This window comes from Papio anubis, chromosome 2, assembly GCF_008728515.1.
Source record: "Papio anubis isolate 15944 chromosome 2, Panubis1.0, whole genome shotgun sequence".
Lineage (NCBI taxonomy): Eukaryota > Metazoa > Chordata > Mammalia > Primates > Cercopithecidae > Papio > Papio anubis.
Genome location: NC_044977.1, coordinates 111,263,437 through 111,407,615, shown reverse-complemented (window position 1 = coordinate 111,407,615; position 144,179 = coordinate 111,263,437). Strand labels below are relative to the sequence as shown.

The window sequence follows — 144,179 nt, the reverse complement described above, 5'->3', positions numbered from 1 at the left end:
CATTTCATTATTTCAAAATCTAACCAAGTCCATTTTAAATAAGAGCCGTTTAGTGCAAAATGCGCTTACTATGAATGTCTTTAGACTTGGAAAGCAAAATATAGAATATTTAATAAGACAGTTCCTACCAGTGTTTAACAAAGAAAGGCATACTGTTCACTGCAATGAATATGCCAATAACATTTGGAGGAAGAAAGATTATACAACCATAGTCTTATCATATCATCTTATTTTGTTAGAGAAATCTTCAAGTGTTATAAGCACCAAAATTTAAATGCTTTAAACTGGGTCATATATGGTGAGAACTAAAAATAAAATCCTAAGTCCTCCAACTGACTAAACAGACCCCCTCTTGGACAAGGGAACCCCAGAGAAACCTTAAAAAGTGAGTTCCCAGCCATGACAGCATGGCAGCTCAGATCCCCTCCCTTTTGCAGTTTAGATCCAAAAACTGACCAACATTAATGTTAAAATAGAGATCATAAGACTGACAAAAGCAATAATTTTCGTAGCAATAAGATACAAAATTATAAATAAGACCTAAAGCCTTGCAAAGCAAAGGTTAAGCATGCACTCTTATACTTAAAAAATAACCTATGTTCTAACTGCCATAAGATTTTTTTTTTCTCTAGCAGCTAAACAAGCACTGGCCTCAAGATAAGCAATATTAAAACACTTGCAGCTTGGCCGAGTGCAGTGGCTCACGCCTGTAATCCCAGCACTTTTGGAGGCCAAGGCGGGCAGATCACTTGAGGTCAGGATTCAAGACCAGCCTGGCCAACATGGTGAAATCCTATCTCTACCAAAAAATACAAAAATTAGCTGGACGTGCTAGCTCACGCCTATAGTCCCGCTACTCAGGAGGCTGAGGCAGGAGAATCACTTGAACTCAGGAGGCAGAGGTTGCAGTGAGGAGAGATCATGCCACTGAGCTCCAAGCTGGGCAACAGAGTGAGACCCTGTCTTAAAAAAAAAAGAATCCACTTGCAGCTCATCCACTGACAGACACTGAAGAACCGACCTTCCTGTTCCAAAAGCCATGACTATAGCTTTGATTGGATGAAAGACTGATTTCCATAACTTTCTCCTGATAAGAGACTACTGACCATGGACTGGTTCTGTTAAGTTTAGAGAGGCTGCACTTTGAGTCCCTGCTTCAACTTTTGACATATAGGGCCTAACTGTAATGCATTTAAATGTTAAGTCCTCTACCCCATAGTGAACATGGGATGCAAGTAACATGTGTGTTTTTTCAGTATGCATGTGTTAGGACCCCCTTCATGAATATTCATAGCTCCTCCTGTCACCTGTTGAATATGTCTGTTTAGCCAACTCAGCATAAATTCCTATTCCAATCCCTCCTCTTTGGAAGTGCCTGCTTCCAGCTTCAACCAGAGGCTACACTTCCTGCCTGTAGGTTGTGATCCCCTTCTTAAGATATAAAGCTCTCCTTTTAACATTTATAAATTGTGTGATTTTGAAGTTGACAATAGGAACAATACTAGATTTGAAATATAAAATGCTCTAACTATAAAGTATACATTTTAGTTATAAGAGGTGATTATTTTATGACCAAGTGTTCATGACTCTAAAATAACTGTCTTGGCCACGCATGGTCATTCAGGCTTGTAATCTTAGCACTTTGGGAGGCTGAGGGCAGATCGCTTGAGCTCAGGAGTTCGAGACCAGCCTGGGCAATATGGTGAAACCCCATCTCTACCAAAAGTACAAAAAATTTTCCAGGAGCGGTGGTGTGTCTGTAGTCCCAGTTACTTGGGGGACTGAGGCAGGAGGATCGCTCGAACCTGGGAGGTCGAGACTGTAGTAAGCCAAGATGGCACCACTGCTCTCCAGCCTGGGTGACAAAGTGAGATCCTGCATCTATCTATCTATCTATCTATCTATCTATCTATCTATCTATCTATCTATCTACATATAATAAAATAACTATCTCTATTTTAATTTGAAATTATTTATTTTATCAGAAAATAATTGTGAATTTTCAGTTCAGGAACATAAAACTTTTATAAATACTGCATCAATTAAAAGGCATAGTTTTTTAATGGCTATGCCCTATCTAACATTGAAAAAGTTTAAAGTATTTTACCACAAAAGTCATGTTATACAATTTGGTTATCAAAATAAAAAATGGAAAATAAAATGCTATGTAGAATAGAAGAAAATATATCAATCCCACAAATGAAGAACACACTGGTTTCTCATTATGCTTATCTCTGAGCCTCCAGTCAGCTAACGCACACAAAGAAATACGAGTTGCATGTTTCTTACTATAACATCAATGCAATGGTCCCAGCACTTTGGGAGGCTGAGGAGGAGGATTGCTTGAAGCCAGGGGAGTTCAAGACCAGCCTGGGCAACAAAGCAAGACCCCATCTCTACAAAAATAAAAATAAAAAATTAGCTGGGCATGGTGGTACATGTCTATAGTGTCAGCTGCTCAGGGGGCTGAGGTGGAAGGATGACTGGAGCCCAGGAGTTTGAGGCTACAGTGAGCTATGATTCTGCCACTCTACTCTAGCCTGGGTGACAGAGTGAGACCTTATGTCTAAAAAAAATGTTTAATTTAAAAAAAAAAGATTAAAAGAAGTATGCTATTTCTGCAGGCAATCTTTTCATGATACTAAATTCTAAAAGGAAGTGAAATTAACATTTATTTTCTACCTTATGTATGCTGGAGAATTGACATACATGATATGATTTAATCCTCTCAGAGTGTATCATATTAATCTATTTTCTATTTGTATGAAATGTAGCTAGGACTGTCTAATTCCAAGGTTTATGCACTTTCCACATTTCCCAACTGCTTTGCATACAACACTTTAAACCCTGTAATGTATCAAGATACATCTTAAGGACTTTACTAGAAACTCAAAATCATTATTTGTATGACCATTTCTTCTTTTTAACCTCTACAGAAATTGAGGACATATATTTTTAAAAATGACTTAGTAAGTTTTAGTTCTGGATAAGATGGAGTAAGCACAATTCACTCTATTTCACCCACGGAATGTAAGTATAAAACCTAGACAGAATTCGTGGAACAGCTATTTTCAGAAGCAGATGTACTGGAGAAGATTAGAATTTGAAGTATTTTTAAAGTGGCAATGACTTTTGTATTTTTTTCCCTCCAATATCCCCTAACCTGAACTCAAGACAGTGCCAAACTCAGAAGAACAGTTAAAACATGCAGCCAGGTCAATTGTCTGCTCAAATAAAAATATCAGCTTCCTTCATAGGATTTCAAAAAGGCCCTATGTTAGTTAGGATTCTTCAGAGAGATAGAAGCCATAGAAAATAGACAGATAGGTAAGTAGTTAGGTAGATCGATAGATAGAGACGTATACGAGAGGGGATTCATTAGGGGAGTTGGCTTATGTGATTATAGAAGCCAAGAAATTCCATGACAGCCCATCTGCAAGCTGGAGACCCTGGAATGTCAGTAGCATGACTCAGTACAAATATAAAATCTTGAGAACCTGGAGGGCTACTGGTATAAATCCTGTTGTCCAAAGGCCAAAAAACCTGAATTTCTGATGTCCAAAGAGAAAAAGAGTGTATCCCAGTTCCGAGGGAGAGAGAGAGAGAGAGAGAGAGAGAGACCAACCTGCCCTTCTTTTGTTTTTGTTCTAACTAAGCCCCTGGCCGATTGTATGGTGCTACCTACTTTGAGGGTGGATTTGCCCCACTGAATCCACTCAGATGCACATGCCAATTTCCTTTGGAAACACCCTCACAGACACACCCAAAAATAATGCTTTATCACTTCTCTAGGTATTCCTTAAACCAGTTAAATTGACACTAAAATTAACCATCATAGGCTAAGAGCCTTATGATATTCAAAATGTCCAGGCACAACCCAAAATAACAGCATTGGAAGAATAAGTACAATCTCAAGTCATACGAAAAAAGATGATCAATAGATACCAACAACAGAATAAGACATACGTTAGAATTATCTGACAGTTTTTAAAGCAGCTATTATAAAAATTCTCTAAGAAGCAAGGGTGAACACTCTTGAAACAAATAGTAAGACAGAAATTCTCAGCATAGAAATAGAGAACACAAGGAAGAACCAAATGGAAATTTTACAAAGATGAATAAGAAAAGGTTCCTGTGCTCAAAGAACTTGCAATCTAATTAGAAGAATAAAAAATTTTTAAATTACAATAATACATAAGAGAATAGAGGTTCAAATTAACAGGCTGAAAACTATTCACAGGTTTCAACAAAGTCAGTCAAATTATGTGCCTACATATGAGGTGCATAAATTATGACAATATATTATGGAAGATGCTACGATAGAATCATGAACAAAGAGCAGAAGGGTTAGAAAGAGGAAATGGTCAAACCTAGGGGAGTAGAGAAGGTTTAGGGTATATATATTATTTAGCATTAGGTTGTCCCAGGAATGACAGAGACACAAAAATTAGTGACAGTTATTTTTCTTTCTTGTAAAAGTCCATATGGAAGCATTCCAGAGCTGGTGTAGAGGCCATACCATCCTCTGGACCCCAAGCTGACTGCAGCTTTCTCCTCCACCATTTCTAAGTTATATCCCTTGTCTTCCTGGTCCAAAATGGAGTTGTAGCCATCCCAGACATGTTTCAAGCTGCAGGAAGGAAGGGATAGGAAGGGGCAAAGATTTTACCAAGCTGTTTTTGTAAAGGAAGGTTCTCTTAAGCAATTGTTGACATATTATTGGGTAGAAATTGGTTACATCACCATTCCTAACTTTAAGGGAAATTGTGAAATGTCATGTTTATTCAAACAGCTAGGTATCAATCTAGTATCTAGGAGATCTGAAGTGACATCATTAAGATAGAGAACTAGAAGGTTTCAATGCCTGTCTTCCCCATGGAAACAGCAAAAATAACAAATAAAGAAATAAACATCTACACACCAATTAAAATAGTTCTAGGAGCACTTTGGAGTACAATGAAGAAATAGCAGAAACCATGTGAAGCACAAAATAGAAAAGTGAAAGAAAATATTTTACCTGGGCTCTCATCTCCCAGAGTTTTGAGGCACCAAGAGTGCCTATTTCTCTTTTCCCTTTGTGGGAAAAAGAAGAACAAGAAAACCCTAGCAGCCCTCATTACCACTGCAGAAACCTGTAGCCTTCACCAGGAGGGACTTCACAGTCTTCACAGATGCTGAACCCACCTGATCAAACTGCCCAAAGTCCATGCCACTGTGCTTCCCCTGGGAAAGGAGTAACCACTGCATCCCTACCCCAAAATCTGAGCTACTGTGATACTGCACCATCCATGAGGCTGGAGCTGCTGCTGTGCTGCATGCCAAACCCTAGTGCCAGTGCCAGAGTTGCTACTATGCTCCACCACACCCAGACTCATGCTGCTGCTGCGCCCTGCTTCCCCAGGGCCTGAGCAGCCCTAGTACCTCCTTGAGACCCGAGTTGCCACTATGTCACATGTCCTGGAGCCCAAGAAGCTGCAGTGTACCCCAGAGACCTGGAACCTAGCAGTATGGGCAATTGGTACATACCTAAGCCTAGTACACCAGCACCATCACTGTAGCAAGCATGTCCATGCCCTAGGACCTAGGTTCCATGTTAATTCCACATGCCCTGTGCCCAGAACCCTGTCTCTGCAGCCATTCTGAGCACCTCTGCCCTGAAACCCAGTGTTGTTGTGGCTGCCTATGTGCCTGCATGCCAGACCTGATGCCAAGAAAGATCCCTTCAGCTAGGACTTTGCCCTCACAAAGTAAAAAGAAACCAGAGGGACCCTAACAGTTTTTGACACTGAAGTCCACAACATCATTTGCTGCCACTGCTGGGGCCACTGTCACCACTACAGATACCTGCAGCCTAGGCTGCTGAGAACTCTCAATGTCTTTGCCAACAGAGACTTCAGTTTATGGAGCTGCAGGGAGACTATGCCACTGTGTTCTCCACAGAATGATAGCTGCCACACCTCATCCAACTGATGCTCTCACAGTCACCCACAATTAAAAAACTGTCTCCACTGAAAACAGTCTATAATGCCTAGAAGAAGTGATGGCTCCCTCAATTGTGCACACATCAATACAAGGTCTTAAGAAACACAAAAAGGCAAGGAAACATGATGCCACGAAAGGAACACAAAAAATTTCTGGTAACCAACTCCAAAGAAATGAAGAGTTACAAAGTGCCTGAAAAGGAATTCAAGTTAATTATTTTTAAGGAAGCTCAACAAGATATAAGAGAACACAGATAGACAACTAAATGAAATTGAGGAAAACAATACGATAACAAAATTAGTTCAACAGAGAGATGAAAATCATAAAAAAGAACAAAACGGAAATCCTAGAACTGAGGAATACAATGACTGAAATAAAAAATGCAATAAAGAGCTTCAACAGCAGACTTGATCAAACAGAAGAAAGAATCTATGAACTCGAGGACAGGTCTTTTGAAATTATCCAGTCTCAAAGGAAAAAAAGAATAAAAAAAGTGGAGAAAGTCTTTAGGACTTATGGGACTCCATTAAGGAAAATAATATACGAATTATAGGAGTCCCAGAATGAGAAGAGAGAGGAAAGGAGGAAAAGCTTATTTAAAGAAATAATCACCAGCTCCCAGCCTTAGCACTATCATCCTGAAAACCTCCGTGCCATGAAAACCAAGTGGAGGAAGAAGCGAATGCATAGGCTGAAGCGCAAAAGAAGAAAGATGAGGCAGAGCTCCGAGTAATCCACTAGCTCATGCACCCATGGAGGCCACAGGAACAGAAACATGGAATGCTAGAGGTGGGGGAAGCCAGTACAAGTTGTTGGACTCCATGCTACTGTCTAGAGCTTGTCTCAATGGATCTAGAACTTCCATTGCCATGTGATCACCAAAACTACCTTGGAGACGCACCTAGCTCATAGCTTGAAAGCAGTCACTGATTTTTCCCTGGATCTGTAGGTCGGATCGAGATCATCAATCTTGCGGGCAGGCGGGCAGGCGGGCGGGCGGGCGGGCAGGCGGGCGGGCGACGCTGGGCGGGCGAGCGAAATCAGGCGGCGCTTGCGCGCCGCCACTCGATCGGGCGGGAGATCGGGTCGGGAGGATAGCGGGGCTGGAGGCTGAGACCACAGCCAGACAATACCCTGTTAATAAATGAACAAATCGCTCAAAAGAAGGCGTCCGGAGAAAGGGTCGAGGGAGGAGGAAGGAAGAAATCTTTGGAGATGGATATCAACCATAAATAAAGTTCAAAAGATACCGGGTTTCGTCATTATCGCTGAAGCTCGTGAAGCTAGCTGGGCATGATGGTGTGTAATCCATAGTCCTTCTATGTGGGAGGCTGAGGCGGGAGGATCACTTGAGCTCAGGTAGAGACCAGTATGGGCAAGATAGCGAGACTCTGTCTCAAAAGAAAGAAAGAGAGGCTGAGGTGGGTGGATCACCTCAGCTCAGGAGTTCAGGACCAGCCTGGGCAACATGGCAAAACCCCAACTCTACCAAAAATATAAAAAATTAGCCAGGCATGGTGGCACGCACATGTGGTTCCACCTACTTGGGAGGCTGAGGTGGGTGGATTGCTTGAGCCTGGGAGGCAGAGGTTGCAGTTAGCCAAGGTACTGCAACTTGGGTAACAGAGTGAGACCCTATCACGAAAGAAAAAGAAAAAGGAAGGAAGAAAGGAAGGAAGGAATGAAGGAAGGAAGGAAGGAAGGAAGGAAGGAAGGAAGGAAGGAAGGAAAATTTTGGAAACAGCAAGAGAAAAATGCCTCTTTAAATACAGAGGAACCCACATAAGGCTATCAGCGGGTTTCTCAGGAGAAACCTTGCTGGCCAGGAGAGTGGAATGATATATTTGAAGTGTTAAAAGATAAAATTTCAAGCAAGAGTACTTATCTAGCCAAACTATTCTTCAGAAATGAAGGAGAGATAAAGGCTTTTTTAGAAAAACAAAAACTGAGAGAGTTCATCATTGCTAGACTTGCCTTATAAAAGGAGTTCTTCAAGCTGAAACAAAAGGAAACTAATTAGCAACATGAAAATATATGGAAGTATAAAATTCACTGTCAAAAGTGAATATGTAGTCAAATTTGGAATACTATAAAACTGTAATGGTGGTATGTAAATCCTTTTTAACTGTAGTACAAAGACAAAAGTATTTAGAAATAATGATATCTACAATATTTTTTAATAGATTCACAATATGAAAAGTAAATTATAACATCAAAAACATAAAATGGGGGAGTAAAGGGTAGAGTTTTTGCATATAATTGAAGTTAAGTTTTTATTAACTTAAAATAGATCGTTATAACTATGTTTCCTGTAAGCCTTATGGTAATGACAAAGCAAAAGCCTATAGTAGATACCTAAGACATAAAGAGAATGAAATCAGAGCATACCACTACAAAAACAAAACAAAAAAACAACCAATCAAATCACAAAGGAAAATAGCAAAAGAAGAAGAAACAAAATAACTACAAAACAGTCAGAAGACAACAAACAAGATGGCAATAGTATGCACTTACTCATCAACAATTATTTTAAATGTAAATTGATTAAATTATCTAATCAGAAGACATAAAGTGACCAAACTGATTTAAAAAAGACCCAACTATATGCTGCCTACAAGAAACTCACTTTAGCTGTAAGGACACATAGGCTGAATATAAAAGAATGGAAAAAGATATTTCATGAAAGTAGAAACCAAAAGAGAAAAGGTGTAGCTATACTTGTATGAGACAAAATACACATAAAGTCAAAACTGTAGCAGGAGACAAAGAAAGTCTTTATGTAATGATAAAGGGATCAATTTATCAAAAGGATATAACAATTATAAATATATAGGCACTCAACATCAGAATGCCTCAATTTATAAAGCAAATGTTAAAGAACTAAGAGAGAAATAAATAGCAATACAAGAATAGTAGGGGTCTTCAACATTCCACTTTCAACAATCATTCCATCATAGGATAGAAACATTAAGGAAACATTAGACTTGTACTACACATTAGACTAGAAGGACCTAACAGACATATACAGAATATTCCATCACACAGCAACAGAATATATATTCCTTTCAAGTTCACATGGCAAATTCTCCAGGATAGATTATATTAGGCCATAAAATGAATCTTAACAAATTTAAGAAGATTAAAATTATATCAAGTATCTTTTCCAATCACAATGGTATAAAAATAAAAATCAATAGGAGAAAAACTGGAAAACTCACAAATATGTAAAATTTAAACAAACACTCATGAACAACCAGTGGGTCAAAGAAGAAATCAAGAGGAAAATCAAAGAAATCTTGAGACAAAATTGGAAACAACACAAACTCACAGGATGTAGCAAAAACAGTTCTAAGAGGGAACTTTCTAGCAATAAACATCTACATTTTTAAAAAAGATCTAACCAGACTGGGCACTATACTGAGATCCTGTCTCTACAAAAATTTTAAAAATTAGCCAGACATGGTGGTGCACACCTATAGACCTAGCTACTTGGGCAGCTGAGGCGGGAGTATAATTTGAGCCCAGGAGTTCAAGGTTGCAGTGAGCTCTGATCATGCCACTGCACTCCAGACTGTCAGTGACAGAGTAAGACCCTGTCTCAAAAAAACCCCACCCCCCCAAAAAAACAAAAATCAAAATACAATCTAAAATAAATAACTTCATTTTACAACTCAAGCAACTGAAAAAAGAACAAATTAATCCCAAATTTAGCAGAAAGAAAGAAATAATAAAAATTATGTCAGGCACAGCAGCTCATGCCTATAATCTCAGCCCTTTGGGAGGCGGATGTCAGGCACAATGGCTCATGCCTGTAATCCAGCACTTTGGGAGGCTGAAGTGGGAGGATTGCTTGAGGCCAGGAGGTTAAGACCAGCCTGGGCAATACAATGAGACTTTATAAAAAGAAAGAGAGAGAGAGAGAAAGAAAGAAAAGAAAAAAAGAAAGAAAGAAAGAAAGAAAGAAAGAAAGAAAGAAAGAAAGAAAGAAGAAAGATCAGAGCAGAAATAAATAGAGACAAAAAAATAGAAAAGATCAACAAAATTAAGAGTTGGTTTTGGAAAGATAAAATTGACAAACATTTAGCTAGACTAAATAAAAAAATGAGAGAAGACTCAAATAAAATCAGAAACAAAAGAAGAGACATTACAACTGACACCACAGAAATGCAAAGGATGATGAGACTGCTATAAACAACTATGTATCAACTAAATGGAAAACCTAGAAGAAATGGATACATTCCTAGAAACATACAACCTATGAAGGCTGAATCATAAAGAAATAGAAAATAAGAAGAGATCAGTGCTGACTAAGAATAAATCAGTAATCAAAAATCTCTCAGCCAGGCACAGTGGCTCATGCCTTAATCCTAGCACCTTAGGAAGCCAAGGCAGGTGGCTCACCTGAGGTCAGGAGTTCAAGACCAGCCTGGGCAAAATGATGAAACTCCCGTCTCTACTAAAAATACAAAAATTGGCTAGGCATGGTGGCGGACACCTGTAATCCTAGCTACTAGGAAGGTTGAGGCAGGAGAATTGCTTAACCCAGGAGGCATTTGTTGCAGTGAGCTGAGATTGTGCCACTGCACTCCAGCCTGGGTGACAGAGTGAGACTGCCTCAAAAAACAAAAACAAAAACAAAAAACAAAAAACAAAAAGCAAAAACTCTCTTAATGAAGAAAAGCCCAGAACCTGGTGACTTCATTGGTGACTTCTACCAAATATTTAGAGAAAAATTAATACCAAACTCTTCTCAAACTCTCCCCAAAAATTGAAGAGGAGAAAGTACTTCCAAATTCATTTTATGAGGCCAGCATTAACTTGATACCAAAGCCAGACAAGGACACTACAAGAAAAGAAAACTATAGGCCAATAAAACTAATGAGCCAAAACCCTCTAGTAACAAATCAAATTCAGCAGGTTTCGATATGTGTCCAAAATTTAATGTTGAAATGTGATCCCCAATGTCGGAGGTGGGGCCTAGTGGAAAGTGTTTGGGTAATGGGGACAGAGGTCTCATGAATGACTTGGTGCCATCCTCATCATAATGAGTGAGTTCTCACCCTGGTAGTTCACATGACAGCTGGTTATTTAAAGGAGTCTGGTGCCTTCCCTCTCGCTTTCTTTGTACCGCTTTTATAATGTGACATGCCTGTTCCCCCTTCACCTTCCACCATGATTGGAAACTTCCTGAGGCCCTCACCAGGAGCAGACACTGGCACCATGGTTCCTGTACAGGCTTCAGGAGTGTGAGCTCAAACAAACATCTTTTCTTGATAAATTACCCAGTCTCAGGTATTGCTTTATAGTAATGCAAACAGATTAACACAGGCAGCATTTTAAAAAGATCATAACATTATCAAGTGGGATTTTCCCAGGGATACAAGGATGGTTAAAATACACAATAAACCATATTAACAGAATGAAAGACAGAAATCATAGATTATCTCAAAAGATGCAGGAAGAAAATTTGACAAAATCCAACATTCTTTCATGATAAAAATTCTCAACAATTAGGTTTAGAAGGAATGTACTTCAATGTAGTAAAAGCCATATATGACAAACCCACAGTGAACATTATACTCAACAATGAAAAACCAACAGTTTCTCCTTTAAAATCAGGAATTAGACAAGGATGACCACTGTCACTACTTCTACTTAACAAAGTTCTGGAAGTCCTAGCCAGAGCAATTTGGCAAGAAAAATAAATAAAAAGCATCCAATCAGGAAAGAAGTAAAACTGTCTCTGTTTGCATATGACATGATCTCGCATATAGAAAACTAAAGACTCTTTCAAACACTGTTAGAACTACTGAACAAATTCATTAAAGTTGAAGGATACAAAATCAACATGCAAAAATCAGGTTTTTTTACACACTAACAACAAACTTTCTGAAAAAAGAAATTAAGAAAATAATCCTATTTGTAGTAGCATAAAAAAGAATAAAATACTGAGGAATAAATTTAACCAGGGACGTGAAAGTTCTGAATCCTGAAAACAATAAAACACTGATGTAGAACTCAAGAAGATTCAAATAAATGAAAGATTTCTTGTGTTCATGGACTGAAAGAATTAATATTGTTAAAATGTCCATACTAACCCAAAGTGACCTACACATTCAATGCAACCCCTAGCAAAACTCCAATGGCATTTTTCACAGAACTAGAAAAAAACTATCCTAAGATTTGTGTGGAACTACAAAAGACACTGAGTAGTCAAAGTAATCTTGAGAAGGAAGAGCAAAAGTGAGGGCATCACACTAACTGATTTCAAATTATAGTACAAGGCCATAGTAATCAAAACATTACAGCCCTGGTATAAAAACAGACACATAAGCCAAGGGAAAGGAATAGAGAGTCCAGAAGTAAACTCCTTCTTACGTAGTCAACTAGTCTTTGAAAAAGGCACCAGAAATATATAATGGAGAAAGGATAGAATCTCGTAAATGATATTGGAAAAACTAGATATCTACATGAAAAGAAGAAAATAGACCCTTATATTACACCATACACAAAATCCATTCAAAATGGATTAAAAACTTAATCATAAGGCTTGAAACCATAAAAATCATACATGAAAACATAAAAGAAAAACTTCTTCACATTGGTCTTGACAATGATTTCTTGAATGTTACACCAAAAGCATAGGCAACAAAAGCAGAAATAAATTAACGAAACTGTGTCAAACTAGAAAGTTTCTTCACAGCAAAAGAAACAATTAATAAAATGAAAAGGCAACCTATAGGATGGGAGAAAAATTTGCAAACCATGTATCTAATAGGGAGCTAACATTCAAAATATATAAGAAACTCATACATAACTCTGAAAGTCCTAGCCAAAGTAATTACTGAGCATACAACTCAGTAGTTTAAAACAAAAAATTAAAAAGATGAAAAAAATGAGCAAAGGACCTAAATGGACATTTTTCCAAAGAAAACATACAAATGGCCAACAGATATATAAAAAGATTCTCAACATCACTAATCATCAGGAAAATGCAAAGCAAAACCACAATAAGATATCATCTTACACTCAGTAGTATGGCTATTATCAAAAAGCAAAAAAACAAGTATTGGAAAAGATGTGGAGAAAAGAGAATTTTATGCTGTTGATAGGATTGTAAATTGTCACAGCCATTATGAAAGACAGTATGGAGGTTTCCTACAAATTAAAAAGAGAACTACCTTATGATCCAGCAATCCCACTTTTGGGAATATATCCACAGAAAATGAAATCAGTATCTCAAAGAGATATGTACTGACCCATGTTCATTGCAGCTTTATTCACAATGGCTAACTTGTGGAAATAACCTAAGTGTTGGCTGATGGATGAAAGAACAAAGAAAATGTGACATTCATATACATGTATACAGTGTTGTATGTTACAAGTTTAGTTCTCAGGAAGCAGATGCTGAGAGAGAGTTTAGGGTACAAGATGTATCTCAGATAGCAATAGCTATGAAAGCAAGAGAGTGAAAGCAGGAATGGTCAGAGGGAGAAGTTAAACTGCAAGGCAGTCCAACAAAGCTGTGCTCTACCCAGTGGGCACTCTGGAACACATACCATTGATCAGAGTTGAACTGGGCAAAAGTAGTTGGTTGAGTTTTGGTTTTTTATTTGTTTGTTTTTGAGACGGAGTCTCGCTCTGTCGCCCAGGCTGGAGTGCAGTGGCGCGATCTGGGCTCACTGCAACCTCCGCCTCCTGGGTTCAAGTGATTCTCCTCCCTCAGCCTCTGAGTAGCTGAGATTATAGGCGTGTGCCACCAAGTCCGGCTAATTTTTGTATTTTTAGTAGAGACGGGGTTTCATCATGTTCGTCTGGCTGTTCTGGATCTCCTGAGCTCGTGATCTGCCTACCTTGGCCTCCCAAAGTGCTGGGATTACAGGCGTGAACCACGACGTCCGACTGGTTGGTTGAGTTTTTTTTATTTTTTTATTTTTTTGCCTCTTTCTTTTCTTTTATTATACTTTAAGTTGTGATGTACATGTGCAGAACGTGCAGGTTTGTTGCATAGGTATACATGTGCCATAATGGTTTGCTGCACCCATCAACCTGCCATCTAAATTAGGCATTTCTCCTAATGCTATCCCTCGCCCATCCCCCAACTCTTCAACAGGCGCCCGTGTGTGATGTTCCCCTCCCCGTGTCCTTGTGTTCTCATTGTTCAACTCTCACTTATGAGTGAGAATATGCAGTGTTTGGTTTTCTGTTCTTCTGTTAGTTTGCTGAGAATGGTGGTTTCCAGCGTCATCCACGTCCCTACAAAGAACATTAACTCATCGTTTTTATGGCTGCATAGTATTCCATGGTGTGTATGTGCCATATTTTCTTTATCTAGTCTGTCACTGATGGACCTTTGGGTCGGTTCCAAGTCTTTGCTATTGTAAACAGTGCTGCAATAAACATACATGTACATGTGTCTTTATAGCAGAATGATTTATAATCCTTTGGGTATATACCCAGTAATGGGATTGTTGGGTCAAATGGTATTTCTAGTTCTAGATCCTTGAGGAATCGCCACATGTCCTCCACTATAATTGAACTAATTTACACTCCCAACAGTGTAAAAACATTCCCATTTCTCCACATCCTCTCTAGCATCTGTTGTTTCCTGACTTTTTAATGATCATCATTCTAACTGGCATGAGATGGTATCCCATTGTGGTTTTGATTTACATTTCTCTAATGACTAGTGATGATGAGCTTTTTTTTCATATGTTTGTTGACTGCATCAATGTCTTCTTCTGAGAAGTGTCTGTTCATATCCTTTGCCCACTTTTTGATGGAGTTGTTTCTTTCTTATAAATCTGTTTAAGTTCTTTGTAGATTCTGGATATTAGCCCTTTGTCAGATGGATAGATTGCAAAATTTTTCTCCCATTCTGTAGGTTGCCTGTTCACTCTGATGATAGTTTATTTTGCTGTGCAGAAGTCCTTTAATTAGATCCCATTGGTCAATTTTGGCTTTTGTTGCCATTGATTTTGGTGTTTTAGTCATGAAGTCTTTGCCCATGCCTATGTACTGAATGGTATTGCCTAGGTTTTCTTCTAGGGTTTTTATGGTTTTAGGTCTTATGTTTAAGCCTTTAATCCATCTTGAGTTAATTTTTGTATAAGGTGTAAGGAAAGGATGCAGTTTCAGATTTCTGCAATATGGCTAGCCAGTTTTCCCCACACAATTTATTAAATAGGGCATCCTTTTCCCATTGCTTCTTTTTGTCAGGTTTGTCAAAGATCAGATGGTTGTAGATGTGTGGCATTATTTCTGAGGGCTCTGTTCTGTTCTGTTGGTCTATATATCTGTTTTGGTACCAGTACCTTGCTATTTTTGTTACTTTAGCATTATAGTATAGTTTGAAGTCAGGTAGTGTGATGCCTCCAGCTTTTTTCTTTTTGCTTAGGATTGTCTTGGTTATGCAGGCTCTTTTTTGGTTCCATATGAACTTTAAAGTAGTTTTTTCCAATTCTGTGAAGAAAATCAATGATAGCTTGATGGGGATAGCATTGAATCCATAAATTACTTTGGGCAGTATGGCCATTTTCACGATATTGATTCTTCGTATCCATGAGGATGGAATATTTTTCCATTTGTTTGTGTTCTCTCTTATTTCCTTTAGCAGTGGTTGTAGTTCTCCTTGAAGAGGTCTTTCACATCCCTTGTAAGTTGGATTCCTAAGTATTGTATTCTCTTTGTAGCAATTGTGAATGGGAGTTCACTCACAATTTGGCTCTCTGTCTGTCTGTTATTGGTGTATAGGAATGCTTGTGATTTTTGCACATTGATTTTGTATCCTGAGAGTTTCCTGAAATTGCTTATCAGCTTAAGGAGATTTTGGGCTGAGACAATGGGTTTTCTAAATATATAATCATGTCAGAAAGGGTGAAACCTTGGATGAAATGACTCTCTCAGTTGAGTAAGCTCTGGAAGTAGCAGATAGCTGGAGAAGCCTACAGAGAGGAGTAAAAAGCTATTCCTCAAAGGGGAATCTGTGCAACACCCCTCTTTGTCTATGATGCTGTCAGCTTCCAGATCTCTTCTCTTTCTTTACAGTTATTCCCTAGGTGATCTTATTTTGTATTTATAAATCTAGCCTAGACCTGGGCCTTGTCAATCCTCTGAACTCCAGACCAAGATACTCATCCAATTGCCTATATATATATATATATTTTTTTTTTTTGAGACAGTCTCTAACTCAGTCACCCAGGCTAGAGTGCAGTGGCGCTATCTCAGCTCACTGCAGCCTCTGTCTCTTAGCGTCAAGTGATTCTCCTACCTCAGCCTCTTCAGTAGTTAGCTGGGACCACAGGCATGTGCCACCACACCTGGCTTATTTTGGGGGTTTGTTTTGGTTTGGGCTTTTTGTTGTTGTTGTTGTTGTTTTGGTAGAGATGGCATTTTGTCATGTTGCCCAGAGTGGTCTCGAACTCCTGACCTTAAGTGATCCACCCGCCTTGGTCTCCCAAAGTGCTGGGATTACAGGCATGAGCCACCATGTCTGGTCCCAATTGCCTATTTCTTATTTTCTCTTGGACATTTAAGGGACATCTAAAATTTAAAATGAACACAATCGAACTCCTGGTAACCTCTTCCTGTGTCTTCCACACCTCAGCAAATATCTCAGGTCATAAACTTGATGTCATCCTTGAGTTCTTTCTTTTCTCATGCTGTGTATTCAATCCATCATGAGACTGTTTTAAACTTCTACCTTTAAGAAGTTTAACTGCTGGCATCTTCTCACCACTTCCATTATTACCTCTTTATTCCGAGCACCATCATCTCTTGCTGTGATTATTGCACATGTTCTTATTTAACAGGGGTTGAGCCTTCTATTATTATTCTATTTTAGGTCTTTCTGTCATAAATTTCATAACCATTTTGTCATATTTTAAGGAAAAATTCCCATTAGTATACGTCATTGATATTTCAGTCGGAATGATCTGAAGCCTAAGACTGAGTTAAAGAGAACTGGTGTTGTTACAATTAAACTTTCTACTGAAGAATATGGTATTGTTTTCATATTATTAACACCTTCTTTTATCATGAAGAAAACATATAATTTTCTTTATTTATGTCACATGTTTCTCTTGTAAACTTATTCTGAGCTATTTTTTCTTTTCTTTCTTTCTCTTTTTTTTTTTTTTTTTTTTGAGAGGGAGTTTTGCTCTGTCACCCAGGCTGGAGTGCAGTGGCACCGTCTCAGCTCACTAGAACCTCTACCTACTGAGTTCAAGCTATTCTCCTGCCTCAGTCTCCTGATTAACTGAGATTACAGGCGCCTGCCACCATGCCTGGCTAATCTTTGTATTTTAGTAGAGACAGGGTTTCACCATGTTGACCACACTGGTCTTGAACTCCTGACCTCAAGTGATCTGCCTGCCTCAGTCTCCCAAAGTGTCAGGATTACAGGCGTGAGTCACCGCGCCTGTCCTGTTCTGAGGTACTTTTATGCTTTGGTTGCCATTGTGAACAACATCATCTTCATCATCATATTTTCTAGTTTGCTACTGCTGCTATGTTTACTTAATGAATAGAGGGGATAATTAAGTAGGCAATGGTAGCCTGTAGTCCATCCTTCTGGTGGTCTTTGATATTTAAGCTTTTGGGAAAAAAATCCCTGAACTTCAATAAAATCTTCTGATTAGGTGGCATATGTACCCCTCAGAATAAAATATAGTCATTTAAATCAGAGATTAAAACTCAGAGTCCCAGATATATGCATTTGTTTTTATTTTCATTTTTAATTTATTTTTTTAGAGACAGAGCCTTGTCTTGTCATCCAGGCTAGAGTGCAGTGGTATGATCATAGCTTACTGTAACCTCAAACTCCTGGGCTCAAGCCATCCTCCCACCTCAGCCTTCCAAGTAGCTAGGACTATAGGCATATGCCAAGATGCTGGTTAATTTCTTCGTGTGTACAGATAGGTTGCTCTGTTGCCTAGGCTGGTCTCAAACTCCTGTCCTCAAGTGATCCTCCCACCCAAAGGTTCTGGGATTATGGGGGTGAGCCCCCGTGCCCAGACTGAATTTATCAAATGGTGCATTTAAGATTTCTACATTCCACTGTATGTGTACTTTTCCTCAAAAAAAAAAAAAAAAAAAACTATCACAATTGAACAAAGAATGTTAAGCATGCTGAAGTATTTAGAGGTATAGTGGTAAAATCTACTGATTTCTGCAACTTACTCTGAAGTACAAAAAAATAAGATGGATCAATGGATGGACAGAAGGATAAACAGATGAGTAGTATGTAATAATGCAGATACAGCAAAATGTTCATAGAATCTAGGTGGTGAATACATGAATAGTTACCAAATTTTATCAACTTTTTGGAATGTTTAAACTTTTCACAATAAAATATTAGAAAAAAATTCCAATTATTAACTACATCATCCATTAAAGTGTGCTGGTCTTCAATAGCTGGTCGCTACGTCCACAGCTTTACCTCCAACAAAGACAGCCTCTGTCATACTCAGACATGGTCTGCCATTTGTTCTCTAGTGGTAAATTAAGAACAGCTTTGATTTTCTGTTCCATTTGTTTCTATTCCAAGACCCTTATAATTAAGACTGTTGGAAGCATGATGTCACAGCTCCCAGTGTTATCTAGTGCCAGCAAGTAGTCCCAAACACAGGCTTCAGCCTTCATGGTGGGTTGGCTCATTATCCAAATACAAGGTTGCAAACCTACATGGTTGCATTCAAAGGATTAAATTAAAGGGCAGTGGCCTTGAATTGTAGAATGAATCACAAGCCAAACTTGTTTGATCTGTTTTTCATTTGCTTAAAGCCAAGATTCAAAATACTACTCCTGAGCCTCTGCATTGCTTTCTTTTGCTTATAAGATGAATAACAGATAAAGCTAAGTTGAACTAAACAGGGGAAAGGTTCTGAGTCCTGAACTCCCAGATCTTTCCAAGCAGAATTTTTTCCCATATCGTCATAGTCAATTTCCAGGGATGAGTGGGATAGTCAAGTTTTCCTAACTGCTTTCCATTAGTATTATAATCTTTTTCATTCTTCTCAAATCAAAATTCTGAATTTTCTAGTATTGCTTGTTTTTCATGCCTCTGTGTTTTTTTAAAAAAATTGATTATTTTATGCAGCTATCTCAGATAGGAGAGAAAGGTAAAGTTTTATTAAAATAACTATATATCACCTTCTCCCATCCCTCACACCGGCCTGCTACTGTGTAAAATATGTCATAGGCAGAAAATATATATTCTGAATATATATGATTTTCTTTTGTCTTACTTTTGGCTACTTCTCTGAAGTTGTAAACAAAAGGACATGCTGATCTAGTGTTTAGGACCTGCTAAAAGGTTGTGAAACACACTTTGTGACTCTAAGCCCATCTCCCACCTCCAGCCTATAGATGAGATGAGGAATGCTGGGGATAAGAATCACTGTTGGAAATAGTTATTAGAACACCATGCATTGAAATCTTTATATCCCAACCCCAGCTTTAGTGAGATAAGGAGCTCTAAGAGACTATTTCAGAGAGCTTGCCATATCTCTGCAGGTGTTTGGAGGACCCAGAGATTAACTTGCTCCCAGATAAGACTAAAGATAAGAGCTGCCCCTGGTAATAGAGTGAGGAGTGAAGGCTATAGTGGAAAGAACAAGCATTTTCAGAATTTGGTGGTGGTAAAAGTCTGACTCTTTCTAGTGGACCAGACCGGACACTGCAGTAGGTAGCCTGTGCAAGCTTTCTTAAGGCATCTTCATTCTAGAGGTCTGTCTGCCTGACAAGATGACCCTAAGAGAAATTGGCTCTGGAGTGTAAAGCCAGAAGCAGGAGCTGTAGGAACAGTTGTGCGGTGAGCTGAAGGATGCTTGCCCACATCAAGGAATTGTGTAGTGTAAGATTCAGGCAGGGAGTCTTCAAACAACTAAAACCATTGCTTCAAACCATTGCTCTTTCCTCTCTACTAAAAGAATAGTGTGTCCCAGACAGAGGCTGATCCTTCAACCTAGGTCCCAAAGTCAAGAGCACATGAAGCTGATCCTCAGCTAACCTGGAGTGAACAGCAACACTCTAGGAGAGAAGGAGCCAGCACCTGCTATAGGCCTATACCAGTACGGCGTTGGTTAAACAGAGCAACTGGAGGAAGATGTAGAACAAGTAGAGAAAAGCAGACCCTCTTACTGCAAAGCTCCAAATGTAGATCCGATTGAGAACTATGGAAGAGAGAAGGAGCTTTAAACTGAATGAGAGATTAAAGCTTGGGTTTTGATGAAATTCAGCTTCTTAAGTCATGAAGATGAAATTGTGTGATACATAGTACCTCGGAATTTAAAGAAAAACTTTTAGATCTGCATCAGATAATATCAGAGCCAGAGAAGGGAAGAAGGGAATAACATTCATGTAGATTTGAAAGACAGTGAGTAAAATAAATCTATTTAATAATTTTACCTTACAAAATTCAGCTGCCTTATAATGATGATATATAAAGAACATACAAAATATACATATCCACAGGAATTTAGAGCTGAGGGGGATTTTATTCCTGCTCTCGATGAGTCAGTGTCTCTCCATGTGAAAGAATTATACTTATTTACCCACTGACATGACAACTTGATTCTGTTACTTGCTTCAGTAGTATGTATCTATATAATGAGTGGAGTGCCGAACAACACTTTCCAGCAAAAGCTTTAAGAGTCATCACATGATTTCCACCATTGCTCTTTTCTCCCTACCAAAAGAATAGCATGTCCCAGACAGAGGCTGATCCTTCAACCTACGTCCCAAAGTGAAGAGCACATGAAGCCGATCCACAGCTAACCTATAGCCAACATGAAATATGAGTGAGAAATAAGTCTTTTTTGTTGCTGTCTTTGTAAGTCACTGAGATTTTGAGGGTGTTTGCTACTGCTGAATAGCTAACCTAAACTGATTTATGTAAGCAATATTTGGCAAAACTAAGATACAGGTTTATTAAAAAGTTAAATAGCAGTATAGAAATATCAAAAGCTGCCAGGCGCGGTGGCTCACACCTGTAATCCCAGCACTTTGGAGGCCAAGGCAGGCAGATCATGAGGTCAGGAGTTCGAGACCAGACTGGCCAACATGGTGAAATCCTGTTTCTTCTAAAAAGACAAAAATTAGTCAAGCATGGTGGCGTATGCCGGTAGTCCCAGCTACTTGGAAGGCTGAGGCAGGAGAATCGCTTGAAACCAGGAGGCAGAGGTTGCAGTGAGCCGAGATTGCACCACTGCACTCCAGCCTGGGATAGAGCAAGACTTCGTCTAAAAAAAAAAAGAAAGAAATATCATAAGTTGTTTATGATAATAAGTAAAATAAATGTCTTAACAATAGTATTATGAACTTGGAGAAAGGAAAATATGGCATAATGTTGAAATGATTGATCTATTCTTAACACTAAAAATTGAAAACTACTTCATAGACTAAAGTACAGTACTATGAGGTCATTAAAAGTGATGTTATAGAGGAATTTTTAAGGGCAGAGGGAGAGATTACATCACACCTTTAAATTTTAAAAAACAAGTTAAAAATCAGGGTGTACAATAATACTCTTTTTGTAAATTTCTTTGTCTTTCTCGATTAAAACAAACTATGGAAAATTGATTGGGCCCAGTGGCTCACACCGATAATCCCAGCACTTTAGGAGGCCAAGACAGGAGGATCACTTGAGCTTAGGCATTTGAAAGCAGCCTGAGTAATATGGCAAAACCCTGTCTCAATACAAAAAAATTAGCCAGGCATGGTGGTACATGCCTGTAGTCATAGCTACTTGGGAGGCTGTAGTGGGAGGATCACCTGAACCCAAGAAGTCAAGGCTGCAATGAGCTGAGATTGTGCCACTGCACTCCAGCCTGGGCGATGAAGTGAGACCGTCTCCAAAAAAAAAAAGAAAAGAAAAGAAAAGAAAAAATGGAAAATTACTCTAAAACATTAGCAGTATTTGTCTTTGAGTGATGGGATTATGAGTGGTATTTAAAGTGTGTTCTTTTGCCTATCTGATACAAAGAAGGAAAAAATATTTTAAAATAAAAAATACAAACAAGGAAGAGAAATACACATAAATAAAAGGAACAAGAAGAAAACAAGTTTTGGTGATAGCAATGACAGTGAAAAAGAAAGGATGGCATAAGAGACTTTCTAAAAGAAGAATTGATACAAACTTAGTTCACCAGCTTCTGAAACTTCCTGGGGTTTCAGAATTCATTCACACTGAAGCAATTTTAGGTCAACAAGCTGTTTAGATTATTGAAGTCAGTTACTTTCTTCATGCTTCTCAAATCCTAGCTCCACACTCTCATCCCCATTAATACTCATTCCCTTGCTCTTCTCTCTCTCACTTTTTCCTACATTACCCTCTGTAATTCTCTCTTTATTGTAAATAAGCTCTTGGATTTCCTCCCCCTATCTTACAATCTGTTGCTCACGCCCTAAAGAACATAGCACCTTGTAGTTAATGATGCTGAACAGATATTTGTTGAATGAATACTTCTCCGTAGTGTAACTCCACCTGATTCCATCATCATAGCTCCTCATCCTTCAACCTGTTGCTTCTTCTGTGTTCCCATTCTGAGGAAATAGTACCAACACCCACCCAGCTGGCCAAACTAAAACTAGACATCTGAGAGTATGGTAGAGTCACCATCCATCTGCCAAATCTTATCAGTTCTGTTTCCTTCATGCATCTTAAATAAGTTTTCTTCCCTTTATCCTTTCTGCCACTACCCTAGTTCAGGCATCCCTCATTGCTCCCCTAAATTATTGTACTGGTCTTGCTTCTGCTTTTTGCTTCCTTCGGCTTTTCCATTCTTTGACCAATGTCCAGGCTGATCTTTTCAAAATGAGATTCTGATGATATTATCACACAGTTTTATTAATAAATCCTATGAAGTGCTCCCAGAGGGTTCACTGAAAGAGAGAAATAGAAGAGAAGGAAGGAAGGAAGGAAGAGAAAGAAGAGAAGAGAAGAGAAGAGAAGAGAAGAGAAGAGAAGAGAAGAGAAGGGAAGAGAAGGGAGAAAAGAGAAGGGAGAAAAGAAAAGAAAGACTTGTAGCATAGCATGGTGAGTAGACAAAATTCATTGTTATCAGGTCTCTGTCTCTTTATCTGCCAAACTGTGACACTCCAAGCATATTGAAAAATCTGTGATTGTTGGAACACATCCTGCTCTCGTTTGCCTCCAGCTCCCTCTGCCTGGAGTGTTCTTCTCCCATCTTCATCCTGTTGTTCTTGTGATTAGATCTTATTACCACTCTCCCCAGCCCCAAACTTAGCTCAGACGTTATCTCCTCTGTGAAGACCCCCTTGATGAGGGTTTTCTCTACTCCCTTTGTTCTCCCAAGCTATCCCTGTTTACTTCAACAGCACTTTATACAATCTTGGAATCATTTAATTATTCTCACATCTTCTCCACTGCAATGTATGTTCCTTGGAATCACAGATCATGTCTTGTTCATCATGTGATTGGCACATAGTTAATGCACAAAAAATGTTGATGTTAACTGAATGAATAACCACACGTTTTGGTGATTGATAGGCTGTGAGGACTAAACAAAATGGAGAAGTCTAAGTTGACCAATTTTGATACTGAGAGGTTGGGAGAGTTGAAGCACTGAGAACAGGAACAGGGAAGTTTGGAGGCACAGTTAGTCTTTATACATCATGAATTTTAACTGAAAGTATCCAAATGACAAATATGGACATTTTATTTTTTATTAACTTTTTAAAAATAGAGACGGGTTCTCATTATGTTGTCCAGGCTGGTCTCAAACTGCAGGGCTCAAGCAATTTGTCCGTCTCAGTCTCCCAAAGGGCTGGGATTACAGGTGTGAGCCACCATGGCTGGCCGACATTTTCTTGTAGATCCACAGTGCCCCCACCCACACAGATCCACGGCAAACACACCATCATGGATGACACATGGGCACAGCAGACCCCTCACTAGAGAGGCAGCAGCCAGGGCAGTGCAAGGCTCCCATGATCACTCTCTCTCAGCGCTGTACAAGAAGCCAATAGGGTTAAAATGAATAGCTGTCTGCTTACATTTGCAAAAAGAAACTGAAAAGATAAACCAAAACCAATAAAAATGTAGATGGAAGTTATTCTTCTGAGAGTAGACTTTATACAGTTTTAGTATCTTGTTAATATTTCACATATCCAAAAGATAAAATTCAATCAAAAAGGAAAGATAATCCCTAATTTAAAAAAATTGAAATAACATATTTTATTGTTTTTAACTCTATATCAAGTTAGTGATATAAGCACATAGAAAATAATTACTTGAAGTCATTAACACAGCATTTTGATATATTTGTTCAATGGAATATATTCTAAGGACAAATAGAGCTGCAAAGAAATCATAAAATTCATGCATTAAATACTTACTGTTAATAGTAATGTCAGTATTATTTCAAAACTGTTTTATATGTTGCAGAGAAAGCAATAACTATGTTACTATTGTTGGGAATCAAAACCTCTTTCTCAGTGTGTATATATATATATATTCCCTGTAATGTTAAATTTGAATTGGAAATATCAGTATGAGCCTGTGATTTTTAAAAAATTTCCAGAAATATTTCCTAGCTGTGTCCACTGAAAAGTCCTAGAAGTGATGACAGCACAGCTTGTGGCCTTTAAATATCATTTCCCACTCAAGAAACCAAGTTTCCTTGGAGAAATGATGATTCCAGGTCTATGTATATATACACACATATATATATATAAATATACGGCACCTTGCCTTTTTCATTGATATTGATAAGATGATCATGTAGAAATTGAATCATCCTTGTCTTAGGTGGTGGAGATCTGGAGAACATTTAATTTAACCAAAAGAGATTAATTTGTATCAGAATGCCCATTTATTATTTTAGAAAGTGAAATAACACTACCAAATAAACTGGATATTCATACTGGCATTCTCTGTCTGTGGGCAGATCTTGGGAAGCCAAATTATAAGTGGAAGTAGCTTCTGAGCACCAAGCCCAAGTGAAGAGAGTTAGGTGGTAACCCCAGGGTATACATAGGTGTATATACATATACATGTACACACACACATATACACACACACACTGAGAGAGAGGTTTTGATTCCCAACAATATTAACATAGTTACTGCTTTCTTCTGCAACATATAAACAAATGACCATATTGCCAAGCCATGGTCATCCCAGGCAATCTCCACATAGACAACTCAATATGCAACTACTCCATGGAGTGGACTGTTGCACTGTCTCACCTGGGCTTGCAGTGTTATAGACCCTTGGCCTCCGTTCACCCTTTGGCCCTCTCTTCCCCCCCCCTTTTTTTTTCTGGCCACCCTCCTCCCCACTGGCAGCCTCTTTCTTTAGATATGATAAGACTATTAAGCCTTAGCAAGCAAAAGATCACATCTGTCCCTGCAGATGTGTTTTTGTACCAGTTGGCATACAATATTGGTTGCCCACATTTCACATGCAAATACAGAATTCTGACTTTATTTTGTTAAGAGACAGGGTCTCGCTCTGTCAGCCAGGCTGGAGTGCAGTGTTGAAATCATGGCTCACTGCAGCCTCAGCTTTGACCTCCTGGGAGCAAGTGATCCTCCCACCTCAGCCTCCCAAGTAGCTTGGACGACAAGTGTGCACAGCCACACCCAGCTAATTTTTAACTTATTTTATTTGTTTTAAGATAGGATCTCACTATGTTGCCCAGGCTGGTCTCAAATGCCTGGGCTCAAGTGATCCTTCTGCTTCGGCTTCCCAAAGTGCTGGGGTTACAGGTGTGAGTCACAGTGCCCAGCCTGCTTTTTTTTACAAGAAGAGAAAAAAATAGAAAAACAAATTGAGCCACAAGTAGCTGGAGAAGTAGAAGCTGTCCAAAATCCCCAGTTTACCATGGACCTGCCCTGCCCATCTCACTCATTTCTATCACCTGTCGTGCCACAGTCAGTACTGAATTTGCAATCCTGGCTTTAAGATTCTTCTGTAGGATCAGTTCCTCTTCTGAGCCACTGCCCTTGTTCAGTAGTGAACTCTCAGAAGAAAATCTTTCTTCTTATTAATAGTACTCAGGTTTAAGGCTTGACTAGGATATCTCCCTGCTGGTTTCCTGTCTGCGTTGGCACCACTTAGTGATGAACTGGTTAAAGCCATGCCAGAGAAGGACTTTGCCAAACAGAAAGAAAGCAAGGCCTGAGTCTTGAGGAAAACCCACAGTAGAAAAGCAGAGTGGGGGAAAGAAGCCTCTCCAGAATGAGCTTCCTATTTGCTCTTCATTTTACATTTCTCATGTACAGACTTGAGAATCAGGCCCCTTTCTGGAGCAAAATCTCTGTAGCCAGAATCCCTGGGGCAAATCTCCAATGTGAAGTTTCTTGCCTGAATTCACTAGTTGAGTCTTGCACATGTTTGCTTTGTCATAGGCTGACATTCCTGACATAAGCATGTGCGAAGCTATCCCTTTTGTATGAATTATGTACAGGCTGGAACCCAAATTATTTCTGATCCCCATTACAGAAGTTAGCCTGCCTCCTTTTTTAACTCTGACATAGAAGCATATAGTGTTTGCCCAGGAAATATGAATCTGGGCATGCCTGAAGGGTGATGTATTTTGCTTCTCTGTGGTCCTGTTCACTAGTAGCCTCCAACACCATTCTCTCACTCCCATTCCCCACCCACACAGATCCACGATAAACCCACAGCCATGAGAGGTGTGTAGGTATGGCTAACTGTCCCTGGGTGGCAGCAGTTGGGATGGTGGAGCTCCCAAGAGCTCCCCTCCTCTTAGTGTTGGCCACATCGCCCTGTTCCACCTGCTCAAAAGAGCCATGGTCGATCTCTCTGGGTCAAATCTCAGTGAACATTTGCCGTATCCAGAACCCATCCTTTGCCACACGGCTCCCCATTGCCATTTTCCACGTATTTATGTGTTTGGTTAATGTCTCTTTCTCTCACTAAAAGGGCACCATGTCTGTTTTGTTCATCTATTTATATCCAGCATCTAATATACTCCCTACCCAGAGCAGGCACTCAATAACAACTGTATAAGAGAATTAATTTCAACGCATTCATAGTGGAAAGGACCTTAGATGAAATTTGGTTGCTTTCTTTATGTGAAAGATGAATACAGTGGTGAAGAAATGTTCCCAAATCACGTGGATTTTCAGAGAGGCAGCATTAAGTAGTGGTTAAGACCAAAGACTCTGAAGGCAAAGTGCCTGGGTTCGTATCTCAGCTCTACCACTTGCTGACTTAGCACTTAACATCTTTGTGCCTCAGTCTCTTATCTAGAAAATGGAAATAATTGTATCAGCTCCTAAGGTTATTATGAGGATTAAATGACGTTAATAAGCACTTTATAAAGTGCTTAAAATAGTACTATTTTAAATGTTTGTGTTTGTCAAAAAAAAAAAAAAAGAGGCTAGGATAGGTTCAAATTCTATGTCTCTTAACACCTCATCTGGTGCTTTTCACAAAACTGCCTAATATTATTTTGTCATTGGTATAGAGTAGTGCTGTCCAGTAGAATTTTTAGTGACAATAGAAAGGCTCTACACTGTCCAATATGGTAGCCCACTGGCCCCATGTGACTGAGTACTTGAAATGAGGCTAGCATGACTAAAGAAATTAATTTTTAATTTATTTACTTTAATTAACCTTTAATTTGAATTAAACTACCCTAATAGACAGGGTCTTTGCAATGGCTAAGTCATCATGGCTGATAGAATACGTGTCCTACTGCCCTAAAACTCTGGGGGATCATTTTGAGCATAAGCATTACAGTGTTCTGGAAGCCAAGAGACTCCCCACATCTTTATTTTGGCCAGACCTCCCAGGCCAGGCACCTGACATCAAGGTGAGGTTGCTGTTGTATCAGGTTGCTGTACAGGTTGGCATATACCCCAAAACTGTGGTTACATAAACCAATTAAGAGCATCTTCCTTTTTTTTCAGGACCATACACGATGAATTTTAAAACAACAACAGTCTATAGATAAACAATACTTGCAAAGCTCTGGCATGAACATTTTTTTCAACCAGCTTTAGAATTATACATTCTTCAAGAGTGCTTAAAATGCTACATTTAGAGAACACTTTTCTGTATGTATAGCTTTCTACTGCCATTAAAAAAAAGTCAATCCAAGAAAAAGGCAAGACCTCAACTGCTTGGTTTCCAAATTAAGCTACAGCTTGCGCTAAAAATAGCTTGCCAGTGTTGAGAATCTGTTCCCTGAATTTAAATGGCTTGCTCCTCTCCCAGAGGACAACATTCACTGTGTTCCATGGCAGGGGTGGACTCTGGGAAAGCACATTTCATTTTTTCACTGGATTCATTTCTACTTTGTGCTCAGAGCAGAGTGAAAAAAAACTAACAATAGTTTCAGGCTTCACACATATGCATTGTAAAGTGTAATGAGCGTAAATATCTATAGCTTTTAGTAGGAGTGTGTGTGTGTGTGTGTGTGTGTGTGTGTGAATTCAGCTTTGTGTAGATAATCCTAAAGGTATCTATAGAAGCCTGAAGGTATGTTCTGAATAGATTTTACCTTCTTTTTTTTTCCAAACATGTTACTATTTACTCTACTAAAATTTATCTTCTCCTAATTGTCACTGAAAAGTTTTATGCTTTTTAATTTTAAAAACAATCTCTATTTTTTCTCATATCTCATGGAACTCAGGGATGGCTTTCTATCTGGTGGTAAAGACCAGAAGATGAAAATAAGAGATATAAGTTGCATGCTCAACATGGGGAAAAAGTGAAAAAAGTTGTATATCAAGATGGGTTGTATTACATATACTTAAAATTTTTTTAATACTAAAGAAAGGATAAGGCATTTCTCATGGGCAGCAATTTTTTTTTTTTTTTTTTTGAGACAGGTTCTTGTTCTGTTACCAGGCTGGTGGTGTGATCACTGCTCACTGTAGCCTCGACCTCCTGGGCTTAAGCAAGCCTCCCACCTCAGCCTCCCAAGTAGCCAGGACTACAGGTATGTGCCACCACCCCAGTTAATTTTTGTACTTTTTAGTAGAGGTGAGGTTTCTCCATATTGCCCAGGCTGGTCTCAACCTCCTTGGCTCAAGTGATCCTCTTGCCTTGGCTTCCCAGAATGTTGGGATTACAGGCGTGAGCCACTGCATGTGGCCTACAGCATTTTTTTTTTAAGTTTTCATTTTTATCAGCTATACATGTACATAGTCTAAGTGGTCAAAGAATTCTACAAACCTTATAATTATGTTTTAGGATGAGTGCTTCTGCATATGCAAATACTTCCATAGGTACTTGCAAAGCCCTCCTTTTTTATTTTCTTGTTCACACAGACAATACATTTTAAGTATAATAGCCATGTTTCCTAACATCAGTGTTCTCTCTCCCACCTACCTTTTTAAAAAAATTTTTGAAATCTTTGATACTGTTTTTTATTTAAAAAGTTACTGCATTCAACAGGAGTGGGGTAAAAATTAAAAAGTTATGGATACATATCATAAAATTAAAATAATTCAGTAATATAGAAAACATAAAATAAAAGCCCTCTGAAATCTCACTTTTCCATGGATAACCACAAAGTTTGATGCTTATCCTTCCTGATCCCTCAACCCCTACCTGGTAGTCATTGGCAGGCAATCAACATTTCATTTACTCATTCAACACATTTTTTAAGATTGAATGCAGAATGAGACACTGTGCTACAGAAGGATTACAGTGATGGCAAGGATGAATCAGAACTAGTTGATACCTCAGGAACGCATAGCGGAGTTGAAGCATGAGCTGACATAAAATTGAGAAAATGAAACGTGCTAAAAGGAGCACATTGTGCCAGGGAGCTTGGCTGAAAAGAGAGGATTTCCATCAGGGTGGACTAGGACAGGTGTCCCAGGAGAAGCTGCACTTAGGCTGGATCAGAGAAACAGGTATGACGTGGACATGGAAAGATGGGGAAAGGCATTCTAGAGTCAAGGAACAGAATAAGTGCAAGAAGGAATATACCCAAAGCAAACAATGCTTGATGAATTTTGTTTAAGACACAGAAGCAGCCCATGGAAAAGCAAGGTGGGAAGTTGCCTTTAGTCACCATGACTTAGGTTGCAACTTCTCTGAGGGCAATGAGGAGACCTTCAAATTTACAGGGCAAGGGTGTGAGGCAGACAGAGTGTTAAGGGCTGAATTATGTCCCCCACCAAGTTCATATGTTGAGTCCCTAATTCCCAATGTACCTGTATTTGAAGACAGGGCCTTTCTGGAGGAAATTAAGGTTAAATGAGGTTGTGAGAGTGGTGCCATAATCTAATAGGACTGGGTGTCCTATAAGAAGAAGAGACAATAGGGGTGTGATTATGCAAAGAAAAGCTCACATGGGAACACAGTAAGAAGGCAGCCACCTGCAAGTCAAGGAGAGAGGCTTCACCAGAAACCAACCCTGCCAGCACCTTCATCTTGGAGCTCCAGCCTCCAAAACTGAAAAATTATAATATCTGTTGTTTAAGCCACCCAGTCTGTGGCATTTTGTTCTAGCAGCCCTAGAAGACTAATACACAACTTTCCTTTGGTTTATAACATTTCTCGGTTCTTACTAAAGAATAGACTTTAGAATGGCCACATATTAAAATGATGGAATTACTTTTATCCTTTGTGTTCTTTGCTTCTCCAGTTAAATAAGTGAGATTGACTTTATTGCTATGTTTTATCATCATTTAATGTGAGAGCCTCATATCAAAAACCCATTAATATTTACAGTATGCTAACTTCTCTACAAATATCCAAAAGTCACAATCTTAGCATCCTGAGTGACTTCAGTAATACAGCTTAATAAAAATAACAATGAAGTTGAGATTCGCATTCCCAATTTTAGGTGGCAGTCACAACTCATACTATTCGGACAGATGGCACAGAAACCGCTGCACCTCTTGGCTTGTGGAGATGTTGAAGGAAAGTTTGATATTTTGTTCAATAGAGTTCGAGCAATTCAGAAGAAAAGTGGAAACTTTGATCTGCTGTTGTGTGTAGGAAATTTCTTTGGCTCCACCCCAGATGCTGAATGGGAGGAGTATAAGACTGGCATCAAGAAAGCTCCTATTCAGACATATGTGCTTGGTGCTAATAACCAGGAAACAGTGAAATATTTCCAGGATGCTGATGGATGTGAATTAGCTGAAAACGTTACTTATCTGGGTCGTAAAGGTATCTTCACTGGAAGCTCGGGGCTGCAGATTGTGTACCTCAGTGGCACAGAGTCCTTAAATGAGCCAGTACCAGGTTATAATTTTAGTCCCAAGGATGTGTCTTCTCTGAGAACGATGCTGTGTACAACCTCCCAGTTTAAGGGCGTTGATATCTTGCTCACATCCCCGTGGCCCAAGTACCTGGGGAACTTTGGGAATTCTTCTGGAGAAGTGGATACCAAAAACTGTGGTTCTGCTTTGGTTTCCAGTCTTGCCATGGGCTTGAAACCAAGATATCATTTTGCTGCTTTGGAAAAGACCTATTATGAGAGGCTTCCAGATCGAAACCATATCGTTCTACAGGAAAATGCACAGCATGCCACCCGGTTTATAGCTCTGGCAAATGTTGGAAATCCAGAAAAGAAAAAGTATCTTTATGCATTCAGTATTGTTCCCATGAAGCTAATGGATGCAGCAGAACTGGTAAAACAGCCTCCGGATGTCACTGAAAACCCTTACAGAAAATCTGGGCAGGAAGCATCCGTAGGAAAGCAAATTCCTGCCCCTGTGGAAGAATCAGCCTGTCAGTTTTTCTTTGATTTAAATGAAAAGCAGGGAAGGGAGCGTTCATCCACAGGTAGAGATAGCAAATCTTCTCCTCACCCAAAGCAGCCTCGCAAACCTCCTCAGCCTCCAGGACCCTGCTGGTTTTGCCTTGCTAGCCCTGAAGTGGAAAAGCATTTGGTGGTCATTATCGGCACACATTGCTACCTCGCCCTGGCCAAAGGAGGCTTATCTGATGACCATGTCCTCATCCTGCCCATTGGACACTACCAGTCAGTGGTGGAGCTTTCAGCAGAGGTGGCAGAAGAGGTGGAGACGTATAAGGCCACACTGAGATGGTTCTTTAAGAGTCGAGGGAAATGGTGTGTTGTATTTGAGAGAAATTATAAGAGCCATCACCTCCAGCTACAGGTCATTCCTGTCCCAGTCAGCTGCTGTGCTACTGATGACATTAAAGATGCCTTCATTACCCAGACCCAGGAGCAGCAGATAGAGCTGTTGGAAATCCCAGAGCACTCTGACATTAAGCAGATGGCACAGCAAGGAGCAGCATATTTTTATGTTGAACTTGACACAGGAGAAAAGCTTTTCCACAGAATTAAAAAGAATTTTCCTTTGCAGTTTGGAAGGGAGGTCCTGGCCAGTGAAGCCATCCTTAATATTCCAGGTAAGTCTGACTGGAGGCAGTGTCAGATCAGTAAGGAAGACGAGGAGACCCTGGCTCGCCGCTTCCGGAAAGACTTTGAGCCCCATGACTTTACTCTGGATGACTAAACAAAGGTAAGATCTTTTTATGAACTTCATAGGAAGTAGTAGAGCCTTTTTCTTTTTTTTTTTTAATTAAAAGAATTTTTTTCGAGACAAGGTCTCGCTCTGTCACCCAAGCAGGACTGCAGTGGCGCAGTTGTGGCTCGCTGTGGCCTCAACCTCCTGGGCTCTAGAGTTCTTCCCACCGCAGCCTCCTGAGTAGCTGGGACCACCAGGCGCATGCTACCATGCCTGGCAAACTTTTTAAATTTTGGGGTAGAAGGTAGAGACGGGGGTCTCCCTGTGTTGCCCAGGCTGGTCTGTAACGCCTAGGCTCAAGGGATCCTCCGCCTTGGCTTCTTAACCTGCTGGGATTACAAGCATGAGCCACCATTCCTGGCCTAGAAGCATATTTTTAAAGAAACTACAATCTCCCATGGGGACTGTTTCCCCGCCTCTTTTGTGCAGTCCCATGGAACTTGCCTGCAGCAAGAGGCCTAAGATTGAATCTTTTTGGGGAAAAGTCATTCTAGGATGAAAATCCTATGTTAAGGCTGGGCGTGGTGGCTCACGCTTGTAATCCCAGCACTTTGGGAGGCCGAGGCGGGCCGATCACAAGGTCAAGAGATGGAGACCATCCTGGCCAACATGGTGAAACCCTGTCTCTGCTAACAGTACAAAAATCAGCTGGGTGTGGTGGCACGCGTCTGTGGTCCCAGCTACTCAGGAGGCTGAGGCAGGACAATTGCTTGAACCTGGGAGGTGGAGGTTGCAGTGAGCCAAGGTCGCACCACTGCACTCCAGCCTGGGTGACAGAGCAAGACTCTGTCCAAAAAAAAAAGAAAAAATCCTATGTTAAAAGCATGTCGCCAGGCACAGTGGCTCATGCCTGTAATCCCAGGACTTTGGGAGGCCAAGGCAGGTGGATCACCTGAGGACTGAAGTTTGAGACCAGCCTGGCCAACATGGTGAAATCCCATCTTTACTAAAACTACAAAAATTAGCTGGGTGTAGGGCCAGGTGCTTGTAATCTCAGCCACTCGGGAGGCTGAGGCAGGAGAATGGCTTGAACCTGGGAGGTGGAGGTTGCTGTGAGCCGAGATTGCTCCATTGCACTCCAGCCTGGGTGACAGCGAAACTCCATCTCAAAAATAAAATAAAAGAATAAAAGTATGTCTGTCATCCAGCTTCAAGTACAGCTTGTGTATATCAACATTTTCAAAATCCTTTAAACTACCAAATGAAATCCAGATGTTTTTCAAAAAAAAAACAAAAAACAAAAAACAATGAAGTTAACGCAGCTGCTAGCACTGAGTGTTTACAATGTGTCAGATAGTATTCTAAGTGCTTTTTATATATTGATTCATTTAATCCTCACAACAACCCTGTCCGGTAGTTACTATTATTATCCCCATTTTACAGATCAGGAAACTGTCATGCATGTCCCTGTGAAGAGACCACCAACTGGCTTTGTGTGAGCAACAAGGCTATTTATTTCACCTGGATGCAGGCGGGCTGAGTCCAAAAAGAGAATCAGCAAAGGGAGATAGGGGTGAGGCCGTTTTATAGGATTTGGTTAGGTAGTGGAAAATTACAGTCAAAGGGGGTTGTTCTCTGGCGGGCAGGGGCAGGGGTCACAAGGTGCTCAGTGGGGGAGCTTCTGAACCAGGAGAAGGAATTTCACAAGGTAATGTCATCAGTTAAGGCGGGAACCGGCCATTTCCACTTCTTTTGTGATTCTTCACTTGCTTCAGGCCATCTGGATGTATATGTACAGGTCACAGGGGATATATGATGGCTTAGCTTGGGCTCAGAGGCCTGACATTCCTGTCTTCTTATATTAATAAGAAAAATAATGTAAAATAGTGTTGAAGTAATGGGGCAGTGAAAATTTTAGGGGAATGGTATGGAGAGATAATGGGTGATGTTTCTCAGGGCTGCTTTGAGCAGAATTAGGGTCACTGTGGGAACCTAGAGTGGGAGAGATTTTGTGGTAAGGGGTGATATTGTGGTGTTGTTAGAAGAAACATTTGTCATATAGAATGATTGGTGATGGCCCGGATATGGTTTTGTATGAATTGAGAAACTAAACGGAAGACATGAGGTCTGAATAAGAGAAGGAGAAAAACAGGTATTAAAGGACCAAGAATTGGGAGGACCCAGGATATCCAATTAGAGAGTGCTCAAGGGGGTTCAGCGCAATTACTCGCTTGGTTGGTGAGTTTTGGGGCTCTATTCTTGACAGAGTCCTCTTTTTTAAGTTGGAGGCTGAGCTTGGTGAGGTGTATTTTTAAAAGATCATTAGTCTGTTCTACCTTTCCTGAAGATTGAGGACAGTAAGGGGTATGAAGGTTTTACTGAATACCAAGAGCCTGAGAAACTGCTTGGGTGATTTGACTAATAAAGGCCAGTCCGTTATTGGACTGTATAGAGGTAGGAAGGCCAAACCTAAGAATTATGTCTGACAGAAGGGAAGCAATGACTGTGGTGGCCTTTTCAGACCCTGTGGGAAAGGCCTCTACCCATCCAGTGAAAGTGTCTATCCAGACCAAGAGGTATTTTAGTTTTCTGACTCAGGGCATGTGAGTAAAGTCAACTTACCAGTCCTTGGCAGGGGCAAATCCCCAAGCTTGATGTGTAGGGAAGGGAGGGGGCCTGAACAATCCCTGAGGAGTAGTAGAATAGCAGATGGAACACTGAGAAGTGATGTCCTGGAGGATATATTGGCATGATGGAAAGGAAATGAGAGGTTTTAAGAGATGGGCTAGTGGCTTGTAACCTACATGGAAGAGGTTATGAAATGATAACAGAATAGAAATGGACCTGTGAGGCTGGAAGGAGATATTTTGCTTGGTCTAAGAACAATTTGCTTTATGTGGAAAGAGATTGATAGGTGGAAGCTTCAGTTGGGGAGTAGGTGGGAGTGACTGATTAGAAGGAGAAAAACTGGCCATGAGGGACAGAAGTTGGAACGCTAGCTGCTGCTTTAGCAACCTTATCAGCATAACCATTGCCCTCAGCAATGGGATCTGATGCCTTTTGATGGCCCTTGCAGTGAATGACTCCAGCTTCCTTTGGAAGTAAAGTGGCCTTGAGAAGAGTTTTTATTAAAGAGGCATTAATGATAGAGGACCCTTGCATAGTGAGGAAATCTTTTTCAGCCTACATAACAGCGTGGTGGTGCAGGATATGGAAGGCATATTTAGAGTCAGTATAAATATTGACACATAGTCCCTTTGCAGGAATGAGGGCCCAAGTTATGGTAATGAGTTTGGCTTGCTGAGAGGTAGTGGAGAGGGGCAGAGCGGTAGCCTCAATGATAGATGTGGAGGATACTATAGCCTGCCTTTGCTGGTGAGTGGCAATTAGGCCTGGTGGAACTGCCATCAATAAACCAAGTGTGATCAGAGTGAGGAACAGAAAAGAAGGAAATATGGGGAAATGGAGTGAATGTCAGGTGGATCAGAGATACAATCATGGGGGTCAGGTGTGGTATCAGGTATAATGTGGGGGCCAGCCTAAAACAGTAAGGTCAAGTTGGACAGAAAGACTACAGGGCACAGTCCCGGCTCTTGTGTAAGAATTTTGACCACACAGCCCTATATTTTAGCTGTGTGTAATGAAAAGGGTTGGAATGAGTTAGGGAGAGCTAGTGTGGGAGCAGCTTCTAGGGCTATTTTTAAGGAAGGGAAAGAGGAGTAGTGAAAGGATTAGGATCTATGGGGTCAGCTAGGTTTGCTTTTGTGAATTTAATGGTTTAATCAGGATGGTAAAACTAGGTATCCAAAGACAGAAGTATCTAACCATGCCTAGGAAGGAAGTGTAGAAGGGGTTGGGGTTTGAGAGATTAGCCAGACACGATCAGCAGGGAAAGCATGTGTGCTTTCATGAAGAATTATGCCGAGATAGGTAAGGGATGAGGAAGAAATTTGGGCTTGACTGAAGTAATGGGGGCTGTCCGTGAAATCTTGCAGCAGTACAGCCCAGGTAATTTGCTGAGCCTGATGGGTGTCAGGGTCAGTCCAAGTGAAAACAAAGAGAGGCTGGGATGAAGGGTGCAAAGGAATAGTAAAGAAAGCATGTTTGAGATCCAGAACAGAATAATGGGTTGTGGAGGGATTGTGGAGGGAGGTATTGAGGATAGGAGAGTATATGGATTTGGCACCATGGGGTGGGTAGGCAAAACAATTTGGTTGATAAGGCGTAGATCCTGAACTAACTTGTAAGACTTATCTGGTTTTTGGACAGGTAAAATGGGGAACGGTAAGAAGAGTTTATGGGCTTTAAAAGGCCATGCTATAACAGGCGAGTAATAACGGGCTTTAATCTTTTTAAAGTGTGCCGTGGGATGGAATATTGGTGTTGAGCAGGGTAAGGGTGATTAGGTTTTAATGGGATAGTAATGGGCATGTGATCGGTTGCCAGGGAGGGAGTAGAGGTGTCCCATACTTGTGGGTTAAGGTTGGGGGAAACGAGAGGAGGATGTGAAGGAAGCTCTGAACTGGGGAAAAGGGTGGCAATGAGGTGTGGCTGTAGCCTAGGAATAGTCAGGGAAGCAGATAATTTAGTTAAAATGTCTCAACTTAATAAGGGAGCTGAGCAGGTGGGGATAAGTAAAAAGGAGTGCATAAAAGAATGTTGTCCAAGTTGGCATCAGAGTTGGGGAGTTTTAAGAGGTTTAGAAGCCTGGCCGTCAATACCCACAACAGTTATGGAGGCAAGGCCCTTGAAAAGAAGGTAATGTGGAGTGGGTAGTCTCCGTATTAATTAAGAAGTGGACTGACTTACCCTCTACTGTAAGAGTTACCCAAAGTATCTGTGACAGTCCATGAGGCTTCTGAGGCGATCGGGCAGCGTCAGTCTTCAGCCACTAAGCCAAGAAGATCTGGGAAGAAGTCAGTCAGAGGGCCTTGGGCCAGACTTCCAGGGAGTGACTGCCAGGCGAGTTGGACAGTCCGGTTTCCAGTGAGGTCCCACACAGATGGGACATAGCTTGAGAGGAATCCTGGGCTGCGGGCATTCCTTGGCCCAGTGGCCAGATTTCTGGCACTTGAAGCAAGATCCTGATGGAGGAGGTCCTGTAGGAATGCTTGACCACTGCAGCTTAGGCATTTTGAAGTTTTTGTGTGCTGGAGATGTGGCTGGGTTTTCTCTCACAGTAGAGGCAAGTAATTGTAACTCTTCTCTATTATTGTACACCTTGAAGGTGAGGTTAATTAAGTCCTGTTGTGGGGTTTGAGGGCCAGAATCTAATTTTTGGAGCTTTTTTTTAAATGTTGGGAGCTGATTGGGTAATAAAATGCATATTGAGAATAAGATGGCCTTCTGATCTTTCAGGGTCTAAGGCTGTAAAGTGTCTCAGGGTTGCTGCCAAACAAGCCATGAACTGGGCTGGGTTTTTATATTTGATGAAAAAGGGCCTAAACACTAATGGATTTGGGAGAGGTCAGATAAAGAAAAAGGAACATTAACCTTGGCTATGCCTTCAGCTCCTGTCATCTCTTTAAGAGGAAATTATTGGGCAGGTCGGGGAGGGCTAGTCTCAGAACGAAACTGTAAGCCAGACCAGGTGTGAGGAGGGGAGGTAGTAGATGGATTATAGGGTGGGGGAGCGGAGGCTGAGGAAGAATTGGCACCTGGGTTGGCCTGGTGAAGAACAGCCTGGGGAGGAGGGGAGAGGTCAGATGGGTCCATAGTAAAGGAGGATTCAAAGGACTCAGAGCTTGGGGTGGAGACTGAAGGAAGAGAAAGGAGAGAAAGAAGAAAGATTTCAGATGAGTTGTGTTGGGAGCAGAGACTAGGGAGGGACCAATGTGTAAAAGAATGCCTGGACATCAGGCACCTCAGACCATTTGCCCATTTTTTGACAAAAATCATCCAGGTCTTGTAAAATGGAGAAATCAGAAGTGCCATTTTCTGGCTATTTAGAACCATTATTGAGTTTGCATTGGGGCCAAGCGGTGTTGCAGAACAAAATAAGATGCTAAGATTTAAGGTCAGGTGAGAGTTGAAGAGGTTTTAAGTTTTTGAGAGCACAGGCTAAGGGAGAAGAAGGGGGAATGGAGGATGGAAGGTTGCCCATAGTGAAGGAGGCAAACCCAGAGAAAAGAGAGGGTAGAGACACGGAGAATGGGGGTGGTGAGCAGCCCTGGGCTGCAATGTGGGTGAGCAGCCAAAGCAGGCGTCCCTGCAATTGACTTGCCACCAAGGGAATGTGGGTGAATGACCAAAGCAGGCATCCCTGTGGTGATCAGACACCAATGAAATGTGGGTGAATAACCAGGCAGGCGTCCCTGCAGTGATTAAACACCAAGGGAAGACTGTCTTCTTGAGTCCATGACTGGCGCTGGATTTTGGGTCCATGAATAAAATGTGTCTCCTTTGTCTCTACTAGAGAGGAAAAAGAACTGGAATTGGAAGGACAGGGAGATTGTAGGGTAGCAAGAGAGGCTGGAGAAGAGAGTGAAAAGACCACTTAACCTGATTTGAAATTGGTGAGATGTTCCTTGGGCTGTTTGGTCTGAGGATCAGAGGTCATAGGTGGATCGCCTCACGGAGTGAGGGTGAGGACAGGGGACCTGTCTCCCAAAGTAGTCCTCCTGTCCCGGGCTTCGGCACCAAATGTCACATGCGCCTGTGTGGAGAGACCACCAACAGGCTTTGTGTGAGCAACAAGGCTGTTTATTTCACCTGGATGCAGGCGGGCTGAGTCTGAAAAGAGAGTCAGCAAAGGGAGATAGGGGTGGGGCCATTTTATAGGATTTGGATAGGTAGTGGAAAATTACAGTCAAAGGGGGTTGTTCTCTGGCGGGCAGGGGCAGGGGTCACCAGGTGCTCAGTGGGGGAACTTCTGAGCCAGGAGAAGGAATTTCATAAGGTAATGTCATCAGTTAAGGCAGGCAGGAACCGGCCATTTCCACTTCTTTTGTGATTCTTCACTTGCTTCAGGCCATCTGGATGCCTATGTGCAGGTCACAGGGGATATGATGGCTTAACTTGAGCTCAGAGGCCTGACAGAAACCGGGCACAAGAATGTAAAATCATTTGCCCTAGATTTTATAGCTAGAAAATGCAGAACTGAGACTGTTGCCTTTCTCTACTCCACTGTCACTGAAGATAAAACATATTGCACTTCAATTTGCAGAAATATGATCAAATATCCCTCAGAAGATTCTGAGGTCTAAATGAAAGTCGGAGTTTCTGGGCCAATAAAGCTGAGGGCCACCCTTTGGACCCTGGAAGGCCACGCTGAGTGGTCTGCTTACCTCTCTCTTGGATGTCTCTATTTTATTCTCTCTAACTCGACACTGTCTTTGTTATCTTTATTGCAAATATCTGAACTGTACTTCCATGCCAAGGCTCTGTCAAGTTATAATCTAGATTGAGTTTTCTTAGTCTAGTTGTGCAAACTCGGCAAAACAGAACAAAATTTTCTTCTCTCTTTTTCTCATCAGCTAGCTGAGAAGTAAATTTCAGTATTACACACCTACAAGATCCTCAGTAAACAGTTCTGAGTTCAGGAAAATTCTTTTTGGCACCATTCCCCAAATTAACAGCAACAAAAATTAATTTTATATATGAGCGGTATAAATGGATATTGTAGAATGCATGAGGAGGCTAAGCAGAACGGAGAGAACATTCTGTGAACTGTTCCCTAACCCCAAGATAAGACTGTGCATTGTTCTGGGAAAATGGTCTTTAGCAATTAAATAGTTAAACCTCCAGTGAAAGCAGGCCACAGCTGGAGAGAGTGTTTATAGTGCAAGGCAGGAAGTATGGAGTCAATGACTTCTGCTGGCAGGAAAGGGTGGAGGGGAAGAGGGAGGGAGAGAAAAGCAGGGTGCCGGGAAGGAGGATTCTTAGTTGTTCTCAGCCTGGAAGACTTTCTCTCTCAATTTGAAGCCAGATATTGGCCAGAAAACTTCTCCCATTGCTACAGAAAGGATGAAAAAGGTGCTGAGTGCAGACAGAGTGAAGCCAAAGTTGGGAGTTGTGCCCAGAATACAGTTGGAACTTCCAGCATTTGAATGGAGCTACACAAAAGTAGGAATTGAGATGCTTAGACATCCAGAAATACAGTTGAGAAAGCTTTCTTAAATAATAGTGATATTTATTTAGCAATTTTACATGCCAAGAGCTGCACTAAATGTTTTATATTCATTATCCCATTTAATTCTCAAGAACCCAATGAGAAAAGTCTCTGTTTTAGAAACTATTCCTCACTTTACAAGTGAGCAAACTGAGGCTTTACAAAGTTGAATAGGTTTCCCAAAGTATAAATTCAAATAATTTGCTCCTATCAAAATACAAATTTCAAAAAGTTAAAACATGATTTTCATACAGATATATAGTCCAAGACTTACTTACTTCATTTGTGACAGAACCAGCTCGTTTAAAGAGGAGGATAGAAGATTGCTGGTGTGTGTGTGTGTGTGTGTGTGCGCGCACGTGCATGTGTATATGTGTCACCAGTAGAAGAAAAGAATGCTAGATAAAATTGCAGAGTTATATAGAGAATAGAGAACTGACTAATGTCCCACAGACCAATACAACCAAAACCATGGCTGGGCGCAGTGGTTCAGGTCTGTAATCCCAGCACTTTGGGAGGCTGAGGTGGGTGGATCACGAGGTCAGAAGATTGAGACCATCCTGGCTAATATGGTGAAACCTTGTCTCTACTAAAAATACAAAAAATTAGCCAGGCATGGTGACATGCGCCTGTAGTCCCAGCCACTGGGGAGGCTGAGGCAGGAGAATGCCTGGGCGACACAGCGAGACTCCATCTCAAAACAATAAAAAAAAAATAATAATAAATAAATAAATAAACTTTAGGGTTCTTTTTTATTGGACATAAATCATTTGACTCTCTATATGACAAAAAAAACAATTGTGACTGATTAATTTTCTAGATGTTCACATCTAATTTTAAAGACAATCAACCCTAATCAATAAAGCATAGTAGATCAAACAAAATCACATCCCTAGGTGATCAGTGGCTTCAGGTGGACTTAGACAACGTTTGCTATGGCCTGAATGTTGTCCCCTCAAAATTCCTATTTTGAAAGCACCAATGTGATGGTATTACGAGGTAAAGTCTTTGGGAGGTGATTAGGTCATGAGGGGAGAGCCTTCATGAATGGGATTAGTACCCTTATAAAACAGGGTCCCAGGGAGCCGCTTTTCCCCTTCCACCCTGTGAGGATACTCTGAGCAGGTGTCTTCTAGGTACTGAATCTGCCAGTGCCTTGATCTTGGACTTTCCAGCCTCTAGAACTGTGAGAAATACATTTTTGTTGTTTATAAAGTTACTCAGTCTAAGGTATTTTGTGATGGCAGCCATCAAGGACTAAGACAATGTTGTGTACAGCACTATCGAATGAAGCTTTTTGAGATGATGGAAATGTTCTATCGCACTGTGCAGTGACGTAGCCACAGGATACGTGTAGCTGTTGAGCACTTGAAATGTGACTAGTGTGCTGAGGAGTTGAATGTGAATTAATTTAAACTGAAGTAGTCACATGTGACTAGTGACTCCTTTGTTGAATGACGCACTCTAAGACTTTGAAAGAGCACAGTCTGCAGAATACCCAGGTGATTCATACCCACAGTAAATGTTGGGAAGAACTGTTGTACATGATGCTGACAAAGGTAGTTGTAGACCAATTTTTGAGAAATACTGCTCCAATCCCTGCTCTTACAGATTCCACTTTCAAAAAACGCAAATATGGTATTATCAATCCTACTTAACAGGGGACAGAAGATCAACTGCTGAAAGGCAGTATAATTAGTCAGTGGTCATGCAGTTTGGTTATAAAACAAACTGAAGGCAGCTTGTCTAGATCCTGTTGGTTGTAGCCCAGAATTGCCAGATCTTGCAATTTTTCAGAAAACTCCACAAATCTGAATTTTTATATGAGATATTCTTGGATTTTCAAAATCCTCTGTAGACCAAACAAAATGAGTTTGGAATCCTGATATAGTCCGTAGGCTACCAGTTTCCAACCCTGGCTAGCTCAGTACAAACATTACCCTGCTGCTAGGCCAGACGTAGTGGCTCACACCTATAATCCCAGCACTTTGGGAGGCTGAGGTGGGCAAATCACCTGAGGTCGGGAGTTTGAGACCAGCCTGACCAACATGGAGAAACCCCATCTCTACTAAAAATACAAAATTGGCCGGGTGTAGTGGCACGTGCCTATAATCCCAGCTACTCGGGAGGCTGAGGCAGGAGAATCGTTTGAACCTGGAAGCAGAAGTTGTAGTGAGCTGAGATTGTGCCATTGCACTCTAGCCTGGGCAATGAGAGCAAAACTCTGTCTCAAAAAAAAAAAAAGAGAAAAGATTACCCTGTTGTCTCTACAAGGAACTGAGGACAGGGGTTTGGCCCTTCTAGATCTTTCCAGGCAGAATCAAAGGCTTCTCGCAGCACTTGTTAGTATGGCCCTTTCAATGCTCAATGCTGTGAGAAAAAAATATCTGTTATTTATAAATTACCCAATCTAAGGTATTTTATTACAGCAGCCCAAATGGACTGCTTGTCACATATCCCTAAAAAGTTATTTACATGCCATCTTTCCAACTAGATTGCAAGTCCCTGGAGGAGAGGCACATACTCAGCTATCTATTGTCAGCATAACACCTGAAAAACAGAAAGCATTTAATATATCTTAGTTAAATGTGTGTGTGAAAATTAGAAGCTTAAACCAGGCATAGTGGCTACACCTGTAATTCCAGTTCCTTGGGAGGCTGAGGCAGGAGGATTCCCTGAGCCCAAGAATTCAGACCAGCCTGAGTAACATTGTGAGATTTCTCCCCAAAATAAGTTAAGTTTTTTTTTAAAAAATCAGAAACTGGCTGGCCACAGTGGCTCCCACCTTTAATTCCAGCACTTTGGGAAGCTAATGGGGGAGGATTGCTTGAGCCAGGAGTTAAAGACCAGCCTGGGAAGCATAGCAAGATCTTGTTTCTACTAAAAGTAAAAAATAATAAACAAAATTAGCTGGGCAAGGTGGTGCATACCTGTAGTCCCAAATACTTGGAAGGCAGAAGCAAGAGGATTGCTTAAACCCAGAAGTTTGAGATTGCAGTGAGCTATGATACACCACTGCACTCCAATCTTGTCTCTTAAAAAAAAAAAAAAAAAATCAGAAGCTTAAATAGGATGGCTATGGGCCAAATGAATTTATTTCCTTGTTGTCATGTTGTTTTTAAACAAGATAGCAGACCCCATTTCTCAAATAAATAAATAAACAGAAAAGTACAGAGTCTTGCTATGTTGCCCAGGCTGGCCTGCAGCTCCTGGGCTCAAGCGATCCTCCCACCTCGGCCTCCCAAGTAACTGGGACTATGCACCACATTGGAGAACCTGGCTTGTGTGTAGGTTTAAAAACTGTGATGGGGTTCCTCCTTAATCCATAATGGTTTATTTATTGCTACCACAAATAAAAACATACATGTTAAATGTGTACAGTTATAAAACTTACCCTTATTTATTTATTTATTTATTTATTTATTTATTTATCTTTAAGACAGAGTCTTACTCTGTTGCCCAGGCTGGAGTGCAGTGACACAGTCATGGCTCACTGCAGCTTTGAACTCCCTGAACTCAGGTGACCCTCCCACTTCAGTAGCTGGGACTACAGGTATGCACCACCAGGCCTGGCTAATTTTTTTATCTTTAATTTTTTTGGTGGAGATGGGGGTCTCCCTATGTTGCCCAGGCTGGTCTTGAACTCATGGGCTCAAACCATCCTCCTGCCTTGGCCTCCCAAAGTGTTAGGATTACAGGCACGGGCCACCACACCTAGCCAAACTCATGTTTTCTTTATATAAAATATAGAACTGATAAAATGCAACATCTGTCCAGGTAGAAATATATCAATTAACCATGCTGATTGATAGCCCTAAGTATTATGTCTTAATTGATTTTTTTAAATCACATACTTTCCAAGGAACATGATATATTCCTGTTTTGAACAGATCCAATTTTTCCCATGCCTACTTTTGAGGTAAACTAGGTCTTTCTACTGATTTTACCAAAATTATTTTTAAGATATACCTAGCATTTTCTCACATTTTTTTCCCCGGGGGCGGGCGGAAGGGGGGGAAACTGTGGTATAAAGAGAAGTCTACATACAGTTTGTTTTTTTTTTTTAAGCAAATCCAGTCATTAAAAGCAGAGCTGCAGAGACAAGAGTAGGGAGCTCTTTTCTGTACTGTGAAGTCTGCTTCTCTCTGAAGTAGAATTTCATCAGACTGAATGTGTTATGAATTTTAAATATATTTGAGGCTAAAAGGGAAAAAATAAGTATGTTGTTCTTTCTTATAGGCTTGCCTTTAGATGTGTCTGGTCACTACCTTGGAAACCCTTACAAATGGCAACTGACGTCAAGAAAAGAGAAAAAACACTGCTGAGAGCACACACTGCATGCATTATAGATGATTCTGAGGACTGAGGCTTGTGCCGGTCCTAAGTGGCTTGAAGATGAGCATAAGCAATCTTCCATTTCACATTCTTCATAAACTTTTTAAGGACTTGGAGGTCTGAAAAAACATCTTTGAGTTTTTATTTAAGCAAAGTGACAATTCAGTTATTAGCTTAAGTGTTCTGCCCCACCATAACTGCCAAGGTCATTAAAATGTTTGGCACTAATCTCAAAAACCAGTGGAAGCTGCACCCTTGTCTTGAATATAGTTTATCCCAACATTTTATTATGAAAAAATTCAGACATACAGCAAGTTGAAAGAATTTTACAGTGAACAAGCAAATACTCATCACCCACATTCTTCTATTTTCAATATACAAAACTGGCCTTATCATATGTCTGTCTGTCTACCATGCATCCATCGATCCATCCATTTATTCTTTTACCTATACCTTAATCCATCCAATTTTGATGCATTTCAAATAAATTGCAGACATGAGTGCACTTCCCCCATAAATATTTCAGCATGCATATCACAACTAGAATTCAATATTTGTTTATAGATTTTCTTTTGATATAACATTTACATACAATGAAATGCACACATCTTAAGTGTATATTTGCTGTTTTGATAAACGATTAGTTTCAGAGTGTAGTGGGCTAGTTTTTCTGGATTTATGGTTCTTTTTTTTCCTCTAGGATCTCCACACATATTATTCTTTTTCTTTTTCAAAAGGGAGTTTACTTTCTAGAGGTGTTTGAGGTTCATAGCAAAACTGAACAGAAAGTACATAGAATTCCCATATGCCCCCTGCACCAACACCATGTACAGCCTCCCCAACTGTCAACGTCCCACACCAGAGTGGTATATTTGTTACAACCAATGAACCTACATTGATACAGTCCATAGCTTACGTTAGTGTTCAGTCTTGGTGTTTTACATGCTATGGGTTTGAACAAATATATAATAATATATATCCACCATGGTACAGTCCAACAGAAGTTTCATTGCCTTAAAATCCTCAGTGCTTTGCTGTTCATCCCTCCTTCCCCTGGTAACCACCGATCTTTACTGTCTCAATAGTTTTACCTTTTCTAGAGATCACATAGATGAAATCATACCTTCCCCTGGGAACCACTGATCTTTTTATTGTCTCAACAGTTTTACCTTTTCCAGAGATTGCATAGTTGAACTCATAGTTGAATTTGCATTTACAAGTTTGGAACACTCTTTTTGTAGAATCTAAGAAGTGATTTTCCGAACCTATTGACCTTTTATAAGAAAATATGAATATCTAGTCCTGAAAACTAGAAACAAGCTATCTGTAAAACTGCTTTGTGATGTGTTGTTTTATATCGCAGAACTGAACCTGTGATACAGGTTTTCAGATTGGCTTTTTTCACTTAGCAATATGCATTTAAAGTTTTTCCATGTTTTTTCATGGTTTGATAGCTCATTTCTTTGTAGCACTTTTTAGCATTTCTTTTTAGCATCCCCTTATCTGGATGTCCTACAGTTTATTTATTCAGCTACTGAAGGACATCTTGATTGCTTCCAATTTTTGGCAATTGTGAATAAAGCTGCTATAAACGTTCATGTGCAGGTTTTTATGTGGACATAAGGTTTCAACTCATTTGAGTAAATACCAAGGAACATGATTGCTGGATTACATGGTAAGAGTAGGTTTAGTTTTGTAAGAAGCTGCCAAACTGTCTTCCAAAGTAGCTGTACCATTTTGCATTCCCACCAGCGATGAATGAGAGCTCCTGTTGTTCCATATCCTTGTCAGCATTTGGTGATGTCAGTGTTTTGGATTTTGGCCATTCCAATAGCTGTGTGGCAGAATCTCATCGTTGTTGTTTTAATTTGCATTTTTCTAATGACATATGATATTGAGCTCCTTTCCACATGCTTATTTGCCTCTGTGTATCTTCTTTGGTGAGGTATCTGTTCAGGTCTCTTGCCATTTTTTCATCGGGTTATTTGTTTTCTTATTATTGAGTTTTAAGAGTTCTTTGTATTTTGGGTAATAGTCCTTTATCAGATACATCTATTGCAAATATTTTCTACCAGTCTATAGCTTGTCTTCTCATCCTCTTGACAGTGTGTTTTGAAAAGTTATATTCATTTCAATATATTCATTATATTCATATATTCAAAGTTATAAACAATTAGCCTATTCAACGGAGGGGAAAACTTGGTAGATAAGAAGATTCCTGCCGTCATGGAACCTAAATTTTAATAAAAGAGACAACGATAAACAAATAAATGCATAAACATATAATAGGTATTTACGTGGAGTTACTTGCTGGAAAGAAAATTAAAATAAGGTAAAGGGTTAAAGAGTAGCTGGAGAAGGATCACTCTGGCTGCTGTGTAGACCTCATGGGGCCAAGGTAGAACAGACCATACTCGGGGCAAGGGTAGACATGGGGGTTAGGAAGTTACTGCCCTCATACAAGCAAGAGACAATGTGGGCATGGACTAGGGTGGAAGCAGTGGGTGTGGTGAGAAATATCCAGATTCTGGACATTTCTTAAAAGTGGCACTGGCATAACTTGCTCATGGGTTGGTTATAAGAGAAAGGATTCAGGGATGAAAGCTAGGTTTGGCCTAAACAACTATGTGAATGGTGGTGAAATTGGGAGGACAGTATAGAAGGGAGGCGATGAGGACCAGGCTGGGAGATGGGACAATCAAGTGAATATTCAGGAGGAGATGACCAAGAAGGCCATTGGGATTCGACCAGAAAGGTTAGGGCTGGAAATACACAATGTGGGAGTCTTCAGCATATTTACAGTGTGCTGCATATCTTTGTAGCCTTCCTTATTCTCACTCCATGCCTCTCCACTCTGCTCTTTACCTTCACACAGCCTGACCTGTATGGATGAAGTCAATGGACTTCAACCCTTTGTTTCCAGCTGGAGTCAGCCAGTCCTGTGGCAGATCAGAAAAAAAGAGCAAGTGAGGTGGTGTATTCCCCCAGCTCCTTTCCTGAAGATTGCCTGAGTCCCTTGATCAAAGCCACAGCTGCCGTCACACAGGCCTCCCCACAGCTGTTCCTCTCTAGGTGCAGTCACTGATCCTGATTGAATGAGGTTGGATGAGATCATTTAGAGAGTGTGAATAGATAGAAGAGAAGAGCTTTGAGGACTGCCTCCTAGGACACTAATATTTAGAGGCCAGAAAGAAGAGGTGGGCTCTGCCAAAGTGGAGTCTGTGTGGCAGAAGAAAAACAGGAACATGTGGCATCTGATGTCTGGGTAGAGGCTCAATGAAGGTAGAGTTCTTCAAGAGACAGGTCTCCTGGCCACGCACAGTGGCTCATACCTGTAATCCCGTCACTTTGGGAGGCTGAGGTGGTTGGATCACTTGAGGTCAGGAGTTTGAGACCAGCCTAGCCAACATGGGGAAACACTGTCTCTACTAAAAATATAAAAATTAGCTGGGTGTGGTGGCACACACCTGTAATCCCAGCTACTTGGGAGGCTGAGGCAGGAGAATCGCTTGAACCCATGAGGCAAAGGTTGCAGTGAGCCGAGATGGCACCACTGTATTCCAGCCTGGGCAACAGAGGGAAACTGTCTCAACAAACAAACAAACAAACAAACAAGAACAGTTCTCCTAAAGTGTCCTAAGCTACCATTTTCCTTAAACTCTCAGGACCCTTTCTTGTTCCCCCTCATCATTCTTGACGTTTTCTTTTCTCAGGGTTGTTGAACTTGCTTTGCAATTAAGCTTTAGACACTCTGGATATGCTGATATGTTGTGTCGGACCCCAAGGGAGGTAATGGTTTGAGCTCTGGTCAGAGGCTCTCAGCAGCTGTGCACATCTACAGATGCATCAGGTATGGGAAGAAGAGGGAAAAGGAAACAGGGAGAAACTACCAGAAATATACACAGACAATTTTTTTTTTTTTTTTTTTTTTTTTTTTTTTGCGATGGAGTCTCACTCTGTCACCCAGCTGGAGTGCAGTGGCATGATCTTGGCTCACTGCAACCTCTGCCTCCCGGGTTCAAGCGATTCTCCTACTTCAGCCTCCCGAGTAGCTGGGACTACAGGTACATGCCACCATGCCCAGCTAATTTTTGTATTTTTAATAGAGACGGGGTTTCACCATGTTGACCAGGCTGGTCTCGAACTCCTGACCTCAGGTGATCCACCCACCTCGACCTCCCAAAGTGCTGGGATTACAGGTGTGAGCCACCGCGCCCGGTCAGACAATTATTTTTAAATATCTCTTGGGTACTACGCTGTGAATATGGTCAAAGCAGGAATTATTTCATATTCACCATCGATGTTCAGAACCTAACACCCACTTCACCATTGCAGCTCGATAAGATTTTTTACAATAAATAAACACTTTAAAAAATTGACATACCCCGTCTCTACTAAAAATACAAAAAATTAGCCAGGCTCGGTGGCGGGCGCCTGTAGTCCCAGCTACTCAGGAGGCTGAGGCAGGAGAATGGCGTGAACCTGGGAGGCGGAGCTTGCAGTGAGCTGAGATCGTGCCACTGCACTCTAGCCTGGGGAACAGAATGAGACTCCGTCTCAAAAAAAAAAAACTGACATGTTGTAATATAAGTATACTATGCTTTCAGTGCTTGAAGTCAGCCTTACAGACTTGACAACCAGTTCCTTGAATTGCCCTAGTATTATACAGCTCTGATTATGCTTTCAAATGTTACAAATTACTTAGGTGTGAATGCACTTTTTAAAAAAAAAAAAAAAAAAAAACAGAATTGTATTGAGAAGATGGCAACACAAACTCTGCAGAAACAAAGGCTGTGGATTTAGGTCATTTGGACTCTGGGGCCATCAGATAAATATATTAGTACTGCACTAGCAGTTTTTGTTTTAAAATGTGACACTGTTATTCCCTAATATCTTGGTGCCATTCCCAGAAAGCATGCTTTGTGTAATTGGCAAGCTTTTGCAAAGACTGTTCTTTATTTGCAGGCTCCATGTTAATGTGTTTGACGGATTTCCTCAACTCTCTGGATCTCTTCCTGACTTAGTTTAACTGACAAAAATCTGTCTCTTCTACAGGATTCCTAGAAAATATATATATTGATTTATTCATTTATAAAATGAAATTTCACATTCAGCACAACACTGTTGGGTTTTGGGGGTTTTGTTTGTTTTAGGGGGAAGAAGGAAGATAGGGGGCGTAACCATTCCATTCAAGTAACTGTGGCATTCCTCATTTAACTGGTGGCCCATGGATAAATATGGGTCTCAGCGTCTCAGCTCTGGCTGTATTGGGCTCTGGGGGAGGGGAAAAAGTGGTTGCTGAACTTCCCCGTAGACAGGAAGTGTTGTACTAAGCAGGACTCTTTTGGTTGCAGATGACAGAAATAAAGCCAAAATAGAATAAGCAAAAGGGAATTTTTGGCTCTGATAAACTGAGGAAAGGGCAGGGCACAAATGGGCTTCCAGGGATGCCTGGAAGCAGGAAGTCAAATGCCATTAGGATTCCCTGTCTCTGCCCCTTTCTCAGACTGCACAGTGATGGAGAGGCCTGAAGCTCCTTCCAGGCTCATCATTCCAGCTTCATCACACATGAGACAGTCCCTGATGTTTTTATTCCAATTTTTAAACTCCCGAATGAGGACTTTGAAGATCCATGCTTGGGTCACTTGCCTAGCCCTGAGATCAGTATTTGCTAGAACCAACTAGTTGGAGTAAGGACAGGAGCTGTTCTTCAGGAGGAGAGGAGGGAAGTGCTGGGCAGACAGTAGCAGGTGACCTCCACAAAGCTCAAACTCGTGACTTGGAAACAGCCAGCCTCCTTGAATTGCCCTGATTTATAAGTTGTCTTGGCTGAGAACTGACCCCTATTCTCAGTTGCTCAAAAATGCCTTCCCTACTCACAATTCTCTCAAATGGATTATTATTGGCATTTGAGGGGTTTTGAGGGATGGGAAAAGAGACGCCAAGAGAGTTTACTGAGGCATTTGCTTTTCGGTGTTTGAGTTGTTAAACTTTTCTAAAACACCATGGGCATTTTTCAATGATTTTCATCAAAATAGAGAATGTGAACATATGACTAGAAAAGCAGAAGGAAGTCTGTAGGAAAATTATTTATAATTAAAATGCTGCTGCCAGGCTACAGAGAAAGCCTCCGACCTAAGTTCAAGGCAGAGGCAGGGTAGGGGTGCTGGGGAGGGAAAAGTACCTAAACTTTCCCTTCCCGAGGAAATGTGTTTTTGGTCAAGATAAGCAGATCTATCCCAGTCCACCTCTCCTTGTCTGTTGTTTTTAGAGCACTGAGCAAATGCAAAGCTCATACCAAAAGAGCCCCAGAAAATTTTTTTCCTGCTCCTGGGGCTCTGACACTGTGATCACTGCTCTTGCCTGCCTTTGTGATACTGTAGCAAAGGCCAATGCTGGGTTACAAATGGGATTGTAGGCTGCTAACCCAGTTGTCTTGGTAGGAAAGAGCTGGATGGAAGAAGGGAGGAAATGGAAAGGCTCCCTGCAGGCATGGGAAACTGGAAGAACGAGTGAGAAAGTGCTGAAGGGTGCAAACCAGGATGGGTAACATGGGTTTGGGAGGTGTCATGAGTTGAGTGATATCACTCCCAAATAGATACAGTAAGGTTGTAACCCCTACTGCCTGTGTCTGTTAGGCACAGCAATATTCTTGCACTGCAATAAAGAAATACTTGAGACTGGGTAATTTATAAGGAAAGAGGTTTAACTGGTTCACAGTTCTGTAGGCTGTCCAGGAAGCATAGCAGCATCTGCTTCTTGGGAGGCCTCAGGAAACTACCAGTCATGGCAGAAGGCAAAGGGGGAGCAGGCTTATCATAGGGTAAGAATGGGAGCAAGAGCAAGAGAATGGGTGGGCAAGGTGCCACACACTTTTAAATGACCAGATCTTGTGAGATCTTACTCACTATCTTGAAGAGAGCACCAAGCTATGAGGGATCTGCCATCATCCAAATACCTCCCATCAGGCCTCACTTCCAGCACTGGGGATTAGAATTCAACATGAGATTTGGGCGGGGACAAATATCTAAATTATATCACTGTGAATGTGTCCTTATTTGGAAATAGGGTGTTTGCAGATGTATTCAAGTTAAGATGAGGTCATTACGGTGAACTCTAATTCAATTAATTCAACATGACTGGTATCCTTATTAGAAAGCAACATTTGGACATAGAGACAGACTCTCACAGAGGGAAAGCAGTGTAGACACGGAAGAATACAGCCGTATGAGGGGTCATGTGGTGACGGGATGGAGGCAGAGAGATTGGAGTTGTGTTGTCACAAGCCAGGGAACATCTGAGGCTGCCAGAAGCTGGAAGAGGAAAGGAAAGATCTTCCTCTGAGGCTTCCAAGGGAGCATGATCCTGCCAACACCTTGATCTTGAACTTCTAGCCTCCAGAACTGTGAGACAATGAATTTCTCACAGTTGTTTGAAGCCACTCCGTTTGTGATATTTTGTTGTGACAGCCCTAGGAAATGGATACAGGGGGTGACGTGGGGTTTAGGGAACCAATACCAAAAAAAAAAAAAAAGAAAGAAAAGAAAAACATTAAAAGACTTCATTGGAAAATCCAGTATGTATAATGTGATAGCATTTATTCATCTATGTAAAATTACAACATATGTATAAAGAAATTCAAATTAAAAAGGAAAAATATCTTCCCCATGTTTTCAGCCAAGTAGAGATTCATTCATTTGGATTCACAGGCATCTATTTTAAAACACAAACATCCCTTGAGATTGCTAACTGGAAGAGTTCATTACATTTCATGTAAAGTTTTGTAATTAGCTAATCAAAATACTTTGCTCTTAATGCTCAGCAGAAACCAGTATAGAGGGCCTTCAAATTTTTGCTTAGGAGGAATGGAAGGAAGGAATGGAAGGACTGGTAGTATCTCAGTATGATTAACTTAACCAGGAGTTCAATTTTTCTTTTTAGGACTAATTCTATTTTGAAAATTTCCCTCGCTATTTGACTTGTTAACGTGACCTGATCTTTTGTTTGAAGCATGTAAAGTTTGGAGAACTCTGGGTAGAATGAAAACCTGGCCAGGCACAGCGGCTCATGCCTGTAATCCCAGTGCTTTGGGAGAATTGCTTGAGGCCAGGAGTTCAAGACCAACCTGGGCAACATAATGAGACCCCATCTCTACCTACCCCCAATTTTTTTTAATCAGTCAGGCATGGTGACTCACACGTATAGTCCTAGCTATTTGAGAGGCTGAGGCTGGAGGATCACTTGGTCCTACACATTTGAAGCTGCAGTGAGCTACGATCATGCCACTGCATTCTACCTAGGATGACAGAGTGACAGTCTATGTCTGAAAAGAGAAAAGAAAAGAAGAAAGAAAGAAAGAGAGAGAGAGAGAGAGGGAGGAAGGGAGGGAAGGAGGGAGGAAGGGAGGGAAAGAAAGAGAAAACCTAAATAGTGTTCTTCAGTAAGAGTGCTTTAGACAACAAAGGGACAGGCGAAGGCCAAGTGTCATCTATGGGAGGGTGGCAGTGGTTACTGCTGTGGAAAAAGAGAAAATAAAGTGAGAGAAAAATTTTGCCGAGTTTCATCATTATGAAAACTGCTTCTTGATAACCTTTAATGTCATTTGGCTATTACCTTTTCAACTTGCCAGTATCTGTATTGCTGGTCAACAAACTGTTGCAAAAATGCAACTGCTGATGTAACAGATCCTGCATCCTAATTCTCTGACCCCAAATTTAGTTTGGTCCCATGCTTGGGTAGGTTGTACTCTCTTTTTTGGTTTATTTGACTAGTAACAATTTTGGAATCTTTACGCCAAAGCACCTTCCTTTCACTTCTCCTCAAACTAGAGATGTGCATGGATGTGTGTCCAGCATGAAGGGTGAGGCAATGGTCACTGAGGAGAAAGTTTGAAATGGCCTGCAGCAAGTAAAAAGTTTGGGTTTTTTCCAAAAATTATTTAAATTTTACATTCTACTCAGTGCTTTATCAGTGTTTGTTTTAATGTTAAAATGTTTTGGCCGGGTGTGGTGGCTCACACCTGTAAGACCAGCACTTTGGGATGCTGAGGTGGGCAGATCACCTAAGGTTGGGAGTTCGAGACCAGCCTGACCAACATGGAGAAACCCCGTCTCTACTAAAAAATACAAAATTAGCCAGGTGTGGTGGCACATGCTTATAATCCCAGCTACTTGGGAGGCTGAGGCAGGAGAATCACTTGAACCAGGGAGGTGGAGGTTGTGGTGAGCCGAGATCGCACCATTGCACTCCAGCCTGGGCAACAGGAACAAAACTCCATCTCAAAAAAAAAAAAGGGTTTTCATATTTTAACCCACACATGGGTTAAATAATGTTTTCATTGACTTTCCTATTAGGTTAATTCCCTTTCTCCATATGCCCCCTCTTCTGTCTTTGAGCAAAAAAGAGGCTACAGAGCCTCTTACCACATCTTAACAAGATGTGCCATGTTACGTGCTGTAACACGTAAAGAGAGGACCTCATCTCTTTGGCCACCTCCTTTGTTGTATTCCAGGAGTACATACACTCCAGCTTGAGGGGCATAAAGCTGGCACTGGACACAGGAGCTCAAACCCCAGGAGTGACTTAAGGAACACAGGCAATGGGAGTGAGTAAGTCAGTACAGAGCACATTCCAGCCATCTGCTGCTGATGCTCAGCTCTCTTAAGGCCTCTTAAGGAACTCTCAGAAGTGCTGCAAGCTCATAAGGCCTGTGCTCACAGTTGAGGTCATCTCAGCTTCTAGCCTAATCGAGATGTAGGACTGGTCTTTGGCAAAACTTCGAAGGAGGCAAAGTGTAGCTTCCTCTTGTTGATTCTGCTTTTGAATTGTTGTATAAGATTGCTCTTCCCCAAAGTGCTCATTCTTCAGATATTTGTCCTTGTCTCAGTGTCTTAGTCTATTTTGTGCTCCTATAAAGGAATAGCTAAACCTAGGTAATTTGTTTAAAAAAAAAAAAAAGTTCACTTTTTGTTTGTTTGAGACAGAGTCTCACTCATTGCCCAGGCTGGAGAGCAGTGGCGCGATCTCAGCTCACTGCAAACTCCGTCTCCTGGGTTCACGCCATTCTCCTGCCTCAGCCTCCTGAGTAGCTGGGACTACAGGCGCCCACCACTATGCCCGGCTAATTGTTTGTATTTTTAGTAGAGATGGGGTTTCACCGTGTTAGCCAGAATGGTCTCGATCTCCTGACCTCGTGATCCGCCCACCTCGGCCTCCCAAAGTGCTGGGATTACAGGCGTGAAGGTTCACGGTTTCACAGGCTTACAAAAAGCATGGCACCAGCAACCACTTGGCTTCTGGTGAGGGTATCAGGCTGTTTCCACTCGTGGCAGAAGGTGAAGGAGAGTCTGTGCAGAGATCATATGGAAAGAGAGTAGGAAAGGTGCGGGGGTTGGGAGTGGGAGGTGTCAGGCTCTTTTTAACAACGATCTGCTGTGGGAACTAAGAGAGTGAGAACTCACTCACAGCCTCCCACTCTCCCAAGGAGGGTATTAATCTATTCATGAAGGATCTGCCACCATAACTCAACCACCCTCCCATTAGGCCCCAACTGCAACATTGGGAATCCAATCTCAACATGAGGTTTGGAGGGGACAAATACCCAAACCATAGTGACTAGTTCCTAATACCACTCAACTCTTACCATAGATATTTGCCTCTCCTCTTTACCATTTCCAGGCAATGCCTGCTGAGATAGGCTTTTAAATAGTAGGATTTTAGAAGAGATTTCATTTAAGCATTATGTAGATGGATGAATGTGTTATCCTGTTTGTGTTGCTATAATGGAATACATGGCTGGGTGCGGTATCTCACACCTGCAATTCTAGCACTTTGGGAGGCTGAGGCAGGAGGATTGCTTGAGCCCAAGAGTTTGAGACCAGCCCCGGCAACATGGCAAGACTTTGTCTCTACAAAAAAATTAAAAATTAGCTGGGTGTGGTGATGTGCACCTGTTGTCCCAGCTACTCAGGAGGCTGAGATGGGAGGATCTCTTTAGCCTGGAAGGTTGAGGCTGCTGTGAGCCATGGTCACGCCACTGCACTCCAACCAAGGCAATAGAGTGAGACTCTGTTGAAAGAAAGAAAAGAAGGAAGGAAGGAAGGAAAGGAGGGAGGGAGGGAGGGAGGGAAGAAAAGCAAAGAAAAGAAAGGAAAGGAAAAGAAAAGAAAGAGGAAGGAAGGAGAGAGAGGGAGGAAGGAAGGAAGGAGAAAGAGAAAAGAAAGAAAGAAAGAAAGAAAGAAAGAAAGAAAGAAAGAAAGAAAGAAAGAAAGAAAGAAAGAAAGAAAGAAAGAGAAAGAAAGAAAAAGAAAGAAAGAAAAAGAAAAAAGAAAGAAAGAAAGAAAGAAAGAAAGAAAGAAAGAAAGAAAGAAAGAAAGAAAGAAAAGAAAAGAAAAGAAAGAAAGAGGGAGGAGGGGAGGGGAAGGAGGAAAAGGAAGGAAGGAAAGGAAGGAAGGAAAGGGAACATAAGGGAAGGGAAGGTAGGAAAGGAAGGAAGGAAGGAAGGAAGGAACCTGAGGTTGGGTAATTTATAAATAAAATATATTTAATTAGCTCACGGCTCTGCAGGCTGTAAGGAAGCATGGCATCAGCATCCCTTGTGAGGCCTTAAGAACCTTACAATTATGGAAGAAGGTGGCAGAAGCATCACATGGCAAGAGCAAGAGCAAGTAATGTGAGAGATGGCACACTCCTAAAAATAAATAAATAAATAAATAAATAAATAAATAAATAAATAAAAACAGATCTTGCATGAACACAGAATGAGAATTCTCACCACTGAGAGGGCAGTACTAAGCCATTCATGAGGGACCAGTCTTCATGATCCAAACACTTCCCGCCAGGCCCTACCTCCAAAACGGGAATCACATTTCCATATGAGATTTGGAGGGCACAAATATCCAAATCATATTGACAAAGGATACATTTAGAGACAAGCAAGCTTTCAGAATCCTTCAAATTGTACTGGGAAAGCAGTTTCTCTTCATCACCTCCCCTCTACCCTTCCCAACCTCTGGTAACCATCATCTACTCTCTACCTCCATGAGATCAACTTTTTAAGCTCCCACATATGAGTGAGAACATGTGATATTTGCCTTTCTGTGCCTGGCTTATTGCACTCAACATAATGACCTCCAGTTCCATCTATGTTGCTATAAATGACAGAATTTCATCTTTTTTTTTTTTTTTTTTGAGACGGAGTTTCGCTCTTGTTGCCCAGGCGAGAGTGCAATGGCGCGATCTCGGCTCACTGCAACCTCTGCCTCCCAGGTTCAAGCAATTCTTCTGCCTCAGCCTTCCCGAGTAGCTGGGATTACAGGCATGTGCCACTACGCCTAGCTAATTTTGTATTTCTAGTAGAGACAGGGTTTCTCCATGTTGGTCAGGCTGGTCTCAAACTCCCAACCTCAGGTGATTAGCGTGCCTCGGCCTCCCAAAGTACTAGGATTACAGGCATGAGCCACTGTACCCGGCCTAGAATTTCATCTTTTTAATGTCTGAATAGTATTCCATTGTGTATATATATCACATTTTCTGTATCCATTTATCCATTGATGGACACTTAGTTTGATTCTATAGTTTGACTCTTGTGAATAGCGCTGCAAAAGAAATGGGAGTGCAGATAAGTGTTAGATAAACTTTGTTCAGGCATGAGGTATAGTGCTGTCAGGTATGAGTTCAATGTTAATGAATCAACAATACTTATGCTATGATTATTCTGCTATGGTTTGAATGTTTGTCCCCTCCAAAACTCATGTTGAAACTTAATCCCCAATGTGATAGTATTGAGAGGTAGGACCTTAAGAGGTGAATGAGGCTGGGCGTAATGGCTTATGTCTGTAATCCCAGAACTTTGGGAGGCCAAGGTGGGAAGATTGCTTCAGGCCAGGAGTTTGAGACCAGCCTGGGCAACACAGTGAGAACCTGTCTCTACCGAAAATACAAAAATTAGCTGGGCATGGTGGCATATGTAGTCCTAGCTACTTGGGAGGCTGAGCTGGATCTCTTGAGGCCCGGAGCTTGAGGGTGCAGTGAGCCAAGATCACATCACTGTACTGCAGTCTGGGTGATGGAGCAAGACTTTGTCTTGAAAAGCAAAAAAAAAAAAAAAAAAAAAAAAAAAAAGACATAATTGGGACATGAAGGCTCTGTCCTTATGAATTAATCCATTTATGGATTAATGGGTTAATGGATTAATTAGTTGTCACAGAGTGGGACTGGTGGATTTAAGGGAAGAAGAAGGGAGATCTGAACTAGCCCACTCAGCCCCCTCGCCATGTGATGCCCTGTGCCACCTTGGTACTCTATAGAGAGTCCCCACCAGGAAGAAGGCCCTCACCATATGTGGTCTCTTGACCTTGGACTTGTCAGTCTCCATCAATTATAAGAAATAAACTCCTGGTGCGGTGGTTCATGCCTGTAATCCCAGCACTTTGGGAGGCCAAGGCGGGTGGATGACCTGAGGTCAGGAGTTCGAGATCAGCCTGACCAATATGGTGAAACCCTGTCTCTACTAAAAATACAAAAATTAGCTGGGTGTGGTAATGTGCACCTGTAGTCCCAGCTACTTGGGAGGCTGAGACAGGAGAATCTCTTGAACCCGGGAGATGGAGGTTGCAGTGAGCTGAGACTGCGCCACTGCACTCCAGCCTGGGTGACAGAGCGAGTCTCCGTCTCAAAAAAAAAAAAAAAAAAAAAACTTTTTAAAAATAAGTTTTCCAATTTTAGAATTCTGTTATAAGCAACAGAAAATGGATTAAGACAATGTCATTAAACAAAAACAAACATAAAACAATATTATGTACTGATTGGTTGATGAACATATTGTGACCAGAGGCTTACAGGAACCTAACCCTTTGTTGTCCCTAGGTTCAGTGTTCTGAACTAAACAGTACGGAACAATGATTCAGTACTCACTGAGTCAGTGTTCATGGTGATTTTCTAGTTACCATGAATAATGAGAATCAACTGTGCCTCTTTTTCAAGGGCTCTGTGAAGATTCAATGTGAGCATTTAATGTGAGGATTCAGATTTTCTTTTTCTCCCACACTCCTGTGAGTCAGACACATCCATAGTGATGAGAGCCTTTTGTAATGTGACTTAAGACTGGGAAGAATATAAACACTCTCTTTGAGTATTAACAAAGAGAGTATTGACTGTTAAAATATAAAAAGTCTGATTGCCTGCAGATGTGCCAACCTGCGACCAGACCGCCACAAAGACTTACTGATACTTGTCGCCTCCCCCATCTTCCTTCCAGCAGTGGAACCAGAAAGAATGCCTGGCTCCTAGGCTGGTGGCTGGACAGCAGAGCAGGTGAGTGAAGAACTCGGGAGTGAAGAGATAAAAGGAGTGGACATAGCTCAAGTGTGGACAGCACCCTGGGAGCTACTCTTAGCCAGCCATGGAGGTGACTGTGTAATGTGATCCCACTGTCCAGGATAAAAGGTCCCATGAACAGAACTAGAGATAAGTTGAAAGGACTAGAGAAGCTACTTCCAAGTTTCTGATACCTCTGCACTCATTTCTTATTTCTATGGACTCTGTGAGAGTTAGAATATAATACTTGAACTTAAGTAAAAGTCCTAAATTAGTATTTCTCAGAATTTCATGGGAGTGGTTTATAGGCTAAGAGTAAAATCATTTTGAAATGGACTTATTCCTCCACAGTAAGTGTCTTAATACTGGAGTTACATATATAGAACACAGAATAGTATACCTGGCATATAACAAGTTTTCAGAATATGAAAAAATATTGAGAAAGGTAGAGAGCAAAATGGACAAATAGAACCCTTCACTGATTATCCTCCCTGCAGGAACACCAAATTGAATAATTATCTACACAAAAAAAGCACCTTCATAAGAATCAAAAATCATGTGAGCAATCACAGCACCTGGTTTTAACTTCATATCACTGAAAGAGTTACTGAAGAGGGTAGGAAAGAGTCTTGAATTGCTGACACCATGCCTCCCTCATCCTAGCTCCTGGATAACATTTCTAGACACATGTTGAGCCAGAAGGGAACCCACTGTCTTGAAGGGAAGGACTCAGTCCTGGCAGGATTTATCACCTGCAGACTAAAGAATCTCTGGGCCCCAAATAATTAGCAGCATTAACCAGGTAGTACACACTATGGGCCTTGGGTGAGACTCTGGGATGTACTGGCTTCAGATGTGAACAAACATATTCACAGCTATGGTGGCAACGAGGATAGACTCCTTCTGCTTGAGAAAAGAAGAAGGAAGAAAAAGGGGACTTTGTCTTGAAGCTTAGGAACCAACTTGGCCACATTGAGAAAAAGCACCAAACAGGCTCTCATGGTCCCCAGTCCCAGCCCTTGGCTTTTGGGTAGCATTTCTGTACCTACTCTGGGCCAAAGGAGAGCCCACTGTCCAGAACGGTGAGTCCCAAGCCTGGCAGCATCCACCACAAGCTAACTGAAGAGCTCTTAGGCCTTAAGTGAATATCAGCTACACCCTGGAAGCACTTACTGTGGGCTTGTGGTGGTGTTGGACATGGGGAGAAATTCCTCCACCTGGGGAAAGGGGAGGGAAGAATAGGAAGGACTTTGTCTTGTGGTTTCTGTACCAGCTCAGCTGCAGTAGAAGAGAGCACCAGGTAGAGTTCTAAGATTTCTGGCTCTAGGCCCTGGCTCCTGGACAACATCTCTGGACCTGCCCAGGGCCCAGGGGAACTTGCTGCCCTTAAGGGATGGACACAAGTCTGGCTGGCTTTGGCATCTGCTGATTGCAGAGACTTCGGGCCTTGAGCAAACAGGGTAGACAGGTAGTGGTTACAGCAGGCCTTGGGTGGAGCCTGTGCTTGTCAGCTTCAGGTCTGACTCAGCATAGTCCCAGTGCTGGTGGCCACAGGTGTCCTTGTGTCACCCCTCCCCCAGCTCCAGGCAGCTCTGCACAGACAGCAGCTCCACTTGTTGGGAGAAAGTAAGGGAAGAGAACAAGTCTCTGTCTGGTAATCCAGACGATTCTTGCAGGTCTTATCAAAGATCATGAAGGCAGTACCTCCACTCTTTAAGAACCACAGCATTTAGCCGGGCGAGGTGGTGGGCGCCTGTAGTCCCAGCTACTTGGGAGGCTGAGGCAGGAGAATGGCAGGAACCCGGGAGGCGGAGCTTGCAGTGAGCTGAGATCCGGCCACCACACTCCAGCCTGGGCGACAGAGCGAGACTCCGTCTCAAAAAAAAAAAAAAAAAAAAAAAAAGAACCACAGCATTAATGGGCTTGGAGCCCCCGAATGCAGATACAGCTGCAGTAACCAAAAACTTAGATCACAACACCCAAGTCTCTTTGAATACCTGGAATACCTTCCCAAGAAGGAGGAATACAAACAAGCCCAGACTGCAAAGACTATAATAAATATCTAACTCTTCAATGCCCAGACACCAATGAACATCCACAAGTATTTGGACTATCCAGGAAAACATGACCTCACCAAACAAACTAAATAAGGCACCAGGGGCCAAGCTTGAAGAGACAGAGACATGTGTCCTTTCAGACAGAGAATTCAAAATATCTGTTTTGAGGAAACTCAAAGAAATTCCAGATAACACATAGAGGAATTGAGAATCCTGTCAGATAAATTTAACAGAGATTGAATAATTAAAAAGAATCAAAGCCAGGCATGCTGGCTCACATCTGTAATCCCAGCACTTTGGGAGGCCAAGATGAGTGGATCTCACTTGAGCTCAGGAGTTCAAGACCAGCCCAGGCAACATGGTGAAACCCCATCTTCACAAAAAATACAAAAATTAGCTGGGCATGGTGGTGTACTACAGTGACCTGTAGTCCCAGCTACTTGGGAGGCTGAGGTGGGAGGATTGCTTGAGCCCAGGAGGTCAAGGCTGCAATGAGCCATGATCATGCCACTGTACTCCAGAGTAAGACCCTGTCACCAAAAAAAAAAAAAAAAAAAAAATTCAAGCAGAAGGTCTGGGGTTGAGAAAATGCAATTGACATACTGAAGAATGCATCAGATTCTCTTAGTAGCAGAATCAATCAAGCAGAGGAAATAATTAGTGAGCTTGAAGACAGGCTATTTGAACATATATAGTCAGAGAAGACAAAAGAAAAAAGAATAAAAAGAGTGAAGCATGCCTACAAACAGCTAGAAAATAACCTCAGAAGGGCAACTGTAAGAGTTATTGGCCTTAAAGAGAAAATATAGAGAGAGATGGGGTAGAAAGTTTATTCAAAGGGATAATAGCAGAGGATATCCCAAACCTAGAGAAAGATATCAGTATTTAAGTACAAGAAGGTTGTAGAACACCAAGAAGATTTAACACAAAGAAGACTACATCAAGGCATTTAATAATCAAACTCCCAAAGGTCAAGGATAAAGAAAGGATCCTAAAAGCAGCAAGTGAAAAGAAACAAATAGCATACAAGGGAGCTCCAATACGTCTGACTTTTCCATGGAAACCTTATAGGCCAGGAAGAGTGACATGACATATTTAATATGCTGAAGGAAAAAAACTTTTACCCTAGAATAGTAGATCAGGTGAAAATAGCTTTCAGACATGAAAGAGAAATAAAGACTCTTTCAGACAAACAAAAGCTGAGGGATTTCATCAACACCAGACCTGTCCTATAAGAAATGCTAAAGGAAGTTCTTCAATCTGAAAGAAAATGATGTTAATGAACAATAAGAAATCATCTGAAGATACAAAACTCATTGGTAATTGTAAGTACACAGAAAAAACACAGAATATAACACTGTAATTGTGATGTGTAAACTACTCATATCTTAAGCAGAAAGACTAAAAGGTGAAATCACCAAAAATAACTGCAACAACTTTACAAGACATAGATAGTATAATAAAATATAAACAGAAACAACAAAAAGTTAAAAAGTGGGGAGATAAAGTTAAACTACAGAGTTTTTATGAATTTTATTTTTGCTCATTAGTTAATTTGTTTATGGCATCAGTGTTAAGTTGTCATGAGTTTAAAGTAATGGGTTGTAAGATACTATTTACAAGCCTAATGGTAACCTCAATGAAAGTATAAAAATAAAAAGCAAAAAAAATTAAAATATGTCATCAGAGAAAATCACTTGCACTAAAAGGAAAACAGGAAGGAAAAAAAGAAGGAAGAGTAGCTACAAAACAACCAGAAAACAAATACCAAAATTATAGCAGTAAGTCCTTACTTATCAGTAATAACTGAATGTAAATGGAATAAGCTCTCCAATCAAAAGACATAGAGTGACTGAATGGATTTTTCTAAAAAAAGCAAGACCCCATGATCTGTTGCTTATAAGAAACACACTTCACCTATAAAGATGCACATAGACTGGAAATAAAGGGATGGAAAAAAATATTCCATGAAAATGGAAACCAAAAGAAGAGCGAGAATCGCTGTATCAGACAAAATAGATTTCAAGACAAAAACTATAAAAAGAGACAAAGAAAGTCATCATATAATTATAAAGGAGTTAATTAAGCGAGAGGAGATAACAGATGTAAATATGTATGCACCCAACAGTGGAGCACCCAGATTATGTAACGCAAATATTATTAGAGCAAAAGAGATAGACCCCAACAGAATAATAGCTGGAGACTTCAGCACCCCTCTTGCATCATTGGACAGAGTATCCAGACAGAAAATCAACAAAGAAACATTGGACAAGAGAAAGAAATAAAAGGCATCCAAATGGGAATGAAAGAAGTCAAATTATCCTTGTTTACAGATGATATAATCTTATATTTGGAAAAATCTGAAGACTCCACCAAAAAACTATGTAAACTGATAACCAAATTCAGTAAAGTTTCAGGATACAAAATCAACATATAAAAATCATAGCATTTCTATATGCCAACAGCAAATGATCTGAAAAAGAAATTAAAAAGTAATCCCATCTACAATAGCTACAAATAAAATTAAATACCTAGGAATTAACCAAAATGAAAGATTTCTACCATGAAAACTATAAAACGTTTATGCAAGAAATTGAAGAGGACACAAAATATAGAAAGATATTCCATGTTCATGAATTGGAAGAATCAATATTGCTGAAATTCCATTCTACCCAAAGCAATCTACAGAATCAATGCAATCCCTATCAAAATACAAACAATATTCTTCACAGACATAGAAAAGACAATCCTGGTCAGGCATGGTGGCTCATGCCTGTAATCCCAGCACTTTGGGAGGCCGAGGCAGGCAGATAACCTGAGGTCAGGAGTTCGAGACCAGCCTGACTAACATGGAGAAACCCCATCTCTACTAAAAATACAAAATGAGGCAGGCATGGTGGTTCATGCCTGTAATCCCAGCTACTCAGGAGGCTGAGGCAGCAGAATTGCTTGAACCCAGGAGGCGGAGGTTGCGGTGAGCCGAGATCACGCCATTGCACTCCAGCCTGGGCAACAAGAGCGAAACTCCATCTCAAAAAAAAGAAAAAAGAAAAAAGAAAAAAAGAAAAGAAAAGAAAAGACAATCTTAAAATTTATATGAACCACAAAAGACCAAGAAGAGCCAAATCTATTCTGAGCAAAAAGAACAAAACTAGAGCAGTCACATTACCTGGCTTCGAATTATACCTCAAAGCTTATTGTAACCCAAACAACATGGTACTGGCATAAAATAGACACATAGATCAATGGAACAGAATAGAGAATCCAGAAATAAATCCATACAGCTATGGTGAACTCATTTTCAACAAAGGTGCCAAGAACATATATTGAGGAAAAGACAGTTTCTTCAATAAATGGTGCTGGAAAAACTGGATATCCATATATAGAAGAATGAAACTAGATCATTATCATATATATACAAAAATCAAATCAAATAAGGCAAGGAGGACTGAGTGGTAGGCGGAAGCTGTCTGAGTAAACTGTGAGAGAACCAGGCCAAGAGTGGGACTAAGGCAGGGTCTCTAATTAATATATAGTCAGCATATACTGAGAGGGAATGTGGAGCACAGTAGTTGTTATATATGTAATCTAGCACTGGGAAATAAGAGGAGGAGAGGATTACTTGAGCCCAACAGTTGGTTGGAATATGTACCAGGCAATATATAGAATCCTGGCCTCTGGCACAACAACATCTGCTCACGATGTGAGGGGTGTGGTGGTGGTGGTGCATGCCTCTCGTTCTAGCTACTGAGTGCAGGAGGATGGATTAGACCCGGGTTGGGAGCCACGAAGTGAGGCTGTGACATGAATTCAAGCCCCCAGTGCTGCAGGAGAGCTCACGATCATGCCACTGCACTCCAGTCTAGGGGTGAAAAAGAGGTGGGAACCCTATCTCGGTCCATAAAAGCAGCATTGGCATGTAGTAGGAAGTGAAGAGATAGAAAGTGTAAACCATGTAGATAAAGAATTCAACCCACAGCCTGAGAAGATCAGCTCAGTCCCAGGCAGCTGGAGCACACCAGAGTAAGGGGACGAAGTCCCAGGCAGCAGCTACCTGCCACTGTACTTTGGTTTTGAGCCGTTTTCCTGATATAGATGGAAAAAGAACAAGCAGGCCCATCCAAGGACTAGAGAAGTCAGAAGAAGATTAGGTTTTCTGGAAAGAAAAAAAAAAAAAAGTTCCTATGAGTTCTGGGGTTCACTATTTTAACAAAAGTGAGCCATTCCTTTTTTTTTTTTTTTTTGAGATGGAGTCTCCCTCTGTTGCCCAGGCTGCAGTACAGAAGTTGAATTACTTGATATGTACCAGAGATTGAGGCCTGCAGCTGCAGTTACCCGCTATTTCAGGCATACAATTCATTTTGTAAACAGATGACATAAATCTATAGTGCCTATAAATACATTTACAGTACTGTAAACGTATTTTCTCTTCCTTAAGATTTTCTTAATTATGTTTTCTTTTCTCTAGCTTACTTTATTATAAGAATACAGTACAAGCATACAAAATATGTCAATCAACTATTTACATTATCCATAAATAGTCATCAGAAAGCTATTAGTAGTTAACTTAGGCTAACCCTAACCCCTGCATTGTTCGAGGGTCAACTGTAGTTCTTACAGATATTAAAAGCATCAGAGTCGTTCCCATTGTGCCAACTGGGCTGTAGTAAGAAACAGAGAGTAGCAATGCTCCTGGAATTTTTTGGTGTCTGTCTCCTGGGACATGTGAACAAAGATATTCTGAAAGATTCCACACAATAGCCCATCTGAAAGGTTCTTGAGTAACACTTGAGAGTAACATTTTGAGTGCGTTGGTTTTCCCCAAGAAGGCTTATTTTTAGAAATTTTACCTAAACTTGCTCTATTTCACATTATTACCACTATGATTATAATCACAACTTTTGTCTAATTTTTTTTTTTTTTTTTTTTGAGATGGAGTCTTGCTCTGTCGCCCAGGCTGGAGTGCAATGGTGCAATCTCGGCTCACTGCAACCTCTGCCTCCCAGGTCCAAGAGATTCTCCTACCTCAGCTTCCCGAGTAGCTGGGATTACAGGCGCCCGCCACCCCGCAAGGCTAATTTTTGTATTCTTAGTAGAGACTGGGTTTCACCATGTTGGTCAGGCTGCTCTCGAACTCCTAACCTCAGGCGATCACCCACCCACCTCAGCCTCTGAAAGTGCTGGGATTACAGGCGTTAGCCACTGCGCCTGGCCTAATATTTTTTAAACTGTGGTTTATTGCAAGCTGCTGACCCTGAGCACACAATAGGAATAAAGCAAAGAAAACTAGGAAAATATGTAAACTTTGACAAGCATAAAGTGCAGACAAGCATTGAAAAGAAAGAGACAAAAGTGATTGTATATAACTAGTAATGTGTACATTTTAAAATGTTTCATTTTGTGTCATAAATTTGTTTTAAGATTATTGCTTTCTAAAAAACATTTAGGCCAGGCACGGGGGCCCACGCCTGTAATCTCAGCACTTTGGGAGGCTGAGGTGAGCAGATCACCTGAGGTCAGGAGTTCAATACCAGCCTGGCCAACATGGTGAAATGCTGTCTCTAGTAAAAATGCAAAAATGAGCCAGGAATGGTGGCGGGCGCCTGTAGTCCCAGCTACTCAGGAGGCTAAGGCAGAAGAATCGCTTGAACCCGGGAGGCAGATGTTGCAGTGAGCCAGGATCACACCACTGCGCTCCAGCCTGGGTGACAGAGCGAGATTCTGTCTGAAAAAAAAATTTTTAACTTTTATATTAAGAAAAGCTTTCTACAATCCCAAATTGAGGTTTTAGTCACCAGGTTAACATTTTGGTGCATATTACATCAGGCTTTTTTCCTTTGCTTATATTACCTGCTTATCTATATAAAGATATAATTTTATATATAGACATATATAACTATATTTTAATATATAATTACATGTAGTTACACACATGATATATAACATTTATATATAATTATGTAGTTACAGAGTTTTATTTATATAATTTTTACGTATAACTTTTAATAAAATAACAACATACTCTATAAATACACAATCTGGTTTTTTGCTTTTTTTTTTTTGAGACAGTCTCGTTCTGTCGCCCAGACTGGAGTGCAGTGGTACGATCTCAGCTCAGTGCAACCTCCACCTCACGGATTCAAGCGATTCTCCTGCCTCAGCCTCCCGAGTAGCTGGGACTACAGGTGCCCGCCACCATGCTCGGCTTATTTTTTTTTTGTTTTTTGTTTTTTGTATTTTTAGTAGAGACAGGGTTTCACTATGTTGGCCAGGCTGATTCAAACTCCTGACCTAGTGATCCACCTGCCTCGGCCTCCCAAAGTGCCAGGATTACAGGTGTGAGCCACCGCACCCACCCTACACAATCTATTTTGAAACATACATTTTTTTACAATGTAATTTGAAAAGTTTTCACATTATTTATGGATTTACCTAATTTTTTAAAAAAATGTTTAGAAGAGGGGTCAGTAAACTACAACCTGCGGGCCAGCCATCTTATTTTTGTAAAGAAAGTTTTGTTTCTTATAATATCATGACTTTTCTCTGCTTCTTGGGAGCACTTAAAGCACGACCAGTGGCATTTCATATGAGTCCCATGGTGTTATTCAAGGTTTATGGTTTGCATTAAACAACATAAAAAATATTTAAGAACCATGAGAGATCACTTTTTACTGCAATACGCAATTTAATGGAGAGACAACCTGCTCACACGAAGACGAATAGTACCACGCCGTGTTTCAATCAAATACTTGCAACACTTGAGCTCACAGATATAGAAACAGGAGATGATCACAGAATTATTACAGTAGTGCAGTATGTACTACATTTAATGTTATGCAGCCATGTTTTAATAGTGCTTTTTTTTTTTGGGGATAGAGTCTCGCTCTGTCATGTGCAATCTCGGTTCACTGCAACCTCCACCTCCCAGGTTCAAGCAATTCTCCTGCCTCAGCCTCCCGAGTAGCTGGGACTACAGGCACACGCCTCCACGCCGGCTAACTTTTTGTATTTTAATAGAGATGGTTTCACCTTGTTACCCAGGCTGGTCGCCAACTCCTGAGCTCAGGCAATCTGCCCGCCTCAGCCTCCCAAAGTGCTGGGATTATAGGCGTGAGACACTTTGCCCAGCCTAATCCTGCATTTTTACATTTATTTCTCTTGACTGCGAACGGGGCTCATTTAATATCTGTGTTTATGTGTATAGTAAGTTCTTATAAATTTTAACCTTTTATAATAGATTTGTGTATTATGTTAGTGAATGATAAAATAGCTGGTATCTGCTATATCTTATGCATTGATGACATGCCTTTTTCTTAACTTTTTGGATATGTCTAGGCTATGCAGTTCATTCGTCAGTCTTTTGTAACTGTCACAGATCTCAAAAAAATTTTCCAGTATATTTGTTGAAAAAAATTCGTGGCCAGGTGTGGTGGCTCATGCCTGTAATCTCAGCACATTGGAAGGCGGAGGCAGGTGGATCACTTCAGGCCAGGAGTTCAAGACCAGCCTGGTCAACATAGCAAAAACCTGTCCCTACTAAAAATACAAAAAAAAAAAAAAAAAAAAAAAAATAGCTGCATGTGAGGGCACAAGCCTGTAATCCCAGCTACTTGGGAGGCTGAGGTAGGAGAATCACTTGAACTCGGGAGGCAGAGGTTGTAGTGAGCGGAGACTGCGCCACTGCACTCCAGCCTAGACAACAGAGTGAGACCCTGTCTCAAAAATTAAAAAAAAATAATAAAAATAAAAAAAACATGTATTTTGAACCTGCACAGTTCAAACCCATGTTGTTCAAGGGTCAAGTGTATATGGAATGATCACAGGTTCTATTTGCAAATTATTCTGCTTGCTTTTGTCATCCAGAGTCTAGAGTCCCCATGTGCTTCTGGATCTGGTGTACCACAGACAGAGCAAACAGAGGCTTTTAAATCCCTGTGGGAGTTTATCAAAGTCTGACAGTTGATAACCAAGGTGAGTGATCCTAGAGTATCATAATGTGATTCTCTAGGTTGTATGAGGTAAGGGGAGGAGTGGCAAGGAGAGTGTGCACTCAACAATGCTAACCTCATAATATCAGGTAGGCACAGTAGGCTGATTATGGCCTAATTTAATGCTCAAATTCTTCAATAATTTAGTTTTTCCTTCTGGTTATGACCATTTGGGGAGCAGGTTTTATTAGAAATTAACAAACACAATGGTAAGCTTAAATATAGGATTTCTTCCAGTCAGTTTAGGTAGAGCTGGTAACTGGCAGTTATTTGAATAATTTTACAAAGACCAATGATTTTGGTAACGAATAATCCCTTCTCATTTGTGTAGTGGTTAGTAAGAGGGGGAAAATAAACATAATAATCTCCCTGCTTCTCATAGATTTTTCCTAAAAAGAAAAAAGCAAACTTTCCCACCTCCCTCCACACTCCTCCCCCTGCAAAAAAAACACAAAAAACAAAAAACAAAAGAACAAAAGAAATGCCTTTTTCCTTCATTCCAACAAAACAAAACAAACTCTATAACCAATCCCTGGTTAGAAATGTAGTGCACACTACAATTAAAATGTGAATACTACATATTACGTGTGGCAAATGCCTTTTCTCTTGTTTACAATTGTTTTAATCATGTGCCAGGGTGGAAGAGAAACAACTTTAAATGGAGGAAGGAACTGTGCAGTCACCACCCACATCTTCTCAAGCATTGGTGGAAACCTCAGCCTAAGTGGATATTTGGGATCCATTCTCCAAGTAGCAACTGGAATGTGCTATCAGCCACTTTCACATTAATGGGAGACCTGTTACAGCCCTTGAGTGAAAGAATGGCTCATTTCTCCTAGTATCCCTGGGGCCAGGCTTAGAGCAGGAGTTCAAAAAGTTAGCAGATCAGAAGTTTTGCTTGTAAATTATTCTGCTTCTTTTTTCATTGAAAGTCTTAGAGCTCCCAAAATGCACTCTTGGATCTGGTGCACTGTTGTTGGTACAAACAGTAAATCACAGGCTCTACCTAAACAGCTAATGAATGAACAAAACATCTTATATAAAAGCTCCATCTTAACAGAAGTTTTAAAAAGTCCTGTGTTGGTGAGGGTTGGAGGAAAAAAGTGTACTCCCAAACATATCATTGGGGAAATGTAAATTGTTTAAGTCCTGTGTAACCTGGCAATGACCATTACAATTAAAAATGTATATACCCTGTGACCCAGCAATGTCACTTCTGCTATTTCATCCTGCACAAAAACTCTCATATATGCACAAAGAAAATAATAGTCATTACAGCATTCTTTGTAATGGTAAAAGACTAGAAATAAATGTCTCTTCAACAGAGAACTGGTGAAATAAATTGTGACATATACATGTAATGGAATTCTGTACTGATGTTAAAAAGGAATAAGAATTATACATGTTGACATGGACTGACCTCTAAGATAATACTGTTAAGTAAACAAAGTCAAGTACAAAATCACCTGTTCAGTATGTTACAGCTTGTGTAAATAACAATAATGGGGGGAAGGAATATAAATATATGTTTCTATTTGAAAAGACTATCTCTGGAAGGTTACGTAAGAAACTGGTAACAGTTGTTCAATTTGGGGAAAGGAACTGAGGAATTGGGAGGATTGAAAGAGAAGGAAGGGAGCTTTGTTTTTTACTGTTGTGTCATTTCAGTTTCTAGCCGTGTGTAGACCATTTAAAATTATTAAAATAAAAATGTCCAAAGTAAATATTTTAAAATTGATTTCTAAAGAGAATAATGCTTTTTGTTTTGTTTTGTTTTTTTGTTTTTTGAGACAGCATTTCTTTCTGTATCCCAGGCTGGAGTGCAGTAATGTAATCATGGCTTACTGCACCCTGGACCTCCCAGGTTCAAGTGATCCTCATACCTCAGCCTCCTGAATAGCTGGGACTACATGCACACACCACCAGCCTGCCTAATTTTTTTTTATTACTTTTTGTAGAGAAGGGGGTCTCACTCTGCTGCCCAGGCTGGCCTTGAACTCCTGGGCTCAAGCAGTTCTCCCACCAGAGCTTTCCGAAGTGCTGGGATTACCGGTGTGAGTCATTGTGCCCAGCCAAGAATGCTTCTTAAAGATCACTAGTGTATTGTGAGTTACATTTGGATCAGAAAAAACAGAGTAGGGGGAATATATCTACATAATCAGTTGTTTAAGCATAGAACCACCCTGAAGAGGAGACAGCTAGGGATACAGGTAAAAGGGAAGACTTAGTTCTCTGTATCTTTTTGTACCTTTAGATTTACATACATATCTGTATATATACATACGTAATATGTGTAGATTATATTATTATATATTATATATAATTGAAATTATTGTTTTTAACATTCACTGGAAGCATGGAAGTGGAAAGAGAAAAATAATCTTGAAGTAGGAACAGCATACTCAGTAGGTTCAGACAACCCTAGTTTCAAATCCTGAATCTCAATAGCTTTGTGATGTTGGGCAAGCTGGTAAATCTCTGGGCCTCTTCTGCCAAAACCCTCAGAAGGATAAGTTGATTAAATGGAAAATATTATACATAAAGCATCTTTCCTATGATAGCACATAAAGTTCAATAATTTGTAGTCATTATTATCATACGGCCAATGAAATCCTTTCTATTCCAAAACAGTTTCAAGTGTTCCAAAGAAGCCATCCATAGCAAGAATCTTGGACTCAGGAGAGTGTTGCTGCTTGAGCTGTGTCACAACAGCCTTACAACATGGTGTTGCTACTGACCTAGATCAATGAGAAGCCCCGATTTGCCCAAAAGTGGCCCCAAGCAACACAGTGTCACTTTACAGCACCAATTGATTAAATGTTGGCATTGCTTACGCACATTGTGATTTTCCCCAAAAGCTCTATCAAATGAACAAAGAAGAGGTTTTTGTTTTTTTTTTTTTTTTAAGATAATAAAATAACAATACAGATTCGTAAAATTCACTGAGCATTTAGCACTTCATCTTTTTTTCTTTCCTTTCTTGTCTCTTCAGGACCATTGTTAATACTATAGCAAACCTATTAGTGTGTTATAAAGTTACCAGCTGTGATCAAACATACTTTTATTTGCTTCTTTGTATATCTAGGTTATATTATTGAAATGGATAGATCTCTTACTATTCCGACGGCAAACATGTATGAATCTGACCAATCATATTTCTATTGTTGAAAAACCCTATATATGATACCAGGTATTTATCTTTTATCTCAGTAGTGCTCGGATGAGTGTTACACATTTGGAACTTCAGTACACAAAGGATGGTGCTTACAATGACTCCTCATACACATACAAAATGTCTATATTGAAAATTGCTTTTTACTATTGCCAACTTTATATATTTTGCAGCATGAAACAAAATAATTCTAAATGTACATAAGTTTCTGTGTCATTCCTTCCTGACAGACGGATGATAATTTTCTGAATTTGTTTCCTAGCTTGCATAAATAGCAGTTGCATTTTTTTCAATGCTGAACTTAATAAAAGCTCAGACAGAGGACAAGATACGTAACATTTCATAATAACTGCTGAAATTCTATAACTTGAGTGCAGACAGGGCTGGTGAAGAAAGGAGAGAGGATCCAGCATCACAAGTCCTGGTGCAGCATTCCAAGAATGGAGGACCAGCGACCCAATGTGGCAAAGCCAATTGTTGCACCCGGGGCCGCAGAGGAAATTCTGGATGCTTGGCTATTACAAAGGATTTTTGAAAGGCTCTTTATTTTTGTAAACTGGATTCAGAATCAACCACTGAGCACCTACTGTGGTCTAGATAAATTTATATACCTGTTACTTCAACATCTTTTGTTTTTAGGTTGACATACCTGATATATTGGTTCAGGGGAAATTTTACAAGCATTGATAGTTTTGATATGCTGTGCCCTTGAGAACTGAAATAACAGACAATAACCTTGAGTTGTTGTTGCTGTTTAATCTGACTAGTTATTGATAACATTAATATAGGCTGAGCCAACACTTTAAACATTTTAGACAACAGGGGAGAAATATCACTACTCAAAAAACCCCAACCTTCGTATATTTTATATTTCATAAAGCAGATTTTGCTGGGTTAGTACTTTTGTTTTAATGTACTTTCAACTAGTTTTCCTAAGAATGGAAGATTGGGAGGCCAAGGCAGGTAGATCTTTTGAGGCCAGGAGTTCGAGACCAGCCTGGCCAACGTGGTGAAACTCCTTCTCTACTAAAAATACAAAAATTAGCTGGGTGTGGTGGCACATGCCTGTAATCCCAACTACTGGGAAGACTGAGGCAGGAGAATCAATTGAACCTGGGAGATGGAGGTTGCAGTGAACCGAGACCATGCCACTGCACTCTAATCTGGGCGACAGAGCAAGACTGTTTCACAAAAAAAAAAAAAAAAAAAAAAGAAAGAAAGAAAGAAAGAAAAAGAAGAATCAAAGAAAACAAACTGCTATGCTGTAAGTCAAAGGAAATAACGTCATTAATGTGGAGGATGCCCGTCCCCTGACATAGTTCTCTTAGAAGCCTGAATAGATTTTCTTTCTGAACAATCCCATCCTCCAGCAATTCAATACTTCAGGGCTAATAATCTTAGTGTCCTATTACATTTTTTATTGATTAAAATTTATTAAAGGCTTCACAAGTGTGCACTTCCATCTGTGTCAACATGTGATTTGTCCTGAAACATCAGATGTACTGTGAAGTTTATTTCCTTTGAAATTCATTTCAATGGCTTATTATTAAATGAAGCCATGGTTCCAATGGGACATCAAGAGATCAAGCCAACCTGAAATTACAAATGAACAAACACACGAATGACCAGTCTAGTATTTTTCCAAATTATCAAATGGTGCAAAACCTGACTTTAAGCAAAATCATGTAAGTGTGACTTTCTTCTTCTTTGTGCTTACGATTCTCCTGCACAGTGTGGTTACTCTGCACACAGTTCAGGACAGTCTTAAATCTGGGGAGGAGACAGTCCCATCTCAGGCTTTCCAGAGGCTAGGGGGTGTGGTCCTCATCAACCCTCTTGAACTGTTTTGTTTTCTGATAAATGCTGAACAAGTGGAACAAATATTTTACTCTCTTAGCCTAGATAGGTATTTTACTTCTAGGACATATTATCTTCAAACATGAGAGATGTTGGAGATAGTATTGAAGAGAGATATCAATGTTCAGCAATATCAAAATCTAGTTAATTTGCTGTATATAAATTACTTGGCATTTAAATGCTACATTGATTTAAATGGATAACTGTGTATTACAAACTCACAAATAGCATCTCTTCAATACTGAATTATTAGAAAGCATCTCATTATTTTATAACTCTTCAGCTACTAGTCAAACACATCATAAAAACAGATTGGAAGAAGAAATATTTGGGGATTTGATATACGTCTACAGTGACAGCTATAATAATGGGGACAACAGTTAACATAGGGTACTTATGCATGCTATGCTGTTTATATCACATGTGTTAGCTCAGATTTGCAAACTTTTCTTGTAAAGGGTCCAGTAATAAATGTATTCTCCAGTTTAGTGGGACGTATAGTCTCTGTCTCCCAACTACTCAACTCTACCCTTACAGAGCAAAAGTAGTCATAAATGGATAAGCATGGGCTGTGTCCTAATAAAACTTAGTTTAAGGTCACTGAAGTGTGAATTTCGTATAGTTTTTTTTCCTCTTTCTCTCTTTCTTGGACTTGCTTTGTCACCCAGGCTGGAGTGCATTGGGGAGATCACGGCTTACTGTAGCTTTACATTCCCGGGCTCAAGCCATCCTCTCACTCTAGTCTCCAGAGTAGCCAGGGGGCATGTACCACCATACCCAGATAATTTTTAAATTTTTTTGTAAAGACGGAGAGGGGTGGGTAGTCTCCCTGTGTTGCCCAGGCTGGTCTTGAACTCCTAGCCTCAAGATCCTCCCGCTTGGACCTCCCAAAGTGCTGGGATTACAGGTGTGAGCCACCATGCCCAACCTGTCACACATTATTCTTTAAAATTTTTTAAAAAATAATTTAAAAACAGAAATAATCATTCTTAGCTCATGGTCGTAAAAAAAAAAAAAAAAAAAAAAAAAAAGGCAGTCTTCCCACCTGCTTCCCTTTTTCCCCACCTCCCCTCCCCGCCCCACACACAAAAGATGATTTGGCCCTAGTGCCTTAATTTGCTGACATCCGCATTATCTCACTGGGTTAATAGGGCTTTTCTAAATGATCAGATATACTGTGATTATATTGTCAAGTGAATGGGAAAGAGTTTTCCCGCTAGCCTTGTTTCCCACCCTACTGCCTCATCACTGTCTGCCACCCTGCTGCCACTGAGACTGATGGGGTTTTAGTCAATTGTTTCTGAGGTTAAAAGCAAGCTCTGCATGTCTAGACTCTAGACATATCAACTTAAGAACTGCTATCAATTATAAGGATAGGCAACAATCTTACGGGTTTGAGCGCTGGAGTGTCCTGATTGGGTTTGGTCGTTTTTACAGATGAAGCTCCGTTGATCAAGAGTGGCAAAGAGACAGAGCAACAAGTTGCTGCAGTAATCCGGGGATAAAGGAAGGTGATCTGGACTAGGCTGGTAGAAACAGGGGACTAAGACAGGCTGTTTATAGGATGCATATTTAGGATTGGGTGCTTGCTTGAATGAAGATTGATTAGCTGTTTTAAATACCTCTCACAGGATAAAATAAAGTTATTTATTTTTATTTATTTATTTATTTTGAGACAGAGTGTCGCTCTGTTGCCCAGGCTGGAGTGCAGCGGTGCAATCTCGGCTCACTGCAACCTCCACCTCCTGGGTTCAAGCGATTCTCCTGCCTCAGCTTTCCAAGTAGCTGGGACTACAGGTGTGTGCCACCACGCCCAGCTAATTTTCGTATTTTTAGTAGAGACGGGGTTTCACTGTGTTGACCAGGCTGGTCTCGAACTCCTGACCTCGTGATCTACCCGCCTCGGCCTCCCAAAGTGCTGGGATTACACGCGTGAGCCACCACACCCGGCCTGAAATTTTTTTTTTTTTTTTTTTTTTAAGAAATTGATTTTTTAAATCGTTTTTAAAGCGCTACCTAGGTTTAGCTGGGATAATGCATCATTTCATTCTTCTTTTACTTATTAATAACCATTTTAAAAATTGCAAGATCCTATCAATTTGTCTGATTTACTGATTCCCCTATCCCAAAGTGGAGCGCAAAATTTTTATTTCTTCAACCTAAAAGTTAGTTTAAAATACTTTTTCTGAAGAAAAAAAGAAAGAAATCCGCATTGCCCACAGTCACTGGACAGGAATCTCAGCGTGGAGACACACGTTCAATTTCCAGAAGTCTACCTTCCCCTACCCAGGTTCCCGCCGCTCCTCAGCGCCCAGCCGCACCTCTTACGCCCCTCCCATGCTTCCCTCCAGCCTTCCTCCTTCTTCTCCACTGCCTCCGCCCACTCTCTCGCCCACCCGGGAAGCTCCGCCCGCTTCAGCTCCGCAACCCAACTCCTTCTGTCCGGCTGTCGCTTTCCTCTTTCCCCGCCCCCATGGCTGCCTTCGATTGGCTAAACCTGCTGGGCCACGGCGGGGATGCGGCGCAGCCGCATTCTGATTGGCTGAACGTAGGCCTGGACCCTCGTGATTGGCTGATAGGAGGAGACAGCAAGTGTAGCTGAGCTCCGGGGTGTGTGGACGCCGCTTTGTTGCCTGAGGGGGGTGGCGGTGGAAGTTAAGGGAGTCAGGGGCTATCGCTTCTCGGGACTCGCAGTCGCGGCCACTGCAGTCACTTCTCCAGTTAGCCCTTAGGGTAGGGGTCGCGCCGGCAGCAGCCATGAGCGGCGGCGTGTACGGGGGAGGTGAGTGAGTGCGGCCGGAGGAGAGAGCGCGCGTTTTCGGCGTGTGGGGTTTGTAACCGCCGCTCCCAGCCCTCCCCTCTTCGGCGTTCCCTTCCGGTTTCCCCCTCTCGGGACCCCGGCCTCCCCGCCCCGTCCCCGCCCCACGCTCTGCCCGCCCCCGGAGCCCACCAGGCTCGGCCAGCGCCTCGGGCGCCCTGGAGTGGCGGCTCTCTGTGGCCGGTTCCTGCCTCTGCCCCCGGAGAAGCAGGGTTTTGGGATGCACGCTCGTTTCTCTAGAGAGCCTCGGGGCTGGGCGGGAAGCTCAGTCCAGCCGGCCGCCGGGCCCCGGCTTGCGTTACCGCCCCAGGGTCGCATCTCCACGAGTGCCTCCTGGACTCGGCTGTGTCGGGGCGCATGTGCTCGCGCCTAAACTTGGAAGGTCCCGGCGGTTTGCAAGCGTGGACGGAGGGTTCCCAGAGCGTCTCATAGGTGGCAAAGCGAGCCTCAAGCCGTAGAACTGACTAGGGAAGCGGCGGCCACTTAGGGTACTGCCTCCTCCCTGTCTGTGCCCCATGCGCGAGCTGCCTCACCTTTCAGTAACTCCTGCCTGTTTGTTGGCTGCGGAGTCTCCAGAGTGACTCGTGGGCGGGTCTGTTTGAGATTAATTCAGGAGCACGTGTAGTTTAAGGATGCCCAGAAAGTTTGCCGGGGGTCCTAGGCGTCTTGTTTTTTCACTTATCCTTGATTAGACTGTGGTGTGGCAGAAAGATTACCAGGTGCGGGGGGTTACGTACCTGAGTTGAAATATCCGCCTCACTGTTGAGCGCTTTGGTCTTGGGCAATTTACATAACTTTCCAACTTCAGGCCTCATTTGTGGAATAATTCCTAGCCGATGGGGATGGGCGTGAAGGTTAAATGAAATAATGCTACATTTGCCACTTAAAGTCTGGTCCATGGACCAGCAGTGTCAGCATCACCTGCAAGCCTGTTAGAAATGCAGAATCTCACGCGTCATTCAAAATCTACTGATTTAGAGCCTCCATTTTTGCAAGATCTGCAGGTGAATCAAAACACTGATACATATAATTAATGTTTTGGGTTGTGTTTGATGAGTTAGAGACCCAGAAAACAAATCCAGACTATTGCTATTGTTGCTGTGTCTAGTAGTGATGCTGTTTCTATAAAGGATGTCATTTTACAGGTAAGATACAACAAAAATAAGATTTTTCCTTCATGTTCCCCAAGAAAATCACATCACCCCTAAACTTGGAAGGAGAAAAACATTTAAATCCTCAAAAAAGAAAAAAAGCCTTTTTAGTAGAATAGAGGTTCAATTCTTTTTTTTTTTTTTTTTGAGACGGAGTCTCGCTCTGTCGCCCGGGCTGGAGTGGGCTGGAGTGCAGTGGCCGGGTTTACGTCATTCTCCTGCCTCAGCCTCCCGAGTAGCTGGGACTACAGGCGCCCGCCACCTCGCCCGGCTAGTTTTTCTGTATTTTTTAGTAGAGACGGGGTTTCACCGTGTTAGCTAGGATGGCCTCGATCTCCTGACCTCTTGATCCGCCCGTCTCGGCCTCCCAAAGTGCTGAGATTACAGGCTTGAGCCCCGGCGCCCGGCCGAGGTTCAATTCTTGAGGATTTTTATACACTAGAAATTGCATCCTAGGTTTTAAACATCCAGAACTCTGTGGTTCTTTCTACTAAGCCTCCTGCCTCCCATTGCCACTCTCCTACTTAGGGTTCATGGGGCTTGATTTTTAATGAAGCAGGGTACAGGAATTAGATGTATCTCCCATCCTGAAAAAGGAACAGATGTAAAATTCTAAGAATTTAGAGTCTTAAATTAAACTTCCACCATATCCAGTTTACTAATTAGGGCAGGAAAATGAGCTGATATGTTGGATTTTTTTCTATTTCACAAAAATGTTTTTTGAGCACTATGTGGCAGGTATAGGCTGTTGTCATCAAGAAGTTCAGTCTTGTAGATGAATCCGTTAGGTAAATAGACACCATATTTCACCGATTCTTAATTGTACATTTTTCCCACATTTAAACAGCTGAAGTTGGAATATGTCTTTTTATTGTTTGTTTGTTTTTAATAGAGACGGGTCTTGAACTCCTGAGCTCAGGCAGTCCTCCTGCCTCAGCCTCCCAAAGTGCTAGGATTACAGGTTTGAGCCACTGCCCCCAGCCAGAATATGTCTGAGTAGTGCTGGCCTGGCAGAGTTTTAATTGCCATATTATTTTCTTAGTGATGCCGGAAATAGTGGTGCATCATGTGGTTGATAGCATCTTATATTGATCAGAAATGGTAACTGTAATTCAATGAGAGCTGTTCATTGATAACAATATGTAGAAGGGGCCAGGTGCGGTGGCTCACACCTGTAATCCCAACAACTTGGGAGGCTGAGGCGGGCGGATCACTTGAGGCCAGGAGTTCAAGATCAACCTGGCCAACATGACAAAACCCTGTCTCTACTAAAAATACAAAAATTAGCCAGGCATGGTGGCACATGCCTGGAGTCCCAGCTACTGGGGAGGCTGAGGCACAAGAATCACTTGAACCCGGAACTGCACTCCAGCCTGGGTGACAGAGCAGGACTGTATCCTAAAAAAACAAAAACAAACATATATATATTTATATATATATTTATATATGTTATATATAATATATATAATTATATATATAATTTTTATGTTATATATTTATGTTATATATATTTATATGTTATATATTTATGTATGTTATATATATTTACATATGTTATATATATATAGTGCAAAGGTAGTTCAGAGAATAAAGTTATTGATTCCATGTGGTGGAGTCAAGGGACTTTACAATAGAGGTAATGGGGATGATGGAGGAGGAGTGGAAAGGGACAACATATGCAAAGGTTAGCTGAGAGTATGTGGTGTGTTCAGGAGATGACATATTACCCAGTAAGTCAGTGTATGAGGCAGGAAGTGAGACTGCTACCAGATACTGCTACGCCTTGAATTTCAACTGGCTAGAGTGATTTAAATTTTATCAAATTCAATGATGAGAAACCACGGAATGATTCACCCCCTTATTTTTGTTGAAGGATTTATGTACCAAAATAATGACAGTTACAAAATTGAAAGATCACAGTGCAGCAGTTGGAAGGGTAGATTTAAGAGGCAAAGAGGTGGAGGCACGGTATCTGTAGGGAATTGTAGTTTCCCTGTTGAGATAAGAGCTTGATTGAAGGCAGGGGCAATGGTATTTAAAAGGAGGGGATTTGAGAAATACTTAGCAGAAATATTTGGCAGAACTTGAAAGATGGAGGTGTTCACAACAACTCTCAGCTTTTTGCCAATGTGGACTGTGGTCAGCAATGTGTTAGGCAATGCTGAGATGAGCAGTGCTTCAGATGTGTTGAATTTGAGATACCCATGAGACATCAGATACAATTATGTTGTTGTACAGTAAAAAGTTCAGGATATGGATCTAGACATTGGTTAGAGCTGAGACAGAGAGAGAGAGAGAGAGAGAGTTTTGAGATTGGAATTACCAGTATTTAGGTAGAAGTTGAAGCTATAGGAGTACAGTATATTATCCAGGAAAGGGTAAATTAGGGAAGGGGCTCCTAACATGGGGTTTGTGGCCTTCCCAAAGTTTTCATGGTAGAACCATATTTTATTATAATTGGTTTCTCTTATAAACATTTAAAAACATTCTAAGAAGGGATTCATAATTTCCTAAACTGTGTGTATTAGTTTGTAGGTTGCCATAATAAAGTACCACAGTCTGTGTGGCTTAAACAACAGAAATTAGTTTTCTCACAGTTGTGGAGGCTAGAGGTAGATCTTAGTGTCAGCAGAGTTGGTTTCTTCTGAGGTCTCTCTCTGTGCGTAGATGGCTATCTCCTCCCTCTGTCTTCACATGGCCTTCCCTCTGTACAAGTCCAAGTCTGAATTTTCTGTGTTTTTGTTTTTGTTGTTGTTGTTGTTGTTTGTTTTTTGAGATGGAGACTTGCTCTGTCACCCAGGCTGGAGTGCAGTGGCACAATTTCAGCTCATTGCAGCCTCCGCCTCCTGGGTTCAAGCAATTCTCCTGCCTCAGCCTCCCGAGTAGCTGGGACTACAGGTGCACACCGCCATGCCTGGCTAATTTTTTGTATTTTGGGTAGAGTTGGGGTTTCACCATGTTGGCTAGGATGGTCTTGATCTCCTGTTCCGCCCGCTTGCCTCCCAAAGTGCTGGGATTACAGGTGTGAGCCACCATACCCAGCCCGAATTTTCTCTTAAAAACATCAGTTATACTGGATTAGGACCCAATCTAATGATTTCATTTTAACTTAATTACTTCAGAGATTCTGGTTTCACTGGGCATGGTAGCTGACATCTATAATCCCAGCACTTTGGGAGGCCAAGGTGAGTGGATCACCTGAGGTGTGGAGTTTGAGGCCAGCCTGGCCAACATGGTGAAACCCAGTGTCTACTAAAAATATAAAACCTAGCCAGGCTTGGTGGCCAGCAGATGTAATCCCAGCTACTCAGGAGGCTGAGGCAGAAGAATCTCTTGAACCCAGGAGGCGGAGGTTGCAGTCAGCTGAGATTGTGCCATTGCACTCCAGCCTGGGCGGCAGGAACGAAACTCTCTCTCAAAACATAAAATAAAATAAAATAAAATAAAAGTACAGAATAAAGACTCTGGTTTCAAGTACAGTCACATTCTGAGGTACTAGGGGTTAGGATTTTGACATAGGAATTTTAGAGACACAATTCAGTCCACAACACTGTCACAAGGGTCCATAACACAGAACAGGTTAAGGGTTCCTAGTGCAGGGCAAAAGATAAATCCTTGAGGAACAGAAGTTGAAATTTTTGGTTAACTATACAATTAATTCATTTAATTAGGATATCTCTTTACCCAGCATTCTGGTTAATAAAAGTATTAAATGTTATCAACTCCTGTTCATTGCTATACTTACCATTTGTACTCAAGTTTAGGTGCTGTGGTGAAAACAAATACAGTGTTCTCCTTTTAAGGATCCCCTAGTTTCTGACAAAATAATTTGGACCAGAGAATTTTACAGGGTTGTGTTAATTATCTTGAGAAATGTAACAAATACATAAACTTTCTTTTATATTAGAAATTTAAATGTGTCTTTGTTTTATTTGAGTAAAAACGAAAGGCTGGATGCGGTGGCTCACACCTATAATCCCAGCACTTTGAGAGGCCAAGGCAGGTGGATCACGAGGTCAGGAGTTTGAGACCAGCCTGGCCAATATGATGAAACCCCATCTCTACTAAAAATACAAAGATTAGCTGGGCGTGGTGGTGCACATCTGTAGTCCCAGCTGCTCGGGAGGCTGAGGCAGGAGAATCAGTTGAACCCGGGAGGTGGGGGTTGCAGTGAGCCGAGATCACACCACTGCACTCCAGTCTGGGTGACACATCAAGACTGCGAGTCCAAAAAAAAAAAAAAAATCATTCTGCAAAGATACTATCTCTTAACTGATATTTGCAAAGTAATGGGTTTACTTTTAAAATTTTTAAGAAGTTTTTGAAATATTTTAAGCATACTAAAAATATATAAACATAAAAAATATATAAATATATGTTTGTATGTGATATTACGGTAATATTACTATAAGTTTGTATGTAATACAATACTATATTCACCAGTGAGATTAAATAGATGTCATATTTTGCCATATTAATACCTCAGATATTTTAAGAATAAAAATGTTAATTGATACAGATTTCCTCTCTCCCACTTCTTCAGTTCAGGTAACCACTGAACTGAAGTTGGTATGTAACATTCCCAGACCCCATGCGTATTTTCTTTTCTTTCTTTTTTTTTTTTTTTTTTGAGGGGTGTGTGTGTGTGTGTGTGTACATATATAGTTTTTTGGTAACTAGCTTTTAAAACTAAGCGTTCTTTTAGATTTATTGATGCTGACATATGTAGATCTAGAGTGTTCATTTGAACTGCTGTACAGGATTCCATTGTATGAATATACTATTGCTTATCTATTTCACTACTGAGAGACCGTTAGATTATTTCTGCCTTTTCCTATGGCAAGCAGTGTGTCAATTATAATAGCAGCTTACATTTAGTGTGTGAGTTTTCTAAGACTTCATATACATGAAAGTATTTAATACGTTTAATCATTAGCGCATCCTGTGAGGTAAGAGCTATTATGTATATTTTACATGTTAGGAAACTGAAGCAGAGAGGTTAATAAATTGCTCAGTTCTTGTAGCTGTTGAACATTCTTGTACATGTCTCCTTGCAACCTGTATGAGAGAGTGTCTCCAGAATAAATAAGTGTAATTCTATGTATGCACAATTTCAACTTTAGTAGATGTAACTAAATTGCCCATAGTGGTTGTCCCACTTTGGATAATAAATTATAGAATCACCCTAGTTGATGGTGGAGGGAGGTTACTGGTATATTTATTAGCCTGATTCATTCACCTCAGGGTAATCTATGGCTAACTGCATCCCCTCTACTAAAAGTCACAGCTCCTATCAGGTAGCCCTCCTCATACAACTTTCTCTCCAGATTCTGATAACAGTAATTTCTTCTTGTTTCTTCAGTTTGAAGAATGGCAATGGATCCATTATTATTAGTTATCATTATAGTACTGGGGTACTGTACTGTTCCTTCTGGTTGTCTGTATTTCACCTATATCTTTGCAAATAATTCCCTTTAATAAGTAAACTCAAATTACCCAGTTTTAGTGTACCATTTCTTAACTGATTGAACCTCTACTGAAATACGGTGTATGACTTGTTATATTTTAATTAAATGATTCTTTAAGGTGTATTTGAAACTAGGTTCAAGTGAATAATAATATGAATATAATTGGGTTGAGTGCAGTGGCTCATGCCTGCAGCACTTGGGGATGCTGAGGCAGAGAATTGCTTGAGCCCTGGAGTTTGAGTCCAGCCTGGGCAACATAGTGAGACCTTATCTCTACAAAAAAATTTTTAAAATTTGCTGGGCGTGCTGGCATGCATTTGTAGCCCCAGCTACTTGGAAGATGAGGCAGGAGGATTGCTTGAGCCTAGGAGATTGAGGCTGCAGTGAGCTGTGATTTTCATGTGATACTTCTGCAAGCTGTTAATGCTAATTATCTTTTAATCTTTTCAGATGAAGTTGGAGCCCTTGTTTTTGACATTGGATCCTATACTGTGAGAGCTGGTTATGCTGGTGAGGACTGCCCCAAGGTAAGTGTAAAGTTAGAGTTAATTGGATATGTAGAGCTATTCATGTAAATTAAAGTCATGCAGAAATTCTAATTTAAAACAAAATATAATAAAATACATTAGTTGGGGGAAAAATGCCTCCTTGATAAAAGGTGAAACTTGTGTATCATATTTCTGACTCTTACAGGTGGATTTTCCTACAGCTATTGGTATGGTGGTAGAAAGAGATGACGGAAGCACATTAATGGAAATAGATGGCGATAAAGGCAAACAAGGCGGTCCCACCTACTACATAGATACTAATGCTCTGCGTGTTCCAAGGGAGAATATGGAGGCCATTTCACCTCTAAAAAATGGGATGGGTAAGATGTTTTCCCCATGGAATTGATTATAGAGTATACATGTTACAGTTTACATATAAAGTAGTAGCTTCCTATAAGTTGAACATCAGCCATGGTTTTTTTTTGTTTTTTGTTTTGTTTTTATTCCACAAACTGATTTCAGACACTGAGAATATAAAGATACATAAGAAATGTTCCTTTTCCTTAAAAGCTTAGTTAGGAGAAATAGATGTATGTATATATACAAATAATGGTACACTGTGATAAGTGCTACAATATAGGTATATGCAATGAGCAATGGGATTAGAGAGGAGAGGTATTTTACTCTAGTGTTGGGAGTCAGTGATGGTTTTCACAAAGGAGGTAACTTGTGATGAATCTTGATCAATGAATAAGAATTAGTCTGGCTGAAAATTGACAAATGGGATCTAATTAAACTAAGGAGCTTCTGCACAACAAAAGAAACTACCATCAGAGTGAACAGGCAACCTACAGAATGGGAGAAAATTTTTGCAATCTACCCATCTGACAAAGGGCTAATATCCAGAACCTACAAAGAACTCAAATTTACAAGAAAAAAACAAGCAACCCCATCGAAAAGTGGGCAAAGGATATGAACAGACAGTTCTCAAAAGAAGACATTCATACAGCCAACAGACACATGAAAAAATGCTCATCATCACTGGCCATCAGAGAAATGCAAATCAAAACCACAATGAGATACCATCTCACACCAGTTAGAATGGCAATCATTAAAAAGTCAGGAAACAACAGGTGCTGGAGAGGATGTGGAGAAATAGGAACACTTTTACACTGTTGGTGGGATTGTAAACTAGTTCAACCATTATGGAAAACAGTATGGCAATTCCTCAAGGATCTAGAACTAGAAGTACCATATGACCCAGCCATCCCATTACTGGGTATATACCCAAAGGATTATAAGTCATGCTGCTATAAAGACACATGCACATGTATGTTTATTGCAGCATTATTCACAATAGCAAAGACTTGGAATCAACCCAAATGTCCATCAGTGACAGACTGGATTAAGAAAATGTGGCACATATACACCATGGAATACTATGCAGCCATAAAAAAGGATGAGTTTGTGTCCTTTGTAGAGACATGGATGCAGCTGGAAACCATCATTCTCAGCAAACTATCACAAGAACAGAAAACCAAACACCGCATGTTCTCACTCATAGGTGGGAACTGAACAATGAGAACACTTGGACTCGGGAAGGGGAACATCACATACCGGGGCCTATCACGGGGAGAGGGGAGGGGGGAGGGATTGCATTGGGAGTTATACCTGATGTAAATGATGAGTTGATGGGTGCTGACGAGTTGATGGGTGCAGCACGCCAACATGGCACAAGTATACATATGTAACAAACGTGCACATTATCCACATGTACCCTAGAACTTAAGGTATAATTAAAAAAAAAAAAAAAAAGAGTCTGGCTGACAAAGCTGGGTAAAGCAGAGGGACCAGCATGTGTGAAGGGATGGAATTGTGAAAGAAGCTTATGTGCTTAAAAATGTAATACAATTAAGTATGCTTGCAGCATTGGGCTCATTAGGGTCAGTAGCAGGAAAGGTAGGCAGGGAGCAGTCATAAAAGGGCTTGTAAACCATCCCAGGGTTGTATTAAGCTAGTTACTGAAGGATAACCCCAAAGGAATTTAAACAGATGTGATATGCTCGTATTTGCCAGCTGGAAAGATTAATAGTAATATGTAGTCTAGATTGGAAGGAGACACTAGAGACGGAGCTCAATAAGGGAGGTAAGAGTCCAGATGAGAAATGAAAAAGGTTTAAACTCTTATATAACGCTGGTAGAGATTCTGAAGGGACTTTCAGGGTAACCAGGAAACAAATGGTACTAAACGATCGAGGGAGTGAAAGCAAGAGAGAAGTTGAGAAAGTTTCCTAGATTTTTGGTTGGAGTAACTCTGAACAGAGAGTACCATGCATTGAGATAGGAATAGAAAGGGAAGAAGCAAGTTTTATGGTTTTAAAAGGCATGGTTGGCCATGCGCGGTGGCTTGCGTCTGTATAATCCCAGCACTTTGGGAGGCTGAGACTGCGGGTGGATTGCTTGAGTCTAGGAGTTCAAGACCAGCCTGGGCAACATGGTGAAACCCCATCTCTACTAAAAATACAAAAATTTGCCAGGTGTGGTGATACATACCACCTGTAATCCCAGCTACTCAGGAGGCTAAGGCATGAGAATCACTTGAACCCAGGATGCAGAGGTTGCAACTGAGATCCCATGACTGCACTTCAACCTGGGTAACAGACCGAAATTCTGTCTCAAAAAAAAGAAAGAAAAAGAAAAAAGCGAGGTTATCAGGGATACTCCAAATCACTCTCAGGTTCAGTTACTCACCAGCAAGACTCCCTCACAGGACTCAGCATATGGTTGTATTCACAGCTAAGATTTATTGTACTGAAGATTCAGATTCAAAACAAAATCGACAAAGGGAAAAGGGACAGGGGATGATGAAGTCCAGATGCAAGCTTCGGAGAGTTTTCTCACAGTGGAGTCACACAGGATGTGCTTAATCCCTCCATCAACAAGTTACAACCTGTGTTATCTTCCAGGAGAACTCTGAAACTCAGTACCCAAGGATTTTACAGAGGGCTGGTTATGTAGGTACCATCTACCTGGCATGTAACAAAATTTTAGATTCTCAGAAGGAAAGCAAGTGTTCAGAACCAACCACATTGTACAAACAGTGTAGGTATAGCGAGCTACTTTTGCCATTTAGGGACAAGTTTTATATGAACATAGGGAACTGTTTGCCAATCGTGTTTCCAGACACCAGCTAAGAGTGAGCCTTACAAGCAGGCCTTTCTCAGGCTTGCGGTGTTAACTCTTTCATGTAGAGTAAGTAAATGGGTTCACTAAGTTAAAAGTGCTTAGAACATCCAGGTGACAATTCTGTAAACAGGGGAATAAAAGATTATAAGAAAGATTTTAAGACATGGAGTTGCGTTTTATTACTCTGAAAAAATTTGGAATATGGGAAGAGGATTGAAGATGGAGTTCTTAGTAAAAAACGTGTATATTTTAACCAATAGAGAATAAAAGGTACCCTTGAAGGAGAATGAAAGGGAACAATTAGGGATGTAGGAAAAAATTCAAGGGAAGAATAAAAGAAAAAGTTTCTGGAACATAAAATTCCATTTATTCTCAGTGTTTTCCGCTGTGACATTGAAAGCTTTACACTAAGAAAGAAGTTAAAAAAATCCAGGTGGGCCTGTGGAAATATATAATTAATGACATTTTTTCTTTGGGCTGCAGTAGAAAAGTTTGTAAACTCTTGTGAAGGCAATACTGTTATAATTTAGAGAAGTCAGATGAGATTAAAAATGTTAAGTGTCCATGAATTTGCCTAGTAGAAGGTCATTCGTGACTGGGGGCGGTGGCTCACACCTGTAATCCCAGCACTTTGGAGGCCGAGGTGGGTGGATCACCTGAGGTCAGGAGATAGAGACCAGCCTAGTCAACATGGTGAAACCCTGTCTCTACTAAAAATGCAAAAATTAGTTGGGCATGGTGGCGGGCACCTGTAATCCCAGCTACTTGGGAGCCTGAGGCAGGAGAATTGCTTGACCCCAGAAAGCAGAGGTTGCAGTGAACCGAGATTGCGCCATTGTACTCCAGTCTGGGCGACAGAGTGAGACTCTATCTCAAAAAAAAGAAGGTCATTAATGACTTATGTCAGTAGTTTTAATGGAATGTTTAGGTGGAAGCCAAATTGAAGACAGATGTTCTTCTTTGAATTTTTAACATGTCTTTTAGTCTTTTTCCAAATAGATTGTAAGCTTTTTTGAGTGTTGGGTCTAGACCGTACAAATCTTTGTTGTTTTTTTTTTTTTAAACCCAGCAGTAGTATCATTTAGAAGGCCATATAATTCTTCTGTACTTCCTGTTATTCTGATCACATTCTGGGCCTCTAATAAGTATTTATTGAATTGAATAACATTTACTTGGTATTTTAGGTCTGTTAGATTAATTACATTTGGGATAGGTCTGGGGGCTGGAGGGACCAAAAAGAAGTTCTATATATCTAGAAGACAAAGGTAATCTTTATATAAAGTACTGTGGTATGAAGTTGATCTGTAAAATTAGTAGGTTCTGTATAATACGGTATTAATTGTTAAGTCACAGAAACAATTTCTCAAAATATGTTGTATTCATCTTCAACTATGCATTGTTTCCAAGTTACTAATCTTATATTCTAGTTGAAGACTGGGATAGTTTCCAGGCTATTTTGGATCATACCTACAAAATGCATGTCAAATCAGAAGCCAGCCTCCATCCTGTTCTCATGTCAGAGGCACCGGTGAGATAAACATTTTCTTTTTCATGTTTCTGTAGTTGTTGTTTTTTTTTTCTTTTTTCCTTTAGTTTTCTACTCATTTGATGACTATTTTTCTGTAAAGAGGCATAGAAATTCATATTTTGAATTTGAAAATTAGGGAAAAAGATTAATTTTTTAATACTATTGTAACTTTCATTTTACTATTCTGATAAAATATGCAGAGAACGACAAAACACACTAATGAATTCTTGTGGTTATTTATGTATTTCTAGGGATTTAACATTTTATTTCCTAGGACTGCTTCCCATTTTGAATTACGAATCATTTCTTGTGCCCCAAGGGCAGCATATATCTACTTTATTCAAGTTTCCAAGAGAGAATTGAGATGTTGAACAAGGGCTGGAAATTTCTGGACCAAAGTCTCTTGTGAAATACATTTGGTACATAGACAGAAACGACCCAGAAAGCAAGCATAATGGTCATAAATTATCAGTATCTTATTGTTGCTAACTTATAGTTTCTTTTATGAATACCATCTATAAGTGGGAGAATTTGGTGGTCTAAAATTCATACTTAGGATTTGGATTGACCATATTTACTCTTTAGATTTAATAATATGTTTATAAGAATACTGATTTCCTCATATGTGGAAAAGTCTGTAATTCTAGAATTTATAGAAGCAATTTTATTATTAAAGAATTTTAATTCTTATCTGATTGATTTGTTAAATTTAATCTACATCTAAAGAAATATAGAGGTTTTGTTTTTATTTTTGTGAGATATTATTATGAAAGATTATTTCCCATGGTATTTTTTGCTGTTCTTACTGTTTTATTTCTTTGTTAATATAGTGCTAGATTTTATCTGGAGATAAATCAACTTTTTAATTCTTAATAACTTGCATTTCTTTTTCCCCTCTTCTCAAGTGGAATACTAGAGCAAAGAGAGAGAAACTGACAGAGTTAATGTTTGAACACTACAACATCCCTGCATTCTTCCTTTGCAAAACTGCAGTTTTGACGGCGTATCCTTGAAAGAGTAATACCTTTCCTCTTGAAGTGTATACCATACTACTGAATGTGATAACTCTGGCAGAAGACATAAGCCAATTATTGCTTGTTCAGAAGTTGTTTTTTTCTCTTTTCTCTTGCTTTTTAGCTATTCATCTTTTGGTGTTTCTCATTAGAACTGATGATACACTAGAAAGTATGAGGGAAATAAAGTAACACTCAAATTCTGAGTGTTAAGACGTTTTTGTTTTTAAGAAGGTGCATGTGGATAGAAGGCAATATTTTAACCAGTTGGCTTAGATGAAATGAAAGATTGCCATTTTCTCCCTCCCTTCCAATATCACAGAAAACTGGAAATTGGCTGTAAATTCATTCCCCTTCAAATTTAGTCAGTCATCAAGTCCCACCTATTCTTTCCTGCTATTTGTTTCTCTCTTTCCCACTGCCACAGCATTAGGTGGAAGCTATTTCCAGGATTACTGAAGCACATCCTCTTGTCTGCCCATTCTTTACACTGTTGATCTAATAATCTTTCTATTTTTATTTATTTATTTATTTGGTAGAGATGGAGTTTCACCATGTTGCCCAGGCTGCTCTCTAACTCCTGGACTCAAGCGATCTGCTTGCCTCAGTCTCCCAAAGTGCTGGGATTACAGGCATGAGCCACCATGCCCAGCCTCTCATAATCTTTCTAAAGTGCTAGTCTGCTTTAAGCTAGAATCATCTTCTACATTTCTTCCTTTTACTTTCAGACCGTACTGAGGTGCTTGCAGTTCTCTGACCTCGCTGTGTTCTCTTGCCTCCTGGTCTTCCCACATGCTCCTACTCTTGCCCATATTCCCTTCCCCATAATTAACAATTGGATATCCCAGGAATAGGTTTCTCTTTTACACCACCACCTTCCCTGGGACATCGTGAGCTTTTCTTTTTACAGCTTTATTGATCATCTACTTCACTAAACAGGATAACCTTCAGGGAAAAGGCAGTTTTGGTGCACCATTGTGTGTCTACTGTGTTAAAGGAATTTTAGTGCCAGGTGAGCAGCCTCCCTCTTTCCTCCCTCCCTCCTTATTAAGCACCAGACTTAGTAGACACCTAATAGACGCTCAGTAAATATTTGATGGATGAGTGAATGCCCCTACTCCTAAACTTCAGTTTAGTATATTCAGGTAGTATAGGCCTTCTGCAGCACAGAATGTGGAAAATGGGATCTGCCAATATTCACCAACTGTGGAATTCACCTGGCATAGTTTTCCCGCCCATTGAGTTAGAGGAGATAGGAACTGCCATATGGCTTTGCCAAACTGCTGAAACAGCTCTTCTTCAATGCTATGTGAGAATGGTTATAGTCCCTAGCTCAGTTGTCACAACCTCCCACTGTTCTTACCAAGTTTCTGTACATTTTGTTAAATAAATGCATCTCAGTTTGTTGTAAGCGCTTTGATCAGTCTCCAGAGACTTTCAATGATTATGTTAATTTTGACCAGCTTAATAGTAGCTGTTTCTAGGATAAAGGTTTCCCTGAGTTCCTGATACCTCCATTCTAGAATTCCTGCCTCTTGCTATTTGTTCTTAAGCCATAAATATTATTTTATACCAATTTTTATCCCTGGATTCACTGTAATACATTTTTAACTATGAGATAGATGGTTAAGAAATAGTTTCTGAAATACAAGAGCCTGCCCTTTACAATAAACATTATTTTAGCGGCCTTGATACTTTCTTTTCCTTAATGTTTTAAACTAGATTTGCTAATGGTCGTTCTACTGGGCTGATTTTGGACAGTGGAGCCACTCATACCACTGCAATTCCAGTCCACGATGGCTATGTCCTTCAACAAGGTAAATGTATTTAACCAGGATACACTGAGATGATTTTAGGTGTTATGAGGACGCACATAATGAAATAAAATGATGAGTAGCACTTTTAAAGCATATCAGTTTCTGAATAAGATCATTTTTAAGTATGTTAAAAATCTTTAGTATATAATGTGTATTTAAAACTGATGCATTGCTTTATTTATGTGTTGAAGGATAGTTCATTTACCTGAAAAAGTTACTCATATAAATACACCCGTAGGGGAAATTCGTTCTAGGAAGTTTGGACTTAACTGCTCTCTTAGCCTTGTCTCATCTGTTTCATAGGCATTGTGAAATCCCCTCTTGCTGGAGACTTTATTACTATGCAATGCAGAGAACTCTTCCAAGAAATGAATATTGAATTGGTTCCTCCATATATGATTGCATCAAAAGTAAGTATTGAATTTTCTTTCTAGAACTTACCTCTAGCTCCCCCACCCCTATGAAATGAACTCCATTAACCTAGCATCTCTTGGTACTCTCAGGAAGCTGTTCGTGAAGGATCTCCAGCAAACTGGAAAAGAAAAGAGAAGTTGCCTCAGGTTACAAGGTCTTGGCACAATTATATGTGTAATGTAAGTAACCCTCATTCTCTTTACAAAAATGTTATAGGCTTTTTGCGTGAGTGTTAAAAAAAAAGTTATATATAGGCTGTAAATCCTTGAGTAAAATATGAGCACTTTATATTTTCAAGCTCTTTTTTTAAATTACTAAATATATTTTGAAGATTAAATAGAGCATGATCTCAGGATTACACTCTATATTTTTAATGATACTTTACTAACAAAAGAGCTTTGCTGTGAGAGGCATGCTTTTCATATTTGCCAAACAAATGTCTTTGCAAATCACTACATATTCACTTGGATTACTATGGTGAGACCTGGAAGGAATTTTGGTTTTATGCTATTCTGAACATTTTTGACTGAGAAAATGGTTTTAGGTTTTGGAGAGGCCTACTAGTATGTCTCAGTTATGTTCTGTTTCCCAGCATCAGTCAGCCATATCAAAAATGTGTTTTTGTTCAGAACAAGGAACCCATGAGAGATTCTCTACTAAAAACCCATCTCTGAACATATGGCTTACTGATGCGGAAGAGGTTAGTAAAACAACCTGACACCACAGATACACCTTAATTTCTTTTTGTTTTGTTTAAAAAAACTGTTATTTTAGGTTCAGGGGTACATGTGCAGGTTTGTGATATAGGTAAACTCGTATCACGGAAGTTTGTTGTACAGATTATTGTCCCCCAGGTACTAAGCCTAGTACCCAATAGTTATTTTTTCTGCTCCATTCCCTCGTCCCTCAGGGAGGCCCCACTGTCTGTTGTTCCCTTCTTTGTGTCCATGTGTTCTCATCATCTAGCTCCCACTTGTGAGACCGTGCTGTGTTTGGTTTTCTGCTCCTGCATTAGTTTGCTAAGGATAATGGCCTCTAGCTCCATCCCTGTTCAGACATGATCTCATTCTTTGTTTTTTTTTTTTTTTCACTGTGGTCTGTATATACCACATTTTCTTAATCCAGTCTTCCACTGATGGGCATTTAAGTTGATTCCATGTCTCTGCTATTGTGAATAGTGGTGCAGTGAACATATGCATACATGTGTCTTTATGATACAGTGCTTTATATTCTTTTGGGTATATACCCAGTAATGAAATTGCCGGGTCAAATGGTAGTACTGGGCCAGGCATGGTGGCTCACGCTTGTAATTTGAGAGGCTGAGGTGGGTGGATCCCTTGAGCTCAGGAGTTAGAGACCAGCCTGGGAATCATGGCAAAACCCTGTCTCTACAAAAACAGAAAAATTAGCTAAGTGGGGCCAGGTGCGATGGCTCACTCCTGTAATTCCAGCACTTTGGGAGTCCGAGGCGGGTGGATCACCTGAGGTCAGGAGTTCGAGACCAGTCTGGCCAACATGGTGAAATCCCGTCTCTAAAAATATTAAAAAATTAGCTGAGTGTGGAGATGGGCACCTGTAATCCCAGCTACTTGGGAGGCTGAGGCAGGAGAATTGCTTAAACCCAGGAGATGGATGTTGCAGTGAGCTAACATGGTGCCACTGCACTCCTGCCTGGGTGACAGAGTGAGACTCCATCTCAAAAAAAAGAAAAAGAAAAATTAGCTAAGTGTAGGGGTGTGCACCTTTAGTCCCAGCTACGTGGGAGACTGAGGTGGGAAAATCACCTGAGCCCTGGGAGGTCGAGTCTGCAGTGACCCGTGAGTGTACCAGTGCCCTCTAGCCTGGGTAACAGAGTGAGAACCCACCTCAAAAAAGAAAAAAAAAAACAAATGGTAGTTCTGTTTTTAGCTCTTTGAGGAATTGCCACACGGCTTTCAACAATAGTTGAACTAATTTACATTCTCACCAAAAGTGAATAAACTTTCATTTTTCTCTGCAGCCTTGTCAGCAGCATCTGTTATTTATTTATTTTTTTCGAGACAGAGTCTTGCTTTGTTGCCCAGGCTGGTGCGCAGTGGTGCAATCTCGGCTCACTGCAACCTCCGTCTCCCGGGTTCAAGTGATTCTCCTACCTCAGCCTCCCGAGTAGCTGCAACTACAGGCGCGTGCCACCACGCCCGGCTAATTTTTGTATTCTTAGTTGGCCAAGGTGGTCTCGAACCCTTGACCTCATGATCTACCTGCCCCAGCCTCCCAAAGTGCTAGGATTACAGGTGTAAGCCACCGTGCCCAGCCCTATTTTTTTACTTTTTTTATAATAAATAATAGCCATTCTGACTGGTGTGAGATGGTGTATCATTGTGGTTTTGATTTTCATTTATCTGATGGTCAGTGATAGTGATCTTTTTTTCATATGCTGTTGACCGCATATATGTTTTCTTTTGAAGTGTCTGTTAATGTCCTTTGCCCACTTTTTAATGAGGTGGGTTTTTTTGTTTAAGTTTTTTATAGAAGCTGGATATTAGACCTTTGTTAGATACATGGTTCGCAAATATTTTCTCATTCTGTAGGTTGTTTGCTTACTCTGTTGATAGAAATTAATGTGTATCCAGCAAAAGAAACTAAGAGTAAAATTATATAAGTCATAATTACTATGAGAAGGATCACATCTAATAGGTTTTTTAAAAATTATATCATATATATTTATATAATGTATATATCGTGTGTATATATATACATATTATATATATACACACATATGTATATATACGCACACACACATATACATATACATATACATATATATATATACATATACATATATATATATATATATATTTTTTTTTTTTAAAAGACAGGGTTGGCCGGGCACGGTGGCTCACACCTGTAATCCCAGCACTTTGGGAGGCCGAGGTGGTGGATCACTTGAGGCAAGATGTTCAAGACTATCCTGGCCAACATGGTGAAACCCCGTCTTTAGTAAAAATACAAAAATTAGCTGGGTGTGGTGCTGAGTGCCTGTAATCCCAGCTCCTTGGGAGGCTGAGGCAGGAGAATTGCTTGAACATGGGAGATGGAGGTTGCGTTGAGCTGAGATTGTGCCACTGCATTCCAGCCTGGACAACAGAGCAAGACTCTGTCTAAATAAATAGAACAAGACTCTGTCTAAATAAATAAAAATAAAATAAATAAATAAATAAATACAGGGTCTCTCTCTCTCTCTCACCCAGGCTGGAGTGCAGTGGTGCAATTGTAATTCACTGCAGCCTCAAACACCTGGGCTCCCCCTGCCTCAGCCTCCTAAGTAGGGAGGACTACAGGTGCACACCACCATGCCCGGCTAATTTTTTATTTTTTATTTTTATAGAGACAGGGTCTCACTATGTTGTCCAGGCTGGTCTTGAACTCCTGGCCTCAAGCGATCCTCCTGTCTTGGCCTCTCAAAGTGCTGAGATTACAGGCATGAGCCACTGCACCCAGCTCTGACAGTTTTTGCACCTAAAGATAAAGATTTTGTGTGTGTGTACATGTAATATATGAGGAAAAATTAGGATTACTCATTTTTCCTAGATATTAGACAAGATTTTTCTAGAGGTCATGTTAGTTCATAGCATTTTATTAAACTGTTTTATACTATGTACAGTCATTAAAAGTTGCGTAAAATGTGATGTATATGCACATGTGTATATGTAGGTAATGAAATCTTGCTTCTAATCTAGCTTATTTTTAAGAAGAAAGTGGTGTTCTGAAATTGGTTTTGTTATGCAGGACTGTGGTGCAGGGGTTCCTGCACCTGCAGTTGTTTATCTCTCATCGTTTCATAACTGTTGTAACTTAAATGTGTGTAATTTAGCTTCTAATGCAAATATTTAGAATTAGGTTTCTTGATACTCAGAATTCTTGTTAGGTAGATTAATACTGTTGAAATGATTTACACATCTAGAAACATGGTCCAATTTCATTCTGAAAAGTATTTAAAATATATTATAAAAGTATAGATTACAAAGATAAATCTCAACCTTGTTTGTTAAACTTTTTTCTTTTACTCATAGTGTGTTATCCAGGATTTTCAAGCTTCGGTACTTCAAGTGTCGGATTCAACTTATGATGAACAGTATGTTTTTTTATTTAAATTGTATACTTTATAAATGAGGAAAGGATTTGTTTAGAAAACATAGAAAGTACTTAATTGAATAATGTTTAAAATATTCTCATTCCCATTTTTTTACAAGTTGATAATTCCCTAGTAGTTTATAATTTTGAAGAGAATTATTTTTGTCTTTTGTGTAATACTGTTTAACATGTTTTCAGAGTGGCTGCACAGATGCCAACTGTTCATTATGAGTTCCCCAATGGCTACAATTGTGATTTTGGTGCAGAGCGGCTAAAAATTCCAGAAGGATTATTTGACCCTTCCAATGTAAAGGTATAAAAGCTTTTCATAATTAGCCTGGCTTTTCCTATATAGGTAAAGAGCTTTTGTGGCTAAAATGTTTTGGATATGCTTTACTGTATGAAGAGCCTCCATGTGACTACTTGTTTTCTTTTGTTGTAGGGGTTATCAGGAAACACAATGTTAGGAGTCAGTCATGTTGTCACCACAAGTGTTGGGATGTGTGATATTGATATCAGACCAGTAAGTGCCAGTCTCCTGTTATGGTTTAAAGGTACCTTTTAGGGGATTGAAATGCCCCCAAATCATTGTTAGGTTGACAGTGACCTAATGGTTGTCAATGTCATTGACTTTAAAGTTCATTTTATAACAGTATCTATAAAAAGATGAAGTACTAGAAAAAGAAAAATGTGCAACTCTAGAGCTATGGTGTCCAGTTTTGTAGCTACCCTCCACATGTGGCAATTTAAATTAAAATAAGTAAAAACATAAAACTCAATTCTTCAGTTGTAATAGCCTCATTATAAATGTGGCTAGTGGCTGCTGCGTCAGACAGTGTAGATATAGAACATTTGCACCATCACAGAAAGTTCTGTAGACAATGCTGCACTAGAGATTTCCTGAAATGTGGCAAACCAAAATATGTATTGTTGGTGATTTTCTTACAGATAGTACAACTTCTACTTTTATTTTTCAGGAAGGTGTGGTTTAAATGGTATGAGTAACTTTTACATGAAGTTTATTTTAAATGATCTTCATATTTTTTGTGCTTTGTCAGGTTTTAAATACTAACTCCATATTATATACTTCACTCATTATCAGTGATAGGTTCTTGGAGACTGAACTTTAAGTGAAACAATGTACAGTAAGTCCTTGAAGGACATTGTTTCAGGAAAAAAATTGGTTTTGTTACATGTCATTTTGTTGAAAGTCAGTTTCCAAGGTCATATTGATAACATTGAGGACTGACTTTATCTTATTTAAACCTAATTCAGCTTCTCACCCACACACTGCCTAGATTTTGAATAAATTAATTTGCTTAAAGCATAGTGCTAATAGCTACTATGTTGTTCAAAAAAGGCTTTGAGTGGCTATGAAAATCATACTTTATTTTACCTTTATTTCACCTGGTAACCTGGTAGGCATGTGATGTTTCTAGGACAATAGTAATATAAGTTTGGGATGTTTTTTAGTGCAAATACAATTCCACCTTTGGGGGAAGGTAATTGAATTGAAGTATATTTATTGCAACAGTGATAACTTTGTTTTTAGTGAAATTTCTCCCTTTAACTAATGAGATACTTTTGCATTCTATTTTCTACTTCAAAACTTAGATGATTTAGACATTTGAAATACGTTTTAAAAATAGGAACTTATCCACTAAAACAGGTTGACATTTAACTTTCTGATGCATACATGCAAATTCAAAGTAAATATAAGTAGTAATTTATTTTTATTTGGGGAGGCCTTAGCATGTGTGTTTTGGAAAAGCTCCCATGTGCTTCTGATGTATATATACCTCTGCAAAAGAGAAAGGTAGCAATCATTTTGGCCAGGAATATGTTCAGTTTATCATTGTCTGTCACAATCATAAAATAATCTGTCTAATTTTGAATATCCTAACTTCCAGATGAGCATTCTTTTTCAAAATATTTGTAATTTTAATTTTTGGCTGGTGGTTGCTATTAATATTTCCAGATGACCATTCTAAGATAAAGTCATTATAGAATGTACTTCTAATTAAATATTGGCAGCTATCTGCCAAAAAAATTATGATTTTTAGAATGATTCCTTTAAGTTAGTGGTTCTTAAAACTTCATGCACATTAAAATAATCTTGGGAGTTAAAAACCATGCCTGCCAGGCACAGTGGCATGTAGTCCCAGCTACTTGGGAGCCTGAGGCAGGAGGAATGTTTGAACCCAGGAGTTTGAGGCTGTGGTACACTATGACTGTGCCTGTGAATAGCCACTGCATTCCAATGTAGGCAATATAACGAGACCCTGTCTCTAAAAGTAATCTTGCCTGGATCCCATCCCCAGACATTTTTATGTAATTGCCCCTAGGAATTTGTGTTTTAAAAGCTCCTTAGATGAGTTGAATGTATAGCTAGGATGGAGAATCAATGGATTAAGCTATTAGGTCTATATAATAGTAAAACATTTCCAAAAAATGAAAGGGAAGATTGTAGTAGCGCACATTTTTGTTGTATTTAAAACTTTTGGAAACATGTGGAACTGATTTTTCTTGTATTTTTATCCTAGGGTCTCTATGGCAGTGTAATAGTGGCAGGAGGAAACACACTAATACAGAGTTTTACTGACAGGTTGAATAGAGAGCTGTCTCAGAAAACTCCTCCAGTAAGTTCTGTTTGTTCTTTAATGGTATTCTTCAGTCATATATTTCCTCACTGATGGTGTCATTTTGTAGATAAGCATTCATTTTTCAATAGATACATGATATTTTGTATGTGCCTGGTATAGTATCACTAAAGTTAATATCCTTTAACCAAGTTTTCCTAGTTAACATCTATTAGTTTCTCTTAAATTATTTGAATCTCATTTATTAACTTAATATTTAAATATGGATAGTTTGCTAGGCACTAGTCCCTGCACACCAAGGGCTCAGTCTACTAGGATGGTTAGACATGCAGAAAATGATGACTGTAGCGTGCTAAACAATTCAGTATGTCATGGACCAGGTGCTGTCGGGAACACCAAGAAGCCACTACTTAACTCGCTAGGAGTATCAGAGAATAGCCTCATGAAGAAGCTATAGTTTGAATGAATAGTTCAACTCATTACTAATTTATGAAAGGATATCTAGATGGAGGGAATAAAACCATTTACAAAAATATTAAGAGAAGATGGGTATGTTCCAGTAATTCAAAGTAGTTGGCTTCTAGTCTTTACATAAGTGGGGAAAGCAATATGGCTAGAAAGATGGATTAGTTTCCTAGAGCTGCCATAACAAAGTACATGTTGGTGGCTTAAAACAGAAATTTATTGTCTTATAGTTCTTGAGGCTAGAAGCTTCAAGGTGTCAGTGGGGCTGTGTTGAATCTCTAGGGGAAAATACTTCCTTCTTCACAGGATAAAATCTAGCAGTGGACTGATGAGCTCATATGTTTGTTTTAGAAAGATCAGTGGGTATATTGTAATAACTTTTAAGAGAATAGAAAAACTCGGTTTGAGAAGGTAATTTATATAGTACTTCAATAACAGAATCTTTATAATCTTTTAACTTTAAATTTAAAATTTTTATTGGCTGGATGCGGTGGCTCATGCCTATAATCCCAGCACTTTGGGAGGCCGAGGCAGATGGATTACGAGGTCAGACCAGCCTGGCCAACATGGTGAAACCCCATCTCTACTAAAAATACAAAAATTAGCTGGGCCTGGTGGCGGGCATCTCTAATTCCAGCTACTCGGGCGGCTGAGGCAGGAGAATTGCTTGAACCCGGGAGTCAGAGGTTGCAGTGAGCTGAGATTGCGCCACTACACTCCAGCCTGGGTGACAGCGCGAAAGACTCCATCTCAAAAAAAAAAAACAAAAACAAAAATTAGCCGGACATGGTGGCACGTGCTTGTAATCCCAGCTACTTGGGAGGCTGAGGCAGGAGAACTGCTTGAACCCAGGAGGCCGAGGTTGCAGTGAGCCAAGATCATGCCACTGTACTCCAGTCTGGGTGACAAAGCAAGACTCTGGCTCAGGAAAAAAAAAACAAACAAAACTTCAAGTGGTTTTTTTGTAAGGTGTTCTGCACTAAATATTAAATTTTAAAACCCTTATTAGTGGTTACATATGCCTTAACAATGTCTATAAATCTGTATATTTAATAGTCTTTTAGCTTCCCATATAAAAGAATGTTTTACATATGCCACATTTCTATTATTACAAGTGATATCTAAATATATAGGCACACAGTTGACATCTGCCTTGTATTTTCTAAATTCTTGGAGATCTAGAGCATACGTGAATTATAATACTAATCATTAGATTGATTTATTGATTGATTTGAGATTCGTTATCCTATTTCAAAATTACCGTATTTTAATCAGTGTTTGAACCACAGGGAGCCATTCAGAAGTCTGTCAAAATTGAATTTCCTGGCTGGGTGCAGTGGCTCATGCATGTAATCCCAGCACTTTGGGAGGCTGAGATGGACCGATTGCTTGAATGCAAAAGTTGGAGACCAGCCTGGACAATATGGAGAGCAAGACCCTGTCTCTATTTAAAAAAAAAAAAAAAAGAAAAAAAAATTTCCTAAGTCGAGTCACAAGATTTGATTGAACTAATGCATATTCTTCTATTTCAGAGTATGCGGCTGAAATTGATTGCAAATAATACAACAGTGGAACGGAGGTTTAGCTCATGGATTGGCGGCTCCATTCTAGCCTCTTTGGTTAGTAGATGAGCTACTTTGCAAAAATGTTCTTACTGAATTATACTAAATTTAGTAAAAATACAAAAAACAATTCCAGTGCTTCATTTGTCTTTGCATTTTATAACTGTCAAATGAGCGGAGGACCTAATAGAATAACCAGTTTTATGTGTTCTGATATAACAAAATGCCTCTTTGCCTAATTAGTGGACATCTGTCAGCCTAATTTCAATGTCCTCTCTCAAACAGAGGTGGAAATATGTTAACATATGCATGCCTCTTCTAATTATACCCCCACTGGCACTGGTCAGGGCTTGTCTGGAATGTATTTAAAATCGAAACATTCCTTCTCAAGTTCTGGTCATTCCCCAGTTTACAGTGAGGTCTACAGTGAGGTCTAGGAAGTCAGGAATTGGTTCTTGGAGCAAATGGTGAAGTCATGGTGCTGTGTGTAAGATGTTTCTTGGACTACCATCTGCCTTGAATAAGGAGAAAAAAATCCTTATACTTTTCTGCATCCTGGACTTACAGCATCCTCCCCCTTTATATACTGTATATATACACACCATATATACTGTTCTGGAGTATGGTTCTGGAGGAGGACAGAAATAATCGAGTACTATTTTGGGAGGTGGGACTCTTAAATGAATTATTCAAAGTTTAGGAGTTATGAAAATAAGATATTAAAAGAAAAAAAGGCTGGTGCAGTGGTTCACACCTATAATTCCAGCACTTTAGGAGGCTGAGGCAGGAGGATCACATGTGCCCAGTAGTACAAGACCAGCCTGAGCAACATAGTGTGAGGCCCCATCTCTACAACAATTACAAATTAGGCAAGGTGGCATGCCCCTGGAGTCCCAGGCTGATGTGGGAGGATCCCTTGAACCAAGAAGTTCGAGGTTGTTATGAGCTATGATCACGCCATTGCACTCCAGCCTGGCTGACAGAGCAAGACCCTCTCTCAAAAAAATAAATTAAGAAAAGCCATTTCTAGTAAAAAGTAAGGCATAATTATATAAATTTCTTTCCATTTTACAGGGTACCTTTCAACAGATGTGGATTTCCAAGCAAGAATATGAAGAAGGAGGGAAGCAGTGTGTAGAAAGAAAATGCCCTTGAGAAAGAGTTCCCAAGCTTCTACCTTCCTTTGTCACCTTACGTTTCATAGCTTTAGTATACTCAGGAAAAGAATGACCATCTTTTGTAGAATGTTTATACATTTTTGCATATTTCAATTTCCACTTAAATTTTTTAAAGCTTTAACTGGCTCTATAAATTAAGATAAGTTTGTGCTTTCCTTGAAATGCACTTATTCTTATTACAAGCATTTTTATAATTTTGTATAAATGTCTATTTTCTCTAAATATTTTGCTTTCAGTAAAATGCTTTCCAACTCTGTTTAGTATATTAATTACCAGTGGATTGGTAGAATTGCTTTTTATTGACTAGTAAAAGTTACTGCCTATCCTTTTTACCTTAGGCTTATAGAATTAAATAAAAATTAGCCATTCCAGAAATAAATTTTGGACTGTGGTGCACTGTGACTTACTACTTTAAGGACTGAATGTATTTATCATTATTTTGAAGCAGTACCCACATCCTCTTCATATCCTATTAACAACAGAGGTAAAATTATTACTCAAATTCAGTTATTGCCTTTGCTGTGGCAGTTACCATCACCTTCACCCTCTAAGATAGCAGGCGACATTTAAAGCCTGCTTAAATGTCAGAATTCATAAAGTGGGAATTTAATCTGAACTTTATACCTGATTTTTAGAGGTAAATTAGCTTCTACCAAATTAGCTAATTAGCATGCCATATTCACACTTAGAACAACTGATTAAAGTCACTTGACTAAAAACAGAATTTCTTTATAAACCACTTAACATATTTACTCTTGTACACAGACTATTCAAGAAAAACAAAATGGTAAATTTAAGAGTTCAGACATCTTAGACAAGACTTGACTTCTGCGCTTCAGCAAGATGTGGAAACTTTTTTAGAAGAATTTTTGCTTTCTTTCTCTCTAAATTTTCCTTCCGTGCTTTGATGCGGGCTCGTTTCTCACGTTCCAGTCTAGAATAAAAAAAGCATAAAGCAATTTATACAAAAATATTTCCTTGTTATTCAATACTATCAAAATATGCATAAATCAATTACATCAAAGCTTCAAACATGCCAGTCTCTGTATTTGGTGTGTTATATATATTATTAAACTTGAATAGTAATCACTGTAAACCTATACAAGTCAAGAGCATCTGAAACCCTATACCAACTATCCCTGTTTCTTGACTAGAAAGAATGTCCCGATCTTACAAACCTGTAACAAACTGGGACTTAATAAGCATCATCTCTTAGCAGGGTTTTACTCTGTGTATAAGGGAAATGATAAGCTAGAGTGAGTACTATTTGAAAGTAGGGAATTCCCACAAGTCTCAGGATATATCTCATGATGTCAAAAATAAATTCTTAGGCTCTGGCTAGGCTTACTATTCCTTAAATGAGTTTGTTCCCACACATCAGTATCCCAGGGCATGACACATGTGCTGCATAAATTACAACATAAATTACTTGACCTGTAGGGTCAACTTGGGAGTTGTAAAAATTGAAAATGAAAAAAAATGCTTGGATACCAAACCTCCATTTAAATTGATATCTTACAGGATATTGATCAATAGAAATAAGCTTATATAAAATACAGCAATAAAGTTACTACAAATGAGTTTTTTTGGGAAAAAAAGGCTGAATACAATATGCCAGTGCTGTGGGAGAGGTCATAGAAAATTGGGTGAAGTAAAAAATATGCACATATATAGGAAAAGTATAAAGGCTACAGTCAAAATGAGATTACCCATTCTATTCATCAGTCTTTGCTCCAACTAAATTTTGACCATTTACAAAAACAAAGACCCATCTGAAGGAATAAAGGTTTGCTATTCTTAAGAATATTAAGATGATGCCAAATTCTGAAGGTGAGGCTAAAAAAGGTACTTTCAAAAACAAAATCAGAATGTGTATAAAACCTGTAAAAGTGATACAAGATTGATACATTCTCATACATTATTTTAAAAGTTATGGCCAGGTGCAGTGGCTCACGTATGTAATTCCACCACTTTGGGAGCCGAGGCAAGAGAATCACGAGGTCAAGAGATCGAGACCATCCTGGCCAACAGGATGAAACCCTGTCTCTACTAAGAATACAAAAATTAGTTGGGCGTGGTGGCATGCGCCTGTAGTCCCAGCTACTCGGGAGGCTGCAGCAGGAGAATCGCTAGAACCTGGGAGGCAGAGGTTGCAGTAAGCTGAGATCACACCACTGCACTCCAGCCTGGCAACAGAGCAAGACTCCATCTCAAAAAAAAAAAAAAAAAAAAAAGTGATTTATAACCACCCTGTATGACTAAGGGACAAAAGGATCAAACAGCACAACACTGGGCTTGGAGAAATCTCAGACTCAGATTTCTTCAGTTGCTTAGCATCTCAACTAGGTCTTAAATGTGAATAGCAAAGAAAAAAAAAAGAAAAAAAAAGCTTTCGCCACAGAAGAAGCAACAGTGGAAAATGAGCAAGGAACATTTAGGAAACAAGGCAAGAGTTCTGACTTCGATGAAGGGTAGGTAGCTAAGACTTGTAGGAATGCTGGGAGGAAAAGAGTTTAAGATTTGATCCTGTAGATAAGAAGCTGCTGTATGTTTCTGAACAGCCCTGATGTGATTAAAAAAAAAAAGTCTTGAGGAAAATTAGCCAGGAAGCAATACTTGATTGGACTGCAGTCAAGAAGATGTGCGGTAATTCAATTTGATAAAGACAGAGACTGCACTAGGGCAAAGACAATGGGAGAAGAAAAGACAGATCCTGGAGACATTCTGCAGCAAGAATTAAATCAAGGACTGATTAAATATACAGCAATGGTGATGAAAAAGACGACTGATGGTTTAGTGCCATGCAGACTGGATGTACTACACATGAAATGAGGAGAGGTAGGTGGTTCAGTAAGGAAGATACGTAATTTTAAATGTGATTCTAAGGTACACTAAACACTTTAAAGCCAAGCTTAAAGATACATTCCATTCCTGTTTAAATTGTTTTTAAAAGTTTGTTTTGGTATGAAAATCTTTCGTGGTGGGGGGCGGGAGAGAATCAGTTTTTGAGGAACTTGCTAAAAGTAGAATGTATTATTCAAGAGAATTGTTAAAAGCTGTGGTTCTTGTGCTGCTACGATTTCCCTTTTAATTTTCTAGCTGCCTTCCCAGCCTTGAATTCTGACTTCTAGCACCTTTAGCCAGGAGCCTTTTGGTTCCTCTGCCCTCTCTCTGGAGCCACAGCAATGGGAATTGAGTAGCACCCTTGGCCCAGGAAACCATAAACTTGCAATACTTTTCCCTTCTAATTGCAGTTTTGGGGATTAAACTCTATCCTCTGGCTTTGTCTCCTTTTGGATATGGCCCAAGTGTTTTAAAATAGCTCTTTAAAAAAAAAATCTTAAGTTTGTATAGTTATCAGCGAGTGGTTCATGGGAACACGCGCTCCTCTATCATAACAGAAGCCCTATGTTCTCCCTATTCAATGATAAACCTAATGCAGGAAAAATGTGCTAAAGGAAATATTTGGAGATCAACATTCTGCAGGACAACATGAGTTTACATATAATACAACAGACTTCTCTTTCTAGCCCCATTTTCTTTTCAACAGCCTTGGAATAACATGAACTCACAGTGTATGCAACTGAATTATTTGGACCTTCATTTTAACATAAGAGTAGAAATTTTTCCATTTACATATAGATACAAGAATAGAAAGGCAATAAAACTTTTCAAAGGATACATATTATAATGTTAACAGTGGCTATTTCTTTTTTTTTTTTTTTTTTTCTGTTTTTTGAGACGAAATCTCACTCTGTCACCCGGGCTGGAGTGCAGTGGTACAATCTCAGCTCACTGCAACCTCCACCTCCTAGGTTCGATCAATTCTCATGCCTCAGCCTCCTAAGTAGCTGAGATTACAGGCGCATGCTACCACGGCCGGCTAATTTTTGTATTTTTAGTAGAGACAGGGTTTCGTCATGTTGGCCAGGCTGGTCTCAAACTCCTGACCTCAACTGATCCGCCTGCTGTGGCCTCCCAAAGTGCTGGGATTACAGGTGTGAGCCAGCGCGCTTGGCTGACTGTGGCTATTTCTGATAGTGAGCTTATATGTGACTTCAATTTTCTTTTTTACCTGACTTTCCTGTTTTTCTTCTTTTTTTTTTTGAGACGGAGTTTCACTCTGTCACCCAGGCTGGAGTGCAGTGGCACGATCTCTGCTCCCTGCAAGTACTGCCTCCTGGCTTCACACCATTCTCCTGCCTCAGCCTCCCGAGTAGCTGGAGTACAGGTGTCCACCATCATGCCCGGCTAATTTTTTGTATATTTAGTAGAGACGGGGTTTCACTGTGTTAGCTGGGATGGTCTCGATCGCCTGACCTCGTGATCCACCCACCTTGGCCTCCCAAAATGCTGGGATTACAGGTGTGAGCCACCGCACCCGGCCTGACTTTTCTATTTTTAAAAATACTTATGTAATAACAGAAATTAAAATGTAAAGAAAGCTTTCTTTATGTCTTTATGTCATATTTCTTTATGTCTTTATGTCTTTATGACTTTCTTTATGTCATCTGGTATAAAGATAATATGTTTTATTAAGAGTACTTGTGCTCACCTGAGAAAATGGTCCACATAAGGCATGGCAAAGAATCGTTTCCTATTGTATCTTTTATTTAGGTGCCAAGGTATAACCCACTGCTTGAACTTATGCCTGCCAATAAAGCAAAAAGTTATTTGCCTTAAAGAAAACATTTAATACATTTTCACTTTCCTAATTTACCTCAAATGGGTTAGTCCAAATACAAATTAGTAGAAAATAAAACAGATAAACGTTTTTAGTGAGATGTTTTGGCAATTTCTCTCTTTTCTGTGTTGGACTTAAACCCCATTGAAAGAACCTACCAAATGAGCTATGAGTTAAGTGGTATAATGTCAAGAGTACAGGGAAGGTCTCTAACCAAAATGCCTTCCCCATTCTGCCTACATTTAAAAGTCTAATGATGCTTCATCTTGGTTGTTCAGCCCAAAGGTAAATAAACCTCCTTCTGAGCGGAAGTTTATTTACCTTTGGGTTGAACAGCCTTCCCACCGAACGAGGTTTATTTACACCAGGTCTTCTTAGTTACTTACACCTCAGCATGAATGCTGATTATCAGATCCTTTCCCAAAGGCCGACAAGACTCTGGAATATGAATGTAGGAGAAACAAGGAGGTATAAAAAATAAACTATTTTTCTCTCTTTTTTTTTTTTTTTTAAATAAACTATTTCATAACTTGTCCTAGGGTTTATCCTGATGGCAACGGGAGCAAACTGAAACTGGTTCATGTGACATTCCCTGAGACTTTAAAAAAAATAGTTCCAGGTTCTCAATGGGCAAAGAGGGCAGGTGTGTGTCCTGAAGTTAGCTTCGTGGATTTTATACCTTCTGAAATGATACGTGTGCATGTACATTCTTCTGAGGAAACTATCCATAACTTTCATCAAAGTCTCAAAAGGCCTTGTGATTCACTACAATAAAGACTTATAGGTAACTGAATCATGGGAATGGGATGTCTGGGCTGGTTTTACCAGATAAAGCTACCTTCATTCATATCCCCCTTCGTTAAAGTGCAAAGGAGTGTGGGGCCTCTTCTTTTATTAGACATATCACTAATATATCTCATATGGTGCAAGTTTTTTTTTTTTTTTTTTTTAAAGATATTGGGCAGGGGAATGAGGCATGGATTTCCACTCTCATCTTAGAAGAGCCACAGTGTAACTACCTACCAGATGATTCTTCCAAAGATGTCTCTTCTCCAAGCACCAGGTCTAGCTCTTTCTTGACCAGTCTGAAGAAGCCTTAGGGCATCTTCTCTTTCCTGGACAACTTTATCTAATGCATCCATGGAATCTACTACCTGAAAGGAGAATAGAAAGATACAATTTCAACAATCACCTACTACAAAATTCCAAAAAAAAGAGAATGTATAAACACTCTGCTACAGAAAACTTATGATGAATATTTATACCAAAGAACCACTCTGTTAAGTATTTCCTAAAAATCTTTTTGGCACAAGTATGTCTACATGGGTGTCTAGATTACCACTTTCTATGTTTTTAAAAAAGTTTATACAAAAAATTAGCCGGGCGCGGTGGCGGGCGCCTGTAGTCCCAGCTACTCGGGAGGCTGAGGCAGGAGAATGGCGCGAACCCGGGAGACAGAGCTTGCAGTGAGCCGAGATGGTGCCACTGCACTCCAGCCTGGGCGACAGAGTGAAGACTCCGCCTCAAAAAAAAAAAAAAAAAAAAAAAAGTTTATAGTTTTATATAACTACAAATCTATTTCCACATATTAGTTCTGTTTGGAGTGAGATACACTTACATAGATTCTTTTTGGAGACCCAATTTGATTCATGTTATTTCAAAACTCAATGAGCTAATAAGAAGTGACAACAATTTGCTATTTTCATTATATTAAAAAAGACATGTTCTGGTCTCAACTAATCATTGTGTCCCTGACATGCAGACAGAGATATTGCGGCCTGCTTGGTAGCTGTTGCTACTACAGGGAAAGGAATAGCAGTCCATCTAGATAAGAATCTCCAAAGATTTATCAAGATGCAAGATGATACTATTAAACTTCTATTTAATTTTACCTCTTTAAGATTTCTATTGTTTTATAATGTATACATTGGCAGAGTTATATATATATATATATATATTTTTTTTTTTTTTTTTGAGACAGAGTCTTGCTCTGTCAATCAGGCTGGAGTGCAGTGGTGTGATCTCGGCTCACTTATCTTAGCTCACTGCAACCTCCACCTTCCAGGTTCAAGTGATTCTCCCGCCTCAGCCTCCTGAGCAGCTGAGATTACAGGCACCCGCCACCAAGCCCGGCTAATTTTTTGTATTTTTAGTAGAGACGGGATTTCACCATATTGGCCAGGCTGGTCTCGAACTCCTGGCCCCAGGTGACCTGCCCACCTTGGCCTCCCAAAGTGCTGGGATTACAGGCATAAGCCACCATACCCGGCCCTATATTTGTTTATACATAAATATTCATATGTTGGGGATTGTAATGTGAGATGGGCCAAACTTTTTCATAGTTCTAAATACATACTGAGAGCCATTTTATGTGTTATGTATGTCCCTTAAGCATCACAAGAGATATCAAATACTGCATAAGTACATTTGTTTCTCATAAGAATCCTCAAAAAAAGCACAGATTATAATCTCCCAGGTAGCTATGAGATCTGAAAAAGATGTGAAAGCCACAAATTTAGATAAATTATTTCATAATCTGTTTCATTTTTGTTTTTTGAGACAGGGTCTAGCTCTGTCACCCGGGCTGGAGTGCAGTGGCACGATCTTGGCTCACTGCAACCTCTGCCTCCTAGGCTCAAGCAGTCCTCCCACCTCAGCCTCCCAAGTAGCTGGCACTACAGGCATGCACTATCACACCCGAATGATTTTTGTATGTTTTTGGTAGAGACAGGGTTTTGCCATGTAGCCCAGGCTGGTCTCAAACTCCCTGGCTCAAGTGATCTGTTTGCCTTGGCCTCCCAAAGTGCTGGGATTACAGACGTGAGCCATCGCACCCGGCCCATAACCTGCTCAGTTCACACTCAGCACTTCTGCTATCCTCAACTTCACTAAATGGCTTACAGTAGCTGAATTCACATGCCTTCCTCTTAACTATTTTATTTTCTACAAAATCCCTGAAAAAGAAAAGATGACTAAGGCAAATTCTATTTTGAAGACAAGCAAACTCAGGAGGGTAAAGGGACCACACTGATAAGGGCTTTATATAAAATTCGCTAATCTTTAGAAATTTTTAGTAAATCTGGTTGTTGATTAACTACATTAAACAGTTTGCCTAAGCAAGGGTAAGACTTGAGGCTTTCAGCTGAAATCCAGTGTTAGCTCACAAAGATAGAAAGTAAATGGCTACCAAGTCCACAGAATTAACATTCAGAAGTTCATGCCAAGAAATGTGAAGGAAAATCAGAAGTATTATTTAGATATACCTTACTGTAAACAAGTCAACCTCAAAGAGCCATCTTTTCTGTAAGTTTCTCAGTGCCAAAAGCGTCAGTTGAGAGAATATAAAATTAATAGGACTGTGTTCCAGGGTAAGAGTACACACTTCTCTTTACAGCCAAGAATTAATATTACAGAGTAGCCCTTGAACCACATTTTTTAAAAAGAGACAAAAAGATACACTTGCAAAATTATAATCAATCTTTTATCATGTGCCTTGTTTCTGTATTTCAAACACAAGGGAAGTAACATAATATCATTTATTTGTGTGATAAATAGGTACTAATACTCTGAAGAGAAGCACATATAGTGAGGGTTTTTTATCTCAGATGGATAGTTAATACTTTAGTTACAATCATAGCTATTGTGCCAGAATTATACAATTTCTCCCTTAATTTTTATATTATTCTGTAAGTAAAATTTGTCTGTAATATGCTTGAACTGGGTATCAACTCAGATCAGCCCAGTGATAAGAATTATATCCCAGTTATAATTCTTCTTTTCTGTTTTCCTTAAAATAGTTCCAAATCTTTGGTTTCTATCTTATATTGAGAAATTTTTTTACATTTTTGCTTAATAAAGTTTCCTAGTAGTATGTCACAAAACACTGGAAACACCAGATATATTTGAAGTTTGAAAAAATTACAGTCACTTTCAGCTTCTCTGGAGTAAACTTCTATTATTTTGGGTTCCACTGATTGAGAAAGTGCAGTACATATGACCTACTGGGCTGAAGTTCACCTCTGAAATATATATTTAAAGCAGATAATCCACTGTTGAAATTCAAAAGTTCTATAACAGCACCATTATAACAAAAGCTTTTTCATCAAATAATGTGTTCTTTATAAAGCATCCTTGTCAATGCACTTTCAGTTTTTTATTTATTGAGACAGGGTCTTGCTCGGTCACCGAAGCTAGAGTTTGGTGGTGCAATCGGGGCTCACTGCAGCCTCAACCTCCCAGGCCCTATCGTTTTAAAAAAGTTCAATGTCAGGAAACACAATGAAAGATTAAAAAATCTATTTGACAACAAATACAAGAACCACATAGCTAAACTCCTTTTAGCTGTAATCGTGTATACCAGTCTCCAGCCTCCCCCAATCCTTACCTTATCTAACCGCTCTGGACTTGGCATTGGCAATCTCTGCCGCTTGGCCTCCTGCTCTAGGGTTAAAAGCATGTTTCTTTCTTTCAGTAAGACATACCTAAACAAAAGAACACAAACCTTGTGACGCTATTCTGTGGTTATGTTAATAAAGTTGTGATTTCTGACATCAAAATTAATTGTCTGTACTTGAAAGTCACTTAGGGGCGAGGTGCTGTGGCTCACACCTGTAATCTCAGCACTTTGGGAAGTTGAGGTGGGAGGATTGCTTGACCTCAGGAGTTCAAGACCAGCCTGGGCAACACAGCAAGACCCCATCTCTACCAAAAAATAAAAAATACACTTAGCCGGGCATGGAGGCACACACCTGTAGCCCCAGCTGTTTGGGAGACTGAGACAGGAGGATTGCTTGAGCCTGGGAATTCGAGGCTACAGTGGGCTAAGATCGCACTACTATACTCCAGCCTGGGGATAAAGTGAGATCTTGTCTCAAAAAAAAAAAAGTCATACTAGAAATCTCAATATATAGAATATGATTACAAAGAATAATCCTATATACATAACTATCTTTGCTTATCCATTTGTTCAATAAACTTTTCATCTGCCACATGTATTAAGTGCAAAGATAGTTACAAAGAGGCATAAAATATAGTCCTTACATTCTGAGTGGAGAGTAGAGAAGGCAGATGGAAGATAAATAACATTTGTTGAGTACCTATTATATGCCAGACAATGTGTTAACCATTTTATATACACTAATTTCATCTAGTTTTCACAACCGCCTTCTGAGGTTGGCATTATTTCCACTTACTAAACAAAGAAGCTAAGGCTGAGAGAAGTAAGGTATTCTGGGTCATACAGGTAATTCAAGATTCAAATCCCTGATCTCTGTGTACAAAATCCACTCTATTTTAACTCCACCATGCTGCTTCTGAAACTGTAATGTATGTGGGATAGTAAGTGGGGCAGGCAATAAGTACCGGAAGAATTAAGTGGGGGAGATGAGAAACATCTCTTCTAGCTAAGATGGCCAGGGAAAGATTCATAGAGGAGATGCAGTTTATCATAGAAGGGAGAGCACAGCAAACATAATCAAAGGTACTGAAGCAGCAGAGCTAAAGTGAAGACAGATTTTCTGAATACATCTATTTGAGAATAAGAGTTAGGGCCGAGTACAGCGGCTCACACCTGTAATCCCAGCACTTTCAGAGGCTGAGGTGGGTGGATCACTTGAAGTCAGGAGTTTGAGACCAGCCTGGCCAACATGGTGAAACCCCGTGTCTACTAAAATACAAAAATTAGCTGGGTGTGGTGGTGTGCGCCTGTAATCCCAGCTACTCAGGAGGCTGAGGCACGAGAACCTAGAAGGCAGATGTTGCAGTGGGCTGAGATCACGCCATTGCACTCCAACCTGGGCAACAAAGTGAGACTTTGTCTCAAAAAAACAAAAACAAAAACAAAAAAGAGAAATGGCAAAACTTTGGTTGGTTGCAGCCATGAATGTTGAAATAGCCTTAACTATCCTTTCACCGATAACCCATGGTAACTAATAGTGCTTTAAAACAACTTATTTTTCTATAATGAATAAACATAGTATCAGTGGTTTTTATAAACACCTTACAATTCTTTAATTTGTCAAGAAAGATAAACAATGCTTTACATCAGGGGAAAAAACATAAACACTGGCCAGGCACGGTGGCTCATGCCTGTATATAATCCCAGCACTTTGGGAGGCCAAGAGAAGCGGATCACTTGAGGCCAGGAATTCAAGACCAGCCTAGCCAACCTGATGAAACCCCGTCTCTACTAAAAATACAAAAATTTAGCTGGGCATGGCGGCGTGAGCCTGTAATCCCAGCTACTTCAGAGGCTGAGGCACGAGAATTGCTTGAACCTCGGAGGTGGAGGTTGCAGTGAGCCAAGATCACGCCACTGCATTCCAGCCTGGGTGACAGAGCGAGACTGTGTCTCAAAAAAAGAAAATAAAAAAAAGGAAATGTCTACTAGAGTCCTTAGGCAGATAACAATTATGAAGGAAGCAGACACAGTGAAAGAACCACAGGGTGCCTAAGAAGTGGTGTGAACCTGCTCCATCTAGGAGGGGCAGTTGCTCCACAGACCAGCCAAGTTGTTGCCACGTAGGAATGCAGGGCCAGTGTTGCCAAATCACAGGTCTCGTTATTCAAGAGCCGACAGAAATAATATTTTCTGTGTGAAACTTCCCAATTTAAAAAACAATTATGGTCCAAACAAAACATATCTTTGGCCTACATATAGTACATTAAAAATGCAATCCTGTCTTAAATCTTCTCAACGCTCTCTAATTCATCAGAGCCCGCCAGAAAAAATCTACCTATATTCCCAATTAAATGCACCCTCCAACATGCCCTTCCAAAGCAAATACGCTAAAGATTACAGATCATGACAACATAATAAAAAGGAGAGAATTCTAAATATAACCAATGGCTGGGCACAGTGGCTCACGCCTGTAATCCCAGGATGTTGGGAGGCCGAGGTGGGAGGATCACTTGAGCCCCAGTGAGACCAGCCTGGGCAACATAGGGAAACTCCCTCACCACAAAATGCAAAAAAATTAGCTGGGTGTGGTGATGCATACCTGTGCTCCCAGGTACTCAGGAGGCCGAGGTGGGGGATCGCTTGAGCCCAGGAGGTCAAGGCTGCAGTAAGCCATGACTGCACCACTGCACTCCAGCCAGGGCAACAGAGCGAGACCTTGTCTCAAAGAAAAAAACAAAAGCAACCAACTGTTCCCCGTTTCATTTTATTAATTGACTGAAATTGCTAGTATAAAGGTGTTAGTAGGACCAATGTAAATCACAGTAAAATTTCTGAATTCCCGACCACTTGAGAACTGTGACATTTGTCATAATCTAACCTCTGTCATATAAAATCTTTCATGATCTTAAATATCAGATTTATCATCCATAGTACTACAAAACAAATCACTTTACTCAATTTCCTATATCAGATTTAGTTTTTACCTCATTGTTACACTATAACTGCTTCAAACGTCTAGATATTAATGTACTTACTATACTTACCAAAGTTTGTGTAAATCTTCATTACTTTTGTTCCTTAGTTGCTGACAGGTCCATGCTGCTCCTATTAAAATAATACATAACATGAAATAATATTTCTAGCCATGTGCCCTTTGGCAAATTATTTAAGCTCTCTAAACCTGTCTAAACCTGTTTCCTTATCTGTAAACTATATAATAGCTTTTTTACAGTATATAACATAATGTGTAATTAGGGATACATTAGGTAACATATGAAAATAACATTAACATGATTGGCAATAGCATTCAAAAAATGTTAGCATTAGTACAGAATGTATTTTCACATCCTAATGACAAAATACTTTATGTCATTATAAGTTAACTTTTTGGCCGGGGGCAGTGGCTCAAACCTGTATTCCCAGCACTTTGGGAGGCCAAGATGGTGGGGATCACCTGAGGTCGGGAGTTCAAGACCAGCCTAACCAAAATGGCGAAGCCCCACCTCTACTAAAAATACAAAATTAGCTGGGCATGGTGGCACATGCCTGTAATCCCAGCTACTTGGGATGCTGAGGCAGGAGAATCACTGGAATCCAAGAGGCAGAGGCTGCAGTGAGCCAAGGTTGTGCCACTGCACCCCAGCCTGGGCAACAAAAGCAAAACTCCATCTCTAAATAAATAAATAAACTTCTAATTATCATGAAAAAATAAAATCTAAAATAAGCCCTAAACCTTACTTTAGTTAATAATTTCAACCTATTCCTTTTCTAACCATCTTGCCAATCTGCCAAGGAACAATTAACTCTACTATTATATGGTTCTTTTAATTTTCTCTAGTAGACAGTCTCAAAGAAAACTGAAAAAGGAAACATCTAAATAATTCCTAAACTGGATAAATAATCCTAGAATGATGGGGGGAGGTTCCATAAATATATTTAATGTTGACAAATCCAAGTATCTTACCAGATTTTACTTTTTCTTGCCCCCAGTTTTTTGGGTCATCAAAAAATTCTTCTAGTCCTTTTCTTGACAATGTGGTATGAAGTAATCTATATTGGTGAAAGGATGTCACATTTGGTGTACTCTTAGGCAACAAACCAAGAAAAAACCTGCAATTGAACACATATAAACAAGTTTTATAATATTTGGATTTTATAAGCAGCAAACATTATCATAATAAATATAATCATTTTGTCATCTATAATGTTTTAAAAAGCTACTCAGGGTTTCTGCACAAGAATTAATTTTTTTTTTTTCTTATTTAGAGACTTGGTCTCACTATGTTGTCCAGGCTGGTCTCGAACTCCTGGACTCAAGTGATCTTCCTACCTTGGCCTCCCAAAGTGCTGGGATTACAAGCATGAGCCACCATGCTTGGTCACAATAAATTTTGAAAATGCTTTAGAAAGTATTTTCAATATTGCATTATAGAAGCTGCTATCTTATAATTTCAGAGGTAACATATTAACACAATTATATTTTAAGGTAACATTTTTGGGTCCTTCTTACATTGCTAATGGGTGCAAGCACAGGTAAAAAGAGCAGTCAATTTTGCAACATGTGGGCTGGGCACGGTGGCTCACACCTGTTATCCCAGAAATTTGGGAGGCCGAGGTGGGAGGATCACTTTGAGTCCAGGAGCTCAAGACCAGCCTGGGCAAGATGGCAAAACCTCGTCTTTTAACAAAAATACAAAAATTAGCCAGGAGTGGTGGCACGTGTCTTATAGTTACAACTACTCGGGAGGTTGAGGTGGGAGGATGGTTTGAGCCTGGGAGACAGAGGTTTCAGTGAGCTGAGATCACACCATTGCACTCCAGCCTGGGCGACAGAGTCAGTCCCTGTCTCAAAAAACAAAAACAAAAAAGCCCCACAATTCTGCAACATGTATCAGGAGCCTCAAATACTTCCTCCTTTAACTCAGTAATTCTACATCTAGAAATTTCAACTGAAGAAATTATCATAGATGGGAATTTGTAAATTAAGATGTTTATTAAAGCACTATATAGGATATCAAGTTTTTAATTATGTAAATGTGCAGCTGAGAATGGTTCAAAAATTATTGTGCATCTGGATAAATTATTATGCAGTAATTCAAAATTCCTGTTTTTAAAAAATAGTTAATGACCTGAGATGATCTGAAACTAAATAATGAAGTTTATCACAAGTGTTGTATCCCTACCAAAAATATTTAGCCTAAATCTAATCATGAGGAAACAATCAGAAAAATCCAAAAGAAGAGAGATTCTTAAAAAGCTAATCTCATCAAAATGTCAACAACATTAAGACAGAGAAAAAAAGAAATTGTTCCGGATTAGAGACTAAAGAGTCAGGGCAACCAATGTAATAAATGATCCTTCACTGGATCCAGAACCAAAAAAAAAAAAAAATTAAAGAAGTTACGAAGTTACCAGTTACTTTCATTGTAACACATTCTGTAAATACAAACACCTCTTCTTTTTTAAACCATCCAAACTTGACACGGACTTGAGTATCATAACAAAAACATCTTAGGTAAAGTTTTTCCCACCTCACCCAGCCCAACAGGATGCTTCTGTACTTATAGGTTTATTTACTTGAACAAATTCTGGACATCTACAAACCCCATATACTGTCTTGTCCGCAGCGGGCAGCAACAAAATGAGGAAGAAATAGAAATGTCGGAGGTGGGCGACTTCTCCAAGGTCACTCACTCCTCACCAAAGTGGGCTCCGGCTCTGCCATCCAGGCGGCCTTTCCATTCTTGAACTGTTCTCGGCATCTCGGCAACCAAAGAAGATCCAGAGTTGGAGAGGTGGGCAAACCTACTTTACACATCACTTACCCTGTGCAGGCAGGGACCTGAGGAGTTATTAAGGACCTGGAAGCTTTCAGGGCAGCTGAGACTCTCCTACAAAGAAGGGCCAAACCTGCCGCAGCCATGTTTTCGCATAACTAGGCAAACCGCGTTTCCGCCAACGATGGCGTCACTTCCGGCGTCTCAAGCCGGCCGTGAAGGGACTAGAAACTTGCCCTCACTTAAGATGGCCACTTCCTGGCTTTGTCCTCATTGGTAAATTGGCTCTCTCAGCTTCCGTGACCCGCCCCCATTTTTCCTGTTGCTCGTAGTAGCCATGGCGGGCATGAGTTTGTTGCGACGGGTTTCGGTTACTGCGGTGGCAGCGCTTTCTGGCCGCTCCCTTGGCACTCGACTCGGATTTGGGGGCTTCCTCACTCGTGGCTTTCCGAAGGCTGTTGGTGGGTGCTGGCCTTGGGAGAACGGGCGTGAAGCGGGTGCAGGGCGAGAAAAGAGAGGACGCTTCCAGGGTGACCTTGGTGGGATCCGGAGGGAGCCGGGACAAATTGTGGGCTTGGGGCTTGAGAGGAGAGACGGAGCGCGAGCTATAGGAGGGGTTTTCGTGAAGTAGTCTGATCGATCGCGTTTACATTATTAGCATTTCTAAAACGTTGTTATTCACCATCTCAATGCTAATTTGCGGATGAAGCTGAGTATAGGAAGCTATAGAGCTGAGACCTGTATCTCTAGGTCACAAGCTTATTGTTGCGTTCCACCTGCCCAAAGGCTGGGTTCTAGTCCCACATATGCAAAGTCATGTTGCTGAGAAGCCCACCTATGCTAAGGAATATGAAGACAGGTAATATGTAGACAGGTAAAGAGGCTCAGGGCCAACTTATTCTTTAGGCACAGTAAGTACGGTGCCGCCCAATAATGAGATGCAGATGGACTGGGGGGGAAGAGAGGTTTTTTTTGTTTTCTTTGTTTTTTGAGACAGTCTCACTTTGTCACCCAGGCTGGAGTGCAGTGGCGCGATCTTGGCTCACTGCAACCTCCGCCTCCTAGGTTCAAGCGATTCACCTGCCTGAACTCATGATAGTTTTAGGGGTCCACGAAAGTGTTTTAATTTAAATTTCTTTTTTAAAAAGATCATAATGTTTATGAATATGATAACGAATCTAGCCTGTATTATATTCGTTTTATACCAATGCAGTCATAAAATACGATTTTTGGTAACTTAGAGGAAGGGGCCCTTGAAGGCAAAAGTGCCTAGGTCTCAGGAAAGTCATAATACAGTCTTTTTGTTTGTTTGTTTTGAGACAGTCTCACTCTGTCACGCAGGCTGGAGTGCAGTGGCACCGTCTTGGCTCACTGCCCGGGTTCAAGCCATTCTCCTGCCTCAGCCTCCCAGTAGCTGAGACTACAGGTGCACACCACCACGCCTGGCTAATTTTTGTATATTTAGTAGAGATGGGGTGTCATCATGTTGGCCAGGCTGGTCTCGAACTCCTGACCTCAAATGATCCGCCTGCCTCAGCCTCCCAAAGTGCTGGGATTATAGGCGTGAGCCATTGCACCTGCCCAATACAGTCTTAACAGGGTTATTTGGACCTAGTGAGTTGCATTATGGCGGTGTGAATAATCATAGCAAAGCATCAAATGCTTGGTATTTGGTGCATTTTATTATCTCAAAGACTGTGCAAAGAAATTACAATGTTATTTTCATTTTACAGATGAGGAAATTGACTCAATTATTAAATAATGTGTCACTGTACTAAATGATAATGACAGCCAACATTTACTGAGCACCTGTTATGTGTCAAGCATCATTTTCCTTTTTTTTTCAAGACGGAGTCTTGCTGCGTTGCCCAGGCTGGAGTGCAATGGTGTGATCTTGGCTCACGCGACCTCTGCCTCCTGGGTTCAGGCAATTCTCCTGCCTCAGCCTTCTGAGTAACTGGGTTTACAGGTGCATGCCTCCGTGCCGGGCTAATTTTTTTTTTTTTTGTAGAGATGGGGTTTCACCATGTTGGCCAGTCTGGTCTCGAACTCCTGACCTCGTGATCCACCCACCTCGGCCTCCCAAAGTGCTGAGATTACAGGCGTGAGCCACCGCACCTAACCTCAAGCATCATTTTAAGGGTTTAAAGTATTAATTTATTTAATCCTCCTCATTAAATATATACTGTGAGCTATTTGCCCTGTGCAATAGAAACAGGTAAAGAGGAAGTGAAACTTTAAAGTCAAAAAGTTGTCTCCAGCCTCAAAATATCTTGTTCTGTTTTTACCCTTATTCTCCCAATTTAATTTGAATTATGCCACTCCACAGGATGAGGCAATATACATAGGGATTTGCTCGAAACATGATGCAAAGAACCAGTGGTATTTAACAGATTTCCAGCAGGAATTTGAACTTGTTACAAAATTACATATGCTAACATTCCTTGATGAAAATCCCTTTTAAGTCTTTTCTGATTACAAATATCCTCATATAGCCAAATACAAATACTTCAAATACTCGCCCTGGTAGTATTCAATCAAATCTAGCTGGAGATAAACTGCAGCAAAATTTCACCCCCAGTTTCTCTTTCTACATTATTGCCCTTTCTTGGGGTTCTCAAAGAATCATTACCGTGTTCTGCGCCCTTTCCAGTCAGAGCAGGGAAGGATCTAATAGCTATCTTTACTAAAGGTTACTATGTTTTCTGCTGTGTACCTGCTTTCAAAGGTATTTTGCATCTGTCACTGTGATATGAAAGGTTTTAATCTCTTATATGGTTGTTTGTATCTGTCCCTACAAGAATGTAAGCTCTAGTGTAGTAGACAACCTGTCTTGTCTTGTTTTCTCTGGAGATAGACTGCCTATCTTCAAATTCTGGCTCTAGAATTTAGAAGCCATGTCTGTGATCATCACATCTTGGAAGCTAAAGTGGAAGACACCTAATTGCTCATAACCTGCGTTTCCTCCTCTTTAAAAAAGATGAGAATTTTAACCTGCCTCAAAAGGTAGTTGTGAAGAGTGAGTGGAAAAAAATCAACAGTGCCTGGCAGCAGTAACCTTTAAGAAAATTGTGGTAAAGTACACATAACATTTACCATTTTAACCATTTTTAAGTGCACCATTCAGTGGTATTAAATACATTCCTAATGCTATGCAACCATCACCATCATCCGACTCCATAACTTTTTTCATATGGTAAAACTAAAACTCCGTATCCGTTAAACAATAACTCTCCATTCCCCTTCCACGTAAACCCTGGTAACCACCATTCTGCTGTCTTTATGATTTTGACTACTCTATTTCTCATGTAAGTAGAATCATAAAATATTTGTCTGTCACTTAGCATAATATCCCAAGGCATATTTATGTTGTAGCATATGTCAGAATTTCCTTCTTTTTAGAGCTGAATTGTCCATTGTCCATTGTATGTATTTACCCCATTTTGCTTATCCATCATCTGTCAATTGGGTTGCTTCAGGTTTTTTGTTTGTTTGTTTGTTTGAGACAGAGTCTTGCTGTGTCTTCCAGGCTAGAGTGCAGTGGCACGATCTTGGCTCACCGCAACCCCTGGCTTCCAGTGTTCTCATATCAAACTGAGGGTCAGGCTGCTATTTCTTGCTGCCCAATAATGAGATGCAGATAAACTGGGGAGGAAGAGAGGGTTTTTTTTTTTTTTTTTTTGAGACACAGTCTCATTCTGTTGCCCAGGCTGGAGTGCAGTGGTGCGATCTTGGCTCACTGCAACCTTCGCCTCCTGGGTTCCAGGGATTCTCCTGCCTCAGCCTCCCAAATAGCTGGGATTACAAGTGCATGCCACACCACGCCCGGCTGATTTTTGTATTTTTAGTAGAGATGGGGTTTCACCATGTTGGCCAGGCTGGTCTTGAACTCCTGACCTCAGGTGATCGCCCGCCTTGGCCTCCCAAAGTGCTGGGATTATAGACATGAGCCACCACGCCTGGCCAGAGAGAGTTTTTATTCCTGTAACTGGTTACAGGGAGAAGTCCTGGAAATTATCGCCAGACCAACTTAAAATTACGGTTTTCCAGAGCCCGTAGACCTTTTAAGCTGTATGTCTACATGTAAGTGTGCACTCATCTAAAGACATAAGTGACTAACTTTTTAAAATCTATAATTAAGGTCTGAGTCCTGAAGACCTTCCTCTGGAGCCTTAGTAAATTTACTTAATTTAAATGGGTCCCGGTGCTGGGGTGATTACCCTTATCTTGTCTCCTGCTAAATCATGGAGGTTTGGGAAGTTCCTTCAGACCCCCAGTAAACTTGTTTGTGGAGGCCTGGGGAGTTTCTTCATACCCACAATAAAACGTGTTTAATCCTAAATGGGTTCTGTTAAGAATTCCTTCGAACTCCTGTCCTCAAGTGATCCACCTGCCTTGGCCTCTTAAAAGTGTTGGGGTTACAGCTGTGAGCCTACACCCAAGCACTTGCAGATTTTAATTACTGTAAAGCTTCACTTAACATCATTGGCTTTTGAAACTGCAACCCTCAGAACCTATAATAAACATGGAAATGATGTTGTTTAAGGACCTGCTGTATGTGGTTTCACTTAAAGTCACAGTTTCCAAGAACTTATCAGTGACATTGAGTGTGACTTGTTTTGTGAATAATGTTTCTGTGAACATGGATGTACAAATATCTCTTCTGAGACCCTACTTTCAATTCTTGTGGGTGTATCTGCAGAAGTGTAATTGCTGGGTCATGTGTGTCATGGGTGTCACTGGCTGGGACTGGCATTGTGGATGGTAAAAGAATTTACCAAGACAGTCATAGGTAAAGAGGACAGATTTGTTAGAGAAAATACAAAGATAAAGTTGCAAGGGAACAGTGGGCAGCACAGCAGAGAAGGGGCTATCTGCAGAATCAGGGGCTACAGGGAAGTTTTATAGGGTCATACTGACAGGACTATGAGCAGAGAAGGTGTGCAGATAAGCTCACTCTGCTGGGGCTATGTGTTGAATGAGGTATTTGGGAACAGGATGTTGTGCCCGTGGGTCGCCTGTGATTAGCCGTGTGTCAGCAGAATTGCTTTCCTCCTCCTGGGGCCCCTTACTTGTTGCTTATGTATCTTACTAGGATTCCACAATATGGTAATTCTGTTTTTAATTTTTTGAGGAACCCTCATGCTATTTTCCATAGCCCCAATACCATTTTACATTCCTTTGTTTACCAACAGTGTGCAAAGATTCCAATTCCTCCATATTCTGACATTTGTTATTTTCTGGTTTTTTGAAAGTAGCCATTCTGATGGGTATGTGATGATATCATTGTAGTTTTGATTTGCATTTCCCTAATTAGTTTGATTCTTGGCCATTTGTATATATATCTTCTTTAGAGAAATTTCTATTCAAATTCTTTGCTTATTATTTATTTTATTATTTTTTATCTTGAGTATGAGGTCTCCCTAATGTTGCCCATGCCGAACTTGAACTCCTGGACTCAAGCAATCCTGCTTCAGCCTCTCAAGTAGCTGGGACTACAGGTACATGCCACTCTGCCAAGCTATTTGCCTGTTTTATTTTTTTGTTTATTTTTGGCAGGATCTTGCTCTGTCACCCCGGCCGAAGTGCAGTGGCGCAGTCATAGCTCACTGTAGCCTCAACCTCCTAGACTCAGGTGATCTTCCTGCCTCAGCCTCCTGAGTAGCTGGGATGACAGGTACACACCACCACACCCGGCTAATTTTTTAAGTTTTTTGTAGAGATGAGATCTGGCTATGTTGACCAGGCTAGTTTCAAACTCCTGGGCTCAAGAAATTCCCCACCTTGGCCTCCCAAAGTGCTGGGATTACAGGCATGAGCCACCATGCCCAGCCTATTTTTAAATTAGATTATTTGGTTTTTTATTGTTGTTGAGTTTTCTATGTGTTCTGGTATCAGTCCCTTATCAGATATATGATTTGCATATATTTTCTCCCATTCTGTGGGTTGCCTTTTTACTCTGCTGATAGCGTCCTTTCAGACACAAAATTTTTAAATTTTCATGAAGTCCAGTTTGTCTGATTTTTCTTTTTTTGTCTGTGCCTTTGAAGTCCTGGCATTAGCCTTCTACAAATTCCTATAGCCTCATCTTTCCTAAAAGTCTAGTGCTGTCATGTTCTCCATCACCCTCTGTAAACCTTTCTCAGAAAATTAGCAGATAAAGCTATTCTATTTAATTAAATTATTTATTAAACATCAGAGATTGTGTAATTCCAGAAATGAGCTAATTTCTCCCCTCAGCTGCAGGTAAATTTAATTTATAATTGAAGACTGATATGTACAACTTATGGTTTTTAAAAGTGTGAAGAATATTAATATGAATATATAAACAAGAGTGCTGTGGAGTTAATCCAGACATGGAATAGATGGGGCATTTTAACCGAATTAAAGGGATAGTTTTAATTGGTGGAACTGGCAGAAAAGTAAAGGTTAAGTTTTTTTTATTAGATATATGACTCTTGGGGTAGGTAGGTGTTGGGAGAAAAGGCAAATAAAGGAAAGTTGGGACCAAATTGGGGGAGGGGAGGGACTGACTACAAAGCCAAAGTATCTTCATTTGATTTTGTAGGCAACAGAGTGTTATAGCAGAAGAACAATATCAGGAGTGTGTTTTAGGAAGATGCTTCTGAATATTGGATGGCTTATAGGGTATGTTGATTACCTAGGCCAGTAAGGTAAAGAAGGCATGGAATGAAATGGAGAGTTTAAATCTTAGAATCAAGAGGCCTTGGCAAATGATGAATGAAGGATAGATGCACGGAAGATGATTGAGATTTTTATCCAAGGTAATTGAGATGGTGGTGCCCTTTACTGGGAATGACGGAAAGAAAATGACCAATTTTTATTGTTGTCGTCTTTTTATTTTTTTATTTTTTTGAGACAGAGTCTCACTCTGTCACCCAGGCTGGAGCGTAGTGGCACAGTCTTGGTTCACCACAACCTCCACCTCCCAGGTTCAAGCGATTCTCTTGCCTCAGCCTCCCAAGTAGCTGGGATTACAGGCCTGGCTAATTTTTTGTATTTTTAGTAGAGACAGGGTTTCACCATGTTGGCCAGGCTGGTCTCGAACTCCTGACCTCAAGTGATCTGCCCGCCTCGGCCCCCCAAAGTGCTGGGATTACAGGTGTGAGCCACTGTGCCCAGCCCAATTGTTGTCTTTGATACACAAAAAGTTCCTACATTATCTTATTCAATTCTTATAAAAATCGCAATCGTCAAAGGCTTAGTAACTTTTCTGAGGCTATTTGCATTTTAAAAAATTAGTTATTGAGGCCTTGGGCCTATGAAATTAATGAATACTTAATGGAGAAATTTCAGGCTTTAGAAAGCAGTGAAAGATGCCTATTTTTGGTGTCAGGAGGATCAGGGTTCCAGAAATCCTGGTAGTCACTTCATTGTAAGCAATGTTCACCCTATAATTTAATTTTTTTTTTAGGGGAAAGGGTCTAGCTATGTTGCTCAGGCTGGCCTCAAATTCCTGGTCTCAAGTGATCCTCCCGCCTCAGCCTCCTGAGTAGCTGGGATTACAAGCACGTACCGCCATTCCTGGTTACACACTAATATTTTTAGATTTAAGCAGATGGCCCTACTACATCAAAAATCATGACGGCTCAAAACATTTAAAAAGAGTTAAGTGCAAGTCAGTTGTGGTGGTGGGTGATGTAATCCCAGCTACTCCGCAGGCTGAGGTGGGAGGATCTCTTGAGCCCAGGAGTTTGAGACCAGCTTGAGTAACATAGTGAAAAACCTTGTCTCTGGAAAAAAAAAAGAAAAAAAGAGTTACATGCTATGAAATATACTTTGAAACAATATTAATAAGTTATCTAGGACTTTTAGTGACATGACTAATTGTTTAATAATTGGGTAATATGTGTAAAGAAAGAGCAAGCTGTTCACATTACTAAATGCATTAAACTTTGTGTTTTTTTTTGGAGATGGAGTCTCGCTCTGTCACCCAGGCTGGAGTGCAGTGGCACAACCTAGGCTCACTCCTGGGTTTACTTACACCATTCTCCTGCCTCAGCCTCCCCAGCAGCTGGAACTACAGGCGCCCGCCACCACACCTGGCTATTTTTTTTTTTTTTTTGTATTTTTAGTAGAGACGGGGTTTCATCGTGTTAGCCAGGTTGGACTCCATCTCCTGACCTCGTGATCTGCCTGCCTCAACCCCCCAAAGTGCTGGGATTACAGGCATGAGCCACCGCACCCGGCCAAAAACCACAATTACTTTCAATTGCAAAAACTGCAATTACTTTTGCACCAACCTAATATTAAGCTGAAAATAGATTGTCCCTCTAAGAGAGTATGCTCTTGAATGAACACATTTCTGCAGGTGTAGTCAGGGGATAAGGGACAGGGAAGATCATCCTGTTTTGACCCTGTACTTCTAGTGTATCAGATTAATATTGAATTGGCCTTTTGCTTTTTTGTGAGCAACTAAATTTCTGGGATTTCCAGGTGGAAACCCACTTACCTTATTACATTGAATCCTTTTGGATTCAGCCTTTTGTAATGTGTGTAAAGACTCTTTTGGGACCCTGTTTCATCAGTGTCTTAGCCACTGATGATGTAGCAGTAGCTTTGTGTTTCTAAGTAGTTGTGTTTCTAAGTAGTTCTTTGTGTTATAGCAGTAGCTTTGTGTTTCTAAGACTTGACAAGTCAGGAATGCTGTATCCACCTCATCTAGGCCATTCATAAAAACCTTGATGCTGCAGGACTTTTGAGAGATCCCTGTGCCAGGTTACTGCAATAATTAATCAGTACCTTTTGGTTACAGTCAATCAAGTACCCATTACAAATTTCTCTAACTTGCTCTTTCTCTCAGCTTATAATGTCTCCTCTTCCTAACCCCCACATCTTGTCCAAATAGGAACTTTTCTTCTGGGCCACTGTATCCTATTTCTTTCCCTTGTTACCGTTACAGATTTGTAATTATTTGTGTATTGTGTATTTCTCCCAGCAAGATATATATCCCTCTTAGACCGTATATAGATCTAGCATAGGATCTGCACATAGTATGCAATTAAATATGTATTGAATTAATGAGTACTTTGTACTGTCATCCAACCCTTTTTCTTCATCTAGTCCACAAAAAAATTCTATTATGTATCTTTCAGATGATTTGCTGAAGTCCATACTTACTTTGTCAAATTCTCTTAATCTTGTTCTTTAAAAAGCCTTAGTAGTATGAATTATATATAGTAAATTCATGCCAGTTTCTAATTTCTCTTGTGATTCTACCTCCCAAACTCACTGCAAGCTGCTTTCAGGTGTTAACCAAAGTTAAGAAGATAGTTCCTGCTTTCAAGATATTTATACTTAAAAGTGGCAGCAGTGAACACAAATATACACATCACAGTAATGTATAGTAATTCAAAAGTAGGAAAGATCTCGTATGGTTGGGAAGAATGTTGGCATCTTGGAAGATAAGATGTCATCTGGGCCTAATACAGATTTTAGGAGAGGGGACACCTTTCTAGACATTAAACATGAACAAAAGATTCAGATCTTTCTGACATCTATTATGACTGAAATTCCTTCAATGGGAAATTAAAGTTTTTTATTCCACAGTGACTCACATGCAAAATATCCTTGAGAGTAGTTACACAGTGAAAACATAGGAACTTTCAGTTTCTAAGTAACAGCTAGATCCTTTCCTGTTCCCAGTGCAAAGGGCTTGGAATGCCTGTAGTGATCCTTCCAGACCTTCAAGAGGAAGAATGTAAAAAGAGGATCCAGAAGTGAAATTTTGCCTCAATTTACTTCCAGCAAGGCTTGATTAAATTCTGTCAGGGGGGAGACTTGAAGAGGATATTCTTAATCAGCAATGGTTTACCATGTGATTTTATCAAGATATTTTAGAGTGTGTAGTTTGATAACAAGTTCTAATTCCTGCTGGTGATTTGTTGAATAAATACTGCTGGTCCTTTCCATCTATTTTGCAGCATAATAATACATATAATACAGATAATGTGTCATGTGAAATGTCATAATGGAATAATTTACATTAAATGTATTTCTTTTGCAGCATTAGCAAATATTTGTTGCAGAGGAGACACAGATAAACAGCTCATTAAGTAGCTAACCTCTCTGCCTGCTATTGAAACAAATTAAAATGATTATTTAGATACTTCTTTAACTTTGAATTAAAATGAGGAAAGTTATGCTTTAGAACAGTAGATCCATCTTTGTTTAAAGATATCCTATCTGACCTGGCCTTGTTACTCAAATAAGACATTTTAAAATCTTATATTAAGCATCTAAGAATGTATATTTTCTTTTTGTTTCATATCAGATGAGTAATGTGCCTACCTCATAACAAGGTTTGAGGGAGGCATATCTCACACATGAATGTGAAAACCCAGTCACCCTGCTTATGATCTGCAAAAGGATCCTTGTATTTTTTTCTTTATAATCTGATTTTAACTCAGAATATAACAGTATACCCATATGAACCTTGTATAAAACAGGGTAATTCAATATTTCCAGCTCCTGTTCGACACAGTGGAGGCCATGGGAAAAGACTATTTGTCGTCAAAGCTTCTAAATTCTATGACAGCCGGTTTTTGAAGTTATTGGTAAGTTTAAATTTTTTGTTGAATTAGAGTCTCTGCATGTAATGGAAAAAATTTTTGCCTCTTTAGAAAACATCTTTCATTTTATGAAATATTTTATTTTGTAAATTTATATTTCTTTCTGTAGAAGAGACTGAGATTGTAAAGTCTGATTTGTTACTGAATTTCTCTTTAAATTAGTGAAGCTTTCCTTCTTCACAAAAGGATTTACACTAAATGGAGGTAAAACGTGAACCATTCCTTTCTTCTGAAGATTATGGCGTTTCGAAATAGAATCTGTGTTCCTATAACTCAAATATTCTTTAAATGACCAAAGAACTTGTTGAAAGACTTTTTTAAATAAAGGAGCTACATTATTTTGGGATATGGTTTTATATTTATATGTTGCTCAAGAACACTGATTTCAGAGGGTAACAGGGATCTATAGTGCCATCTTAATTTAGCAATAATATAATTATACATTGCTTATTTAGAATGCTGACTGTATTTCTGTCTCAAGGCTCAATAGGAACAAAGTAGAGGCTTAGAAAATGGGAGATTGTCTGAACCATCTGCCACTGTAGATAAAGCTCTGAATCATCATTTGAGTACTGACCTTAAAACTTTCTCTTGCCCTTCCATTGTGTTTAATGACCTTTTTCATCTCCTTGGTTGAGCCCTTACTTTTCTTGTTATGACTAGCTCAAATCCTGTTTAGTGATAGAAATCACCTTGATGTTTTTACACTTTTGTTCTTAATGTGTTGTTTTCTTTCATGACATTGCTTTACCAAAAAGTAAAATCACAGAAATTAATAATTTGGTACTGTATGCCCAATTTGGCAAGTTTATTTTATAAGAAATATGAGGAAATCATATCATGAGGATGATTTGTGTGTGGGGAGAGTTACGAAACGGTCATGAGAAACATTTTTTTATTTTTTATCTTAGAGATTCTACATTGCATTGACTGGGATTCCAGTAGTAATTATCATAACTCTGGTGAATGTATTCATTGGTAAGTCACTTCCATCCCCTGCCAGCACCACCAGATTGGAAAAATTTTTAAACATATGTACATCAATATAAAAAAGAAATTACGGATATTGTAATGAAAAGCTCTTTAAGCATAAGCATGGCAGTTTATCTTAAAATAACCAAATCTCAACCTGAACTAAGAATTTTTTAATCCATCCTAGAACATATAAAACTATAATCCTCGGCCGGGCGCAGTGCCTCATGCCTGTAATCCCAGCACTTTGGGAGGCCGAGGCGGGCGAATCATGAGGTTAGGGGTTCAAGAGACCAGCCTGGCCAACATAGTGAAACCCCATTTCTACTAAAAATACAAAAAATGAGCCGGGCGTGGTGGTGGGCGCCAGCTACTCGGGAGGCTGAGGCAGGAGAATGACTTGAACCCGAGAGGTGGAGATTGCAGTGAACTGAGATTGTGCCATCGCACTCCAACCTGGGCGACAGAACGAGACTCCATCTCAAAAAAAAAACGAAACTATAGTCCTCTAACAAAGAATGAAAATGTCAATGACAATAAACGTTAGATTTTCATGGGAAATTTTGTTCAAAGTACTTCTAACATCTTGAATCCTAAAATGTTTCGTATCATAGGTATAGGGAAGACCAGAAGGAATAATATGTCTTTTATTATATCTTGTTACAGTATATAAAAACAAAATGAGAAACTCATGGAATACCTATAAATAATGCCTTACACAGAGAGATGTCTAAAAATGTCTAACAAATGAATTGATTTTCAACCAGATTAAAGTGAATTAAAGATATTAGATATCTTCATTGGTACAAAGTTTTTAAAGGATCCTTTAAAACCACAAGAAGTTGGTTTTATTACTTTAATGGTGAAGAATTAATTTTTTAAACTCCTCATGCTGAAGTTGAACATAACCATTTTTTCTTATTAGGTGAAGCTGAACTAGCAGAAATTCCAGAAGGCTATATCCCAGAACACTGGGAATATTATAAGGTTTGTATAGGACATTGACAATTACATACTGTTACGTGCCTTGTCAATGCACTAGTTAATATCTTAATTCAGCAATTATGATATAGTCAGGTTTTTTGTTTTGTTTTACTTTGTTTTGTTGAGACAGCATCTCTCTCTGTCGCCAAGGCTGGAATGCAGTGGCACGATTTCGGCTCACTGCAATCTCTGCCTCCTGCGTTCAGGCAATTGTCATCCCTCAGCCTCCCATGTCGCTGAGATCACAGGTGTCTGCTGTGTGATCCTGGCTAATTTTGGTATTTTTAGTAGAGACAGGATTTCACCATGTTGGCCAGGCTTTTCTTGAATTCCTGGCCTCAAGTGATCCGCCCACCTCAGCCTCTCAAAGTACTGGGATTAAAGGTGTGAGCCACTGTGCCCAGCCATGATAGAGTTTTATATTTCATTTTTTATATCAAGTAGATACATTTTTTGCATACTTTTTATAAACAACAAGTTTTGATACTTAATTTTTTTAAAATCATTTTAAGCTTTACAATTTTTTAAAGAATGATTGCAGTGTGTTCTCAGCCTAACAGACTAACATAATTTATCCTAAGTTCAATGCCTTAGGAAAGATTTCACCAATGTTAATGCTAGCTGTCATTTATTGAGCACCTACTGTGTAACGGGTACTGTGCTGAGTGTTTTACAAACATTTATTATTTCATCCCATGTAAAATGTACTATTATTATTCCCTCTTTGGAGATGAAGAAACTGAGGCTAAAAGAGTTCAGTGACCTGTCTAGATAGGGTCACTATTTCAACCCAGGCAACTTTGACTCCAGAGCCTGCACTGTTGGTCATTACGCCATACTGCCACTGCTACCAAAACCCAAAATTAATTTTGTTATTTGTTTACAAGTGTTATCATGAGCCTTGAATAGAGTATGTCACATCATGTTTTATTATCTGAATGAATTATATTTTAAATATAAATCTTTTTTTTTTTTTTTTTTTTTTTTTTGAGACGGAGTCTCGCTCTGTCGCCCAGGCTGGAGTGCAGTGGCCGGATCTCAGCTCACTGCAAGCTCCGCCTCCCGGGTTCACGCCATTCTCCTGCCTCAGCCTCCCGAGTAGCTGGGACTACAGGCGCCCGCCACATCGCCCGGCTAGTTTTTTGTATTTTTTTTAGTAGAGACGGGGTTTCACCGTGTTAGCCAGGATGGTCTCGATCTCCTGACCTCGTGATCCGCCCGTCTCGGCCTCCCAAAGTGCTGGGATTACAGGCTTGAGCCACCGCGCCCGGCCTAAATATAAATCTTAAACCATTAAATCTTAAGGCAGGCCTTAGAATTAGTTCGTTTATGCTAACTGGTGCAAAGAGCTCCATTTTTGAATTACCAAAACCTGGGTTTGGCTTCTGAATCTGCCACCTAAGATGCTCAGCATAGTGTAATGGAAAAGAGCACATAGCTTTGGAGTCAGACCTGGTTTGAGTCCAGGTGCTGCCATTTATTAGCTACGTAACTTTGTGCAATTCACTTATCTTTAAAATGTGGACAAAAATAGTATCCACCTAATCTGTTAAAATTATTTTTTATATATATCTATAAATCATACTAGATATAAATCAAATAACATCATACTAGATGTTATTGGTTTATCTAACTGAAATGATCATTTTAAAGAACAGTCAACTAGAAAAGCAAAATATTATTCAGAAATGGACTAATATTAAACAAATTTTCTCTTGTAGCATCCCATATCGAGATGGATTGCCCGTAATTTCTTTGACAGTCCTGAAAAGATTTATGAAAAATCAATGGCTGTCCTTCAGATTGAAGCTGAAAAGGCTGAATTACGGTAGGAAAAAAGAGGGGGTAGGTGGGAAAGAAAATCTTCCTAGGGTTGCCAACCACCAGAAAAATAAATTAATAAAACTATTACTATTTCAGCACTATAGAATGTTTTATGTAAAAGGATAAATTTATATCCAGATGCAGTGGCTTACACCTGTAATCCCAGCACTATGGGAGGCTACAGAAATTAGCTGGGCATGGTGGTATGTGCCTGTAATCCCAGGTCCTCAGGAAGCTGAGGCAGAAGAATCACTTCAACCCGGGAGGTGGAGGTTGCAGTGAGCCAAGACCACGCCAATGCTCTGCAGCCTGGGTGACAGTGCGAGACTCTGTCTCAAAAAAAAAGGCGGGGGGTAAAGATAGAATTCGCTTGTTTGGAGTGAAAATTATAAACTGGTGACAAGGAGACTATTAGGAGATATGTGTCAGATTAAAAGGAGTTCTTTTTAAAATTTTAAAATTTTTTTTTAGAGTTGAAGTCTTGCTCTGTTGCCCCAGCTGGGCAGCAAATGGATGGATATATCCATCCAATGAAATGTATAATGTGGCCATTAAAAAGAAAGGGATATATGCTGTTATGGAAAGCTATGTGGATTTTCTTTCTTATATATTATATTTTATATACATATTAAAAAACTAGACATATATATTTTTTCCCTTCTCTTATGCTGCTGAGTGCCTGTATTAGTTTAACCAGTCCCCTATTGCTGATACTTGGGTTCTTTCCAAGTTTTTTGGTATTATACATACTGCTGTGTTTAATTTTCTCCCATATTGTTTGCATATTTATGTAACGTATCTGGAAAATAAATTTCTGGAAGTGGCATTGATAAGCCAAATAGCACATGCTTTTAAACTTTGGGTACATATTGCCAAACTCTTCTCCAAAAAGTTGCACCAGTTGTTTCTTCATCAGTTTCCATGTTTCAGTTTTCCATGTTTCTCTGTAATGGAATTTATCAAAGTGAAACATTTTGCTGATACGGTAATTGAAAAATGTTGCCTCATCATTTCAATTTTATATTTCTTTGTAAAGTTGAGTAGTTTTTTCATATATCTGTTAGTTGTGTGTATTTCTTTTCTTTCTTTTTTTTTTTTTTCCTGAGACAAAGTCTTGCTCTGTTGGCCAGGCTGGAGTACAGTGGCATGATCTTGACTCACTGCAGCCTTGGTCTCCTAGGTACAAGCCATCCTCCCACCCAAGCCTCCCTAGTAGCCAAGATTACAGGTGTATGACACCATGACCAGTTTATTTTTGTTTTTTGTAGAGACATGATTTCACCATGTTGCCCAGGCTGGTCTCAAACACCTGGGCTCAAGCAATCCACCCTCCGGGGCCTCCCAAAATGCTGAGATTACAGGCATGAGCCACTGCACCTGGCCGTGTGTATTTCTTTCTCTATATGTTGTCTTTTGGCAGTGTAGAAATTTTTGCAACACAGAAGTGTTTTTATATTTTCAGACAAATTTGTAATAGTAACTAAGAGCATTTTCTTTTTTTCCTTTTATTTTTTGAGACAGTTTTGCTCTGTCTCCCAGACTGGAGTGCAATGGCGTGGTCTTGGCTCACTGCAACCTCTGCCTCCCGGGTGCAAGCGATTCTTCTGCCTCAGCCTCCCAAGTAGTTGGGATTACAGGCGCCCAACCCCACGCCCAGCTAATTTTTGTATTTTTAGTAGAGACAGGGTTCTGCCATGTTGGCCAGGCTGGTCTTGAACTCCTGGCCTCAAGTGATCTGCCTGCCTCAGCCTCCCAAAGTGCTGGGATTACAGACGTGAGCCACTGTACCTGGCCGCTAATAAAATTTTTAATACATTTTGTATCAGTGTTTTAATTACTTTCTATGTATTTACTCATTTAATTATTGTCAGGTTTGCCAGTCTTTGGCTTTTGGGATTTTGTGTCATACAGAGATCTCTGATGATAATTAAATCAGTAAATATATAAATCCAAAATTATTTTTTTTAATATTCACTTGTGCTTTCCTTTTGTTTTTTTGAGACAGGATCTCGTTCTGTTGCCTGGGCTGGAGTGCAGTGTTGCAGTCATGGCTCACTGCAGCACCGACCTCCTGGGTTTAAGCAATCCTCCAGCCTCAGCCTCCTGAATAGCTGGGACCACAGGTGCTGGCCACCATGCCCAACTAATTGTTTGGGGGTTTTGTTTGTTTGTTTGTTTTGGTAGAGATGGGATCTTGCTCTGTTGCCCAGGTTGATCTCGAACTCCTGGGCTCAAGCAATCTTCCTGCCTTGGCCTCCCAAAGTGCTGGGATTACAGGCATGAGTCAACTTGCCCAGCCTGTTTTTGGCTTTTGTGTTTTTTTTTTTTTTTTGACATGGGGACTTGCTGTGTTGCCCAGGACAGACTCGAGCTCCTGAGCTCAAGTGACCCTCCCACCTCAGCCTCCCGAGTAGCTAGGACTACAGACATGTGCCACTGCTCCCAGCTTACTATTTTTTAATGAAATAGGAAAGTGCTACACATGCTTATTTTATACCTTGCTTTTTAAAAACATAACAGTATATATAGTATCTCTTCCCATGTTACTACATACAGATTCTCCTTATTCTTTTTAGCAGGTATATAGTAGTTCATTATGTGGATGAATCATAATTTAACCAGTTAGTCTCATGTTGATAAATATTTTAATTACTCATGGTTTGGATAGTTATACTCTAAAGAGTAGACCAGAAAGAGGATGTTATTTAATCCTTCAAAAAATGATACCTGCTAAATACACCATCACAAAGGCATATAATCTCCCATAGGGTTAGTGAGCTGGTTGAGGTTAATAAAGTGACTTATTTAACTGTGATAAATTTTTAGTCCTATGAAAAAATATGTATTCTGTAAAAACAGAAAGTAGAAGGTTTGATGGAGAAGGCACTGCTTCAGGAATGTGTGATTGTGCAAAGACTTAGATATTGAAGCGGGAAAGCACCTGTATAAAATACGAGAGTATTCAGTTTGTGAAGAACAAGAACAAGTAAGTAGATGTTAGAGTTGAAGAATGTTTTTCTTGATCTTGATTTTTCTTGCTTTCTATTTATGTTTGTATAAATATTGACTGAGTGTCTGATGTTGACCGGGCCTGGTATAATGCTGGCAAATAAAAAACCAGTTCTACTCTCAGAAAGCTTTCTGTCCTAATGGCGATGGGCAGACACAAGATGTGAAACTCCAGGAAAGTTTATTCATATGTTAATTCCTAGCACAGCATATGACCATAATAGTAGACATTCTATAAATGACTCTCCTAGCATCTAAAAGGTGAGAAGATAGGAAAAGCACTGTAACAATTCAGATGAAAGTGATCTGTGCAGGCACAGTGAAGGAGAGAATTCGGTATCAATTTGAGTAATGTTTTGGTCTTAAAAACTGTTTGGTGGACCGGGTGTGGTGGCTCACGCCTGTAATCCCAGCACTTTGGGAGGCCAAGGCAGGCAGGTCACAAGGTCAGGAGTTAGAGACCAGCCTGGCCAACATGGTGAAACCCTGTCTCTACTAAAAATACAAAAATTAGCTGGGCGTGGTGGTGGGCCCTTGTAGCCCCAGCTACTTGGGAGGCTGAGACAGGAGGATCACTTGAACCTAGGAGGTAGAATTTGCAGTGAGCTGAGACTGCGCCATAGCACTCCGGCCTGGGCAACCGAGCAAGACTCTGTCTCAAAAAAAACAAAAACAAAAACAAACAAAAAAATTGTTTGATGGCTCCCTATATAAGCAACATAATAAAAGTCAAAAATTTAAGTCCCAACTTTTGCTTATAGATGTATACCAGATGTATGCCTACATAAAGGTCTGTGGAGGGACATTATACTTTACATAAAAGCAGACTCTAGTGATTGTCCTTTATGGAAATGGCTCATTAAATTTATAATTGGAAGTGCTGGGATCTCAATATTGCTGTTCCATTTGTTACAGGTTGAAGGAGCTGGAAGTACGAAGATTGATGCGTATGAGAGGAGATGGACCCTGGTATTACTATGAGACAATTGATAAGGAACTTATTGATCATTCTCCAAAAGCAACTCCTGACAATTAAGCATTTTTTTCCTCCAAATACAAAGTATGTTCTCTTTGTTGGAAAATAAATTAGTAAATATATTCTGTATTTTTGCTCTCCGTGAAAAACAAAAGAACTTCTGACATTACTGTCTCTGTGTTGGTTCAGACTGAGGCTTTCGTTTAGGGAGTTTGGCTTCCAGTCCACAAAGAAGGTTTAAAATGTACTAATAAAAACTGGAGAAACAGGAATTTGTGAACTCCTAAAGTTGTAGCAACTTTGAAAGGTTAGTGTTTTATTTACCTGACAAATGGAAGTTATAGAAAAGAAGTTTAATTATGTTAAGTACGAGTAATTATAGTATTTTGTACAAATGCCTGTACTGTAGATGTCTGTATTATTGAGGTGCAACTCAGGATTTTAAGTTCCATAAAGCATTGAACCAACTCTGTAATGTTAACTCCTTAATAAACAGATTTTCAATAAGCAAATTTTAAAGTTTATAATGCTTTCATGTTTCTTTTTTTTTTTTTTGCTATGTATTGTTCTTTTTTTAAACTACACACATACAGACATGTACACACACACACACACACACACACGCACACACACACATTCTTTTCCTAGATGCAATCTCTGAGATCCCTTAGAGTCCTATTTTGTAAACACTGGGGAAGTAGTTGTACTAGGTAATATGATTCCTGCAGAGATTATAAAATGTGAGTAAAAGATAAAAATGACTGTCATTTATTAAGTATTTATTGTCTGCTAGGCACTATATTAAATAACTGCATGTTTTTTTTTGGACGGAGTCTTGCACTGTCGTCCAGGCTAGAGTGCAATGCTGTGATCTTGGCTCGCTGCAACCTCCGCCTCCTGGGTTCAAGCAGTTCTTGTCTCAGCCTCCCGAGTAGCTGGGATTACAGGCACCCACCACCACACCTGGCTAATTTTTGTATCTTTCAGTAAAGACTTTCGCTGTGTTGGCCAGGCTGGTCTTGAACTCCTGATCTCAGGTGATTGGCCTATCTCTGCCTCCCAAAGTGCTGGGATTACAGGCCTGAGCCATGGCGCCCAGCCAACATTATTTTCAAAATGACTTACGAGGTAGTATTACTCTTGAGTTTTACACATTAGAAACCTGAGGCTCAGATGTTAAACACAAACTCAGCATTTACAAAAATAAACATTTAAAATATTTACACTTCAACTTCCAAAATGGCTTTGTAGCTTAAGCACTCAGGATTTTCAAACCTGTAACAGCTTATCAATGCATCTCATCTTACAAGTATGTTTTACATTCTTCATAAAAGTAAAAATGAATCCAGGTTTCCTAAGATTCAGGCCAGTGAGTCTCCACTTAAAACCAAATGGAGAAATAATTTTTTGCTGCCTAAACGCACAAGTGAATTGAAAAGACACAGGCCATTGATTCAACAAATACCTTTATTATTTTTATTGATAATGTTCTTGTACATGTAATATGCTATTTTGATACATGTATGCAATGTATAATGGTCAAATCAGGGTATTTAGGATATCCATCACCTCAAACGTCTATCTTCCTTGTGTTAGGAACATTTATTTTGAAATATAGTATGAGTTATATAACTTATGATAACTACATTTCAAAATATAATTATATTTCAAAATAAGATAACATATAAGTCTATGTTATTGTTAACTATAATTTACCTACTGTACTATCAAATACTAGAACTTATTCCTTGTATCTAACTGTATTCTTATAGCCATTAACCAACTTTTCTAAATTTCCTACTCTCCCCTTCCCTTCCCAGCCTCATAACCACCTTTCTACTGTTTGCTTCCACGCGATCCTTTTTTTTTATCTTCCACATATGAGTGAGAATATTCACTATTTGTCTTTCTAGGCTTGGCTTATTTCACTTAACATAATGACCTCCAGTTCTATCCATGTTGCTACAAATGACAGAATCCCATTCTTTTTCATAATATTGTCCATACATACCACATTTTCTATATCCATTTATCTTCTGTTGATGGACACAGGTTGCAAAGGGATTGCTGGGTTATATGATAGTTCTATGTGTAGTTTTTTGAGGAACCTTCATGGTGAGGAACCTTCATAGTGGTTGTACTAGTGTACATTCCTACCAACAGTGGATGAGCATTCTTTTCTGCACATCACCAGCATGGTTTTTTTTTTTCTTTTTTAAAAAATGCCCATTTTAACTGGGGTGAGATGATACCTTAATGTGGTTTTGATTTACATTTCCTTAATTATGGTTGAGCATTTTTTCACATATCTAATGGCCATTCATACGTCTTCTTTTGAGAAATGTCTGTACAGATCTTTTGCCCTTTATTTAACTTTTTTTTTTTTTTTTTTTAATTTTTTGAGATGGGGTCTCACTCTGTCACCCAGGCTGGAGGTGATCTGGGCTCATTGCAGCTTCTGCATCCTGGGCTCAAGTGATCATTCCACCGCAGGATGACCTAAGTAGCTAGGACCAAAGGCGTGTGCCACCACACATGGCTAATTTTTTTGTATCTTTTATAGCGACCGGGTTTCACCATGTTGCCCAGGCTGGTCTTGAACTCCTGTGCTCAAGTGATTGCTCACCTCAGCCTCCCGAAGTGCAGAGAATTTAGGTGTGCCTGGCCTTTTTGTCCATTTTATTTTTTTATTTTTTTAACGGAGTCTCACTCTGTCACCCAGGCTGCAGTGCTGTGGTGTTATCTCGACTCACTGCAACCTCTGCCTCCCAGGTTCAAGCAGTTCTCCTGCCTCAGCCTCGTGAGTAGCTGGGATTACAGGTGTGCACCACCACACCCAGCTAACTTTTATTGTATTTTTAGTAGAGAGAGGGTTTCACAATGTTGGCCAATGTGGTCTTGAACTCCTGACCTCATGATCCACCCACCTTGGCTTCCCAAAGTACTATGATTACAGGTGTGAGCCACCGCACCCGGCCTGTCCATTTTTTAATCAGGTTATTTGGTTTTTTGCTATTGAATTGTTTGAGTTCCTTATATATTCTGGTTATGAATCCCTTGTTAGATGGTGTGTTAGGCCATTCTTGTGTTGCTATAAAGAAAATCCTGAGTCTGGGTATTTTATAAAGAAAAGAGGTTTAATTGGCTCATAATTCTGCAGACTGTACAGGAAGCATGGCACCAGCATCTGCTCGGCTTCTGGGGAGGCCTCAAGGAACTTTCACTCATAGCAGAAAGCAAAGCAGGAGCAGTCACATCACGTGGCAAGAAAGCAAGAGAGAGAGGTGGAGGAGGTACCACACGCTGTTTTAAAGAACCAGATCTCTCAAGAACTCACTCTTGTTGGAACAGGCATTAAAAGAGATTAGAGTGTGTAAGCAGAAACTCAGTTGTACGTAAGAAAACTCAATTCCCCCTGAGAAAGATAAAGAGCTGGAGTCCTTTAAAAATTAACTGCCTGTTTTTCTGTGGCTAGTGAGCCTTATCTCTCCTCCCTTCCCAGGCATTGTGAAGACCATGTTTCCCTAGCTGTGCAGCTGCAAGGTCACTAGACAGATAAACCCAAGTTGTAAAACATGTTTTTCCTTGAAAAGTAAGAAATGATGTAATGCATATCTCGATTGAATAACTGTCTTTGTTTCTTGCTTCTGTATTATGCTTCCCCTGCACAGATCTCCCCCAACCCCATGAAATGCTTAAAAGGTAGCTTAACTCTTTGTTCAGGGCTCAGTCCTTTGGATGTTAATCTGACTGGGCCAGTGCACCTAAGTAATAAATATCCTCATGAACCCCATCAGTCTCTCTGATTCCTTAAAAATCCTGCAACATTTCTGGGGTCTTGTCTGGGATTGGAGACAACAGATTTATTGTCTCCTTTGCCTGTGGGACTAGAGCCCCAGGGCTGGAGGAGACCCAGCATCCAAGGCATGCCATGGGGGAGCTTCACCCAGGCGGAAACCAGCTCCCACGTCCCAGCAGCCTGCCCGGCAGGGCAACAGGACCAGGGACGGGGTTGTGGAATGATACCAGCACTTCAGGAACCATGGTAAGGAGCAAGGGCCCAATGCAGGGAAGCCTGTCCCATAGGGATGAAGGGAAACTTGATCACCTCCCAGGGAACAATGACTAATCCAACCCAGAGTGGCTGGGGGTGGCAGGAGTGGCTTGCCAATTTGGATGAACCTCGTGTCCCCACTAACAAAGTGAAAGTGGTTCACTGGATCTGGAGACAGGAAATGGGAGTGTGTGGGTGTGTGTGAACCCACCTGGGACATGAGAGAGGCTCATTTTGCCTGATGAGGAGTCCTGGGGCAGGGGAGGTGTGTGAAAGTATGTGAAACAGACAGTCTCGGGAGAGGCCAATGCAGGGAGTGACGTGGGGAGGCATGGATCCCTTAGCATGGGCTGGTTGCTCCGAAGGGACTGTGGGGGAACTCAGACCTAGGATGCTGCATTCGGCTGATAGGACCAGCTTCACAGCCACAGCAGGCTGTGACAGGGGAAGGCACGTTCCTGGCTAAGCAACATCTGAAACTCCAGTAATAGGACCCGGTCTGGTGGACCTGAGAGTGAAAATGAAAGTGAAAGTGCGCCACAAGGGAGGAAATGGGAGGGAAAGCATCAAAACCAACTCCTTTGGAGTGCATGATAAAGAATTTTACAAAAGGATTTAGAGGTGATTATGGGATGATACTGGATGCTCAAAAGTTAAGGACAAACTGTGAGATAGGTTGGCCTGCTTTCAATGTGGGGTGACCCTCTGAAGGTACAATAGACAGGGAATTAATTGGCCATGTGTTTAAGGTGGTCACTGGAGTTGGAGGACAACCAGGATACCCAGACCAGTTTCCCTGTATAGACTCTTGGCTCAATGTGGCACAAACTCGCCCCAAGTAGCTACAGCTCTGCCTAGAAGGATATTACAAGGCATTAGTGACTCTGGCAGCCCAACCAAAGAAAGAAAGAAAAACCAGAAACAGAAACAAAGACACAGCTCAATTTATAGCTGCTGCCCTAGCAGAAGGTAACCCTGGATTTGATAGAGGGCGTAGCTGAGGTAGCGGCCGAAGAAGGGGCCAGACAACACCGGGAGAGGAAAGCTGGTCCCAGTTGGACAGGAACCAATGTACAAGGTGTAGGCAAATGGGCCACTGGAAAGATGAGTGCCCTGAAAAGGAAAAGGATTGAAATGATGGTCAGTGGTCTAACACCCAAGTGCAGCATTTGGTAGCTAGTCATGGTGCCTCAAAGGCAGATCCTGATCTGATCAGCTTAGTGGGGGCCAGGAATTTTGAGGACTGAAACAGATTGAGCTCCATCTTTTTAGATCCTGGGGAGCCTACAGTCTCTATGGAAGTAGGGGGCTGGATAACAGAGATTTTACTCGATACTGGTGCTGATTTCTCCATGGAAATTCACCCAGTTAGCCCCCCAATGAAGAACTGTGCTACTATAGTAGGGGCTACTGGGGCCAAAGAAAAGAGATCTTTTTGCAAGTAAAGGAGATGTGTTATTGGCAGACAAGAAGTGCAGCATAAGTTTCTTATTTATTTATTTATTTATTTATTTATTTATTTATTTATTTTGAGATGGAGTCTCACTCTTTCGCCCAGGCTGGAGAGCAGTGGCACAATCTCGGCTCACTGCAAGCTCCGCCTACCGGGTTCACGCCATTCTCCTGCCTCAGCCTCCCAAGTAGCTGGGACTACAGGTGCCCGCCACTATGCCTGGCTAACTTTTTGTATTTTTAGTAGAAATGGGGTTTCACCGTGTTAGCCAGGATGGTCTCGATCTCCTGACCTCATGATTTGCCTGCCTTGGCCTCCCAAAGTGCTGGGATTACAGGCGTAAGCCACCACACCCGGCTGAGATGAGTTTCTATATATGCCAAATTGTCCAGTGCCCTTGTTGGAGAGAGACTTACTCCAGAAACTGCAGGCACAAATTTCCTTTACACTTAAAGGGAATATGACACCAAAGTTTGGAAAGTCTAAGGCAATGATATTGATTCTAACTGTCCCAAGGACTGAGGAATGGTGGCTCTATGAACTGTGTGCTAGAAGGCCACCGGAGGGACCTACACAATATGTGGGGGATGCTTTTGAAGGTACTGGGTGTATGGGCTGAGGATAACTCCCCTGGACTTGCTGCAAACAGACCCCGGATGGTAGTAGAGCTTAACCCTCATGCTGCCCCCGTACGAGTCTGTCAGTATCCACTACCCAGAGAGACAATTGATGGAATAACAAAGCATCTAAATCAGGTTTATACACATGGAATTATAGTAAAATGCAAGTCCTCATGGAATACTCCTCTGCTTCCAGTGCGCAAACTAAATGGAGAATACAGGCCAGTGCAGGATCTCTGGGCAGTAAACAAGGCCACTGTCACTATCTATGCCATAGTACCCAACCCATGCAGTAGGACAGGATTCCTGTTCTTCTTTATTTCTTCTTCTTCTTCTTCTTCTTCTTCTTCTTCTTCTTCTTCTTCTTCTTCTTCTTCCTTCTTCTTCTTCTTCTTCTTCTTCTTCTTCTTCTTCTTCTTCTTCTTCTTCTTCTTCTTCTTCTTCTTCTTCTTCTTCTTCTTCTTCTTCTTCCCTCGTCTTTGCGTCTTTGCGTCTTGTCTGATCTTCTTCTTCTCCTTCTCCTTCTCCTTCTCCTTCTCCTTCTTCTGTTCTAGGGCACATGTGCACAACGTGCAGGTTTGTTACATATGTATACATGTGCCACATTGGTGTACTGCATCCGTAAGATGCCTTCTTTTGTTTGAGGCGTGCTCCCCAAAGTCTGCCTGTATTTGCCTTCCAGTGGGGGCAATGGTAATATACCTGGACAAGGATGCTGCAAGGGTTTAAGAATTCTACCATTTTTGAGGAGGCCTTGGCTACAGATATTGAGGCTTTTACGCCACCTAGTGACAATTGTGTGCTATTACAATGTATTTATGATTTGTTATTCGCTGCCCCCATGAGGGAGGAATGCCTCCAAGGAACAGAGAGGCTTCTTCACCTGCTGTGTGAAGTTGGTTATAAAGTGTCCAAGAAGAAGGCAAAAGCCTGTTTTTGGGAGGTTGGATATCTAGGATTCATGGTATCCCAAGGCCAGCGCAGGCTTGGAAGTGCACACAAGGAGGCTGTATGTGCATTGCCTACCTCAGTTACAAGGCGGCAGGTCAGGGAATTTCTAGGTGTGGCAGGATTCTGCCGAATCTGGATTCCAAACTTCTCCGTTATAGCAAGGCCCTTATATGAGGCCACCAAAGGTAAGGAAAGAGAGCCCCTCCTATGGGAAAAGGAACAGGAAAAAGCCTTCAAGGATATAAAGGAAGCTCTCATCCAGGCCCTGGCACTAGGATTGCCAGATGTAAAAAAGCTCTTTTTGTATGTGAATGAACAAAAGGGAAGGGCAGTCGGAGTCTTAACTCAGTTGTTGGGCTCTTGGCATTGGCCGGTAACATACTTATCCAAAATACTGGACTTGGTGGCCTTAGGTTGGCCCCACTGCCTCAGGGCATTGGCAGCTACCACAATCCTTATAGAAGATGCCAACAAGCTAGCCCTAGGTTAGCAATTAATAGTTCGGGTGCCTTAGGTGTAGTCATCTTAATGGAACAAAGAGGACATCGTTGGCTGTCCAACTTTAGAATGCTAAAGTATCAAGGACTTCTGTGTAAAAATCCCCAGATAACACTAGAGACTGTAAATACCTTGATCCAGCTACCCTGCTGCCTGTGGAGGAACCCTATTGGAAGGACGGTGGGTTACCTCACTGATGGCAGGACCTTCCCCACTGTTGCATAAATATGGTGGACAAAGTGTTCTCGAACTGGGAAGACCTCAAATATACCCCCTTGGAGAGCCCAGATGTTGAATACTTCACTGATGGTAGCAGTTTCGTAACACATGGGGTGCGATATGCAGGGTATGCAGTAGTGACCCAACACTCGGTGGTCGAGACTCAAGCAATACCTTCTGGGACTTCTGCTCAGAAGGCTGAATTAATAGCATTAACCAGAGCACTGTTATTGGCCAAGGGGAAGAAAGTAAAGACATATACTGACTCCAAATATGCTTTTGCAACTCTGCACACCCATGGGTGATATAGAAAGAGAGAGGACTTTTGACTACTGAAGGAAAAGAAATAAAAACTAAAGAGGCAAGATGGCCAAATAGGAATAGTTCTGGTTTGCAGCTCCCAGCATGATCGACACAGAAGATGAGTGATTTCTGCATTTCCAACTGAAGTACCTGGTTCATCTCATTGGGACTGGTTGGAAAGTGGGTGCAGCCCATGATGGGTGAGCCAAAGCAGGGCAGGGCATCGCCTTACCCGGGAAGTGCAAGGGATCAGGGGATTTCCCTTTCCTAGCCAAGGGAAGCCATGACAGACTGTACCTGGAAAAATGGGACACTCCTGCCCAAATATTGTGCTTTTCCCAAGGTCTTAGCAACCGGCAGACAAGTTGATTCTCTCCCGTGCCTGGCTGGGTGGGTCCCACACCCTCAGAGCCTTGCTCACTGCTAGGACAGCAGTCTGAGATTGATCTGCAAAGCAGCAGACTGGCTGGGGGAGGGACATCTGCCATTGCTGAAGCTTGAATAGGTAAACAAAGCAGCCAGGAGACTAGAACTAGGTGGAGCCCACAGCAGCACAACAAGGCTTACTGCCTCTAGACTCCACCTCTGTGGATAGGGAATAACTAAACAAAAGGCAGCAGACAACTTCTGCAGAGTTAAATGTTCCTGTCTGACAGCTCTGAAGAGAGCAGTGGTTCTTCCAGCATGGCGTTTGAGCTCTGAGAAAGACAGACTGCCTCCTCAAGTGGGTCCCTGACCCCCGTGTAGCCTAACTGGGAGACACCTCCCAGTAGGGACTGACAGACACCTCACATAGGCAGCTGCCTCTCTAGGACGATGCTTCCAGAGGAAGGATGAGGCAGCAAT

At 40.3% G+C, this 144,179-nt stretch overlaps 3 protein-coding genes, 1 long non-coding RNA gene, 1 other non-coding gene and 1 pseudogene across 12 annotated transcripts; 4 read left to right on the top strand and 2 right to left on the bottom strand.

Annotated features, from left to right (window-relative positions):
- The first annotated feature begins 29,032 nt into the window (after window positions 1-29,032).
- On the top strand, window positions 29,033-32,632 carry LOC110742612 (annotated as a pseudogene). The gene has a single exon (XR_002520465.2). The product of XR_002520465.2 is annotated as a CWF19-like protein 1 pseudogene (transcript).
- A 25,940-nt stretch (window positions 32,633-58,572) lies between these two features.
- On the top strand, window positions 58,573-73,399 carry LOC101003458. The gene is made up of 3 exons (XR_002520464.2): window positions 58,573-59,140; window positions 69,064-69,171; window positions 71,820-73,399. It is a non-coding gene; the product is annotated as an uncharacterized LOC101003458 (long non-coding RNA).
- A 3,369-nt stretch (window positions 73,400-76,768) lies between these two features.
- On the top strand, window positions 76,769-102,397 carry ACTL6A (actin like 6A). Of its 3 annotated transcripts, none has more exons than XM_003894798.3 (14): window positions 76,769-76,999; window positions 84,105-84,181; window positions 84,348-84,522; window positions 88,756-88,856; window positions 89,762-89,859; window positions 91,592-91,686; window positions 91,990-92,096; window positions 92,190-92,279; window positions 96,153-96,214; window positions 96,412-96,526; window positions 96,656-96,736; window positions 98,757-98,852; window positions 100,811-100,897; window positions 101,915-102,397. In XM_003894798.3, the coding sequence occupies exons 1-14, from the start codon at window positions 76,975-76,977 to the stop codon at window positions 101,993-101,995; spliced, it is 1,290 nt and encodes a 429-aa protein (XP_003894847.1). In that variant the 5' UTR covers window positions 76,769-76,974; the 3' UTR covers window positions 101,996-102,397. The 3 variants fall into 3 exon arrangements, with proteins under 3 accessions (XP_003894847.1, XP_009199585.1, XP_009199586.1); XM_009201321.4 differs by lacking the exon at window positions 76,769-76,999 and adding an exon at window positions 77,355-77,523; XM_009201322.4 differs by lacking the exon at window positions 76,769-76,999 and adding an exon at window positions 77,581-78,039.
- A 319-nt stretch (window positions 102,398-102,716) lies between these two features.
- On the bottom strand, window positions 102,717-117,061 carry MRPL47 (mitochondrial ribosomal protein L47). Of its 3 annotated transcripts, none has more exons than XM_003894800.5 (7): window positions 116,927-117,061; window positions 115,066-115,211; window positions 114,146-114,206; window positions 111,087-111,183; window positions 107,726-107,856; window positions 106,574-106,669; window positions 102,717-102,952 (listed from the first exon to the last, which is right to left on the bottom strand). In XM_003894800.5, exons 1-7 carry the CDS (start codon window positions 117,022-117,024, stop codon window positions 102,829-102,831), a joined length of 753 nt encoding a protein of 250 aa, XP_003894849.1. In that variant the 5' UTR covers window positions 117,025-117,061; the 3' UTR covers window positions 102,717-102,828. The 3 variants fall into 3 exon arrangements, with proteins under 3 accessions (XP_003894849.1, XP_021790341.1, XP_009199587.1); XM_021934649.2 differs by lacking the exon at window positions 116,927-117,061 and adding an exon at window positions 116,803-116,913; XM_009201323.4 differs by lacking the exon at window positions 116,927-117,061 and adding an exon at window positions 116,706-116,812.
- A 39-nt stretch (window positions 117,062-117,100) lies between these two features.
- Window positions 117,101-135,759, top strand: NDUFB5 (NADH:ubiquinone oxidoreductase subunit B5). 3 transcript variants are annotated; one of them, XM_003894799.4, is made up of 6 exons: window positions 117,101-117,339; window positions 127,367-127,455; window positions 128,382-128,448; window positions 129,368-129,429; window positions 131,148-131,254; window positions 135,175-135,759. In XM_003894799.4, exons 1-6 carry the CDS (start codon window positions 117,216-117,218, stop codon window positions 135,293-135,295), a joined length of 570 nt encoding a protein of 189 aa, XP_003894848.1. In that variant the 5' UTR covers window positions 117,101-117,215; the 3' UTR covers window positions 135,296-135,759. The 3 variants fall into 3 exon arrangements, with proteins under 3 accessions (XP_003894848.1, XP_009199584.1, XP_009199583.1); XM_009201319.4 differs by lacking the exon at window positions 117,101-117,339 and adding an exon at window positions 117,637-117,737; XM_009201320.3 differs by lacking the exon at window positions 131,148-131,254 and having other exon boundaries at window positions 135,175-135,240.
- LOC116274035 lies at window positions 127,167-127,270 on the bottom strand. The gene has a single exon (XR_004182515.1). It is a non-coding gene; the product is annotated as a small nucleolar RNA U13 (small nucleolar RNA).
- Window positions 135,760-144,179: the final 8,420 nt, after the last annotated feature.

Coding starts and splice junctions, on each gene's coding strand:
- MRPL47 (XM_003894800.5), bottom strand. CDS start 117,024: ATGGCTGCGGCAGGTTTGGCCCTTCTTTGTAGGAGAGTCTCAGCTGCC. Junction 114,207..115,065: donor GCAAGAAAAAGTAAAATCTG/GTAAGATACTTG, acceptor TTATTTTAATAG/GAGCAGCATGGACCTGTCAG. Junction 106,670..107,725: donor ATCTTTGGAAGAATCATCTG/GTAGGTAGTTAC, acceptor CTTTATTGGCAG/GCATAAGTTCAAGCAGTGGG.
- ACTL6A (XM_003894798.3), top strand. CDS start 76,975: ATGAGCGGCGGCGTGTACGGGGGAG. Junction 92,097..92,189: donor CATATATGATTGCATCAAAA/GTAAGTATTGAA, acceptor TGGTACTCTCAG/GAAGCTGTTCGTGAAGGATC. Junction 100,898..101,914: donor GCTCCATTCTAGCCTCTTTG/GTTAGTAGATGA, acceptor TCCATTTTACAG/GGTACCTTTCAACAGATGTG.
- NDUFB5 (XM_003894799.4), top strand. CDS start 117,216: ATGGCGGGCATGAGTTTGTTGCGACGGGTTTCGGTTACTGCGGTGGCA. Junction 117,340..127,366: donor TGGCTTTCCGAAGGCTGTTG/GTGGGTGCTGGC, acceptor CAATATTTCCAG/CTCCTGTTCGACACAGTGGA. Junction 129,430..131,147: donor AACACTGGGAATATTATAAG/GTTTGTATAGGA, acceptor TTTCTCTTGTAG/CATCCCATATCGAGATGGAT.